The following is a 143853-nucleotide window of genomic DNA, read 5'->3' on the forward strand; positions in this document are numbered from 1 at the left end:
GCTCTTCATTCCCTGTCCCCTTCATTTTTTTAAAAAATAAAACAATGAAAACTGTTAGGGCATTAGGTTCTCCCTGCTCTTCCTCAACCTGCCACCCGTCAAGGGAGTAAAGAAAGCACCAGGCTAGATTCTAGGAGCAGAAAGGAAGTTAGACTGGAGAGGAACAGCAAGGGATGAGAGGAGGAAAAGAATAGGGCTAGGAAGGGAGACACAGAAGAAGGGAGAAAGATAGTGAAATGGCAAGGCTAGTGTCTGGCAGTGGGAGAGGAAGTAAAGGGGAAAGTCCTGTGTGGACAGAAGAGGGGGCAGACTGGGAAGCAATTGGTCCTCCCTTCCAGCTTTGCTAGTTCTAGCCTCTCCACATCCCCACCTACACCCCACCCCTTGGCCAGCAAGGCCCACGAAGTGACGTTCCCCCATGAGAGCTACTCTGGAGTGGTGGCCACAGAAAAACTCCTAAATGTGCCCACGTGTCCAAGAAGTTTGGCGGGCCTGTTCAGACTGCGGTCAAACACAGACTCCAAAAAAGTGACTTATCTGTCACTTTTTGCTTTTGCTCATCATCTTGATGAACAGTTCTGAAGACCTCAGGAGCTTGCCTAGTTCTGTGCAACCACTGAATTGGTCTACTAACGGAATTTCGGCATTGATTTAGGAAATTTTCTTGGACAATGCTCAAAAAAGTAAAAGTGTTTTTAATGCAAGACTGTCAGGCTTGTCTTTCTTTTCTTTTTAAAGGGGTTGAGGCTAATTTCATTTTCTCTTTCATTCCCCACCCCCAGGGCTGCTTCTCCATCCCTCGTTCCAGCTGCTGAAGAGCCGCGGCCCCTTTAACAAACACAGACTTCGCCGCAACTAATTTCCTGAGCGAAACAAAAGGGAGAGTCAGCCGGAGCCACTCGTGTGTTTCTTTCCGCCGGAGGCAAAGCTGCAGCGCCTACCTCACCACAGGAAGCCCGCGCGGCCGCCTCGAAAATACCCACCGGGAAGTCTGCCCCGACCGTGCCTGGAGAAACGCCGCGCGAATCGGCGGCAGGGAGCACAGCTACTTCCCGCTTTCCCGCAGCCGATCCACGGAGAGGCAGCCCGGAGCGGGGAGGGGGCGCGCCACCCGATGCGTAAAGGAGAAGCATTCCCCTCGGTCGGGCGCAAAGCGCCAGAGAGCGCGTGACCGACGCTGGAGAACGGTCCTCTTTTACAGGGAAATCAAACCAAAGCGTCTTCTCGTTGCTGTCCCAAATAAAAAGGGATGGGTCCGTGCCTGTCTTGTGCTCCATTTTCTTGGCGGAACCCTCGGGCTGGAGCCTTAATGCGCGTAATCGTGGCCCGCACGACTGAGGTGTACGTTTCTTTTCTGGAACTTTGCAGAACGCGCACAGGCTTCGGGCGAGCAGGATGGAAGAAAGCAGGGATTTCCTTCTCGCGTTTAACGTCCCCCCCCCCCCCCCGACCCAAGCCGGGTTCCCCCCCCCCCCCCCGCGCGCGCACACACACACTTTTTTTTTCCAGCACGCGCTGGAAAAGTTTCTTCAGTGGGTGGAAGGCGTGGCCAGCAGGGGTGTGGCTTTCCGCCTGCACCCCTCGCAGCTCCAATTTGCATCGAATATTTCAGCAGGACTTCCTGATCGGTTTCCATTGGCTGCAGGTAGCGAGCTGTACGAGAAAGCGAGGGTGCCAGCAGGAGCCCGTGCAAGTCCCCGAGCGATTCCCAGCCGCGGCGGCGTACGGCACAAACTTTTTGCCTCAGCTCTGCCTCCGTGCCGCCGCCGCCGAGTTGACTCGCGCCCCGGAGAAGCATTAGCACGTGTAGAAGGGGAAGGGGGCTTCTTGCCAGGTCTGCCCTTTGGCTCGCTAAGCGCATCGTGTGGAGGGAGGAGCCTTCGGACCGGTCGCTCCCGCTGTCCCACCAGCCACATGGTGGAAGAGTCTCGTGAGAGGTGAAAGCGCCAAGCAGGACAAGCGGCGGGACAACCCTCTGGAAGCATGAATGAGATGTCCAGCTTCCTGCACATTGGGGACATTGTCTCCTTGTACGCCGAAGGGTCGGTCAATGGCTTCATCAGCACTTTGGGGTGAGTGATCCGCGCCCGGCAGCAGCCTCTCGGGCGCAGGGCGAGGCAGGGCGCTCGGTCTGTCCGGGGTCGATTAGCTTGGCGACTGTGTTCAGAAGGAACCGGAGCTACACCTCTCCCTTCCACCCCCGCAGGCTTGCATCGCTTAAGTCTGTCTTCGCTAACTTGCTGCTGAACTACAACAACCATCATCTCCAGCCAGTATGCAGCAGGTCCGGGAAAGCGTGACTGAGCGCGGTGCCGGCCGTAGGCTAAGGAACTGAGCAGAAACGGGGCATCAGCGGTTGTGCAGTTCCGAGGGTGCCCGGGTTCCGCGCTGAGGGTTTAGAAACGTTTCGCGCTCAGACACAGACCGTCGGTGAAAGGAAGTGGGGATCTTGCCCCGCAGTACCTGAATTTGGATGGGGAGAGAAGATAAGAGCCCACTTAGCGCCTTAGCCAGCAGGATATGTGCAGGATCTGCTGAAGAGTGTGATCAAAACCATGCTATTGTGTGAAGTCTTCCTGTTGTGCGCTGCTTGCAGTCTGCCTCCTAACCAGCAGGGTCGCCTGGATGACAATAGCAGCGCAAGCAGCTTTTGCTAGGATAGGGCGCTTCCTTCAGCTGGCTGGATGGTTGGAAGGATGATGAACAACTGGGTTTTGGCCCTCAGAGTAATAGTCTTACACCAGTAAGAGAAAAAAAGTTGGTTTGGCTGGCTAAGAGAGCGAAACCCATTTGCACAATATATTTTTAATCTACACAGAACCCAGCCCTTTCTGAGCACACACAGAAATTCATTCGTACAGGTTGATCATATATTTATGGTCTGCAGAAATTCTCATGATTGCTACAGTGAGGAAGAAATGTCTCAACAATTGTGGCAATTGTTGCCACCTTGCATGTATGATTGTCTGATAGTCCTTATGCCAAGAACTGCTTGCCTAGATTAAAATTAAATGAAATAAATTGGCTCTGAGTGGTGTATTAACATGGAAGATGGTTTCATGGGCAAAATTCTGTTTCTTCTGATGCATGAAGTGGTTTGAATGTACCTGTCTCCTACCAACTGCTGCCCTTCCTAATGTATCTTGAAAAACATTGTTACTTTGGATCCCATCTTTGAATCCTCCATGCACAACCCAAAGGTACGAATGTAATTACTGCCACCAGTGTTGTATAGATTAATGCTAATTTTCAGTGAATGAAAAATCTAATGTATTGGACAAATTCATGTAGGAGGAAGCTATCAGTGGATACCAGCCTTGCTGGCTATGGGCTGTCTCCATGATCAGAGACAGCATGTCTCCATACACCAGTTGCTGAGGAGCTTGGGCGGATGGAGGTCCTGTTTGAGGGATCCTGAGTACAGCTGATTTGCCACTGTGTGAAGAGTGTACTGGACTGGGTGGGCCATTGGTGAGACCCAACATGGCTTTTCTTATGTTCTTAGAAGGCCTTGCTTTTGCTCTTCTAGAAAAACAAATATTATCAAGAATGTAGACTCCATTCCTGAATCACTATGGTCTTGCCTAAATTATGCTGTCTGCCTCCAATAGACCTTCCCACCCTTGTTCCTTCTTTCTTCAAATCTCTCCCTTCACTTTTGTTCTCTCTGTTTAAGTGTATAAGCCTGCAAAGTAGGGAGTTTGTCCTTGCTGTGTACTGTATAGAACCTAGTGCATGGCTGGTGTTCAATCTGCGCTAATTAGCAGCCATGAATCAGTGCTTGCAAACTGTGACATAACCTGCCAAGTAGCTTGTCAGCATACAGTGCTCAGAGCAGCTAAAGACTGACATCCAGCTGTGTTCATTTTATTATTTGCTCTGGTGAACCATTTGCATCCTCAGCAGACTGTGTAAGCATTCCCATGCGAGGAAAAAAGAGCGCAATAATGCTGTTGGCTGGTGGTGGGTAGATCTTGGCTTCTCTTCGCCAAAGTTCTTACCTAGAGTTGCAATGCGTGGTGGAACCACACAGTGATGCCTGCACATCTGGAGCAGAGATCAGCGGCCAGGGTGCCACCTCCGTTAACCTCCTGCCCAAGCCAATCTGCCTTAGCAGCAGAGATGGCGGAGACTGGTGTTGATTATTCTAAAAGAGCATCATTACATGGCTGCTTGTGCCATCCAACTATTGCTCTCTCTGGTTAGTGGATAAGAACAAGGAAGAATTCCCTTCTGGTCAGAAAGGAAGTGGTGAAGGAGAGTGATGTGCGGATAACACAGGGACCTCCTAGTTCTTGTTGCAGTCAAAAATGGCCAAGCCAAGATTTCTTCAATAAAGCCATTTAACTGTAGAAGACAGGAACTGATGCTTAGAAAGCAACTATAAACACCCTGTACAACTACACCTGTATAAAAATAATGGTGGTGGTTGTGGTCCACCACAGGATGCAATCAGCTAGGCCCACAGGGTTGGTGGTTTCTCCCCTTGGTACTCAGCCGCTGCTGAATCTCCTGCCATTCTGCATCAGCTGGCCAAATCCAGCTAGCTACACCAATATATAGGATATAGAACATCAGATGCATGGACACCTAATTATAAGGCATATACATATGTACATTGATATTAAAACACAAATACGATCTGGAAAGTGTTAAATATTTGTTTGAGATATTTAGAATCCCTGTAGAAAATTATGTTCTAGGACCAAACAAATGTCTACAAGGAGAAGCTGAGACATGTAGCTGCCCGTCTTGAACTAAAGCAATCTCTGTGAAGCAAAGACAGAGGCTGCAGGCAGGAGAACAAAAGAGCTCATGGCAGTGGGCAGTGGGAAGGATGACCAAGTGATCTATGTGCCACAATCCTTAGCTCAGTCATTGCAGTTTCACATTACTAACTGCCCCATCACCCGTTGCTCACAATAAAAACAGAAATTTCACGACGTGATTAAAAGGGGCTTTTGAAAACTTTGTAACATCTACTCAGTCAGTGAGATTTGTTGCCATGACGAGGTGTATAGGATTAGACCCTCAGTTTATTGAACCAAGTGGCACTGTCTATTCTCAAGTCAGATTCTGCCTAGAATCATCTGTGCCTTTAGTGTCCATGCAGATAAGATTGCCAGGCTGCTTTGCAGGACTGTTGTAAAAAAAAACAATGTATTTAATTGCCTTGTCCACTGCGTGGTCACTGTGCATTATTGTGATAGGCTGCCTGCCATCTCGGTGGATATACTAACAGCTGGCATGCAGAGAGCACTGCTGAAAGTCGAGTATGCAACTTTAACAGATGGACCCATGTGCCCTACTCAGTTGCCAACTAGGCCATATTTAATATAGGGTAAAGCCCTTACCTTTAAAACAATTATTTTGATAGAACAAACCTGGGAGCGGGAGTTTTTACTCCTGGAACAGATCACTGGGCCAGGATGATAGCCTAAAACAAATATTATTATTATTACATTTGCATGCTGCCCCATAGCCCATAGAACTCTCTGGGCAGCCTAGAATAGAATAAGAAAATACATATTCATACAAATACAATAATATAATCAATCAATACAATATTTAACTGTAAGCAATGCAGAATCAAAACAAAACTTAGTACAGTAATATAATTCATAATGATACCATTAATACATAATAACAATACATAATACAATACATAATATCAGCAATAATAAGATAAAGCTATCAACCCCTCATGCACAAAGTGCAGTCAGCTAAAGAAACTCAGCCACACGGCCCCACCTTCACATCTCCCCTCACCATGGCTCAGCGGAGTAGCCCAGATGGGCCCATAAGAAAAAGGGCCCGGTCTCTGAGGCCCCACCCAAGAGACACGTCCAGTATGGTGGTCCCTGCGGGTGTCTCCATCCCCCTCTGCCTCCTCAACGCACCGACATTCCTCCTACAAATGGCAACACCACCGATACTAAGCAATCAAGATTTGTCCTTGTTTACAAAGTCCTCATATTCTATGTTGCAGTTGCTCTTTAAGTATGCATAATATTTCATACATGAGTGCTTGGATCAGAAAAGGCTCAGAAACTCCCAGTTCAACTACATGTACGTCTTCACTGTCAGAAGAACATGAGTTATACCTCTGGAAGAACAATTACTAATAGTGGGAATTTACAGTCTTGAAGGCTGGTCTCAGCTGCCAACACACTGCAGTCTACACATTAGTTAGACTCTTGGCTCAGCATCTTCCCAGTGCAGCCAACCTGCTTGTCTGCATGAGTTCGGACACAGCCTTTGGCTGACTGGTTGGAGTTACCTTGCCTGACTGGAGTCATGATAAAGTTGAGTAGCTTCAGCAGATTCTGAACAAAGCAGATTCTGATGAATTATCATCAGCATAAACATTGTCTGTTTCTTCCACAAGAATGAGACATAGTCACAAAGACCATCCCCAACTCTTCTTGGACTTTACTCAGCCCTGAAATGGCACAGTGGGTGTTAACATTCCATAACTTCCCATTTGTAGGCATGCCGTCTAGTCATTCACATTGCCCCAGGCTTTGCTTGTGCTGTCAGTTCTCAGAAGAATGATTTCTCAAGAATAGTTTGGCAACTTGGGCTATCTTTACATTCAACTTGCTTCATTGTTGGCTACCCTGGACCATATAAAGTCGTTTCAGGAAGCATCTGTGAAATGTGATTGTTATCTGCTGGACTGAGTCTGCATAGCATTGTCCCTTTGCCTTCAGTTACTATCCTCAGCTAGGAGTGGACCTTCTAGTTTTAGTTACAGGGTTTAGCAGTTAGTTTTTCTGGATGCTTGGAGTAGGTAGGAGATATTTTCCCGTATCAGTTCAGTATATTTACATACATTTAAGCCATGGACAGTATGTAATGTAACTTGCTGCAGTTTTAAAGGCATGTCTAATTCCTTGATCCAAACCACATTTTGTTGGAAGGAAATCCTGCTGAGCTCAATGGCATATTTACTGAAGACTGTTATGTTCCCAACTCTAACTTGTTAGATATTTCATCAACAGCAGAATACTTTGCTGTGATGAGCAAGGACTGATTTCTAAGTGGCAACCTAACAATCACAATTCCTTGACTCAGCCCTAAACAATGTATTGCAAGGCCCATATTCACAGGTACCTTGAAACAGGGGTATCCCAAGGGCTATCTTATCCGGTATGATCCTGCTCATGCACTAAGTTCCTGAAAGGTCTTCTTTGATGTCTGGCTCCCATCAAAGGTGGGAGGCACAGTGGGGGGAAATGGATGAGGCTTTCTCAGTGATGGTGTCCTTTGCTTTGGGGGAACTCTCCTTATTCTCCTTCAGCTTAGCTTTAACTCCATTGTCTTCCTGCTGCATCCCTTCCTGTTTCTGATATAAAGGATTCTTTGTTGTTGGCCTTGATGTTAACAACATGCTCCTCAGAAGGTGTGTGTGTGGTTTCTTTTTTTCTTTTCTTTTTGCATCTCATTGCCTGCTTCTTCTTTGTGCAAGTTTATGGGCTTTTTAAATGTTCCTCATTTGGGTAAGACAGAAGATTTCTGAAGGAGGTCTTCTTTTCTTCCCTGACACTTCTTAGTAAGCATGGTGGTGACCTCTTTGATTTGGTGCTATCTTTCCTAACCAGTGGTATGCGTTCTATCTGAGCTTCTGTTATTGTGGTGTTGAGTAATCTCCAAGCATTTTGAAGGGGTCTGATTCGCTTGACATCCACTTTCAACTTCCTTTTTACCAGGTACCAGGTTCAGAGGTACTTCTTCTTCTGAAATCATAGAATAGTAGAGTTGGAAAGGGCCAGAAGACCATTGGGTCCAGTCGCCTGTTCAGTGCAAGGCACCAAGTTAAGCCATCCCTCTCAGATAGCTGTCCAGTTTGGGTGTGACCTGGTTGGACTTCCTTGGCAATTTTCCACTTAAACATAGATTAAATCATTATTTCCAATTGGTTCCCCAAGATTTACATTTCATAACATCTTGGGTGACACCATTTAAGATTAAATTAAGTCCAAGTTCCCCTGTTCTCCTCAGAGGCACTTCCTCAGAGTGATAGGTTATTTGCTTGTTTTCTCAGGAATGGGGCCTTTCTAAGTCACAATTTCTCTCTTCCTCACACTGATGTCCTCCTTCCCCAGGACCCCGGATTTTCCATAACAGTAGAGTACTGTCACCCAGGGCCGGAAGGCCCCCAAAATTTCACATACCAGTCTTTCTGGGTTGCTTAGTTTCTCCAGGTCACCAATCCTGGATTCAAAGGAGTAAACTTGTTCCTCAAAAGCCACCAGCTTATTACACTAATAACTTTTTATTGAAATCATCAGGTTTGTTTACCTGAAAAACCAAGTTGCTTTAGAAGAAGTTGGGTAATTAGCAACTTCTTTATATTCATAGCTATTCATTTACAGTTACTTACGGCAAGAAGTGGGGGCGAGTCAACTGCCCAGGCCTCTGCACTACATGGCTAAACTTGCACAGGTGCTTAACTCACTTGTCTGTCAACACTTTGCCACTGGGGCTGAGATGCTTCATCACTGGGAATTCTTGTGCTCAGAGAACTGGCAAATCCCTTGCAAGCCTGACTCCTTCCATCATTCCAGCTATGAACTGAAGCCAGAATAGAAGTCAGCCTTCTTCAACTGAACTTGGTGTGCTGCAAATGCTTTGAACAGCAGCTCCTAGCACTTTCAGCCAACACAGCCATGTTGCTGGGAGTTGTAATCCAGAGCATCTCGGGGTGCACAAGACTGGAAAGGGTTGATCGAAGTATTCTTAACAACAGTGTTTCTTTAAAGCTACAAATACCTGGAGATATAAAGGTTCTCCACTCACCAACACAAGGCAGCTACAGCATTGCTCAAAATGATTTATCTCTAGTACTCCAGTGTCTACAGATAAGCTGTCTATAGAATTTAAGGCCGTGGTGCCATTTTAAGTTCAAGAATTGAAGAATCCCCATTTTACTATCCAATTTGATCCCTTTCTCTAATCCCTGTCCCTCCTCAGACCCTGTATATGCATGCCTACATATGTAAGGGTGTAATCCTATGCATATTCAGACAGGAGCAAAATTTTCTGTCTAAACTCCCAACCTTCTCCAGCCAGCCATGTATAGAACTGCTCTTAAAAGAACTGTGTGTTTGTTCTTATAAATGCTTGTGAAGTTGCAGCACGACACTGCAGCCAGGCTAAACCAAAAAGTAACTAGTGGGAAGAAGCAGTAAATGGGGAAAATGGAATCAGCCATATCCATTTCCATTTTTATATAACACTTTTTGATAGCTCAGTACTTCTACTTAATACTTATTCTACAGACAGTCCTTTTTGAATTTCTCTCATTGACCAGAGTTAAGAGAACAACTACTGAGCTTTCTTCAGTTGCTACATAAATTAAAAACAATGATAATTTTTCATTAGGATGCTGTATTTTATTTTATTTTGTCTTATTGTTAAACCGTCCTGAGACCACAGTAAGGGACGGTCTAGAAAGGTTTTAAAGTAAGTAAGTAAATAAATAAGTACAATCCATGTATTTACCAGTAGTCAAGGAAATTCTAAAGAAGTGACTGCCGTCTATTTGAGATATAAGACTGAAAGAATCTTGTGGTTGAGAACTTTTCTATGCAGGACTGTTAATAGGATGTCAATCCACTGCATCTACTTTCAGTTTTGTTTGGAATTGAGATCTGAGCACTACATAAGCAGCATTTCCTTTCCTGCTTTTTCAGCAAATAACCTCTAGGTGACACTGTAGTATAACAGAATAGCACAAACACATAAGAGGATACTGCGTTTTTTTGCTTGCACGATTAAATGCCATTTAGAGCATTTACCCTGCTATAATAAGAACCTTGGTTAAGAGCTGATTAGACACAGAAAGAAAACTGGCAGTGGTGATGGGGAATCCACTCTCTGAAGAAGCCTGTGAAAAGCTAGGGAATAAAACTTCTGGGAGCTAGGTAGAAAAGCCTATTGCTGGTCTTATGTGTAAAATTAGGCTGTTGCTGTACATTGCTTGCTATGAAGAATACAACTTCGGTGGGAAAGGATGGGTTAGCTCAAGGGGTGAGCTTCAGATCCATGCTTTGTACCAGCTCATTGCCATTCACGCAAGGGTTGCAATATAAGCCTTGGAATCAAAAAGCATGCAAAGAAGAAATGAAATAACTTGATACTTTTTGTTGCTCATTTTTAAAAAAATGCTCTCATTGAACTCGGTGTTTAGCTTTGCTTAGGCTGTGTTCTTTGTACTTAAATTTCAATCACAGAGCATGTTCTTTGCTAAGATCAGTATTGAAAGCTGGCCAAAAATGCTAAAATTACATGAAATGACAAGGTTGGATTGAATACAGAAGACAATTAAAGACTACTTGAAGAAATGAAAGGTTGCTCTCTTATAACAGAAGAACCCGTTGGTGACCAAGCATGTTGAAAGAGAATTACCCTAAGGCTAAATAAAGCTGTCAGTTCCACCCTTTAGCCACATACTTAGTTTTGAAAGCTTTGCTTTAAACTCAGGAACAAGCGGGCAGCTGAGAAGGGGTGGAAAATCTACCCAAGAAGTTGGGTGAAAGCAGTGATCACAAAAGCAATTTCGATAACAGAAACAAATCCCTAAAGAGGTCTTCCTTATATTAGCAGACCCAAACCCTGACTTTGATCATCTGTCTAGCTCAGATGGAGTTAACTCTGCCCGGTGGTGGGGGCAGGCATAATTTATTGCAAGAATTCAGCCAGGCTAGCTGGCTGTTGCCAGGGCTATAAAACGGCTCATTGAGTGTGCCGAGAAAGACCCTTAGTCCATCTCCCACGGGCGTCATGGTCCCCAAGACTTTCCTGGAGAGGGGATCTTTGTTAAACTATTTAAAATCTTCTGTGTAGGTAGGATCTGAGGGATAAATCTTGGAATGGTGTAGGCATAAACTGGATTGTGGCCAACTTACTGGTAAACCACCTAAGCACCTTTTGGATACTGGTTTCAAAGAATGATGGACAATATGGACCTTAGTCTGATCAAACAAGATATTTCTGATGTTCTTCCCAGAGAGTGCTTGACATTGTGCCTTAAATATTAAGAGAACTTGAGTGTGCACTCTTGCATTGTTACAACTAGAGGATTATGTGGAAAAACTCCCTTCCAGGAAGAGCTGCTCGACAGAGGAGGTTGGGAGGTTGTGGGCTTTCCTTTACTAGAAATTATTTAAGCAGAGGTTGGACAGCCATCTTTCAGAGATGTTTTAGTTGCAAGATTCCTGCACTGAGTAGCAGTTTGAACTAGATGAGCTCCAAGATCCCTCCCATTCCTGAAATTCTAGGAAATAAATAAATAGAAACAAGACCATGCACAAGTGCTATCATCCCCCTTCTGTTATGGAAAGCATTTTGGATTGTATGCACCTGGTTGAAACAAATACTGTCAACACACACGTGAATGATTTGAATCTGTGATTCTTGACGTCACAAGCCACAAACTTGCATTCCACCAGGGCAGGGCTACGTAGGCGTATTGTGAAAAATGTTGCATGCAAAGGGTATGACAGAAAATGAGTATGACTGCATGCTGTGAATGCACTCTGACCCCGCCACAGAGGAAGGGCTCTGAGTAAACATGGCTAAATGAGTGACTGCTATTTAGTTACCAATCACACCTTTAGATAACTATTATTTGGCTGCAGGTGGATTTGAAGGGTGGGGCTCTAGGGAGCAGTACTTTTTGCATGCGAAAGAGCAGTGGCAAAGTGAAATGTCATTCTATATCACAATTAACAACAGTCATAGTAATGTTGCTTCTGGGGGTCATTGTCCCATATGGTTTACTTTGCATATCAAGAAAGTAGGACCAATTTTCTTTGGCTGGTAGAGAAGTAAATAAGACGGCAAGTGATGGATTGGAGAAGTTCCTAATCAAAACAGTTTCTAATTAAGATTATTCTGCCATTCTGTATTTGTAACTTTTATTTCACTCTGAATACTTTCTATGTTTCTTTCTCCAAAAGCACAGAATCCTGATTCCTATTTGATCCCTCTTTCTTTTTCTTCTTTTATACAGACTAGTGCAAAAACTTTAGTAGATCGAAACCAGCACTTTATAAATCGAAGCCAGTTTTTAGAAATCACTGGAGTTCAGTCCTATCTGTGTTCATATTCTTTTTGGGTACGATTCTCCGTATAGTATTGATCCAATCACTGTTATTCTTATTTCTGGTTTGCGTCTTTCTCTGCTTCAGCCTCCATCTTCCATTTTTTACTCTGCTACCCTTACTCTTACACTCTTACTCTGTTGTTGCTATGAATCTCATTTTGTTCATGCTTTTCCTGTACTACATCTTCACCATCAGTTTTCTCACTGGGTCCAGTTTAAGGTACTACTTTGTATTTTTAAACCTCTTCATTCCTTGGCTCTATATCCATCTTTTCTTCCCATCTTTTATTTGCCTCATAATCTTCATTCTACTAATACTGTCCTCTTGGCTAAACTTATTTATTTATTTACAGATCCATTTCTTAGATGCCTTTCAAGACAAGGTGGCTTACGTCATCAAAACAATACAAAGACACTGAATATGTATGAACAATTTTAAATCATACCATTTTCAACACCACAGGGTAGGGACAACCACCGGGAATTCTCTGTCCCCACAAGCCTTGCTGATCTTGGAGCAACTCAGCAAGTAGAGCTTTCAAAGAACATTTTGGACTTGCCATTTTATACCAGTCCTGAATCAGCTGCCCTGGCTGCCAGTGCCCCAATTTCCAAGCTCCAATTCCAAGTGCTGGCTTTGACCTTTAAAAACTTACTTTGTTTTGGTCCGGGCTATTTGACTATGTCTGTGTGTACCTGCCTATGTGTAGCTCCTGTGAAGAACTGAGCAGTTTCATTCTGCACCAGCTGACATTTCCAAGTCGTTTCCTAAGGCAGAGCACATCAAAGAAGTCTAGTCTAGATGTACTAGACCCTCCCGGTTGCAGCTACCGCTTCTGCTTCTATGGTCACAATGAGCCCAGCAGGACCCTCAAACAATGAACAAGCTCTTAAGGGGGACTGCGACCCCATCCAATCCCAGCTGAATCCTCTAGCCAGATAAGCAGAATTTCCTGCCTGGAAGACTTCCTTCTTGCCTGGATTAAGCTGCAGTTTAAGATGACCACACGTTCTGTTTTGGTTACAGGAGTTCTAGTACAGATATTTTTTAGATTAGTTCTGGCACCATGCAATTATAGCATAATATGTACGAGTATATTCTTGTTCTTTTCCTGAACAGACAGGAAACACTGTTTACTGCAAAGCAGTACTTTTCATATGAACTGAGAAACAGTCGTACCAGCATGGAGTTACGGGGCCGTTTTACACTGTGCCTTTCCCCTGATAGCGTCCTATGTGAAAACCTAAGAAGAAATCTATTGCAGTTATTGTAGTTATGACATGACATTTCTGTCCTGCCATTCCTCCTCTTGCAAGGAGCTCAAGCCAACATATAGAAGCCTCCTCCTCTTGCCTGTATCCTCCCTACAGCCCTGCGAGGTAGGCCAAGCTGAGAGTCAGTGCCTAGCCCAAAGCCATCCAGTGAGTTTCATGGCCAAGTGGGGGCCAGAGCCTGGGTTCCCCAAGCTGCTGCTGAGTACTCAAAACCACTACATGGCACTGGCTTCACAGAAGGTGGTGTGGCCCTTCAAGCCAGTCTAGAAGCTGCAGCTAGGACAGTGGGTTGCCCGACTTACTGCACCTGCACGAAAGGATCGCCACCGGTTGCCTGGCTACTATCAAGCTAGGATTATGGCATCATGATTAGAATACCAAGTCCTGTAGAATGGCAGCCTGGGTTTCCTTATGGAATACCTTCCCATATACTAGCCCCCCAGGCTACTGACGACCCTGCTGTCCATGCCATGGCCTACAGATTTCTCTTTGGCAGCAATACCAACATGAGCCCTTTCTGCAGATGCATCTGCCCTGTGGGATTATCTCCCCTCTGAGGTGCATCAGGCCGTAACACTGGCAGTGTTTAGGTGTTTATTGAAACAGTGTCTGCTTCTTTTGTCCTTTTCCCCAGCCTTGAGTTATGTTTGTATCAGCCTCATGAAAGCATTTTGTATGTGTGTGTGTGCAAGAGAGAGAGGGAGCGAGCGAGTGAGCAAGCAGCTGGTTAACATGTTGATAAACTGCTTTAGGATTAGTTCTTAATGAAAAGCAATATATACATACAAATAAATAATAGATCTCACAGTGTCCTTAATAGAGCACCTTATTCCTCAGCAATCCTTCACAGCCATTTAAAGCGAGTCCACGTATGTCACTGCAGTTATTGCTTGCTCATCCAAACTTGTTGATTGATCATCCCTTGCTGAATGTCTTCTTCCCTAACGTGACTCTTCCAAGGTGGCCTTTTTTTTTTTTTTTTTAATGCAGAACCGGATGTGCTGAGTAGTGATGGGGAAGGGGTGTGTACCTGATGCCTTTTCTACAGAACTTCTCTATCCAGCGGGAGGGGTGACTGCTGCCTCTGTTTGCACCCATGCTGTGCACCCTTGCCTTTTGCAGGATGCTCAGTTGTGTGGAGAACACCCAGCAAGCCTGCAGACAGGTTTTGGGGTTACCCAGACTACTGTGAAAACAGCATGGCACCGCTCCCCAGTCTGGACAGAGGTCCAGCAGGCGTTCACAGTGAGGGTCTCTGCACAGATGTCCCCGTGAAGAGCTGCTGCACTCAAGAGGGGCCGTGATTCAGCAGCGGCCCTCCCTGAGTCTGTGCGTGCCCAGATCTCTCTCTCGCAAACATCCCCTGGATATTCCACAGAAGAGGAGGAGGAGGAATGTGCAGTTCCAGCAGAGGGTTGGCCTAGCCTTGCAACGCTCTAGCTCCCTCTTCGTGTTCTTCCAAAGGGCTGTGGAGGCTCTGTGTGCCTCCCCTGTTGGATTCCACATGTCACAGCTCTGAAATGAGTCCGTGAAGCTTGGTTAAGATGGATTTAATAAAAGATTCATGCGGTAGAAGTAAAGATTCTGGTGGCAGAGGTGTCTAGCGTAAAAGCGTGAAGAGTCTTGGCTTCTGTGTCTCTCCTTCGTGTTCCCTTGAGACCTCTGGCAGGTTCATGGTGTGGTTTTTGGTGGGCTGAGCATTTGCAGCTTGTCTTCCACAGTTTTCTAATCTAGTGAATGTTGCATAGCAAGTTGACTTACAGTGGGATCAGAGCCCTTGTCTGTCTACCCAGAACTGTTTACTCTTTCTGGGAAGGACTTTCATGATCTCAAGCAACAGTTTGCTTGATCTTCTAACTGGAGAAGATCTTCTAATTTGCCTGAGCTCCATTCCCTCTTCAGTGCCCCACCACAGTAGATACCCTACTCCCTGCAGCTCGATGGAATCATTTTTTTGCCTGCAAATCAAGTATGTGATGGTACAGTAGTAAGCTCAGTCAGAAACTAGGAGCAGCTGGCCCAAGTGTCTTTCCTTCTTGGAGAAATTCACTTCATGCCCTCCTTTGAAATGATTTTCAATACCAATGACCTTGCTCAGCCACCACATCTATTGAGTAAAAGGGTCCTCAGCTGCACAGTCCCACTATGATAACTGACACCCAGTTCTTATACACAAATACTTGGATTTTAATGAATCTTCCTTGGGATGCTTCAGACTGAGGTGTTTAAAGGTTCAGAGATACCTTGATGCTTTTCAGATTAAGGAGAGTCTTTTTCAGGACAGTCCTGTGTTGTCTTGTGCAAGTAGTTTCCTTCTTGCTAGTAGGCCAATGATTTGGCTCTTTCCAAAGGTGTCTCCCCACAGTGAATGTGTTAATATTTGAAGTAATAAATTGTGCACATATTCTATAATCATACAATTTATCCTGACACACTAATTAAGAAGAGGTACGCTGGGCTAGAACAAAACCAATCTAGGCCAGGATTCTATTTTGACAGTGGCCACCAGATGCCCACAGGAAGCCCACAATGGCTCTGGAAGGAGATCACACTTTATTTTCCCACTGGCATGATTGGTTCCTACACAGACAAATCAGATACAAAGAGGGACAGAAGAAGAGAGGGGTTTTGTAGGTGCAGGATTGGAAAAAGCTTCACCTGATGTCAGAGAGCTTTGGCATGGTATAGAAATGAACTAAACAACAACAACAGTTTTCTATTCTGTATACCTGGTAAATAAACAGGAATCCTTTCTCCACTGCAGATACTCTGTCACCCTAAACATTTTTGCTTGTTCGTATATGCATCTTGAATCCTAAGCATACTTCTTTGACATTTGGTTTGTCCCAGATTAGCATTCTGCAGTTTCCTCTGAGCCACTGCTTTGGCGTTGGACCCCAAATGCAGGTTTTCTATTTTTGAGAGCTCCCTACTGGGACAATGCAGGGCCGAATGTAAGCACAGCAGTGGCCCAGGCAGCACCTGTGCTAATTAGCATCAGTGAAACTTCCTTAGATGGTGCTGTGCTAATTGCCTAATTCTCACATCTAGATAAGGAATCCTGTATAACCTAATTATGCCAAGGTTTTCAGTGCCTCAGGTTCTTACTGAAACTATTGCTGTATTAAGTTCCATGCTAACTATTTCATATGGACACTATATGCACATGTGTTTCTGTTTGCTCTGGCTGCCCCCCTGAATATATCTTAGCAATTGTTCAGTTCTGTATGTGCAATTGCACTGTAAGCACCTGGTCATGTTTTATTGATGGTGTTTTATGAATATTTGCTGTCTTACTACTGTATCATTTTTAATTATCAGGCCAATTATACAACTTGTAATGTTGTAAGCCACCTTCTGCTTTGAAAGGTGGCCTAGAAATATTGTAAAAGAATATCTAAAACATGGCTCTGGGTGGAAGATAAACTATTATGGGCCCAATCCTCCAAGCCTACATGCTGGCATTCTGGCACAGGAGATCCTAAAGCAGCAAAAGTCTTTTATTGTAGCAAATCTTAAAGTAAAAACTTAAGTTTATATATAATATGCATTTTAATGTAAGCTGCTTGAGAGTAGCCTAAAAGTGCTTTCTGTTGTTTTCAGACCATATTGGTTTTCTGCTGCTGGATGGAAATTGACTTAACTGATCTAGAACATTTTGTTCAGTTCATTAATTCTACTGACTGCTTGCCATGGCGATGACTTGTTAATAGTATAGAAACAATGTACTGCGAGACAGAATCAGGGCTCACCCATATGTAAAATAAAAGATAAAATATTCCAAAAAGAGAAAACAATTGCCCACTCATTTCTGATGTAACCTTCCTTTGCCTTTTTGGGTCTGCAGTACTAACAAATGATGGTATTTTGATCAGTGACAGTACTTAAACTGGCAAATTGGATATCAGAATAATGAATCTACATATAAGTTTGGGGAGAAGTTCCACCAGCAGTGGGTAAATACAGGTTTCACAAGTGTGCATTGAAGTTCATTGACTGCCAGTTATCTACTGGTAGTCAGATAACACTAATGTTTACATTTAATATGTATACTTAGTTCTTTAAATATCGGCAAACCATTGCCCAAACTCCCTGTGAAATGTGTCCTTTAGCATTTCATAGAGTTGGGAGGTACTTCAGAGATAACCTAAGCTAATTCCCTACCATTGCAGAAAATTCGTTACCACAACATGCCTTGTAGGTAGCCAGCCACCTCCACCTTCTTCTGAGACAGTGTGTTCCCCTGCTGAACATGTCTACTGCCAGGAGGTTCTTTCAGCGAAAATCCTTGTTTCTTGTAATTCGAATCTGCTTGTATGGGTCCTGCCTTCTGAAGCATCAGGAAGCAAATCTGAGCCAGCCAGCCAGCCCTTCAGATATTGAAGCTGGCTATCCTATTGCTTCTTAATCGCCTCTTCTATGTAATCATACTAACTCCTTCAAACCCCTCATATTGTTTATTTAGTAGGAGCCTCTTGAAAACGTTTCATGCAAAGTGTTATCAAGATAATACATTCCAGTGTGGTCCTTGATACTGATTAGTTTCCTCATCTTTGATTTCCAATTAAGAATTTAAAAGGCAAATTTGCAAGTTATGCAAATTTGCAAGTTACACAAGTTATGCAAATTGTGAACAAACTAAGGCAGATGGATGGCTTGTCTATTACCCCTGACAGGTAATTACCTGCTCAGTGGTTTCCTTGGCTTGTTTCTCCCTCAGTCTTCCAGGTTACTGCTAGCTTGAATCCCGGGGTCTTTGTGGCAGAAATCCCCATGTTCTCATTCCCTGTGTCAACTGTTGGTCCACTGAGGTACCTGGCTCATGAGAGAAACTCCCACCCTTGCCCTTGCCATCAGATCCAAAGGGATTAACATTTCTGAACGCTTGTGGATGCAGCAACACAATCATAAACTTACTTATTTTTGTTTTACGGATCTTGTGCAAGTGTCCTTGTAAGTGTAGAAACACACACACAACTTTGACAAGACCTCCTGTCTGCTCTTTACTCAAGTATAACAATATGCCCCTCTCGTCAATATCTTTGTCAATTTCATCCTCCACTTTAGCAGGACTCCTGCTGCCAAACATCTTTTCAAAAGGCTGCTTTATCTTCTACTGAAGGAATAACACTAATCCCAAAAGCGCCTTCTCTCCTGCAGCCAGCAGACACTTTCAGATCCCCCTGCACCACTTCCTACTTGTGTCTTCCCTCCAGTCACCTCTGTTATTGCCTGCCAGAGAGGTAGGAGTTAGGGAGCAGTGATCAGGATCAGGAACATACGCGTATTTCAAGGCAGAATGAGGAATGAGTAGGTAAGCACATGCCACTTTTATGGCAGGCAGGTGAGGTAGATAGTTTAAAATAAGTAAATTGCAAGTCAGAGCCATAAAACTGAGAGGAAAGTTATGCAAAATTCGAAGTAGCAGGCATTCATTCCTGCATGCTTGTGCAGGTCTGGAAAAAAGTGAACACATTTGGGTCACTCTCTGGTACCTCAAAATGTATATGGAAAAAAAATCCCCTTTGAGGCAGAAGGGCTGAAAGATAATGGTGGGGGCTCTAGCAAGATCACAGGGAGCAGCTTGGATTTTAGCAACTCTTTCTGGGACTCTTTCCAGCAGTTGTCAACAATCCATGATAAAACCATCCTGCCGGGTTTGGATATCATGACCCGCCACCCTAAACAACCCTATGGGTTTTTAGGCTGGCTTGTTTACAGGGAAAAAAACAGCCCACAATAAACAGCCAGGGTGCAGAAGTTACACTACCCCACCCTGCATCCACCCATGATGGCAGCCGACTGTGGCTTAGCACGCTGTGTGAACCAGATCAATCAGGTCAATTAAATCTGGATCTCGGAAGTGTCAGGCTGGGCTCTTCTCTGGTGGACCATTTTATATATCTAAAATTTAGTGGAACACTTTCTTCTAAGAGTAGCATTCCTTTGGGATGAAATACATTTATTTTACCAACTTTGTTTTAATTTGTTAGTGCCACAGGGCAACATTCATGCTTTGAGTCAGATGGATAATAAGAATTAGACACCAGCTGAAATAGAGAGCATAGTAAATAAAGCAATCCCTACTTTAACACCATGTTCATCCTGAGAAGGGATTTATTTCATGATTTTAAGAAAATGTGCAAGTTTAGATTTTAGGTGGCCAGAGATTCCAGCACTGGTGGGTCCAGTATTGTTTTGCTGTTGATACTTGTGGGCGGAAAGCATTATGACAAAGTGGTTCCATGAGATTCTCAAGCTAGGGAGGAGACAGTCCCTGTGTCTTTGGTCTACCTTAATCATCACTGCTTTTGTTTTTGCGAAATGAATATTGGTGACTCACATCAGTGTAATCAGAGTTGCCTTTGTTTCTTCTGCTTTTATGGCTGAAAGTTATTCTATTCTGTCAATATAATAAAAGAAGAAAATTAAAACGGCCATGTTTTTTTTTTTCAGAATGTCGATTATGTTGAAAGTATAAATGTCTGGCGCTATCTTCTGTTTCCTAAGCAATTGTGTTCATTACTAAGAGGTGGGTGGGTTTTTCTTATACTGAAATAGCTCTTACAACTTGGTAAAAGACCCTTCTAACCTTCCATCCTCTAGCATTTGTCAGTGTTTACATATGGCATAAATTAGATAATAATATTTGGGACTGATATAGTGCTTTCAAGTGTTTAACAGTGCCCCCACATGCACTGTTTCACTAAATCTTATGAGATGTAGTGGGTGTGGGGAGCCTGAGATGGAAAATGGTTTTCTTAAGATCAGGTATGTCCTTTCCACTGAGTTTAGTGAGGCTCAATTCCAAGTAAGCATGCACAGGATTGCAGTCCTAGTGAGCTCCTGGTAGGTCTCCTGTGCCCTTAAATATACCATAATAGTCATAAACATAGCAGTTCTTCCAGCAAAGGCATGCCTCAGTGGAGAAGGTGGCCAGTTATAGACTTGAGCGGGCAGGTGACTTCTTAGGAGAAAGAAGGCCTCCTTAGCAGCAAACCAACAACTGGATGAGGAGGGAAAATGAATGGGCTTTCTGAAATGTCTTACAAGTGGTAAGACGTGGGACATTTTTGGCAGGAGGCATGAGCAGATTCTCTGTTTGGTCCATGAAGCAGTATTGATTGGCTCAGGTGTGCTGGAGTGGTGGGGGAGGCTCTCACCTTTCTTATTGCATTGTTGTACTCTGCAGTAGGGCCAGGGATCTTCAGCTTACAAAGCAGCCTTCATCAACTTAGCATCCTCTGGAAATGCTGCACTACAATTTATGTATTTATTACATTTATATACCTCCTTTTTCCTTACAAAGAATTCAAAATGGCTTACATAATACTTTTCCTTCTGCTCTCAATGTGAGCCCCACAGCAACCCTGTGGGTTGAGTTTGTGACTCTCACCAGTTGGCTCCATGGCTGAGCAGGGCCTAGAACCCAGATCACCTGTCCCATGCTCTTACCTGCTACAGCACACTGGCTCTCCAGTAACTCTCGGCACCCACCAGCCAGGTTACAGCTCCCCCAAAGCCTGTGTTCTCTAGTGTTTGGGGTGGCAGCTTGGGATTAGGAGGAAGAAAACAAATGTCTCACACAATGATGTGTCTGATTGCTGCCTGCTACTGTGGATGAATGATTAGGGAGCCTTGGAACGCTGTTTCTAGTGTGAGTTTGAGTCCTGAGGGCTTCCTGATGCCCTGATGCGCTGTCTTGTCAAGTATGCAGCTGGAAGGTAGGGACATGTTCCCATTTCTTCCTGGTGGCCTCAAACTCTCATTTCTTGCTTCTCTAGGACCATTTGTGTTATAGTGGCATCTCTAATTCAAATGCAGAATGTGTAGCTGCGCCAGGAATCTCTGAAATAACAGGCACAAATTCTTAATGCGCAAACATAGCCATGAAAGATCAATGTGATATAAATATCAGATGTTTGTGTTCTAGTTCTTTTCAGAGTATCTCCTGGGCCTTTTTTTTTTTTTTGGTTCATATCTTAATATGGATTGGTTACATACTAAAATAAATAAAAATAGACAAGGTCCATTGGAAATCATGGGATCCAGTAGCACTGCATTTTGACATTAAATCATATTATTTATTTACTTACTTATTTACAGTATTTTTACCCTGTTCTTAACAACGTCTCAAAATTACAAAATTACTGCATGTCTGTTATGCAGCTGTGATGAACTTGTATCTCAGGGATATGGGGAGAGAGATTGTACAGAAATGAGGAAGAGTCCCGGAAGAGTTCCTGCCTGGCACCAAGAAGGCAACAATACAGGTGCCAATGGACTTCTTTGGGGGATTTATTCCATAAGTCAAATCCTCCACTGGGAAGTCTTCTCTTGTGCAGCCAACCACCTCCCTTCCTTGGCTGTGGGGCACCCAGAGGAGGGTCTCTGAAGATGATCTAAGGGGCTGAGCAGGTGGTACGTGTGGAGAAGGCTTGCCTTTAGAGATTCTGGATCTTGAATGTTCAATTGCCCCCACTCAGCATAAACTATGCATAACAAACCAACACAGGCACTGTAGGTGAGGGAAAGGGATAGATCTCTCAGGGCTCCACTCTGCAGAATGAGTAGGAGTCCCCCAAAAGCAGTATGCCTGGCCTAACACATTTTGGAATTACAGATGTAATCCATGTTACCGTCTTAAAAGGTGGGCCCATGCAAGATCATTCTGTTCAAAGGCTAAACGTACCGAACTGCACTTCTCCGAAGGTACAAAAGCAGAATTCTGTCCCCACCCCTCCTGTAGTTAATTCCTCCTCCTCCTGATTTCTATCTGATACCTGCCTTTGGCAAAGTTACTGTGGGACAGTTAGCAGCAAAGCTGTCAGGGCTTTAAACAAACATTGATTGCAACACTCATCCTCTTTGCACATTCGTTGCAGAGATGCAGCTCTTCTTATTTGTACAATTGGTTTTGCTTTCTAACTGGGAACACTAAAATTATGCATTTATCTGCGCAGCTTAATCATCCCCCGCCCATGGAACATGCTTGCTGCCTTGCTAGCCCCCAACATCTGAAGCCTGGATGACACTCCTCTCGCGTCCTGCTAGTACTAACCTTGCATCATTTAGATACCATTTCCTGTCTTCTTCAATCCCTCTTCATGGTGCTGTCAGTTCCTGGTCAGTTCATCTCATTACAGAGCAGGCTCAGACTTGCCTTTCGGCCATAGCTCTCCCACCAGCCCCCTGTTTCTACACTCAGCATCCCAACACAGATCCTTAGTAATCTCAGAGGAGCTTCTGAACTGAAGCTGATGGATCTTCTGAATGATAAGCCTTTCATGAACTTGAACTTCACTTACCTCTCCTCACAACCCTTGGAACTGCATGCACAAAAATTAGAATTGTGGAAAAAAGGCAGTATCCAATGTGGCATGAGAGTTAACATAAATAACACTGCATTGATGTAAGGGACCTCTGCAAGGCCAATCGTATTTGTTGGTGTGGCAGGATTTCCAGAGAAACCCATTGCATTGGCAAATAGTATTGGTGCTGCATTAAAAGTTACTTAAACTAATGCTATGCGATTGATGTTGGTTCTAGTGCTAACTTGGATATTGCCCTAGAAGTAAATGCATAGAAGTATAATTTCAACATTTTAATTGGATTTACCTCTTTTGTAAGTCTCAGAAAACACAGGGGAAGCCAGAACAACTGAAAAATGTAAGTGACTCAAGGCTGCAACTCGCTGGCTTGCTTGAGCTCACTCGCTCTCTCTCTCTCTCTCTCTCTCTGTGTGTGTGTGTGTGTGTGTAAAGAGTGAGATGCAGAAAGATTGGGGAAAGCAAGGAAGGATGGCAGCCACTATGCCCCTTGTTGACAACTATTACTTTACACGAATGGCATAAATATATGCTATCTCTCACTGTATAACACAGGAACTGGAAACTGGAAAATATTCAGTACAAAACAGATTTTCAAAAAGTAAATGAAAGGCAGATATTGGTGGTAAAATGATGAATTTCCTAAAGCATCTACCTGAAACAATGTTTCTCTAATAATAAACAATTGGAAATAACCAGAGAGGGGAAACAATTCAAACAATCTGTTTAGCTTCCAATTTTTAAGCAGCTGCAACTCATCTGCATTTCATCTACACTATGCAAAATTTGAGCACTCTCTACCTGTCATCCAAGTGATCTTGTGTGCCAGATTTCATAGTGTTGCACAAATAATCTGAGTTTCATAAAGAGCAGATGTTTGTGGCTTCAGCATTCCTTAGATTAGAGGCATCTATGCAATTTCATGGGTGTAGTGGTCAGTGCTACATCAGCTGATGAGTTTTTCCTGCTGCCATGCATTAAAAATCTCTGTTTCAGCACTGTGGATTCTAAGAGGCAAACTCTTTTTTTGGGAAGTCACATTTACACTGTCATGGAGGAAATTCCCCTAGCTGGTGAACAATTGAAAACAGGCAGCTTATCACATGATATTATGAAATCAGCTACACCACACCCTTTGGCAGAATTCTCAGGGCTTGTCACAATAAAAATTATCATTTAAAATTAACAAAACATCAGATCAGCAAGGACAATGTTAAAACAAGCAACTAATAAAACCCAAGAAGAAAAATAAAATCAGAAATAGCTGAGGCTTAAAATGGTAAAACTCTGCCTAGATCCTAACTCTTACCTATAGTGCAATGCTGTGCGTGTCTACTGGAAAGTAAGTCTTGCTAAGTTTGCTGAGGCTTGCTCCAAGTAAGTCTCAAGACATAAGAGTAGGTGCCAGATGAGCCTTCATGGAGATAGCATCCTCAAGCCAGGTGCCACAGAAAAAAGACTTTGTCCCTAGTCCCCATTGAAGGCCAGAGGATGAGAAACTCTAGAGAAGGGTCTCCTAACAATGATCGCAATGTTTGCACAGGAATATGTGGAGAAGGACAGCCTTTATGGACCCAGGAATTGTGGACTTGGAATTGTGCTTGGAAATGCTAGCAATTAGCCACCTAGCAGCTGTGCTCTGGACAAATCCAACTTTTGAAGAAGTCTTCCAGGCAGCCTCGTGTATAATGTATTGCAGCTATCTATTCTGGAGGCTACCACAGTATGGATAGCCCACGGCCAGGCTATCTTTGTCCAAAGAGGAGTTTCAGCTGGCCCATTTGATGGAAGGAACTAGCACCACAGTGTCTGTCTGGGCTTCAAGTGACAAAGCTGAATCAAGCAGCAACCACAGACTGCAAGCCTGATGTTTTTGGCGACTCTAGCTTGAAGCAGAACAGTTTGAATGCCACCTTCATGGATGGATGAACTACTTACTGACAGGATTTAGAATCTTGCAAGCACTGAATTTCCGTGGTTGAGCCCTCATCCACTCCGTTATTTATCCCAGATACCAGTTCAGCAGTTCAACTTCCTTACCAGAATCAGATGAAAAGGAGAAGTTGAGCTGGATGTTACCACTGTACTAATGGCACCTCGCTCCAAATGTTCAGTGACCTCACTTAGCAGTTTCATGGGGACATACAAGAGCAAGCTTGTTGGACCCATTAATACAAAACCTATTGGGGGTGCGTGGGGATGTCAGTAATCTCTACCCACCCTCCTAGAACCAACCCTGCAGGTAGGAATGCAGTGAAACCTAATCTCCAGTCAGCATGTGAAGAAGGATACCAATGGCATCAACACTTACAGAGAAGGTTGCCTCCCCTGTTTTCCTGGTGTAGGCCCCCCTCAGGGCAACAAGAACTATTTCCAAGCTGAAATAGGTGGAGGTGAGAGGTAATAGGATAGATGACTTCTGGGATGGGCTCAAGGGATCCCTTTCATTCTTTAGGACCAATGAATTTTGAGGAAAGTTTCAAAGTGCAATAGACCTAATTAATTAATTAATAACTAATGTATTGTTGATACCTCAAAGGCAATCTCTTCTATTGTATATGCTGAAATTAGGACTGAGGCCAGATTAAAATATATCAAGAATGTTCACAAACATTGAATATTGTGAATATATGCAGTGGAGGGCAGGGTGCGTTCCAATGGAGTAAAGCTCAGAGCACCAAGATTTAGGGTGGGTGCCAGGAAGTACTTTCGGACAGTTACGACCTCTAGAGTATGGAATGGGCTTCCACAGGAGGTGGTTAAAGCCCTTTTGGTGAGGGTGTCCAAGGATAGGCTGGACATGCACCTGGTAGGCATGTCATGAGCAGAGCTGGCAGGAGCTGGGGGTCAGACTAGATGGCCCAGGAGGCCCCTTCTGACTCACTCTGTTTCTGCATTTATATTCCAGTACAGGCTGGAGTTGAATGGTGACTACCTGCTTGACACCTGTCACCTGGGTAAAGGCCAGCCTGAAATGTTTTGCTGCCTGAGGTACACCAGTCACAGCTGTAGCCCCACCAACCACAACTTCTCTTCCTCTTCTCTCTAGTGCTTCCTTGGAGTGAGGCGCTGTAGAGCAAACACGCAAGGCCAACTCCAAGAGTTTGGATCGCTCCAGGCCGATTCCCTTTGGTGATAATTAGGGTTAAGCATTAAGCAGTAACTGTTGAACTTTAGTGTATTTGCTGTTCTTCACTATTGTCTGTCTTTACTTGTTTAAAACTTTTTAAATATCTTCTCTTCCAGTTTTACGATACTTTATTGCTTTTTTACGGCCTGTGTTTTTGGACTGTTGTGAACCACCCAGAGTGCTTTGGCTGTGGGGTGGTATAGAAATGAAATAAATTCAGAAATAAATAAAATAGTTTTTGCTCTGGTAGCAAACTGTTAGCAGTATGATGCTCCTTCAGTTCTTTGGGGCCATCTTGTCCAACAATGCCTTGCTCTAAGGAAAGGCACTATGAAACTGATGTAGCATCCTTCCCCAAAGGGAAGCTTTTTATATTGCCAGACTGTGAACGCTCTTTGACACACGGCAAAGGGTTGGTGGCACTTATAGGGCAATCAGCACGCCCAACCAGGAGACATACCTAGCTTTTTCTCATGCCCTTGCATGAGAAAATGGGGTGGATGGAGAGCAGCGGTAGGCAGCTGATGGCATAGACGGGTCACCTTCCCAGTCTGCTGCCAGATACAAATAGCTCAGATTTCCTCATGGTAGGACTGGCAGTAAAGCCCAGTAAAGGCCATATGGCTTCTGCAACCTGTAGCTAAACTATGAGATGTTGGTACACCGCAGAAATTTTTCAACATTCTTCCATTTGTATTTTATCTTTCTGCACATGGTATTTAAGATGGCCACTCATATATAAGAACAAGATACAAAAATTATTTCTTTATATTGTTATATACTGTCCCATTCCCATAGGCTCTGGGCAGTTTACATGAGATTCGAACAAGCAATAATTCAAATGTAGACAAAAACCAAGCACATTAAAAAAATTAATCTGGGAAAGCCTGTTGGAAGAGATACATCTTTAACTCTCTCTTGATGGTAGCAATCTGGGATATCTGACACTTTTTTCCTGGCACGCCATTCCATAGTTTAGAAGTGACCTCTGAGAAAGTCCTCTGGGAAGTTGACATTAATCTTTCAGAAGCAAACTTTGGAAGATTATCCCAAGAGGACCTTAGCTGATGAGGTGCTCCTGAAGGTATTTTGGACCGAACCCATGAAGGGCTTTAAAGGTAATTGCCAACAACTTGTACTGTGTCTGGAAATGTATTGGCAGCCAATGCAGAGACTTGGATATTGGTGGCAAAGCTAATAAATGAAATAAAGGGAATATACCCCAGCAGTCTAATACATTAGGTGCTTCATCAGCCTGTACCGGACCATTTTGGTCTGTCATTTATAATCCATTGCATGACTGTGGTTTCAATAATTCAGCTGGTTTCAAACATATTGCTTCTTACGAAAAAGGTAGTCTATCTGAGCAGGAGTCTATTGAATGCTTGAAAATGGCCTTTAATAAATTCAAGGTAAATAAACAAAATATTTCTTGTTGTCTTCCTCAGCAAAATAGAAATTGGTACTCTGATAAGACCAAGGGCACCTGCATTAAATATTTGTGATGACATTGGAGAAATTCAAATTGAAGCAACATTGGAACTAGCTTTACAGGGAACATATGCCAAATTCACACTGGATGCCAGAAATGAGCATGCTATCATGCTTGCTTCCTCACACCTCTAATTTCAGGGATATCTCAATGTTTTCCTCACATTGGTGTCTTGGGGAAGGGGTTCAAGTGAATTAGAGAGCAAAAATGCACATTCCAGATGGCAGAGCAACAGAAGGGAATTCTCTCCTCAGATGGACCCCAGATTGTGAAAGAAGCTCAAGGGACAACAAATGGTTCTTGTATAATTTTCATAATTTGAAGTAGCTCCCAAGTGTTTAACTAAGTGACTTCAACTAGTCTTTTTTTTTCTCATTTAAGAGTAGAGGCAGGTTTTGGATATGCTCCAAAATACTCAAGAGGCCAATGCTGCAAAGTGCCTGCGTTTATTTCCCAGCTCTTAGTTTTGTTTCGTTTATCCCTTTCCCTTCCCAAAGCAGTCACATTTTGACCGTTGTGAAAAGACTGACTTGGCCATTTTCATGTCACAGAGGTAGGTCTAGTAGGGTGCAATCCTGCACATATTTAGACTGAAAGAAGCCCTACAACTCCCAACATGTTTCAGCAAGCACGCTTTACTGGCTGGTTGTTATACGCCTTTTGTTCCCCTCTAAAGCTGCATAGGATTGCACCCTAAGTGAATTAGGTTTTTAAATGGAAATCTTAGGAGCATTAGTTCCTAATCCTGTTAACAGGACAATCCCTGGAAGCACCACAACTTTCACTTTATTTTGTTTGGAACATGCTATCTAACTTGAATGTCTACGCCCATATCACTTACTGGGTGTAATCACAACAAACTATTACACTGGGTTTTGCATTTCTCATGTTTGTGGTTTGAATGCAAGCGCTGCCTCAACTTGAATGTACTTTTGCTCTGAAAATAGCCCTTTTTGATACTGCAAAATGATCAGAAATAACATGCCCCAGTCCACACGTCTTCCTCCTCGCTGTTGCATCTGAAAATTACCCAAACCTTTGCATTTGTAGGTGAACAACTTCATGGTGATAGGAATGCTATTTTGAGTGTAAAACCAACTGGAGCTGAGAGGGTTAAACAGCTGCACCTCCCCCCTTCTCTAAAGTTTGCAGTCACCTTGTTTGCTTTTGGCAGTGTGTTTTTAAAAGTCTTTTAAGGAAGACAGGAACCTAATGCATTTAAATAGAAATGGAGATTGTTTCTTGCTGTTATGTGCTGTCCTCTTGTCTCTGAAAGCCCTCCAAAATGTTCTACCAATCAGCTCAACCCATGTAAATTCAAGGCTGTGGCTACTTCTATGGAGTCAATTCATCTCATATACTTGGTCTTCCTTTTCTTCTTTTGCCTTCAACTTTCCCTAGAATCATGATTGAGAGTCTAGCTTTCCCATGATGTGCCCATAGTAGTTGGTTGTCTTCTCACCTGGGAGTCTCTTCTTCTGACATCATCTCTTGTTTCACTTTGAATTTCAGCATAGGGTTTCCAAAGTAAGAACTATTCAGAAGTGGCTTACCATTGGTGCCTCCTGCACATACTAACCAGACTTAGCTTCAGTGTCACTGCTTTTTTCTGTGAATGATGCCCTGCCAGACTTGCCTTCAGCTACCGCTGTTTGGAATCTTATGAAGGAGAGTTGGAATGAATCTGAAATGTTGGCTGCTTAATTCATGTTCTCTGAGTGCCAAGAGCAGTTAGCTCTTTGCTTCATGACACTAGCAAGATTTGAAGAGCAGACATTTGGAATAAGTGGTCTAGCAGGGACAGCCTAACTCACTTGAGGAACTTGGTCACCTAATACAAAAGCAGCTTGCTGGTCCAACATCTGATTGCAGATGCTTATCTGGAGCCCCCATTATGTCTTTCCCCCAAATGGCCTCCAACAGCACACACTGGTCTTCTGTAATTGGATGCCTTATTCCTTCTTTGCATCCAATTATGAGAAAAAGGATGCATTCTTTATTAGTAACTTGGGGATTTTAAAATCAAAACATATTTGCTCATTAATCAAAGACCTACTCACCCATATTCTGGTCATTTCTCATTTGCATATACTAATGCATTTATATCAAGAAATTAAGTCTTTCATTGGGAAAGATTTTATTTCTTCTGAATGCTGCAACACTAATATAGGCATTTAATTTAAGCTACTGAAAGAAGGGATAGCATCTCTCAAGTGTGGGATAATATGCAATTGTGCAATCAAACACTGACATCCAATTCTGAAAAAATATTTTAATAGATTTTTTCCCCTGCCAGTTTATAAATCTGCAAGTATTCCCTCAGTTTTGAAGTTCAGGTGTGAGTTCAGGCTCTCATACAGCTAAGATGCTACCAGCCATGTACAAGAGAGAAGTATTGGCAGGCTAAGGGGACCCACAGTTTGCAGACGTACAAAAATACTTAAGGAAAATCCTCTAAGGACACACACATCAAAGTGCAGCCTTATGAGGACTGAATGTACTCTGTGGCCATGGAATTCTGACCGACTTGTGGGGGAAAAATGGACAACAGAGTAGGAGGTGGAATGGAATGGAGTCTACTGAATGTCGGCGTGGCTGACTAGAATGCTTCGTACTGCAATACATGGCTGCAGGTCTGATTTACCCAGAATATTCCATATCATAATGACACAAAATAAGAGCCAAAAATGTGTTAAGAAACAAACCAGGTCAGATTTGTTCAATATTGTATAAGCTGCAGGATTTGAGGACTGATGAACACATTTTAACTGTGTGTCTGGTTGCATTAGTTCTTCCTGCAATAAGGAAAGCCATAGAAACAGGGTGGGAAAGACCTCCTTAAGACTTAACAGGAAGCAGTCTCCCAAAATATATTGAGGTGCTTTGTTTTTTAAATACTGAGAGTCAATGCAAATTACCCTGCCTTATTATTGTGCTGCAAAGAGACTCTGTTAACAAATAGGAAATAGCAGTTAATATTTATGTATTAGGTACTGTTGCCTAGCCAGATTGAATTAGTTCTTCAGCAGTGACACGAGGGAGGCGTTACAATTCAGGAGCAGGCAAATTCATGCTTTTCATGGAGAAGGTCCCAGGTTCAGGACTTGAAATCTGCAGTTAAATGGATTTTGGGTGACAGGCTGGAGAAAGACCCAGTATCAGGCTGCTTTATATGCACACTTGGATAGCCACTAATTTAATGTGTAAGTACAGGTAGTCCCAGAATTAAGGATGTCTGAGTTACAAACAACCTGAACTTATGAATGAACTTCCATACAGCCTAGTATGCCTGCCCCTTGATAGTCGAACAATTACATTTCATCAGCCCTCTCTAAGGAAATGCTTTTTAACTCTCCAGAGTTTATAAGTGGCTTGCTCTATTTGGAACTGCGGATGGCATCAGGCATAGGTTGATGTGCATGTGGCAAGCATTATTTGGGCAAATTATTTAAGCAAATAATGGCAAGCATTGTTTGGGCGATTAAAGCCAACTTGCTAAGCATTGTAATGAATGATTTTGAAAATGTATATGCAAAGTGTAGAATTAGTGCAATCAACTTAAGAGCAGAATCCTATGCAGGATTAGGTGGGGAAAGGCTTCGGTAAGGGGCAGCATAGAAATGTTCTAATAACAACAACAACAACAACAACAACAACAACAACAACAACAACTCCCAACACGTCCCAACCAGCACAGTACCCATGTTATCTACCATGTTATCTGCCAGGGGCATGCTGGAAATTGTGGGCCCTTTTTTCTGTCTGAACATGCATAATATTGCAACTTTAAAAGGTGGGTGCTACAAAATAGCTAGAGCTGATTTCTGGCAAACTGTGTTCTGATAAACTGTGGTCCTGCAGACTTGTATAGGAGATCCTGTTATGAGACTATGGATAATGATAGGCAAGATGGCTAAAAGTAACTTGTTCATTATTACTGATCTTACAGTGCATTGTACTTTTGCAGGGGTATGTCAGACATTCTGTAGAGCAGCGGTGGAGGACCCATGGCACATGTGCCACAGCGGGCACGCAGCGCCCTCTCTGTCGGGACGCGAGCCAAGTCGCCCCAGCAGCAGAGCACTGGATAACAGCGCACACAGGGGCCATGCGCATGCTTGGAAAGGAGTAGTGGCGCCAGGTGACGATGTCACGAGCCGCGATTCGTTAGCCGTGACTCGTCTGAGCATTCGCATGGCCAGTCAGTGCGCTGCCAAGGATATTTATACATTTGCTTAGACTGGCTGTGAGTTGTTTTTTCTACACTAAAGCCTCATTATTCAAGTTTTATCGCAGTGTTGGCACTTTGCGATAAATAAGTGGGTTTTGGGTTGCAGTTTGGGCACTCGGTCTCTAAAAGGTTCACCATTACTGCTGTAGAGTATGCTCTGTTAGCATAGATCAATGCAAAAATCTTATCTTGCAGTAAGCAAAAGTTGAACAGTACTGATCTAGGGTTTACACTGAATTTCTTGAGGGCCTGTGTTGTATCAGAGGAGATCAGCTATCAGAAATGGCAGAGCATTAGAAAGAAATCAAGAGAGGCTCAGTTCACATCCCTGATGGTCTGAAGAAATTGCAGTTTTCTGTAAACTGTGTTTGTTTCTTCTTTCCCATTTTCCTCCCCTCACACCTTGATTCCCAGTCCCTTCCATACTGTGGAAGTGACATAGGAATTAGACAAGCTATGGAAAAAGCAAAGAAGAATTTTCTTCAAACCGTGATTTCCAAAATCCACTGCAAATCATGTTTTCAAATCATGGATTCAGGTAAATTGTGGTTTGTGCTAAACCTAGGTTGTCCAGTTTATTTATATATTTATTGAATTTTTTATCCCCCTCCATTCGCCATAAGGCTTCCAAGTTGGGACATGATGACTAAGAGTATCCTGAAATACAGTCGAAAGGGAAATATGTTTATGAAAGGGAGGAGGAAACCACAACATGTTCCTGATCATTCAGACCATGAATTAAGAATGTGACATAAATTGAATTGCAGAAGTCACAGGACCAGAGGGGACATTGGAAGGCTTGGGAAAAACTCCCCTGTAAGGATAGTAAACCTCAATGGAACATTTTAAGAAACCTCCCATTTTTTCCAGGTACTGTTCTGCTTCATTGAAAAATAACTAGGAAAAGCAGAGGTGTTTTTGCTTTTATTCTTGGATTTTTTCAGGCATTTTCTGGGCTTTTACATCTTTAGGGAGTTTTTATGGCAGCTCTGTCCCATCATATGGAGACCCTTATTTAGTAAATAACAATGATTGAATTTTCTAACATGATATGCACCACAAAAATGTAATTCTTCATCTTTTGGAAATGATTGTGCTTAAAGAGGTGTCTGTTGACACTTAGAATGAAGTGTTTGCTTTTGAACATACGTGATGCTGGAACGACGCTACACCAAATCTGTATATTTTGAGTGATTAAAGGGCCTAGTAAGGCTAATCCCAGATGTTCAAGATCATGAATCAGCTTCCTTGGAGTTTTAACATTAACCTAAACATCATCTTGAAATTTTAATGCATAATAAATTTTTCACATTTTTGCATTGATTGCCTAATTTAGAACCTCATGGCAGATGATCACATTTTTGAGTTTATCCTCAATATTACAAGATTTTGACAGCTATTTTTATTTATTTCACAGGACTGGAAATCTGTAGTTACTTTTAAATGCATACTAGATCCATGAGCTCTGCATTTTCTCTGTATATTGCAGCTTAAGTAACCATTTCTCCTGGGTGACTTATTAACACAACATTCCAGAAAATGTGCCCACCTAAAATGTTCAGTGTTCAAAACTACACATGTTTAAAATTACTTCCAGATTCTGGCTGGATCAACATAAAAAATATACTCTTGTGATTGTCTTGAATCCCAGTCACTGGGAATAGGTGGGGAATAGGTGGCATCATGTTGGTGATGTCAAGGCCAGAAATATATTTCAAAATGGGAAGTTGTCCCGTCTCTTCTTTTACAATGTTTGCTAAATAAAAGGAACGACGGAGAGAGTAAAGCAGAAAATACGTTTGGTGCAACCATTGAGATCACTGTAGGTGAAAACAAAACAGCGCAGTTGAATATTTGTTGCTTGTTTTTCAGGCTGGTGGATGATCGGTGTGTGGTGGAACCAGCAGCTGGTGATCTGGATAACCCACCCAAGAAGTTTCGAGGTAAGTATTAAAGTCAGCTTTCTTTAGTGGGCCTGCTACTGCTTTAGATTCCTAGAAAGAATTCCTTTCTGTTTGGATACTGGCTTGTAGTTTGCTTCAGCAGTGATACAATGTGCACTGTTATGGATCCAGCATCATTCATTTGTCCTCATCTAGAGGACTCACATCACTTGGACATAACATGACTATGATGAATCCAGAAGCACCCCAGAACTATACACCTATCCTTCCAGGGGCGTGTAACCTCATCCAAGACAGGCAACCTATTTCCTGGAGCTGTGACCTATCCATCCACAGTGCATCCATCTTGCCAGGATTCAAGCTCTCATTGCCCTCATCGAGCACACCATTCATCTAGTCATTCAAAAGGCTGGATTTTACTCATGGCTGTGGTGCTGCATGAGCTTGGTTAACTTACTGGCAACAAGCACTGTGTATTTAATCAACCATTAAATCATAAGCTTGGTGGAAAAGTAAGGTTGAATGGAGGATGCATAATTGGGAAGTGGAATTAATTTATTACGCTTCGGTTTGAGAAACATTTCCCCAAGGCTATTGGTGGAGTATCTCTTTCTCACCATATAATAGATGTTCTCACCTGAGCGTCAACAGAAACAGACTTACCGGTGTGGGTGTAATTCTGGGGAATTGCTTTGTCGGTGGCTTTAAATCTGCTTGAGGAAGGAATCTTGTTTAAAGGAAACCATGCTTCTGCCCAACCTTTCTTCCTTGATTTCTTTGGCAGCTACTGCCAGAAATAGATGGTGTTCCATCCCCCTACACATACATCACAATACTTGCTTAAACAGAAGGGCTGTGTCTTTTCGTTTTTTCTTTTTTTAACTTTGCCTTACAAGCTACAAGCAAATTCAGAGCTACCTCCTGCTAGTTGCTGGCTGCACACAATGAGATGCAGCCCCACCTAGATAATCTGAGAGAAAACTAAACAGACTAGAGGATTATGGACCAAGGTTACCAAGACTTGAGGCCCAATAGGTATTTCAGGACTGAGCAGATGAACTGCTGTTCCAGCACAAAATATACTATCTATGAATACTAAGGGAAGATGTGTCAGTGCAAAGGTTTAAAACAGATGAGTTTTAACCAGGGAATTGTCAGGGATGGTGGCCTGTAAGTCACCTATGAATTGGCAAAAATGAGACATGCTTTGCCAGAAAAAAGACACAACTTGGATAAAATTTGCACATGCTAATTTATAGATACAATGGCAAATTCAGGAAAAAAAAACCAATTTAAATAGAAATACAGTATGTTCACAGTAATGTGGGAAACGAGCAGCTAACCCGTGCTCCTTGCTCCATGCTGTACAGGCCCAGTTCATCCTTCTGTTGATCTTTTCTAAACCAGATTTGGACTGGGCCACCCTTCAGACAGAGGATAAAACTTTCCGTTGTAAGTGGTTACCCTGCCACCCTTTGGGCTCCTTATGTCCCCTGACCCCTGCTGCAATTCGGGCCATCTGTTATAGTGAAGCTGCAGTGCAGCAAGTGTAGAACAGAAGCTTCCCCTGCTTGCAAAGTGGTGTGGAGGAGCAGAGAATAAAGCACTGGGACTCCATCACTACAGTCCTTCACTTCCACACATGTGGTGCCTTATAGGGAGCAGCTTCCAAGTTATAAAGAGAATCCACCTTTTCTAAATGTGCTTAACATACTTTTGGGCAGGGCTTTTTTTGTCATAGAACTCACCGGAACGGCGTTCCGGCACCGTTTTTTGACGGATTTTTCCAAGTGATTGTGAATCGCCCTGTTAGGCGTAGCAGGTCTGCGGCAAAAATCATTAACATAGTGCCTGCGGGCTGCTTGTGTGTCGGCGCTGATTGTCGGCACTGATTGTGAGGGCGCTGCTCGGCTTGGGGCGCTGCTCGGCTTGGGATCAGTCGTGTGGTCGCGCCGAGTGCTTACTGCCGGCGGCGACCATTGTGTAAAAGTGTGACCCCAAGACATGAGTTCCGGCACTTTTTTTTTTTTTTACAAAAAAGCACTGCCTTTGGGGGACCAAAAGTGCAATCTGAGGCATGTCTACTTAGGAGAAAGTCCTATTGAATTAAGTGGGGCTTACTCCAACAGTTAGTGGAGTAAGCCCCTAAACTCAATATTTTGCAGAGTACCATCTGGCGCATAGTCAGATGTTTTTTTTTGGAAATTAGGCAGTAAAGAAAATGGGCATTGGAAAGAAAACAGTAAGTGTGAAATGGTAAAACTTACATACAAATAAGCTATGGTTGCTTTCACCTGCATTATTTTATCTGGCATCCTATTGTTTAATTGCTTACTTCTTAAGGAAAATCTAGATGATGGTGTTGCTAGATAATTGCATTTACAAGTTTCCATGCATTTCTCAGGTTTGATTTGTTGTTATTATATCTACCCGTCCATCTAATTGTAGCGCTTACATGAACAAGCTAAGTGATATTGAAGTTTTCAGTGTTCTTGAGAATTAAAAGCTTCCTGTTTACAAGTATTTTTAGTTTTATTGTACCATTCACATAACTGAATAGCCCGTAATTGTGTGGGCATCTATTCTGAGAATGCACTGTTTGATCGTGGCTTGTTTTGTCATGTGAACCTGGGCAGGGGTAGGTGGGGGAAGGTTCTAGGCTTATGTAAGTTTTGTTTAACCCTCACACAGCTTTTGCCGCCCAGCTTCATACAACATGAAAAGTCATGGCCAGGCAGTGACTATTCAAATTACATCTGGCATATGCTGGCATGTGCCAGATTGTGGCTTAAATAAATTATGTGAACTTGGTCATTGTGTCTGGAAGGCTAGTGATGAGTTGTCCAATCTTGTCAACCTCAGTGTTTTGTTGGGGGGAGAGGCAGTTTTTTATTACTATAAAAGAAAGAAAATAACGAAAGAAAGAAAACAAAATATAAAGCATACTCCTACCCCACTGGGGAATCAAAATGGAGAAGTTAAGGGTAATTTAATCACTAATCACATGCTCTGAATAAAAATAAAATTCAATGTGCTGCAATTGCAAGGACGAAACTTTTCAGCAACATTACAGAGGACCTTGCTGAATGGGCCATACTTGTGAGCAAAGGATCTTGATTATGGGAGATGGCATTACTGGATAACATAGCAGTATATGATGTGCAGTGTGGAATCATGCTTTGATTAAATTGTGGAAGAATAATGTCTCAGCTGTGCCAAGGGGCTAGGGTTAGTGTGACATAAAGAAACCTTGCAAAAGGTTTGTCAGAATTTTGGAAGCTGAAAGTCGTTTGACAAGTTAGGAAGAATACTGCCTTAAAAATCTGTAAGTAAAAGAGCTATTACAAAAAGGAGAGGAAACCAAAATTCAGTGTTGCAGTTCAGCGTATTGCTGGGACCACGTAGCTACGATCTTACAGCAGACAAAATTGCTTAAAACTAGTTTGAATTCTTTCACATCAAAATATTAGCCTTTATGTAGAAATAGGCTGAGATGGAGAGAAAGACTGATGAGAGATCTCTGATACAGACAGGAGTAAAGCATTAATCCAAGCCACTGAGTTTGGCACACTTTAGCCACCTTTCTTTGACTCAGATTTTGGTAATTATTTCCCATTCATACAGCACTCTCTGTTTCTGAAACATCTCTTTGTGTGTTGGCTGCCTCTGGATCCAGAGGGAACAGATGATGAATCAGCAAAAGGGCAGGGCAGCTCTTGGCCTGTGAAATGGGATGCCAGGGCCAAAGCAACCACACATGCAAATTGGATTCTTGGCCAGTGATGTTCTCTTTTCCTGGGCATTTTGTATCCTGTCCCGATAACGCCGGCTTCTCTCCGTACTGAAATTTATTCTGCTCCCCACAAGTGGCTGTTCCCTCAGATCTTTCTTGTCTCAGAGCACGCTGACTAGAGTGACCTCCTAAACCTTTTGGGATGCGATCCATATATGTTGATTGTTCCTGTTTACCAGTGCCAGCCCTATTTCCTAGGACTTCCCCTGCTAATCACTGTCTCCAGGGATATCTTTGGAGTGTGAAATGATACAACTGTTATCATTCTTCAGGATTTAGCACCTCCATGGCCTCTAATGAGCGAAACTGCATTTCTGAGTGAGGGATGGATGCATTTTACTAGTAGTGCACAGGAGTGTAGCTGTATGCATGTCATCGCTAAGGCACCATGGCAGTGTACAGTCTGGCCTTTCATACACTGCAGCTGCTGAGGTATGTTTTGAACTGTTGATAGCACACTGTGCAGAGTCAAACATTGTATTTATCAAGGCTACCTTTAGCCAAAAGAAATGTTCTTTTGGCTTTTAAATCTGGAGGTATGTGGGGATAGGCTATTGCAGTGCAAACAAATATGGCATATAGAGGGCAGGGCAGGTCCTCAGGCGGTGTGAAATAACAGAAGGGCTGAGGGAAGCATTGGCTGTGATCCTTGGTATTAGGACGGGCAGGCCCCTCTTTTAATCTGTAAACTGTTGGAGGATGTGGAATTGTGCCATGTCACCGTGTGAGGAGAGGCAGCAGCATTGCAAAGGAGTTGTGGACACCTTTGTAAGAGCAACGGTGCCACTTTTCAAAGCTTGCTCTTCAGGCTGATGTCACACACAAATGCGCACGAAAACACACACAAAGCCATTGGAAAGTCCTGTGTTCTCTTCTGTACAGTTCCGTACTTGTCAACATATTGACATCCAAGGAAGCAGAATGGAGTTCCCCCATTGTTCTTACAGAATTTTAAATACAGTGCTACTGCTTCCATTCTGAAACATTCCAAAGACATTTCCTAGAATCCTCTTTGCTTCATTTGACATTCTACATGTACGTATCTATTTAAAAATGTATAGCCTGTCTTTCCCAAACATTTCAAGTGGACTAACAAAAGGAAAAGAAAAATTACAAATACAGCAAGAAGTCAAAGAAGTACAAATACATTTTAAACACCACCATTCCTAAGACTAGGGGGAAGAGAAGTTAAAAACAACAGTTTGGGCTTTCTCCTTTGGTTTGCATTCTTCTATGCGCACTTTAAAAAGAATGCTGCATTTCAGGGAGAGAACAAGCCACAACAAACAAATGGGAAAAACAAAAAGCATAATCTGCATTCATTTGAAACACAAACTTTTGACCTATTGCTAAGAAGGAAGAGAAGATGCACATTCCAAACATGTATGCATTCTGCAAAGTTGTATAAGGCTGCTGGGATGGAATTATCTTCCAGCTAATCTCTTCCAGTAGCTCTAAACAGAATCATTGACAGCTTGTTTCAATTATACTGTGGCTATTAAATTGCTTGTTGCTCTTGCTTATATTGCTGTTGGATCTAGTATTTTTATCTGTGCCATTCTGCTTTCAAAACCATATTCTGTATCAAGGAGTTCCATAGATGGAATTATATGTGGCATTGAAGACATTCCCTTCTTTTTCATCACAGATGGAAAGAGAGTGGCTGGTTGACATTTTTGTGTTGTACTATTTCTGCTGATGAAAGTTATAGAAGTGAAACATTACCTGTTATCCCTGTCTTATTTCTGATGCTACAGCTTAGGATAGAAGCACGCAGGAAAACATAACAGAAATACACTGAGCTTGGGATGGAGTATTTTCAGGCTCTGGGAGCCTTTTGGCACTTAATATTGGTTATACTTTGGGCTTTTGAATTGTAATGAATCTTGCAAGGATACAAGGATATACACAGTCTCCTGATGTTGAGCTTTACTGGCCTGGGATTTAGCATATTTGACCCTGACGGCAATGCTGTTAAACCTTGTACAGCTTCAGGCTGCTGCTTTTCTTGACGTCATGAGATTTCAGTAGGAGCAGCTTCAAATTACTGCAGTTAAAGTCTGACAATAATGCTATTGTTTTATTTGTATTTATTGTTACATTTAATTTCCTCCAAAGGATGTAAGACAGCTTACATCATCATCATCATCATGGCAGGCCAAAGTCTACCAGTGATGTTTGCCATTCTACCTCTTTTCACCATCATCATCATCATTCTGACAATGTCATCCTTAAAATGACTGATCCTGACACTTGCTCTGAACCTCATGCTCTGAAAAGCTGCTGCAAACTCCACGTTATGCTGGTTTTTTGAGGCAAAAACCTGCAGTGCATGGGTAGCGTGTAAGAGCGATCCATAGCAGCCTTCTTTACAACCTCCAAATTAAAATTCAGTGAAACATGACAGCTTGGGACCAGGTTATCTGTCAGACAGAGCTGTCTGAAGTGTAAGATCCTCTTCAGAGGCCCTGTTCCAGCAGTTCATCTGAGGCAAATGGGGCAGGTGGTTCCTATGGAAAGGACCTCCTCTGATGGGTTAAAGCTTCCTCAGAGAGCCTCACCTGGTGCCTTCTTCATGTTTATTTTTTTACTCTCCTGGATCTTTAATATCTTTTCTTAAAATCTTACTTTTTCTTCTGTGATTAATTTGATTTTAGGTCGCTTTCTCTCTCTTGGAAATATTTATGCTTTTCTGTTGTGGTAACCTTTAATATTTCATTTTTCCATTTTATTTTTGGGTAACCAGTATATATATCATTAAAAACATCAATTAAATAGATAATCCTGAGACATGAAGGCATCTTTTTTCTTTTGGCTTTGACCCCGGCATTTTTCTAATAGTATTCTTCTAATTCCCCTGAAGTTCTTTTTGTAGACATCCCATAGCCTAAATTCCTGATTGTTGCAGCAAAACTTTTATAATACATCCATCTAAAGACCCATGTAAATGTCACTTAAGAGGTCAGCACAGGTGATATATATTCATGTGAGCTGCTTCTGGAGATTTGCCAAATATGTGTTTATACATATTGTCCTGCTCCACTTACCAAGATTTGGTAGGTGGCTACTAATTGATTTAGTTGACTTTCTGGCACCAGGCAAAGACTGTTTTAATCTTGCCCACCTTTCAAAAGGAATATTTGATTGCTCTTTGCCTTGTTTTTAAGGATGTATGTAACACTGCATTTTAAAATGGTATTTTTCTACGTTTTAGCTGCTTGGATATTGAGCGCCTCTTTTAAAAATAATTACTGATGGTGCTTTGAAAACTTGAAACAATGATTTGAATGTGCTTTATCATTGGTTATAGTGTATTTGCTTTTATTATGTATGCAGAGAGCTTTGGCTGTAGGAGGATTCATAAATCAGATGTATAAATGGTTGACTAAATTATAAAATGAAATGAAAACTGATTGTAAGATAAGCATGTTCAAGAAGTCATACCACCAGCAGCTTTCAGATCCAGCAAAAAGCACGTTGTTCAGCTATGAAGTGCCTGGATGTGGCCAAGCCAACAGAAGCTTCGATCCCAGCCTGGCAGTTCTTGCTCCCTCCCTCTTTGTGGTTTCCCCGGAGGCTCTAGCAAAGCAGAACTCCCATGTTCGAACATGTTAGGAGTAAAAACAGGGAAGGTGTTCAGATCCTGCAGTTTGTCAGCAAGATGACAATAAATGAGTTATATTTTTTTAATAGCAGCATGTGTGGGTGGATAACAGACAGTTTAATTGCAGAGCATGAGCTTTCCTCCTTTCCCATTATGCTTGGACATGTGCACTGGCACAACATAACAGACTGATGGATGGTGCCTTTAATGGTGTCTCCAGGCAGAAGAAACTCGGCACTTGGTCGGATCAGGAGAGGGAGGCAGAAATCATTTTAGTAAAGCATTCACACCTTTGCTTTAGCTCTGGTTTTGAGTCCTCAGGGCAAATGCAGTTTAACTCTGAGGTGAGTCACTCGAAAAGTATACTCATATTTCTTGAATGATTATGGCAGAAGCAAGGATGGGGAGGACACGGAACCCAGGGACGGGCTCTGTTCCTGGCTATGCCAGCATATCGTTGTGTGACTGCAAGATCCTTATTTGCTAACTGTGTTAGTTGGTTTCCCCATTCAAGCCCCTCTTTATTTAAATGATGGGCTTTGGCCAAGGGTGGGGCAGAGATGCTTTCCATTTAGGAATCCTGGAACTTTGGAAGGAGCCCTCACTCTCAGCTTCACTTGGTATTGCAGTCAGTAGGGGACGAGAGCCATGGGGGTACCCAGCTTGTTCTTGGCTTCCAATTGAGGGAAGTGGGGGGTAGTTGCAAAAGATGTGAACTAATTCCCTGAACTTGCAGCCATGGCAATTGATACATGAATTACTTTATGCCAGTTCTTGTACAGGAAGAGATTGAGTGGAGTGTTCTTTTGTTGGCTCTCTTGAGAGCTCTGATTATCGCTCACTAATGCAGCATGGTATCAGATTGCAAACTCGTTTGGGCCCTAGGCAATGTTCCTGATGCATATGAGAACAGTTGGTGTCCAGTTAGTGTCATCTAACCTTACTGTAAGGGTGGAGAAACAAGATAAGCATCAGTGGTCAGCTTGTGATCCTCCAGACGTTTTCACATGCAACTCTAATCATCCTTTGTCATGGGTTAGACAAGAACTGATTGGCTTTGTAGGCCAAAAGATCCAGAGGATCACAAGTTGTGCTCCTCTGGAATTGAATTTCAAGGGTGTTGTGAAGATAATTATGTTTGTGTAGAATGGGATAGAAATGTTCCAAACAAACAAACAAACAAACAAAGGCTGTGGTGAGGATAGAATCATGTATGTCACCTTGAGCTCCTAAGGGGAAGGGCAGATGCAATTATAAACTTGCTTGGGACAGCACAAGTTACATTCGTGCAAGATTCTCGGCAGAGATACTACCCTGTGTTTGCATCACAGTTAGGTTTAGTTCTCAATACCAACAGGCAAGGAGGTAAATCTGTGTCTGGGCCCTACCATTTCAAGTTGCGGTTGGAGCATTGTATCAGCAATGCTTTCCCATGAGAGGCGAGACCCTACGCACAGAAAACTAGTAGGTCAAGGAGAAAGCCTGGGAAAACACTTCTTCCTGACATCTAGTTTTCTATGTATAGGGTTTTGGGGGATTTCTGCGTTTACCAACCTGCTGCATGAAGTAATACAGTGGAGACACGGGTTGGCCGTCTCATGTGGCATTTGGTTTTGCTGTGGTTTTGTTTTATGTTAAACAACATACCATTTTATGTTAAACAAGATTATGTTATGTTTTATGTTATGTTGTTTTATGTGTGCCTTTTAAAACTTTAGTGAACTGCCCAGAGAGCCCTGGCTATTGGGCAGTATAACAATGATACAAACAAACAAACAAATTTTGTGCAAGGCTGTTCTGCAAGGAAGAGCAAAGGTCAATGAAAGAATTGTGCATGACAGAGTGGTTTAGGGATCTTTGGTACGGGGCTTGCTAATAGCACGAAGAATGCCGAGAAATGAGAAGTGGCTTTTCTCCAGAACCACTGAGAACTGTGTTTTGTGCCTGCTTATTCATTATTCTCAGATAAATAACTGGCTGCAGGTTTGCCAGCACTTTGGGATGGGATCCAAGAATGGAAATGGCTCTCTTCTTTCGTCTGAAGTGGTCCATCTGCTATTTCACAAGCAATTAGAAACACTGAGGGCTTTGAGCTCACCCACCTGGGACCTTCCTATGCACAATTTTCTAAGCCATTTGAAACAATACTGAGCCAAAATGTTTGGGGTAGCGATTTTTGCCAGTTTCAGAGATGAGGGGATGTGTCTCAGGTGAAAACACCTCTGAAACTTGGATTAATCTGCAATTAATCATGGATGAATATTAATTTTCCGGAGGTAACCTTACCATTTAAAAAGAGATGGCTGGGGAGGGGTTCCCCCTTTCTTCTGCAAAAACAAAAAAGGAGTCTGGCCACTGGGCTAAACATCCTGCCCCAGGACCCTGGCTGAACAGTCAGAATGACACTTGATGAGATAGCAAGGCAGCTTGTATTTAAGCATCAGGACCGCCATCTCTGAAAAATCTTAACATTTTCTAGCACCCTGAAGATCCAAATATTCCCTCCCCGTTCACAGGGAATAATAGTCCCAGGAAATTTTGTATGTGTAGATATCCCACTCCTCTTTACCCAAGATAGAAGCCAAAGAAAGTGGAAATGGTATTGTGAAGGTGACAGGAGAGTTTTTCCTGGCCCGGCTCTCTTCAGATATTTTGGAGTACCTTCAGCCCCAGCCAGCATGGCTGGTTGTCTGGAAATTCCGGACTTGTAGGCCAACATGTCCACAGGCCGCCAGGTTAGGGGGCCCTTGTCACTCAGTGGCCCCTTAGGAAGGGAGGCATGTGGCATTCCTGCAATTCCACTTGCTCTCATGTGTTGGGAGCTGTGGTGTACTGAAAAAGGAAAAGGAAGCGAACCTGTTGGGCAGAGGAGATTTCTCTGTAATTCCCAAGGGTTTGGGGACTCAGCTTATTGTTAGTGTGGTGGTTGGTTCAGGCAGCAGAAGTGGTAAGAGGCTGCAGGTCAGAGAGTCAGCTGGCTGTCTGGTTGACAGGAAGGGAAGTGGGCCGCCATCCTGTCCATCACCCAAGGTAGCAAGATGTCTTAGGGCTTATACCCAAAGAGTCTATCTTACTCTAGGCATGGCCCTTGTTAACTATTTCTAGTTGTGAGGCTTAGTGAAGGAAAAGGTGAAAAGATTAGCTTAACTTCAAGCATGCATGGAGTGGCCCTCACCACTGAATAACAACATGTTATCCACAAATTCCAGTCGCAATGTTACCTCTTTCTGTCCTGCCTTCATGTCTCCTATATACTCAGATGTGCACTTCATACGTGGAAAATTATTCTCATTATGTACTAGAACTTTTCTATTTTTGCCTGAAAGCTACATGTGCCATTGCATTTTGAGGAATTGTTATTCCTTTATGTAAGAAACATGAGAATCTGTCTTTTTTGTTATCTGGAAGTTGCTTCTGAAAATTTGTCCTTTTCTCAGATATAAAACCTGAAGGGAAATTGACTTTCTCAAGTGGCTTTTTGGTGTGAGCAGTGCAGAGATTCAAGCAGGCTTTAAGTGAAGATGCTTTTCTTTCTGGGATGTCTGGATCTTATCAAATCTATTATGTGTTAAATACAAGTTAGCAAGGGAAACACCCATTGCACCAGAGAATGACAGCTCTGAGTAAGCAACACAAGAATGGTTAGTGATATCAGCATGGTAACTTCTTGGTTTCTTCTCATGTCAGACTGCCTCTTTCGAGTATGTCCCATGAACCGCTACTCTGCCCAGAAGCAGTACTGGAAAGCCAAACAAACCAAGCAGGACAAAGACAAGATTGCTGATGTGGTGCTGTTGCAGAAGCTTCAGGTATGACCAGCTATAGACATGTTTTAACCGAGTTTCTTCCTGAACAAAGGAACAGAAACGCAAGAGGAAACCACTGTACTTGCCACTGTACTTGCCATTGCAGTTTCTATCATCGCTTGCCAAGAGTGCTTCTAACATACTGTAATATTGCTATGTCTGATGTGGGTACATATATATTTTTCTTCCTCGAATATTTCAAAGTACCCTACAAGAAAGTGTCGGATCTGCAAGCTGAGTATTTCATACAAATAGGAATCAGGACATTCTGGTTTTGTATGCTCAGTTTTTGTATCAACTGGTGCTGCTCTATTGTTTTACGAAATTTTGAAATGTTGTTTTATGGAGACTGATGTGGTTGTATGTGGCATGCTTGAAGCACTGGCACTGTGCTCACTGGGGGAAGCTGGGGCTGCAGGAGTGTTAACCTAATGCCAAACTGTAGTTTAACTGTGTGCTCGCATGCTCCCACTCATGCGCAACAGCCCATGGTTGAAACCCATGAGTTGTCATTACATGCAGATTGGGTTGGTCTTTTGAGTCGTTTACTTGTCTTTTGTCACAGCTTCCATGGCAGCAATTTTGTGCTGGTACTCAGGATAATTTCTTAAATTGCCAGATGTGACACAGCTGCAAAACGTTGCCTACTCAAATGCTCATAATAATAATACTCCTGCTGTGAATAATATTGAGCTAGAGGGAACAATTGTCTGAATTAGTAAAAGTTAACTTTCTGCATTCCTCCCAGCCTGCATAAATTATTCATTTATGCATATATTTTGCATAATTAACCTATGTCTCATAGTTATGGGTAGAGAAGCAGTTTAGAGGATTCCTGTTCCCATCCCTGCCACAGCTCTGGGAAGCCACTTTTTTCCTGACTCTGCTCCTGTACCTTGAATGGAACCAGGGCTGTGTGTGGAATCTCTTTGGGACTGGGAATCTGTCGGATTACCTAGGCTTGGCTCCCTGGATCAAGTCCACTTTACAGTGCCCCAAGTTTGATTTCCGGGTGAGCGTTCTCAGGGTTTGCGGAGAGCTCACCAGGGAGTGAGCTCCCCGCACTGTGTAAGCCGCACCCCTCTTCCGTGCTCAGTGCTGCTCTTCTGGCTGCACCAGGCAGGGAAGAATGCTGGTTGCTGGGAATGATGCCTTACACAATTGGTTGCAGTGCCCTCTTCAGCATCCTGCATCCTGCACCTGATGGGGAAGCCGCTTGCACAACTGGGGGTCTGTGAGCATTTGTAGACTTCCTCTTGGCTTGGCTTGCTTTGCACGACGGGGTCAAACCCAAGAGGAAGCCCACAGGTGCTGGAAGGGCAAATTCTGATAGGGTCTCAACCCTAAATAGAGTGTAATTTTTAGTTGGTTGAGCTCTTCCTAAGATGTATCTTCAGCCAGAAAAGTCTTGAACTACTCAACTTCTATGTGTTGTCTTACTGTTAAAGCCATGGGACTAGCAATATCCAGTGCTTTCTTGGACTTGAGCTGAACCATGTCCAAATTAAATTCCATGGCTTCAAGAACAATAAAAAGCATTCTTTTAAAAATGAAAATGAAAGGGTTTGTTGAGATGGACTTTGTGTGCAGTACTGATTTTCACAAATGCTCAGTGTGCTGATGGAAAGCTGGTCTGTCTATAGACTGATTTCACTTGCATTTCCTGTATTTTTTTGCCACAGTTGACAATGAGTTCCAGCTGTTCTCTGGATTCCAGCCAGTGCCTTTTGACCCTGTATAATGAGATGGATTTGCATACTCTCAACAGTTGTTTTTAGCCTACATGGAGGCAAATTAGCAATAAATACTTGATATGTAATTGATGGAGCTTTTCAGTGTTAGGGGAAGAATAACACCACTCCATTCTTGCTTACCTCTCTGACCTTATTTAATCCATGTATATGCTGTAGTGGTTTGAGTATTGGACTAGGGCTGGGAAGATCTGGGTTCAAATACCCACTTAGTTATGAATCTCACTGACTCCTGCCTCTATTTGTCACCCCAACTTCCTACACTGGGAGGACAAAATAAGGCAGAGAAGGAAGAAACATGTTTGCTACCGTGAGTTCCTTGGAAGAAAGGACACAAACATAGAAATATTTTTTTTTAAACCAAAGAAGTACAAATTCAATTAAAAACAGCAGAAAAACAAACAAATAAACAAAAGCACAAAACTAAACACCAAAACTTTAAAAAACCCACCCAGATGTTAAAATAGCAAAATAACAAAACTAAAAAACAGCTACAACACTTGCTTTTTAAAGGTGCAGGTATCTTTAGAATGGCAAACAACATGGCTATAAAATGGCCTTGTGCAAATGACTTAAAAAAATATGAACTCCATTGTTAACTTATCCAGGAACATCCTTCTCCCCATGGTCAGGTTAGGCTGATAACCATTTTCAATTGGAGGAAACAATTTTCCAAAATAGAAGCAGTCCCAAAAATAAAGAACGGAAATGCAGCTGCGTATTTTAAAATAAAACAGCAGCCTGAAGCATGCTGGAGTTACACTCTCAGGTCTTTGAAACGGAGTGGCACCATCAGAGCTCACCTTACAGTGCAGTCCCATACATGGCTACTCAGAAGTAACCCTCCATGAGTTCAGTGGGCCTGAGTCCCTTGGTTGCGGCTCGGGTTCATTTTAGCATACCTGGGAGAAATAGGTGCTCCTAGGTTCAATGGCAGGCCATCCTTGCCCGTTCTGCTTGAACCTTCCAAGTTCCATTGAGGCGATCAGAAATAATCCGGCCTGTCGCTAGATATTCTCCTTCATGCTTTAAGTCTCTGAGGCAAGGCCCTGGATTTGGGCCCTGGTGACCTAATCTAGGGTAGGAGAGGCTCTCTTGATGGTTTTGTTTTACAATTCCTACAGTCCTCACTATTGCCTGCACTGCATGGGGTTGCTGGAAGGCATGGGGTGAAAAAATTGGAAGGCCACAAGTTACCCACCCCTGATGGACCTTTCCTCTCCATTCCATACTTTTCCTCTGGAACTCTTAGTTCAAGAGCCTGCATCAAAACCCTGAAATAATTAGTTACTAACGGTTGGGTGATCTGGATTTCTTACCAAAGCTGTGCAGCTGCACAACTGCCAGTATTACACACATCAGCCAAGGTGCTTATGGGGGCAAATAGTTCCCCCCAACCTGCACCCCTTTTAGCACTAATAATCACACTGTAGAGTTCATGGTTAAAACAACAGCTTATGTTGGAGACTCATGTATGTAATTCCAGGCTGTCCAGTTTGACTCTGAGCTCATTACAGGATCTGACTTGAGGTTGGGCTCATGTCAAGCAGATGGATTAGATCATGTAAGATACAGGAAGGTGATCAGTTTCGGTGGTACCAGTGGTACCAGTTTCAGCTATGACCTTGTGATGTAATTAATTAATGTCCCCTTTTTGGAGGAGTCAGAAGGGGTGTACACCTGAGCAAAGCCAGACACATTTGATATTTCGGCATTATAGTCACTGTTCTTCATCCATGTGCTTTACAACTTTGAATTGTTTGTGTTTGAATTGTTGGTGGGGTGGGACATTGATGGGGCTGTTTTTAAACAACTCTTGGCTATTTTTGGATCTCTGCTGGTTATGTTATTGCAAGATAACGGGGGCTGTAATTTTGTATTGTTTTGGATTGTTTGTTTTTAAAAACTGGTTGCTTACAAATGTGGGATACATGTTTTAGAAATGAATAAAATCCTTCTCCTCCTTCACCTGTAGATATGGTCTGCAGGCATCATCCTCCATCTTCCTTTTCCACTCAGCTAAGGAAGACCTGGCCCTACACAGGCTGGTATTGCTCTCTATACAGCGTGGACATAGTGCTCAAGCTGTCCTCCTGACGCTTGCTTGGCAGCTTTCCTGACCACCAAGGATCTTCCTGCTGCATCCTTCCTAAGAATCAGTAAAATGCAAACATTTGGGGTGGATAACGTATAGCATTCCACATGTTTTAGCCTACAACTTCCATTAGCCCTCAGCACAGGCTGTGCCAGCTAGGACTGATGGGAGTTGTAGCCAGAAAGTCTGGAGGGTCATAAAATATCTACTCATAACACAGATCATCTACAGATCCAACAAAATAATTTGGGTCTCTTTAAAAAATGCTGCCTCAGGCAGTTGTTTAAGGTTGACTACTAGCGGTAAAGCCAGCCAGGGCTCTGAGTTTTTTTTTGTAGGAGTTGCACACTAAAACTATACTGCACTATTTTGTTTTGTTTAAAGATCTTTGCCATTGACATTTTATGTCAATTAAGATGAATCCCTTGACTCTGACATTTATTGTGGTACTGCTAATCATGGGGCTGAGTAAGACGCTACAGGTCACTGAGTCCTTCCCCCAAACAATGGAAACTTTATTCCATCACATTTTTAATTTCTGAGAATTCATGACACACTTTCAGCACAGCCAAAGAATGAAACAAAGCTGTCTGTCTGAGCATATAGAATTTGGCGTCTAACTTGATATTTGTGTGGGATTGGGAATATACACAACCCTAAATACAGACTATTAATCCAAGTTTATCTTTATGATTTATAGCAAATAGTTTTAAATTCTGCTCTGATGTCTGAATTTATTGTTGCTTGCTGATCCGTTCCTACGATCAGAATTGGTCAATCACAGGCATGCTTTCTCTGCCTTGAATTCCTAGATCCGTTTCACTATCTGCTCCTTCCCATATTTCCTGTACTCTGACCAAGCCCAGCAGCTTTCGGCTGTATTTGCTTATTTTTCTTACAGTTCCTCTGGCTGCCCATGTTTCTCTTGAGTGCCAGGCCTATCCCAAACTCTATGTGTTCTGCTGACACCTCTCTTGCTGCCAGACTGGAAACCAAGTCAAATATTAAGCCAATGTTCTTGAGAGATTAAGGTTTCATTAAATAAAAGTTCAGTAGCATTTTTAGTTGCTTTCAACTGCCAGTGAAGCATCCCTGAAGAAGCTGCTTCTGCCAGAGAGGATTTATTACTGGGGCACCACCTACTTGGAACATTGCTTTGTGCCACTTTGAAGTGGCTGACGCACAGCAAATGGAGTCATCCGCTTGCACCACAGAAGGCCTTTGCTTTTCTCCAGGGCAGGCTCAGAAACCATCCCTCATTACTTCTGTGCTTATTATTACATACTGATTTGACCAGCAATTTCAATACAATTATATCCCAATCATCCTCAAGGGAGCTGAGGAGGAAAATGCTTAACAGGCTGAAGTGAAGGTTCCCTGGTAACTTTCCTTATACTGCTTCTATTCTAGCAGTGTATGGAAATTGGAACTAACCTCTATATGTACCTCTTTGGGACAGACAGTACATGTGCAAAGTCATATAAGGATCCTGTTGAACTTTGCTATGGGGGCGGGCAGGGCAAGTGCATTCCTTTGGAAGATTTCTGAAGATACTAGCTTTCATTAAAAAAAAAAAACCTTTACCACCCTGTGTTCAGCAAGACAAGCATCAAAATACGTTTAGTTTGTTATATCAAGTAAAAAACTAGAAAGCAGTTATCTCCCTCTCTCTCTTCCCATCTGTCACCAGTGCTTTACACTGAATACTACCTGAGAGCCCTGTGGGCTATAGGGCAGTGGAGAAGTGCAACAAATGAATAAATAAAGTGTTGAGTGGGTTAAAACAACATGATAACCTACATTCAGGAGCTGAGTGTGCATTCTCATTGAACCATGGGTTGTAGTTGAAACATGGGTTATTGTATTGTGTGAATGCAGCTGAGATAACAAATCAGTGAACAACCCACAGGTCATAATCCAGCAACACATGATGAGTTCTCTTCATGGGTTGTTCATAGAAACATAGAAACAGAGCAAGTCAGAAAGGGTCTCCCGGGCGATCTAGTCTGACCCCTGGCTCCAGCCGGCTTTGCTCATGACATGCCTACTATGTGCACGTCTAGCCTATCCTTGAACACTCTCACCGATGGGGCCTCAGCGACCTCTCGTGGAAGCCCATTCCACACCCTCGGGGTCCTAACTGTCAGGAACTGTTTCCTGACATCCAAACTGAACCTTGGTTCCCTGCGCTTTGCTCTGTTGGAGCACATCCTGCCTTCCTCTGCAGGGGAGAACAGGTCTCTACCCACCTCCATGTGACACCCCCTCACATACCTGTATGTCGCCAACAGATCCCCTCTGAGTCCCCTCTTCTCCAGGCCGTGCATGTTTAACAAATCATGACTTGCTAGTGCAGCTGGGTTCAGACAATACAATAATCCATGATTCAATGACAACCCACAGTTCAATGAGTATGGGCTATCATATTGTCTGAATTCAGCATTATATTTTTTAAAGTCTTAGGGCTTCTAGAGGCTGATTCTAGAGGCAAGTCAGGTTACTAAACTATGCCTGTTTCACAGATTTGCCTTTAACATGCCAGGGTAATATGGTAAAAGGCAGGCATGGGAAAATGCTGCAAAAGAAGGGGAATGTGTACTAGTAGAAAGCCAGTCAAGATTAAGTAATATAGGCCAAACTTTATAAGGTGCAGAATTCTTGAGACCCATAAGAGGTACCAAAGCTTTATCTTTTACTATCTGTAGATTATTGTTGAAAGGTTGACAACTTGATTTTTTAGGGGTGGGGGGGGGTAAAAGTTATGATTATTAGGAAAGTGGTTTTGTCCTAAAGTCTTGGTTCTTTGCAGAATGCAGGCAGGCAGCCTTACAGGAATGACCTGGAGCTGCAAGAATTCTGTCAGTTTATGGTGCTTGTGAGAACTAGCTTTTCTAGAAGGCCACTTTCAGAAGGAAATGGGAGATGGTGGATGAAGACATGGTGGTACAGGTGCCATTGCCTCTGGACTACTTTTTTCTGCATCTAGGTTGTCATCATCAACTTCAAAGGGTTGGATCTTGCTCATTTTTTGATCTCTGGTTTATGAGATTCACACATGAAACTCTGTTTCAGTACCTGAATTGACCCTGGCAGAAACCCTGGGTTAGCCCAGCTGGGGAAGTCAGGGCGGCCTTTTCTTCATGCTGCATGTGCTGGTTGTATACTGCCTCATTTTCATAATTACCCACATGGTGGGGGGGGGGCGGTTTCCAGGTTGTCTGAACCTAGGGAAGGCGGCTTCCAAACCATCCTGGAACTCTAAAGCAAGCCAGTTGGTTGCAGTGTAGTTTGGAAGCCATGCCTGTCACCAACCTTGCTTGGCTTGGATGACATGGCACCCATGCCCTGTGCAGGAAATTATGGAAATAAAGTGGCACGTGACCAACACATTCGGGGCAAGGAAAAGAAGGTACCATGGCTTCTTTGCCTTCGCTGGTTAGCCAACCCATTATCTGACTCCTGCCCGTTCTCTTTTTGTGGCTTGGATTCACTCTGCTATGTCTACTTTCCCGAACAGCATGCAGCTCAGATGGAGCAGAAGCAGAATGAAACGGAGAATAAGAAGGTGCATGGGGATGTGGTGAAGTACGGAAGCGTCATACAGGTATGCAGTACTGTCCTTCTGCCATTGCTCCAAGGTCACCTTTCTGAATCTTCATTTTAGCTTGGCATGCATGAACAATATTACTTAATGCCCAGGGCATGATCTGAAGGCTCCTGGTTGAAGCTAAGCAGGTCTGGATCTAGTCAGTGTTTGAAGGGGAGACCACTAGGACCACATCTTAGTCCCCCTGAATTGTGTGATGGAAGAAACCTGGGATATAAATGCAATTTTTAAAAAACAGAAGCCTGTCTTGGGTTAAAATATCATTAGTACACCTGTACATCAAGATGTCAGTGTTACAACTACCTGTCTGTCATCTCCAGTCATCCCTTGCCTCAACCACAAAGCACAGGTATTAAGCAGGGTGTGGACACTGGGTTGCTGTAACTACTGAAGTCTGAGCTTAGTTCAGTCAGTCTGGATTGCTTTTGGGTGCGGAGTTTTTCAGGTTCGGCTAGGGCTAGCCCAAGATAATTGGATGTTTTAAAGTGGCAACTCTGAAATTTAGATTTTAAGTTATGCTCTTCTCCCATATCCTCTGCCCTGCATAAAAATATGATAAGAAATTAAATCTCTTTTGTAAGACACGTGATGCTCAGACTGTTGATCTGTGGAAATGGCTTCAGGTTTGTGCAAGGGTCTCCAGGTTGGTGCCTGCAGGCAATGGTGCTCATGGCCACCTCTCTTGGCTCCTGTCTGGCTTTCTGCCTGCCCCAGTTTTTATTTTGCTACTTGATTTATCTATTTAAGTATTTATTTGTTTGCTTATTTGAGTGCTCACCCTCTATCGCCAAATGTCAAATGTGTCCACCAACCCCAAAAGTTTTCGGTGTCCCTGGGCTAGAGGTTAAATCTATCATGGAGTGTTGAATAAAGCTGAATATTTAAAGGATGGACCTTGCTTTCTAGGAGCTATTCCTGTTAACTGCATGTTGTCTGAAGACTCCTCATCAGTTCTGTGCTGGTCGATTCAAAGGGTTTGGGGGCAAAGCTTTAAATACAGTTAAATGGCAAGCAGTGTTGGGTCAGGGTTAGGTTGCTGACTCTTCACCATGGTGAAGACTCACTCTTTATAATTACAGATTTCTCTTTATTGAGGCTGCTGAACATGGACTCAATGTTTCTCTCCAGCTTTTTGTGTTACTGAGTAACATATGAGCTTCTAACTAGGAACTGCCCTGCAAAAATCTTTGGTTTTCCAGCTTCTCCACATGAAAAGTAATAAATATCTGACCGTGAACAAGCGTCTCCCAGCCCTGCTAGAGAAGAATGCCATGAGAGTGACACTTGATGCCACAGGCAATGAAGGGTCCTGGCTTTTCATCCAACCCTTCTGGAAACTGAGGAGTAATGGAGATAATGTGAGTGTGTAGCGAAAAGATGGGTCTTCACAATAATGCAGTCTATGTTTTAAGCTGTAAAGGGAATTCCAAGAGAATTTGAATTGTTTTAGGCTTCTCTGGTCCACAGTGGAGTGGGTATCACTTTTATAGGTGAGGAACTACAGGCAGTTGGCTCAAATGGGCAAGAAGGCAATGAGAGAGCTGATATGGAATCTCAATCTCAACCCTGAGTCCCATGAAAAAATGCCAAACTTCCTCTATCCAAACATTTTTAGAGGAGTAAGTGATTTGGGGGCATTGTGTCAAGGTGATACAAAGGAGTGCATCACTGGGTGGTTTGCAGATGTGTATCCATTAGTTGAGGACCACAATATTTTATATGTGCAAAACAGCTACAAACTGAGCTTTCATTAAAGTTCATGCAGAATGCTATTTGCATTAGCTCCCATACTCCCTTGCAAGTAACTGTGGTAAGATCTCAGTTTACGAGATACTGGATGATACAGGTGAATAAGTCCATCCTCTGGGATTCGAAGCATATTTTCAATTCAAATAGGCAAGTAAAAATATGCAAGCTTAAATGCTTTGCTACCCTGGGAACAAGCTTCATTGAGCTTACTTTTGAGTGGGCACGTAAAAGTAAAAGTTCTGCCAGCTTCTCAATCTTCAAATTGTTTCATGTTCATTAGAGAAGTTTTAGGGGGGCTTCCCATGCCTTAGGAAGCCTCTAACTGTTATGTAATCTTTTTTTTAGGTAGTTGTTGGAGATAAAGTGATTCTGAATCCTGTGAATGCTGGGCAGCCACTGCATGCCAGCAACTATGAACTTGCTGACAACCCTGGATGCAAAGAGGTATTCGTACCAGGAACAAGGAACGGGGAATTGCTCTGAAGATGATGCCTTAATTAAAGTGGCCCAGCTAAATTGCTTTTTGAGATCTAATTTGTGACCTTCCCTTATTTGTAGCATGGCTCTCTCAATAACTCCTTGTCTCCCTAGGTGAATTCCGTCAACTGCAACACTAGCTGGAAGATCAACCTGTTTATGCAGTTTCGGGACCACATGGAGGAAGTGCTGAAAGGGGTAATGAATGGGTGCCTGTCAACCTTGTGTAGCTCTGTGTATTTTCTGCTTCTTACCACACTGTTCCTCCTGTGTAAGCAGCGGAGGATTTTTACAAACAGCTTCCGATCTCCAGGTGTCACTTTTGACATCAAGCTACTAAAAAGCAGCAAGCACAGAGTGTAATGCATACACTGAGAGGGGTGAGCTCTATTGGAATCAGTGGGAGCTTTTGTCTCTCTTTTTGATGCCCTGGTGGGTATGTGTGTATGAATTTGTCCCCATTCTGTCCCCATTGCTGTTCAACATCTACATGAAACCGCTGGGAGAGGTCATCAGGAGGTGTGGGCTGCGGAACCATCAGTACGCTGATGACACCCAGCTCTACCTCTCGTTCTCCACCAATCCAGGTGAGGCAGTGGCTGTACTGAACTGGTGCCTGGCCGAGGTAATGGGCTGGATGAGGGCCAATAAACTGAAGCTCAATCCAGACAAGATGGAGGTCCTGTTGGTGGGTGGTTCTGGCTTTGGAGAGGGTGAACTGAACCTTGTTCTGAATGGGGTTGCACTCCCTCTTAGGGACAAGGTTCGCAGCTTGGGAGTGCTCCTCGACCCGGAGCTTTCACTAGAAGCTCAGGTGACCACAGTGGCGAGGAGCGCTTTCCTCCAGCTTCGGCTGATCCACCAGCTGCACCCCTATCTGGAGTATGACTGCCTCGCGACAGTGACACATGCGCTGGTGACTTCCCGTCTCGACTTCTGTAACGCGCTCTACGTGGGGCTACCCTTGAAGACGGTCCGGATACTTCAACTGGTTCAAAACAGAGCTGCCAGGCTGCTGACGGGGACTGGGCGTTGTGTTCACATGACTCCAGTTCTCCGTCAGCTTCACTGGCTCCCCATTGAAGTCCGGGCCCAATTCAAGGTGTTGGTGATGACCTATAAAGCCCTAAACGGCTTGGGTCCTGGTTACCTGAAGGAGCGCTTGCATCCATATATGCCCAGCCGCCCCTTGAGATCGGCGGGGGAGGCCCTTCTCCGGGAACCCTCCATGAAAGAAATTAGGAGGGTGGCTACTTGGAGGAGGGCTTTCTCTGCGGTGGCGCCTAAGTTATGGAACGCGCTCCCCAGAGAGGTCCGCCTGGCGCCGTCGTTTTTTGTTTTTCGGCGCCAGGCGAAGACCTTTTTATTCAAGCGGCATTTTAACTGTTAACATTATTGGTTTTATCTGGCCAGGGCGGCTTATTTTATACTGTGTTACTGTATTTTAATTTTATATTTATATTTTAATTTATATTATAATTATTTTAATTTATTGATGTGAGCCGCCCCGAGGCTTCGGCGAATGGGGCGGCATAAAAATGTTTTAATAAATAAATAAAATTTCAGGAAGCAACTGAGTAGGATGGAATTCAGCCTGAATCTGGCCCATGTACTCTTTTTCTGGAGTAAAATTAAACAAGAGTTGGATTAATATAATATGTGGTCCAACCCGCAAAATATCTCCCCTGTTTTACTGTTTTATTGGCCACTGTATGTTTTTACTATGTTTTATTGGTTTCAATCCCTGCTGTGGGATTGTTGTACGCTGAAAAGTGGACAATAAATTTTATAAATCAAGCAATCCATTTAATTCTACTGTAGTCTGAACTTTTACAAAGGTCAGCGCATCATTAACAAGCATCATATTACAAAACTCAACCTAACAATTTGTCACTGGGCTCCCACACCAGAAAGCAAAACAGTCTTATGGTCCCTGGAAGATCTTCCTAGGGACTGTAGGGAGTAGCAGACTTCACCTCCTGAGGTTGTAGGCACTGCTACAATCCGAGATTGGAGATCTGAGATAGGGTCATGTCCTCTTCCCATCACAGCAACAATTGAAGGCACTATGGTGATTGCTTTCCTGAGGTTACGACAGTCACTTTGGGAATGCTTGGTAGGGCAGAAAGAGGGCAAGCACAAGTGGCAGGGAGAGGAGAGGCATGGATCTGCAGCTCACACAGTCTCTCTATTCTGAGGTCCCACTAGCTACTATTTCTTGTCTAAAGGAAGAACAGGAGTCAAAACCACCTTCATCTTCCTCCTTCATCCTGGCTCCTGCTAGGCATGGATCTTGGTCTTTGGCAGATAATTTGACTTACTCTCATTATCTCTATGTACTGCGTGGATGGTGGCTCATGATCCTTTCATACAGAATGTGATCTTTGTATCTTTCCCTGACAGGGGGATGTGGTCAGGTTGTTCCATGCAGAACAGGAGAAATTTCTTACCTGTGATGAATACAAGGGCAAGCTGCATGTTTTTCTTCGCACCACCTTGCGACAATCAGCCACTTCAGCGACAAGCTCCAATGCACTCTGGGAGGTTGAGGTGAGAACCAAGCCTAGGTACAAGTGCAGCCCACCTGCAAAATTCTGGTTTTACTTTTCCTAGGTTGCTTATGTAACATGAATGCATGGTGACCTTAGGTTTCAAGGCTGAATGGTGTGTTTTGGTGTTAATGTCCAGACCTGAGCCTCACTGATACCCAGTAAGGCAGGGAATTTTCACAGAAGGTGGCACAGCATTCTGTGTCTATTTAAATAAGGACAATGTGCAATGCAGTTTAATAGGGACAATCAGTGCTCAGAAGAGCTTAGTCCCCACATTAGTTTTCAGTGTTGGGATCAGTCCTGAACACAGACATCTCATTGTTTTAGAAATCAAAGAATGGGATGATGTGACATTTCTGATCTTTTAAATCCTGAAGCTGAAGAAGGTGGTGATCATATTGGATGTGCAGTGTGGGAAATCACTTACACAATGGCACAGGAGGTGGCACAGATCTCCCACTGAGCCACTGAATGATTTTCAGGCGGCGGGCCAAATTCCATTTTGCAGACGCTCTTCTGGTGGTGTGGATGGGTCCAAAAGCAAAGTGAGAAGTCCGCAAATACCCCAAAAAAACCCCCCCAAACAACCCAACCCCAAACCTCAGCACCTTAAGATCTTACTGCTAATAAGTAAGTCCTAAGAGATGCATTTCAACTACAGAATTGGAAGAATGTGCAAAAGCCAGGGAATGTTGATGCTTAGGAAAATGAGGCTGTGGCTAAGGAGAAGATCTGGGATATCCTGGTGACACTGCCCATGGAAGCTCGCAAGTAACCTCATCAGAGGCTGCAAAACTAGGCTTCTTCCCAATGTCTCTTGCTTCAGAGCTGAAAGGGAAGGAAAGAATCTTAGTTTGAACTTTGGACTTTATCCTTCACTATGCCAGATTTGATGATAAAAAGGAAAATCCTATCCTAGTTTAGCAGCAAGACTAGCCCATCCTTTCCATCGCTGCCTCCACAGATGAGACACATGAGATGCTGTCTTGGAAGAATGGATCCTAAATAGTCAAAACTCTTCTTTTGCTTAACTACAACGTAGAAATGATGTTTTGTCGTAACATTATCATGAAATGAAGCTAATATTTCTTTCTAGTCCTGTGTTTGTTGGCAATGGTGAGGATAAACGGTGTATTGGAGTGAATATATAATAATAGTGCAATCGGATTGTACTTCATTATTATGCACTGTAATAATCAACAGTTCAAAAGTAGCTCATAGAAAAGAAATCTCCATTAGGAATCTCTATGCTGGATACTTTAATCCCCCAACTACAGGTCCCCAAGAAAAGAACAAAATAATGTTCAATATGGATCAGCCCAGTCTCTTTTTTGAAGCTAAGATTCTTCATTAAAATCTTCGCTTCTGTGATATGATTATTTAAATTTAGTAGGCCAAACTATTATTCTGCAAAGTAAATGTCAATGGGTCTACCATTGCTATTTTCTCATTTTGCATAGCTTCAAGAAGGATTTAGCCTTCGATTGCCTGTACTTGTTGATTGCTGAAAGCTACTCTTATCTTGAGTGAAAATCCTTCAATGAAAATTCCAGCCAGAAAAAAAAGGCCTTTCAGATGTAGCATTTTTCTAGTCCAAGGCACTTTCTTCTGGGGTCAAAAATGACCCCAAATATACTAGTGCTAGTTTTTTTTGTTAACACAGGAAGATATGACTCTTCAGCTGCCCCCAAAATCCCATGGTTGTCAGTGCTTTTGTTAGTGGCATTGTTGACTAATAAATAGCATGGTGGGGAATGACCTGGAAAGCCAGGAGATTTATCCATGCCTGTACTTTCACCAGCACTAGCACAGTTGCAAGTATCAGAGCAAACATATCCATAAAACGAAGAACTAATTTGCTTGCTTTCTAGGTGGTCCATCATGATCCCTGCCGTGGTGGAGCTGGGCACTGGAATGGCTTATACCGCTTCAAACATCTTGCCACTGGGAATTATCTAGCAGCAGAGGTAAGAGGAAATGAGTGCACGGTAGTAGCAGCTTTGCATGGGTGTATAAGACCAAGGCTGAGGTTCTCCCGAAAGCATCGGTTAAAGTTTCACTGGCTTCCAGAAGAAAGAGCCCAACATTCACAATTTTGCACAGATTATATTTCAGATGACACATGGAAACAAGGACGAGGACTTGATCTGTCAAATGTCGTGGCAACAGTTTGTTTGCTTGTTTATTGCATTTGTATGCCGCTTCATAGCTGGAGGCTCTCTGGGTGGCTCATAGTTCCCTTAATTATCAGTATTTAATATTTGGGGGGTGGGTGGGACAAAGTTTGCTTCTTAGTTTTTATGTATATACTGTTGACAAAAAAGAGAAAAGAAGCAAATAAGATTTTTTTACAGTATGTTAAATCATATATTAAAACTAAATTTTATTTATGTATTTATTTAAAGCTTTTATAGACTGTCCCATTACTAGTGTCTCGGGATGGTTTACAACACTCGGGATGGTTTACAAATTTTAAACTAAAACTGTATCTGACAACAGAAAATGTGATTGCTCTTTTTATTGGTTCCGAGGAAGGAAAAATCATTGAACCATTTTGTCCTTTTGATGTGTGTTATCACTTTGAGCACTCCATTTCATTTTATTTAATCATAGAAAGATTGAAATCAAATTGTAAGACTATAGTTTTCCAGAATCCCTGCTGTAGAATGTAAAAGTGCAAATGAATGGTGTGAACTCACATGTTACGCTTGGATGCTACAGCCCTGGCAGGATGGACTTTCAGAATGTTGTAGTCATGACTTTTTATCAGAGTCCTCCTTCCCCTCAGTTTTAGGTTCTGAGGGGTATTTTTTACTGCTTGTCTCTTGTGACTTTCATTTCTACCAGTACTTATATGCCCTTTATCTGAAATGAGTAAATGAGACTAAACTTCTGAACTTCTGGAGAGGAAGAACACCTGTTAGCCTTATTTACTTCAGTGTGTCCAGATCCTATCCAACTTTTGCTCTCTGCAGTTTCTTAGGTCACTTTTGGGTTGTCAAACGTGCTGGATTTGGAATCACTGAGCCCTACATTTGCTGGGCTGGGAATTTGCAGTTGAAGGGTGAGAGCTTTCCTGCAGTGTGAGAAAATCCTGACTCAGGCAGCTGAGGAAATGTGCCTGTATATTGCAGAGCACTCTGATCTTTTCTGGTCACCAGAGACAGCCTGTTCTCCATTCTTCCATGGAGTAATTCTATGTTTAAAGTGGCTGTTTCTAATTGGGAATTATGGGAATGGCAGTCCAACACATTTGGAGGTAGCCAGTTTGGTGATGGCTCCTACAGATGGAGAGACTGTTTTCTTTATGGTGAATAGAGACACTGTGGCATAATCTTTGCTCTCTCTATGTTCACATCAGACACTGGTGCAAAATCCTCCTATGAGGGCTCCATAATCCTGTTTCCTCCTTGTTTGGGCTCCTTTCCCAGCAAGAACAAAACTAAACAGTTATGTTCTACAACTGTTATGCTGCTGTTCATATGAATATGGTCATTTTCTTTGGACTTTTCTTGCTTGTCCTTGTTGAAAGAGTTGTTGGGTGATTTTAGGCCCCGTCAGAGCTCTTCCTTATTTATAACCAGCCATCATCGCCATCATCATCACCATCATCATCGTCGTCATCTCTATACCACCTCACAGCCAAAGCTTTCAGAAATGAAACACCTTTAGATCAGGGCCAAAAATATCACTGCTGCTTGTCTGTTCCCAGTGCCAGGCTTCTTCAGGTTCCAGTTCCTGTTCAGCTTTCCCCAGTAGTGGAGCCCCTTCAAGCTGTTATGAGTTCTTTCATCACTTTACACTTCTCTTCCTTTCTTGACTTAAGGTTCGGCTGCTGGGGACAGAGGAAGGATCTTTTTTGTTTGCTTGTCCTCTTTGAGCCAAAATCCACTCTCACTTCTAGCGGATTATGCTTGATGTTTAGGCAGCTCCAAAAATGTGGCTTGGCAGGTTGCAGTTCACTCAAAACCTTCTTGCCAAAATCCTGTTTCCCTTGTGTACATGGATAGTTCAGTGATCCAGTGAAAGCAACACCCCCTTTGTGCAGTTGACTCCAGAGTCTGGCTGGGCATCATTAGAAACCATGTTATTATGCTCACCTATGTTAGGAGAGTTCCTCTGAGGTTAGAATAACTACTCTGTAACATCTGCTTGAAAGCTTCATCTGTAGACCGGAATCAACACACACACACACACACACACACACAGGGAGGGAGGGAGGGAGGGAGAATGCAAGTTGTACTTCATTGTTCAGAACAGATAGATAGGCAACTGAGTTAGGCAAAGTACTAGGCAGACATTCAGTGTTATGTAAATGCAGCCATTTAGATGCCTAGTACATCAATACACATTTTTATGTTGTGAAAGATATGAGCAATAAAACCAGGAGAAAAGGAACTTTGTTACAAGCAATTATAGTTTTGTGACCATTTCAGCAGCTGCACCCCCTATACTGGTTACTAGACACTTTGCACATACCATTAAGGGCGTGATCCCATGCATGTTTAGACAAGAAAAAGGACCCATTTTGTCTAAACATGCATAGGATTGCATCTTAAAGCAGCTATTACAGAAAAAGATCAGGAATCCCTGGCAACTGGACCATCCATCCACCCTGGCTTTTTACTGTCCTTGCCAAGATGACATAATATCAGACAAGAGGCTTCCTTGCTTTGGAATGTGAAAGGTCAATATTCATTGGTTCCTGCTCTTTGTTTTTGATGATGCTCTTTATTTTTATCACTTTTCAGGAAAACCCCAGTTACAAAGGTGACACAGGGGAGCCCAAGTCCTCGGTAAGCTGTCTGTTGGATTCATTGTGATGGTCTGGCTTACAGATAACCTTTAAAAAATTAGTGCTTATTTTTATTTACTTATTTACTTTTAGTTTTCCATTTTCCCCCAGGCTGGTACTTTCTCAACTCCTAGTGATGGGTGCTGACTTTAGTGACTCTTATTTAATAAGCAAGGCTGAGAAAACCATAGCCCTGCAGTCCAAATCTAGCCCTTGTTAGAGTTTCCAGAAGACCATGTCTCTTTACCTATCTCACTTCTATATTGTCCAATCACCATTGTTCTTTGGGCAGTTCACAACTGACTGCTGATGATTCATTCATTTGTTCATTTATTTATTTAATGGATTTGTATTTCACTGCAATGGCCCATATCTGGACTCTCTGCACACCTTGCAGTTTAGTGATTCCCCAGCAACTCCCCAGCCCCAATTCAAAAGTTTGAAACGTTGCGCCTAAGGCTTAGCGACTGAGCTGTAACCTAAAATGTGTGGGTATGTTTGGTATGTTTAATGGAACATGCATGCTTGGGCTCCCAGGTTGCCTAAAACCATTCAGATATATATCACAGCAGCAGCTACCTCGGTGCAGAATTGGGTTGTGTGGTTCAAAGCCTTCACAGAGTGCAGAGTTGCAAGGAGCTGCCATGCCAACAGGCCAAACTTAAGATCCATGTTGTGGCTGAAGACAGTATGGGTATTGCTACAGCCAACAGAATGGCCCAAACTGGGAAAGATACTTTCCCAATACTTCAATATACAGTAGGTCAGATTCATAAGGGAGGAATCAGTGGCTACTAGCCTTGTAGGCTGTGTGCTACCTCCTTTACCAGAGGTGACATCCCTGCATACACCCAGTGCTGAGGAGCTTGGGCAAGAGGAGGTCTTGCACCCATCCCACTTGAAGAATCCTTATGCCATGTATTTTACCAGGTCAATCTAGCTGTGGTTATAATAAAAGGATGGTTTTACTGAAGATTCCCTCTATAGTAATTGATGAGATGCACAGTTACTGTGTTTTTTGTCCTAAACTTAGCCACTGTGTATTGGGCTGGTGGTTTGCTAAGCATGAAGTTGGAAGTAACTGCAGAAAGTGACATGACTAAGGTGACAATAAGGTGGTACAATGATTTCTGGGCATGGCTCTTTCTTATTTACATACAGGATAGCTTGAAATCTCCTGAAATGTCCATAGCATGGTCACAAGAACTTTTGGTGGAGGAACTTAGGTAGCTTAATTTCTCAGAACTGAAAGCTTCCCTTCTCTTGAGACAGGCTGGAACCAGTCGCTCTAGCCGGAGGTATACAGGGGAAAAGATCAAGTACCGGTTGGTGGCTGTGCCTCATGGCAATGACATTGCTTCTCTTTTTGAGCTGGATCCCACCACACTGCAGAAGACCGACTCTTTTGTTCCCCGGTATGTATCTATGTCGAGAACATGCAGATTCATCCGAGCCAGAATGAAGATACAGGGCACATTCCAGAGAAATTGGAGTGTTTGTAGGAAAACCATGAAGCAATATTTAACAATGACATTCCACTAGTGCTAATTATGTCATGTTGGTAGAAACCAGGTTCTGTACTATGCACAAGAAGGGAATGCAACTAATGCACGTCTTGGAATGTCAACTGCTTGCTCAACAAAGGTTCAGCAAAGCTCAGATCTGTGATGAAAGCCCAGCAATCCTGTAGAAGTTTCAGAAAAATACCAGTTGAGGAGGAAAGCCTGGAAGGGATTTGTCTTGTGAATCACCTCAGTTCTATCAGTGCTTGAGATTTCTGTGTCAGAATGTGATTGACTAGACTAGATTAATTTCTAGCATTTGTAATTTACCTTAGTTCACTCTTCTGCTCTCTCTCTCATGTTGAAATCTTTCTCACATATGTTGCTCAACTGCTGTGGCAGTATAAGTTTGGGAGAAGGGAGAATGAGAAAGCAAGGCAAGAGATGCAAGGTGGTTATTCAAAGTAGTAAATAAAGGAATTTCAAAATTAACTGCTCTCAGCTTCTCTCTCTCTCTCTCTCTCTCTCTCTCTCTCTCTCTCTCTCTCTCTCTCGATATGTGTATGTGTATGTGTGTGTGTGTGTGTGCATGCACAGCCAGACACACACAAGGGCTCTTTAGTAACAGATGCAATTTAGAGGCTATGGGGCAAAGTCACATTGGAATGAATGGAATGTAAGGCTCTAACTGCTTTACATTCAGTAATGTCACTGGGATTTATGCATGCTAAAAATCATCCTTTCTTCCATTCCTAAAATTATGTTACACAGGCTTGGTGGTAGCAAGAAATTATTTCTATGCAATATACTAGCATTCCCCCCCTAGAATTCATGGAGAGGGTGTAGTTTATATGCCTTCAGTAAAGCAAACGCTCTCAGACTGTTATTGAAGGCACCATAGAAAAGAAATACCTTCTGTGGTGTTTTCAGGAACTCCTACGTTCGACTGCGTCATCTCTGCACCAACACATGGATCCAGAGTACCAATGTGCCCATTGATGTTGATGAAGAACGACCAATTCGTCTCATGGTATGTTTCCTCCTTTGTTGGACATGTCTTTTGCTACAGGCAGGGAGCTACTCTCTGATGAAAAAGTGCCATTTTGCTAAAGGATATTTTTCTAGAATGAGAACTTTAGCAGATTAACCTTCCATCACTTCAGCATCTTTACGGGAAATATTGTTTTTCTGTATGTGATGATACAGTTATCTCATCTGTAATTTTTGAACTTGATTAATCAAATATTCAGGATGATCAGAGATGCAGCTTCATTCTCCAGTCATTCTCAGTTCTAGAAACCATGAGTGAAGTATATGAGACGGACAAAACCAAAGTTCTGTTTCCTGTACACAGTCTTTGAAGCATCCAGTATTGTTTTCGACTGAGAAGCAGTTATGGGCTAGATAGAGGGCTGGCCAAACAACTGTGGCAACGTAGAGCCAACATTTGTTTCATTTGATTTGAGTTATTAAAATATTTCTGTCCTGCTCCCTCTCTGTCCCTTTCAAAAAGGAAAAAAAATCAAGGAGGTTCACAGTACAACGGATATAATAAAAGATAAAAAAAGCACAATGGTTCATTTGCCAGCACCAATGGAAACAATGTAAATAACCAAGCAGAATTTTAGAATAAAGCCCTCGGGGGCAGAAGTCAGCAAAAAACAAATAAAAGATCCCAGAATGTACAGCTTTCACCCAGACAGGATGTTTACTTGAACATTTTTTTCTTTTTCTTTTTTTTGTGCTGGTACCTCGAAAAAAGCAGAAAGGTGGAGAAGAGGAACTGTACACTGACAAGGAGCTATCTGCTAGGATTAAGAGCTTTTCAGGAAAGGACAGGCTGTGGCACTGGATGACAAGACTCTCTTTTTCAGCTTGGCACATGCCCCACTAAGGAAGACAAAGAGGCTTTTGCCATTGTCTCTGTGCCGGTGTCTGAAATTCGAGACCTGGACTTTGCCAACGATGCCAGCTCCATGCTAGCCAGTGTGGTGGAGAAGATGAATGAAGGGTTCCTCAGCCAGAACGATCGGCGGTAAAAAGACCATGCACTTGGAGGATCTGGTGGAAATGCTGGGGAGGGCACTGATGGGGTGTGTTTCTCGCCCCTTGTGATCAGTATAGACGGTCTTATCCATAGGCTTGGAGAACCAATACAAGATGCTCTTTTGCAAGAAAGCAAGTTCTTATTCTGCAGGAGGAATGGCCTGAGAATTTTATATTAATTTGTATAATTTACCTTGGATACCTAATTTGATTTTTCTTGCTGCAGAATTTGAAATGAGCGGGTGTATAATGTGAGTTGCACCGCATTCCGAATTCCAAAAAATTAAGCAAGAAATTAAGGCTATTGATTACCTTTATATTGCTTTGGGTTGCTATGATATACATTTGCATAGGGACCCCAAATGATTCTTGCATGTGTTTTGTTATTGTTCCTGTTTTGCCTCTAACTGTGCTCTCTCTGGCAGGTTTGTGATCCAACTGCTGGAAGATTTGGTGTTTTTCGTCAGTGATGTATCCAACAATGGCCAGAATGTTTTGGATATTGTTATTACCAAGCCCAACAGGGAAAGGCAGAAACTCATGAGAGAGCAGAACATTCTGAAACAGGTGACTGGAACTGAAGTGAAGGATTTTATAGAAAGGACAGGTTGAAGACCAGATAAAAGAAATGGAGAGTTTTGAGTAGTTTTGCAACCAGTGTGCTCTTCTGAGGCTACAATTCTAAACACACTTTTTAGGGATTAAACCTCATTTAACATAGTGAGATTTGTTTCTAAGGAAGCTTTTATAGGAATTTATTGCACATAAATCTCCAACAGTAGAGGATGCGTGTATCCTAGAATGGGTCTCTCCTCACCATTTTTCTTTTTTGTAACAATATTTTATTTGCTAAATAGAATAAATGGCAGACATTGAATAGCCCAGAGTCACAGTCCTGCTAGTTAGAAAGATACCTTTGTAATACATTTGACTGGTAACTTCCTTTCTGTGTTGGGAAGATCTTTGGGATCCTGAAGGCTCCATTCAAGGACAAGGGAGGGGAAGGCCCACTGGTGAGACTGGAAGAGCTCTCTGACCAGAAAAATGCTCCATACCAATACATGTTCCGGCTCTGCTACAGGGTACTGCGGCATTCCCAGGAGGACTATCGCAAGAATCAGGTAGAATTCCATTAAAGATGCACATGGGTCTACAGTCACTATTAGGTTATAAGCCCCTGGGAGGTATTTGGCCAACACCTAGAACTTCAAGGCTGCATTTTGCGGAGGCTGTTAGACAGAATGAGCAATGATCGTTTGGGAAATGAAGAAAGTCACATTACCTTGCTCTCTGGGCTACCACTTCCTCAAATAATCCATGAGCAGTAGTATCCCCCCCCCCACTCCATTTTTGGACAAATTAAGGCCTCTCAAATTCCTATGTTCCCAATTCAGACGTGATGTGCTAACCCAGGCACGATCTCTCCTTCAGGAGCATATCGCCAAGCAGTTTGGCATGATGCAGTCCCAGATTGGCTACGACATACTGGCTGAGGACACCATCACAGCTCTCCTGCACAACAACCGCAAGCTCCTTGAAAAGCACATTACCAAGACTGAGGTGGAGACCTTTGTGAGCTTGGTGCGAAAGAATCGGGAACCCAGGTGGGTGTCACTCCACTGGCAGTGAGGCTGCTGGGCAGCCACTTTTGAGCCATCTCTGTGCCAAAAGTATGAGCTAATAAGCCCCACTAAATAAATCTTAATAAAAGGCTAGGTTGGATTTTGCTTGGCTCATTGGCAGTCCTAGAGTCAGATCAACAAATGCGTATTCCAAAAAACTTCTTTCCTGATGTGTTCCTTTTTACTTTCCATTTTGTGTTGTGGAGTTCTCTACTCTCAGTGCATTGGCTGCAGGATAATGTGCTCCTCTTGTATGCGTCCTAGGTTCTTGGACTATCTTTCGGACTTGTGTGTGTCAAATCATGTAGCCATTCCTGTCACCCAGGAACTGATCTGCAAGTGTGTCCTGGATCCAAAGAATACTGACATCCTTATCCAAACTGAGTGAGTAGCCAGAGAGCTGGTTGTTTGCCTTCGTCTTCTGCTCTGTGCTAAGATGTGATGGGAAGATAGTAATGGGGAAATGATATTGATATATATAATGATTATTAAGAGGTCACCTTCATCCCATATGTTGTTTAAAAATGAGTGCTGTGGAGTCTGCGGTACATCTTTAGACAAGTTTACAAAGGTGTTCTTGAGAGCAGCTCTAGTTTTGTGATAGTGCAAATCTTGTTTCTCATGCAAATCAAACCTGAGTCTGAGATGGCTATCTTGAGTAACATTTCTGAATATTGTGGATGAAAATTCCATGAAGATTGATTCTTTTTCAGTGTTGTTATTTCTCCAGCACAAGCAATACTCAAATGTTGATTTCAGATAAAGCATTTTACTATATTGTCCCTGAAAAGGGAAGTGAGTTCTAAAGGTTAAATCACTAGATGATTTGGTAGGAATAATTGGAAGTAGTAAAAACATTTTGTAGTAAAAACAGGGGGAAGCAAGTTAGAACTCTAGATCAAGATCAGTTACTGAATTAAGAGAAAGATTGGCAGATGGACTGATAGGGAGGCAGTTACTTTGAACTGCCTTAGGGTTATATTATATGGATAAAGTTCATCTTTTTGGAAAGCAGGAAGAAATACTTTTGTTCAATGACCCACTTTGCTTTTCAGGCTGAGGCCTGTGAAGGAGATGTCCCAGACGCATGAATACTTGAGTATTGAATTTTCGGAGGAAGAGGTCTGGTTGACCTGGAGTGACAGAAACAATGATCATCATGAGAAGAGCATCCGTCAGCTAGCCCAAGAAGCCCGAGCAGGCAATGCCCATGACGAGAATGTTCTGAGTTACTATAGGTAACAAGTGGCTTTCATTTTGGTTCCTGTTGTGCTGTGCCCTTGGTTGTGCCATGTCCTTGACCAGTCTTTCTCATGTTTAGCACCCCTGTTGCAAGGAACTGCCTTGGCAAAGTCCTTGTGGCCAGGCCCAGCCTCTTTAATTAATGGTGAATTTCTTCTTCCTCTTTTCCTTCTGCTCTTGCTCATGTATACTCTATCATTCTGTTTTCACCCTTTGCCTCTTTTCCATCTCTGGTTTTGTTCTCCACAGATACCAGCTGAAGTTGTTTGCCCGCATGTGCATGGACCGGCAATACCTGGCCATTAAAGAAATCTCCAAGCAACTGGGGGTGGAACTAATCTTCCTCTGCATGGCAGATGAAATGCTGCCCTTTGACCTCCGGGCCTCCTTCTGCCATCTCATGCTGCATGTGCATGTAGACAGGGATCCACAGGAGAAGGTCATGCCTGTGAAATTTGCACGTTTGTGGACTGAGATTCCTACTGCCATCACTATCAAAGAGTAAGACATATGAAGGGTCTCTCAAACAAATGGGAATGGCGTATACGTGGGGCAATCATAGCACCCTTCTCTCTTACCTTTTCAGTCTTACATTACACATGTAGGAAATTTCCGTCAGTCCAAATCTGGTGTCATAATGCAGCCAGCAAAGTTAATAATTTAGTGTATTCAGAAAGACTAGAAATGCCACCCTTGGATGCATAGCCGGAAGTGTGGCTTCCAGGTCTAGGGAGGTGTTGATACTGCTCTACACAACTCTGGTGTTCCCACAGTTGGAGTACTGCATCCAGTTCTGGGCTCCACATTATAGGAGAGACATAACTAGGTTAGAATCAGTTCAGTGCAGGGTCACAAGAATGGTAGCCGGGGGGGGGGGGGATGTTGACATATGAGGAGAGATTGAGGGAACTGTTTTTTTCAGCCTGGAGAAGAGGAGACTACAAACAGATCTGTTAGTGACTTAAAGGTATGTGGGGATGTCATGTGGAGGAGGGCCATGACCTGTTTTTCCCTGCAGTGGAGGGCAGGATGCTTTCCTGCGGGGCAAAGCTCAAGGGACCAGGCTTCAGGTTGGATACCAGGAAGTATTTCCTGATGGTTAGGACCCCTAGGATATGGAATGGGCTTCCAAGGGAGGTGGTTGAGGCCCCATCAGTGAGGGTGTTCAAGGAAAGATTGGACAACCACATGTTGGGGATTACATGAGTGGAGCCAGCTGGAGCCCGGGGTCAGACTAGATGGCCCAGGAGACCCCTTCTGAGTCGCTTTGTTCCTTTGTTTCTATGTAGTCTGTGCTGAAGATTAGGCATTGCTTTGAGTCATTCAGTGAGTCCCGTTCCTTTGCAGCTATGATGCCAATGTGAATAGCTCAAGGGATGACAAGAAGAACAAATTTGCAAGCACCATGGAGTTTGTGGAAGACTACCTCAACAATGTGGTTAGCGAGGCAGTGCCCTTTGCTAATGAGGAGAAGAACAAACTCACTTTTGAGGTGGGAAACCCGCCTTTGCTGTATCGTAAGAATTTTCATACACGGTTGAGATACGATGTGTGTGCTCATGTGTCAGCTCCTGTAATTGGCAGAGACCAAAATCTACTATTCTTCTATAGGCTTTGCCTGCCCTGGGTGAAAACTCAGATTATATTTTGTGAAGTTTTGGTCTGTCTTAGTTTCCCAACATTTGTTCCTCCCTCTGTAAACTAGCATGCTGAAATAATTGGGTTCTTGCCCAAATTCTAGATGGGTTTTTTTTGCCTCTTGCCAGCTTCTGAATCTTTATTATGACTATACCTCTGTTCATACAACACTAAAGTAATATGATGGTGGAACGAACAGCCAGCCCAGCCCTTTGCAGTGCTCACAGGAGGTTTTCTGTATATAGTCAGCAGTGATAATGTCTCATCCGTGGGAATACACACAGCTTTCTTAAAGTGAGAAACTGAAATATGGCCATCTGTGCTACTGCAAACAGTTTTCAGTGTAGAGCCATCCCTGAAACACCATTTCCCAGATTTTGTCACTATAGATGCAGTTGACTCCAGTTGCCACAGAGTTGCAATAAAAAGCTTGAGCAGGCTAGTGTCAGCTTTGGCCTTTACCAGCTCTGAGGGGCAGAGTCCTGGGAGAGGGCATCGCAGTGACGGAGGCAATGCAGATCAGGGGCAGGAAGCAGCCGAGACCTCTTGCTCTCCAGAATGCAAGCCTAATCCCAAAATTTCTTTTCTAGGAAGTCAGTCAAAACCACATGACTGTGATACCCACTGCTTTTCCAGAGGTTTCTTTGCTGGTCTGATTTGTTGTTTATTTATTTTATTAGGTTTGTGTACTGCATCTTTAATCTGCTCAACAGCAAATGTTTCCTGGGTGGCTTATCCTGTTATTCCCTCATTAGGCCAGATCTAGACTGTGGCTGAATTATAGCCCTAATGGCAAGCCTTATTTCTCTCAAGCAGACCCCATTAAGAATAATGCTCTATCATTGATGTTAGCATTATCCTCACAGGCATTTTGTCTCAGGAATTCAGCTGGATCTCACAAGCCACCTCATATATAAGGCTGGGTTGGGATGGCCTACATTGATTGTGCCTGCTAGGGTTGATGGGAGTTATAGGCCTAGGCACTTGGACATCCACAAATTGTCTGCCTCTAAGAAAAGCAATGGAAAACAATCTGCGATTGAAGATGAATGCAATTTTACCTGCTGAAGCATCTACAAATTCTAGTTGGCCCAGCGTAACTTTTCACCCAAATGGTAGTTTTCATCGTAATTTCTCTTTCCCTAGGTTGTCAGTCTCGCCCACAACCTCATCTACTTTGGCTTCTATAGCTTCAGTGAGCTGTTGCGCCTGACGCGGACGCTTCTTGGTATCATAGACTGTGTCCAGAACCCTCAGCTGATGATGCAGACCATGTACAATGATGATATGACTGGTATGTCCATTCATCCTGAGGATGAATCCTACTGAGCCAAATGCTAATACTGTCACTTGAGTGAGCAATAAGAGGAGGCCACAGTGTTGATCTAACACCTCCTTTTTGAAAGGCATGTGGCCAGACTGCGGTGTGTCACACAGCTATTCCTTCCAACTAAACTACAGAACAGATACTATTACTTGTATGATGATTGTGCAGGGAATGTGTATGTAACACCTGTGAAAACGTCAGAATATCAAAACTCATTTTATACATAATTTAATTTCATTTGTTCTATATTTTTGCAACCTTGATAGTCATGGGCATGTCTCATGAATTATGAGCATGAGCACCATATAATGAGTTGCAATGGGTATTCATACACTGGATAACCATGTAGAGACATAAAGGTTGGATAACTTAGGGAAAGAATTTGAAATGTCAGCAGAAGTTGATAAAGTTCTCTGTGTTCAAAGTCATGAATCAGATAGTTTATCATTTCCAGCTGAAAACTTTGAAATTTGTAAATGTAAAAGTAAACTCATTTGGCTTGAGTATGGGGAGGCCTTTTATCTGAACCCCCAGTGTGATTTTGGAAATTTATCAGATAGCCACTGCAAAATCTCAGTGAGACCAGCAGTAACTTGACTGTGGTTGCTCTTCCAGGGAAAAATGTCCGGAGGTCTATCCATGGTGTTGGTCAGATGATGTCTACTATGGTGCTGAGTAGGAAGCAGTCCATCTTTGGTTCCTCGAATATGAATACTGTTGTTGTTCCTGAGCCAGCAGATAGAGGAAGGAGCATAGAAAATGAAAACATTGTGGTGATGGAAACAAAGCTAAAGATTCTGGAGATTTTGCAGGTTAGAGCCTAACTGTGATTCTGGAGATCTTTTAGTTTGTAACCATGTGACATTGTGACTGTTTCTGAAGAACCTTTTATTGATATGGACTTGGGCATAAGAAGGGGAGGGATGATAAAAGGTGAGAAGGCTGTGGAAATGGGATAGAATGACTGTCTTTCCATACTTTCTGCTCTTCTTCAGTTCATCTTGAATGTACGGCTGGATTACAGGATCTCCTATTTGCTCTCTGTCTTCAAGAAAGAGTTTGTGGAAGTGTACCCCATGCAGGACAGTGGGGCTGATGGAACAGCTCCAGCCTTTGACTCCTCAAGTAACCTCTTGCTTATCCCTTTGTTCTCTTGCTGTTTGAACTGATGTGTGGGATCTGTTCTGACTTCATACCACCTTAATAGTCAGAGAATTCTCTAAAAGCAGATGTGATTTTGATCACTGGATGAAACTTTATGAACTATTATAGTGGTGGGGGACATCTGGAGGCTGGAAATTTATCATAGCCAAGGTCATGCCCCATAATGCCTGGTGACATTCAATCCCTGGACAAAGTGTTGTTGGAGTCTCCCAGCTCAGAGCCTGGCTTTGTCCAGGCCAAGTCCTCTCCACTGGAAAAGGTACAGTGTGGGTGCAGCCATTCCCTGAAGCAGCTGGAATGCTTCAGTTACTTCCTAAGCTGAGTAGGCTTTGCCCATCCTGTGTCCTCCCTAGTGGAGAAAGGTGCAGTGTGGGCCAGTCCCCAGATTTGTGCAGGCATGTTGTCCTCATGAGGAGAGGATGTGAATGGACTCAGCCAGTGTTGGGAGGAACTCTAAGCTCCAGCTAAGTTTCCTTCTGCTTGAAGCCTTAGTGTTCTCTCCAGTCCCAGATTGGAAATGATGGGTGTGTCCTACATGGGGTTGGGTTTGGAAGCTGGAGCCTTTCCCTAGGGAGTCTGGGTAGGCAGGAGATTTCCTATCCCTGATCTATTCTGTCATTACAGGGCCAGTAATAAGGAGAAGTGACCTGATATGATACAGAGAGGAAAAGAGAGTATATATAGTGTCTGAAGTCTAAGACACTTCAGTGGTTCAGATTATTATTTTATGTTCTTTCTTATGTTCAACTGACACCGGATGGTGCTCAGCATTTCTCGCTTCTTATGCATTTCGTTTTCCTCCAGCTGCAGCAATGAATCTAGACCGGATTGGTGAGCAGGCTGAAGCCATGTTTGGGGTTGGGTGAGTTCTTGTTATGTGTGACTCTTCTTTCAGAGCTCTTCCTCACCTTTTCCACAGAACACATGCATGCTTCAAGCCAAAAGTGAACTGATGGGTAGGAATTATGATAAAATCAATAATCTGATGAAAAAAAGATCAAGATTGTTACTGATCAATGCATGAAAAGCAAGGGAAAAGTCAGTCCCTAGTGCTGAAGACTCCGGAGCCAGGTTCTGAATTTGTTCTTTTCACTTTTTTCATTTTGGCTACAGAAAAACAAGCAGCATGTTAGAAGTGGATGATGAAGGAGGACGGATGTTTCTCCGTGTGCTGATCCACTTGACTATGCATGACTACCCCCCACTTGTCTCAGGCTCCCTTCAGCTTCTTTTCAAACATTTCAGCCAGAGGCAGGAAGTTCTACACACCTTTAAGCAGGTAACTCTCTGTGCTGCTTTGGTGGAATAAGAAGTCCTCTCCATCCACCTTCTTTAGATGCCGCCTCAAAATTCTTCCTCAGAGGAACGGGATAGACAGTTGACATGTTGTGCTTGTCTTTGCCTTATTGTTAGGCGTAATTCCTCTCTTTGGACCTCCGCAGAGTAAGAGCTACCAAATGTTACCTTTGCACAGTGTGCTGTTTGGTCCACTGATGCCCCATCAGTGAGCTGCCATTTGCTTCTGATACTTAAGATTAAAAATACATATTCTGTGGGTGGCAGGCACAACACAGTACTTCAGCTGTGAGCCACGCAGTCCTTCCTTTTTCACCCTACTCTAGTTTAGCTGATAGGAGAGCAACAGCTGTTTTTGCTACCTGGTGCCCAGGTGGGAAGAAAGAAAACTGCCCTGGTACCAAGGTGAGAAGCAGCAAAGTAAGAAAGAGCTGGATGTAGTGTGTCATTGCTGAGGAATGTTGTGGACTCTACATATTAATAGTAATATTATTAATGATAATAACTTAGAAAGCACCTCAAAAATTGGGTGCTGCACAATGATGGTGTTAAGAAAAACACATCTTGTCTGAATGTTACCATCTAGGGAAAAAATGCTGCCAGTATACAGCTGTGCTACCATAGTATTTTCTCTTTATTGCATATAGTCTCCCCAGTCCAGCAATGGGCTTTCCCTGCACAATACAGTTCTGTTAAGGATGGGATATGAGACTTTTATCCTTCTCAAACAATTCAAGAGTAGCTCAGATGATTCTCATGGAAGTCCCAACAACCCATTCCAGAGATGCTTCTCCTTGACACTGTAAACTTCGGACAGATGTTAGCCTCCATGCATTCAAATAGTATATGGAAGGGGAACTAGCTGCATGTGTGAAGCTGCTTCTCTCAATATCACTGTCCCCACCGGCTCAGTTCCCACATGTATATCTTATGCATGCTCACCTGAGCATGGAATTTATGTTATTCATGGTATCTTAACCCAGGTCCAGCTACTTATCTCTGCTCAGGATGTTGAGAACTACAAAGTGATCAAGTCAGAGCTGGACAAACTGCGCATGATGGTGGAGAAGTCAGAGCTCTGGGTGGAAAAAAAGGGCAGCTCCAAAGGGGAAGATGGGCAAGAAGGAGAGAAGAAGGAGAAAAAAGAGGTAAGGCCTTAGCAACTACAGGGCAGCTAGCATGAAATACTTCTGGATTGCTGGTTCATAGCCTGGATGATCTTCTTGAACTGAGGATCATTCCATCCAATATGTGACATTAAAACTGGGTATGTCACTGAAACACAACAGGAAGCCAGACTGGTATCTCTGAGTAAAGAAGGGTAACAAAGGCGAGTTTGGAAGGGAAATCTCTGGCCCACTGCTGGCTTGGCCTATCAGGCTGGCCCATCTATGCTGAGCCTGCAGTTTTCTTCTTCAGGACAAGCGAGAAGAAAGATCCCCATGATGTAGTCCATCTGGGAGGGCGAGTCATATGCTAAGGAGAATTCTCCTTAAAGGGAATCCGTGATTGGAGATAACAGTGGGGATTTCCTTAGCATCCTGCTCGGTGTCCCACTTGGGAGGGCAAGTGGCACACATTCCCCACATCCTCCCCAAATGGGGCAGGTGGTGCTGGGTGGAGAAGTGGCCTTCCTCTGGGTACCAAAGCTGGGCTGTCTTGGCTGGGTGCAGGCCTTGTTGCACATCTGGTGGAGGGGTGCTTTTCCATCTAGCATCTGGCTCAGGTGGAGGAAAGCCTGCACACAGTGAAACAGCCTCCCTCACCGAGGTACCAGCATCCCTTGACTGGGGTGGCCTGGCCTGCCCAGTGTCCTGTGTCTGGAGGAGAGGCAGTGGGCTAGTGAAGCCAGTTCCTGACTAAAGCACCGGCTGGAGAAGTTGGTTAAGTCACGGCTTTTGCTAGAGGCCAAACAGAGTGGCCATCAGGCCTGTAGAGGACCAGGCTGGGGTAATTGGGCCTATCAGTCAACTTTGGTTCTCCCTCCCTTTCCTAAGGAGTAAGAAAAACTGCAGTGGGTGGGGATGGAAAATGAAATAATATAACTTGAAAGCACACACAAATATCTACTGAATATTGCTACACGATGTACAAATATAGCAAAAAAATTGAACTGCAAAAGCCCTGCTGAGAAATAACAGTGGTCTTATATGTTTAAAAATAGCTTCAGAAATGGAGCATTATTTTGCCTCAGTAATAACAGGACATCATTTCTGGAACAGAGTCCATTCCTTTTTGTATATATTGGACCTTGGATATTTCTCAATGGGGCTTTTGGAGTTGGTTCTTTTCTGTTTCTACTATATTAGTAAGCATTTTACTAATATATAGGTTACTAAATATACTATAATGACTAAGCAAGCTATATTATTTGCAGAATGTATTGGCATGTTAATATGTTGCCAAACATGTTTGTTGCATTCATAAGTTACTCTTGTTTAGGTCTACTCTTAAAGGCAGGGGTGTGACTGAAAGAAGTAGCGTGTGAATTGGCTCTGAGGTTGAAGTGAAAGGTGCAAGTCCCTAACACAGCTAGTTGCTGTAGGGAATGACTTGTAGGCCTTTGTAAGAATTTGCTCTGCAGGCTTAACTCTGTAGAGAGTCCAGTTAGGTGACATTTTGGCTCGGATCCCTGTTTCAGGAGACTTTTAAAGATCTGAGAAATTCCCTGGAGGCTCAAAAGGAGCGCTTAAGTCCAAGGTACTCACCATGATCAAGTTAGACTTAGTTTATTTATTGCATCATATCAGGGTATGTTCCTAAAACAGCCTTCCGCACAGCCTAGGGCCCTCCAGCTCTTTCAAGTACAACTCCTAACATGCTTCTTGGCTAAGTTGGCTGGGACTGTTGTGAGTTGAGGATCAAAGCATCTGGAAAGTATCTGGTTGAGGAAGGGTGCCCTAACAGATTTGTTTGGAATTAGAAACTTCTTTAGTTTTTGCCTGCTATAATGATACAGTAGGATTAGTGGAAAGTAAACCAGGGTGAGTTTCCTCTCCTTCAGCTTATGCTAACTAATTTATCTCTTCCTGCCCACCAGCGTACCACAGATGAGGATCCTGGGACCCCTGGAGAGAAAAGCAGTGAGAACTACCAGCTGGTTAAAGGGGTAAGCTTGGGGGAAGGGAGGGTAAAGATTGAATCAGTCCATCAATCAATCAGTCAATCAATCGCATACGCTAAGCTGGGCCATCTCAGGCACGAGACTTCCTGGCACCCCGCAGTGCTGCAGTGGCAGGGGTATAAGGGGCATCTCAATTTCTTCTCCAAAGCTGGAGTAAGGTAGCTAAATGCACTCTCCCTCTCATTAATTCATTTTCTGTTGGGTTGGGCTTTTCCCTTGTTTTCCTCAAGATTCTAGAGCGGCTAAATAAAATGTGTGGTGTTGGTGAGCAGATGAGAAAGAAGCAGCAGCGCTTGCTGAAGAATATGGATGCCCACAAAGTGATGCTGGACCTGCTGCAGATCCCCTACGAGAAGGTGGGAAGAGGGAGGTGGACAAACAGGAGCTGTGTTGGGCTAGCAGAATGTGATTGTGACTTGAATTCTCATGGGATAATAGATTCATAACTGCTTGGGATTATCTAGTGCAACCTTCTCACTCCCCACCCAAAAAACAGAATGTCATGGACACCAAGCTTTCCTTTGGGTGTCTGTTTCCCTTTCCAAAGATGAAGATTCTGCCATCAGTCTATTGCTGGGTCCATTCCACTTGATGTAGTTGAAATCTACTCGGTCTTCCTTTGCTTTTCTGTCAAAAGACGGTACACTTTCGCTTTCAAGAACAGAGGAAGCATGTTCTCAAAAAGTCATGTAAAACATCTTTTCTGCTTGGTCATATGACTTCATGCAAGATCTGCTATATAGAAGTATAGTGGTGCAGAATGGTAATTGTAACTGTTTATACAAAGGGGAGATAGTTTCCATCTTACCTGTGTGATAGGTCTGTATGTACAGTAGTGTGTGTGTTGGTGGGTGGGGTAGGCCAGGATCTTTTGTATCAGGAATTTATTTATGTTGTTCCAATGCAGGGTGACACCAAGATGATGGAGATTCTGAGATTAACCCACCAGTTCCTGCAGAAATTCTGTGCTGGCAACCAAGAAAACCAGGCCCTCTTGCATAAGCATCTCAACTTGTTCCTCACCCCTGGGGTAAGAGTGTGGGGACAAGTGAGAGAAAGTGGGAAATGTAAGAAACATTGTCCATAGATAATGTGAGAGATGGATTCTAGAAGATCACCTGTTGCTGTATAGAGTATAGAATCTGTAATAGAAGTTACAGTTCCATTGTCCTACTGGAGAACTAGGCCAAAGTGGGCCAGCCATGGTGAGCCTTATTGCTCTGGAAGTAGATCAGGGTGTGCATGAACACACTGGACTGTACCCCATATCTGAGAACCACAAATCTGTCTGTTGTAACTGCCATCGCACCAGCACATCTGCACTCCACCATTGGCAACAGCTGCCACCACTGTTGCGACACTCCGACACCCTGCAGGGTGGTGGCTGGAGGTGCCTCTTATACTGACCTCACTGGTCTCCAGAAAGCTCACTTTCTTGCTCTGAGGAGCAAAAGGCAGAGGCGGCCAGGGTGTGTGGCTGTGCTCCACTACCATTTTGCTGTGATGGCAGCAAATACTGGGGCTTTTTGCATGGTGCGACAGACCTCCATGAGTGGTTTAACACACCGTGAAGCTACAGTATATGCAGGGCATGTGCTGCCATTTGGAATATGCAATCCTGCTTGCGACTTGTTGTGCCGTGTGAACCTGGGCTGTGTAGGTTATGCAAGAGCTAAACAACCCTTGAAGCCAGCTGTGCAGCGTGGCTCCTGCAGTCACTGCAGTTCATCATGCGTTACATAGCCCATGACCAGCTGTGCTGCGTTGTGTGTGTCACTGTGTAAAGTTTAACCCATGCACTCTCCAGAGCCATGTGCAGTGTGATGGCCATGGATATATGAATTGCCCAGTGGCAAAAGCATTTTTAAAGGATAAGCAGGAGGCGGGGAGAAGAGGAAGACCTGGCAGGCAATAAAGTCCAGCAGTCTACTTCAGGTGTGCAGTGTCTTGTACCAGCCTTGAGGATGGATCATCAAGGACCTTGGGCCAGAGACTTTCAGTTTAACCCATTTCACAAGTTTTTGTGTGAAACCAGTAGGATAGCTCTTACATGCTCATAAAATCCTTGAATGGAGAATAGAATTGTATTTATTTTACTAAATTTCATCCCCCACCCACTTTTGCCCAAGAAGCTCAAGATGATATAGATGGTTTTCTATCTTCTATTTTATCCTTCCATCAACCTTGTGCAGTAGGCTAGACTGAGATATTGACTGGCCCAAGATCACTTAGTGGGCTTAGTGAGAATTTGAACCTGGGCTTCCCCAGTTTTAGTCCAGCAGTAAATAGATAGAAGAATGACAAAGACAGGAAGTATCCCAATAATCCACTGGAAAAAGCTAGGTTCAAAACTCCTTATATTAATGAGAGTCCATACTCTATCTCCCCTTATCTCCACACACACACACACACACACACACACGCGCGCGCGCGCGCGCACGAGATTCACATCAGCTGTGCCTCCAGAGATCTTACCCTGAGCCTTGCCTCTTCTTATTCTTGCCAGCTGCTGGAGGCAGAGACGATGCAGCACATCTTTCTGAACAACTATCAGCTGTGCTCAGAGATCAGCGAGACGGTGCTGCAGCATTTCATCCACTGCCTGGCCACACACGGGCGCCACGTGCAGTACCTCGACTTCCTTCACACCATCATCAAGGCTGAGGGAAAGTACATCAAGAAGTGCCAGGACATGATCATGACTGAGGTGAGCTTCCACCTCTCCATCAGGTGGAGGGTGGGGAAACTCTGGGAAGACGGGGGGAGAGGAGGAAAAGATCAAGGTGCAGGGTAACAGTGGAGCCAAAGGGATGCCCTCCTTCAGTTGCAGGTCACAGCAGGGGAAAGCTGGCAGACTTGAGTGTCAGCTTACACCTGGCTCTGAGAAACTAGAGGATGAAGATTTGCTGAGCATTCTGGCAGTACTTTGTTCAGTATCCGCAGGGAAAGGGACAAACAGCAACATCCTGAAAGAGAAATCTGGGTGTCTCTGCTTGGGTCATTGGAGGAACTTGCATTGCCTGTGGCATAATGTAGTTGCAGACTCCTAAAAGGAGACACTAGGGTTGGGAATACATATGTGTGAATCTGTTTTGGGCAGAAAATCTACCAGATTCCCTGGTTTTGGCTTTCACTGTGGCTTTGCAGTGGCCCAGGGTTCAAGTTCCTGGTGAAGGCACCCAGGGTTCATGGGGCACTTGCCAGAAATTGAGCCCCACTTGCTGCACAAGCTGTGCTGTTCTTCCATTCCTGTTGCTTCTGCCGGCAGCAGCCAGCGAGGAAGAAAGTTGGCTGCTGGGAATGGTGGCTGGAGAAGGGTGCCAGATGTGCAATGGTGCGGGGGGAGGGGTGTTGTCTGTAAGTGTTTGCGGACTTCCTCTGGCTCAGCTTGCTTTGGAGGACCAGGCCAAGCATGAGAGCAAGCCAGCAGATTCTGAAGGAGTGGATCCCAAATGGTTTGGGATGCACCCTTTTGGCACCTGTCCCTCTAGCACCTGCAGATCCTCACCTAGGAAATGCTACACCCCATCTTTGAGATTGGCATGCCTGTTGCCCATCCCTTTAATTTTGACATGCTGTAATGAAACAGTGTGAAAGCTCGGCATAGATACCGGTGTGGTGCAAGGAGCAGGGTTGTGGCCAGTCTTTGAGGAGTTTTGCCACCAGTGCCTGGTTCTGGTATCTCATGATGGCTTCTGGAAGTGCTGGAAGTTCAGGATCAGATTTTAGTTAGGAGAAAAGCATACCCTGCAACAGATAGGTCTCCAGAAGTTTTGGGACCAGTTCACAGAACTCTTGACCCTGACCATGCTGGCATAGTCTTCTGGAAGTTGATGTCCAGATCATCTGGACATTTACCTCCTGCCCATCTGAGAAGGACTTCGCTGTGATGCATCTGAACAAGTCTAGGAGCCATCACACTATCAGCTACTGCTAAGATCATCTCAGTCATAGCATGGACAGGGGCTTTGGTTCACATTGTCAAGCACATTTTTGAAAAGAAAAAAGACAAAAAGAATAGCCCAAAGCACACGTGCTTGTTGTGTACTTTTTAGTTCTCCTATGGCCTGCCCAAAAAAGGAGTTGGGTGGACTGGGAGAGAGCCAGGAAGTCATTTTTCCTTAGATAGGTTTGGCAGTCTTGCCCATTTGGAGCCATCTGACCTAGACCTCCTGTCCTTTTTCTGTAGCTGACGAACGCTGGGGATGACGTGGTGGTGTTCTACAACGATAAGGCCTCCCTAGCCAACATGTTGGAGATGATGACAGCAGCCCACGATGGGATAGAAGAGCATAGCCCTCTCATGTACCACATCTCTCTGGTGGATCTGCTGGCGGCCTGTGCGGAAGGCAAAAACGTGTACACGGAGATCAAGTGCACGTCTCTGCTTCCACTGGAGGATGTGGTGCGAGTGGTTACTCATGAAGACTGCATCACGGAGGTAACAGAGGGACGTAGGCAGCCGTCACAGACAGAGGCTGAGGCCCCGTGGCTGTTGTAGCATTCTGAGTTGTTGGGCTTGTGTGCGGAGAGCAAGTTCTGCACGGGTGTGTTCCAAATAGGCAGTCTGCAGTGGCCACTTCTCATGCAAGCGCAAGTGCACCTCCTCTTTTTCCCACCCTTCCCACTTTTTTCCCGACAGGCATGCTGCTGCTGCAGTGCAGCTCAGCAGGCATCCCCACCATCTGCATTTCCCATGGGGCCCTACATGGGGATCAGTGAGGTGCTGGGAAATGAACGTTTGGGGCTTGGCTCTGCAGCAAACAGCACATCCGCCATACTGAAAGATAAGAAAGGAGCAAGGTGGCTGCCGCAGTCACTAGCAATGGCCCATTAAGCTCGAGGTGGGATTGGACAGGATCCTCATGGTTTTAAAACTCTTTGCACAGCTTTTTTTAATGAGCATGTCCAAACATCTATGTCAAAAAAATTCAGGAGGGACCTGTTTAATCTCTTGCCACTGCCTGGGAAGGAGTGGGGAAAATGTGTCTCCTTTCTTTTCACGTAAGCTCGAAAAAGAGAGGTGTTTCTTCTGTTCACGTTCTCTACTTACCAGGCAACAGGAAGAGAGCACATGTTTCTCCTTTTATTTTATTATTTGATTTTATTTTCATTTAATGTAAGAAAAGTATAAGTCAGCAAGAGGCCTTCATGGTCTTCAGGGCAAGAGAGAGCTGTCAGTATGGCACACCCACCAGAAGTCACTGTGCTCGAGTTCCCTCAGACAGTGGTGGACCAAAAAGAGGGTCATAGGTGGACAAATCCTTGCTCAGCTGTGATACCCTCTGGGTGACTGTATAACCACTCTATGTAGGAACATAAGCAAGGGTCCATCTAGTTTTACCTCCTGCTCCCCATAGGAGCCAGCTGGTTGCCTCCAGGATACTCACAAGGGCTTGAAGGTAACAACCCTCTCTTGCTGTTGCTTCTCAACCACTGACTTTCAGGAGCAAATGTGGAGGCTCCATTTAGCTCCTTTGACATTCTCTCTTCTTAGCTAAGCATCATCACAAGTTATTTTGAGAATTAGGTGGATTGCCTCCCATACTAGACACCCTGCGGTCCTTGTATAACAAGCTGGATGTGAAGGTGACCGTGGTTATTAGGCTGCTGACGCTTGTTCAAATCCCATTCCACCTTGCCATTGCAGAGATGTGGATGGTCATCTGGAGAGCGTCTTGAGCGCTAATAAAAACAAAGGTGCAAATACAGAGGGAAGAGTGATGAGATGGCAAGTGTTTGCTTTGCTTCTTCTCTTCTCACACCAGGCAGAAATTTTTAATCCAAGCCTGCCTCTTTCTTGTCTTTTAGGTGAAGATCGCTTATGTAAATTTCGTCAACCATTGTTACGTAGACACAGAAGTGGAGATGAAAGAGATCTACACTAGCAACCACATCTGGACACTGTTTGAGAACTTCACCCTTGACATGGCCAGGGTGGGTGCTGGAATCTTAACTGTGTTCCTGGAGGAAGGTTGCATGCTTTGGTGACTGGACACCGGGAAAAGGAAGCTCCTGTGCTCATCATGTATGCCTAATGCATGGCTGATGGCATCTATGTGGACACTTAGTTGAAGAAATTGGTGGAAGGATGACTTTCCACAGAGCACCCCCTTTATCTGTCAAGTTCATGGCTGAAGTTACTTTCCTGACTTTTAACGGAAACAACTGTCTCTCTCGATCTCATTCTCTCTCAAAGGGAATTCAATGCCATCACATGCAGGCTAGGATCCTCAGTGGTTAGTAGCTATGCTAGAAAGGAGAAAAGCAATTGAAGTCATCGATCCAGTAATGAGAAGAGCCTTCTGCAACCTGGTGCCTTCCAGAAGTTTCTGGTTGGAAATGATGGGAATGGCAGTTCAACACATCTGAACAGCATCAGGTTGGAGAAGGCTGATTCTTATTTTCTTCAGGAGTTCTCTAAACCAAAGCAGCACTCAGGATTGTTCCTGTGCAAAGCAATCAGCCTTGATAGGCAGTACAGCTTCAGAGTTCTAAGGCAGTAAGCCTCTGATTATCAAATATTGGAGGCTGTTAACAGGGAATAGATATCACCCTCATGCCCTGCTTGTGTATTTCCCTTTTGTACTTCCCTGGGCCAGTCACTGCTAGAAGACAGAATCCTCTGCTGGATGGACTGAGCTTTTCATACTTTTCAGTGGTTCTATGGGATAAGAAGATAATTGCTTCTTTAAACTATACTGTACTGTTATGGGTGCAGGTAATTCACATTTGTTCCAGCTTGGTGCAACTCTGCTGCCACACAAGGGACTCTATAGTATTCTAGAATATTGAACCAACTACAAACACAGTTCTTTGGCGTTGGGAAAGGAGAGTTCAGCCTTCCGGCTCTCAGATGCCCACTGGACTCATCACATTCATGCTATGAGATTTTCTGCTAGTTTGAGCTAATTTGCTGTCTCGAACGAGTCTGTGTAGTGCATAACTAAAGCATAACCAGAGCTGCGAAGGCCCAAGTTCAAAGCTCATCTCAGCCATGAACTCATGATAGGCCTGAAGCAGCCCCTCACCCTACCAGCTGCTCAGCCACAGCCTCCCTTCAGCAGTATTTGGTCAAGAATACTTACTTATGTTATAAGATGAATGTTAGAGTTTCTAAGCTAATGTTTGGAATGTATTTCAAAACACCTTAATGGGCTGTATAAAAGCTAAGTGCTGCTATTTCATCTTCACCTCCATAGGTGTGCAAGAAACGTGAGAAGCGCTTGTCAGATTCTGCCTTGGAGAAGTACGTGCTCACAGTGGTGCTGGACACAATTAATGCCTTCTTCAGTTCTCCCTTTTCTGAGAACAGCACCTCCCTGCAGGTACAAATGGGCAGCTTCAGACTCCTGTCTCATCTCCCCCTTTCCCCAAACAGACCATAACAAAGGCTTTCTAACTAAACCCTTCATTATGTTAAAGCTGACCAGCTAGGCTGGCTTTGTAGTACAAAGAGGAGTATGGCAGAAATCAGTAACGAAAGAAACAGACAAAGTTAGGCCAGCAGGGGCTTAAAGATAAGAGGTACCTTCCAAACTGAATACTTCTTGCTTTCCAACTGAAGAGAGCAAACATGCCTGCTGAAGGGTCAATTGCTTGGAGCATCTGACACTTCTCAGCTGGTTTGCCCTTCTAGCCTGGCACTGGGTTGTTTTTCTTTTGATTAATAATGTCAGGTCAGCCTCTACTTCCTATCAGATTGCTCACCAAACTGTCCCACAGAATTTGAAACTATCTGTTTCTCAGCAACTGCCTAGCTTATCTCGGAGTTCATTGGCCTTGACATTTCAGCTGCAGATTCTGCTCCTACCTCTTCTTCTGACTCAGAATCTGATTTGACAACCTTTAAAGGCTATTTTACTGGATGAGTCGGCTCAGTTCTTACATCCGCAGTTCTTCCAATGTAGGAGTGCTTCTTTGGAACACAGGAGTAAACTGGGCAAGATGTCACTGAGAAACCATGTAGATCTTTGTTCCCTCTGTCTTGAGGGAGAGACAGGTGAATCATCAGGGTTGGACTGTGCCAAATTAGTACATGCCACTTAGTAGTAAAAAATTAGTATATTTTCCCCCCCAATATCTCTGGGGAAGCTTAGTGGTGATTCTTTGAGGGGGAAGCTCTTTGCATAGGCAGAATTGGAATCCATACTGCATTTTGTGTATGTTTTTTCTTCTTACTCGAATCAGCATAGCCGCTGAGAGTCCAGTTTATCTTGAACTTGAGTTTAGAATTTAAAACAAAACCACTGTCAAGAACCAGTTTGATAGTGCCATTCCCAGGGTACAATCCTATGCATGTTTAGACAGAAAAAATGCCCCGAGTCCCCTAGCATGTCCCAGCCATCATGGCTGCCTGGGGAATGCTGGGATATGTAGGACTGTTTCCTGTCTAAACATGCATATGTTTGCACCCTTCAGGATGTGGCTTAAGGCTATGCATGTGTGTGTGTGAGGGGGAGGATTTAATCTTTCCCCATGCCATATTTCAATCCATTTTGTGCCCCCCACTCCTTGCTCTCTGGAGCAAATAGCTTCTTTGAATGGGGAGTAATTTGGAGAGGGAAAGTAGTTTGGAGGAAAGGGTTAACTATCCCCGCCCCGAAGTAGCACAACCCTGACCCCATTCAGCCCTCCATAGCTGCCATTGCGATTTCTTTAAGCCGCAGGTGTCCTCACCACGGATCTCCTGCAATCGTCTCTCACTGCACCCAGCTGAAGCTGACATCGCAGTCAGAGCAGTGCGCTAAAAGATTTCCTTCGCGTCCTGTTTTTTGCAGACCCATCAGACTATTGTGGTACAGCTCCTCCAGTCCACCACTAGGCTCCTGGAATGTCCGTGGCTGCAGCAGCAACACAAAAGCTCAGTGGAAGCTTGTATTCGCACACTGGCTATGGTTGGTAAGGAGCAGTACCCAGTCCTCCCATGTGAACCCGGTCAAGGGGCAATTTGAACAGCACAGGGAGTCCGGAGTAGCTTATCAGCCTTCCTGTGAGGCTTCCTGGCCTGGCGCCTCGGATATTTCCCCCTTTCCCATTGTGAGCATGGACAAGGAAAGGGCTAGTGGGTGATCAGGGACCTGACAGACCTCATTCCAGCTCACCAGTAGGCCTTGCAAGCAACGGGGAGGGCTGTTTATGCTGCCACCAATCTCATCAGAGATTAGCAGCAGATTCACCATGCTGTGATGTTCCACTTCTGTGCCACAACATGGGGGTGGGCACACGCTTAATGGCCTTTTCTAGAATGGCTGCAGTGCTGGGCTGGGGAGGAGCTGCATTCAGCTCAGATTCTTCTAGTGGGGGAAATACAGCCTCGCAAGCAACCTCTCTCTGCTGGGAGGTGGCGGGGGCTGGCTTGTGCTTAGCCTTCTCTGGAGTAAACCAAGCAGAGCACAGCTTGCACCACATTACTGTGTCTGAGGGCTGGTGGCCACATGGATGTTGGGAGCCTCTGACAGTTGTCCCCTGGGCACTTCCGGGTGGCTATCATCGGCATTCTCCCAGAGCCAATTGGCCAGAGCAGCAAGCTTTTTTGTCAAGCTTCTGTAGTGGTTTTGACTACCACCTGTGTTGTCTGCCTTCAGATGGTACTTTAAGCCCAGGGTGGGCTTAAAATACCATCTCCAAATAAATCATGGAAGGTTCGGGCAACAGGCTCCTCCCCCAGGATTTATAAATCCAGGTGGCTTAGTGTATCCTATAAACCATTATCAGTAGGAGGGCTGACCCTTACTTTCTGAATGGGGTACATGGCAGTAGAGCAGTGTCCCAGGTGGATGTGACATGGGCATTCTGCAGGAGCCAGGGCTACAGAATGCTACACAGGTTATCTGTGCCTTCCCTGCAGTAAGCCTTCTCTCCTTCCAGCCAAGAGCCGCTCCATTGCATTACCCATGGAGCTCAATGCCCATGTCAGCTCCCTGCTCAACAGCAGCTCCATCAGCAATGCACAGAGGAATGCCTCCAGCTACAAGACAGCGTCACGCACCTTTCCCCGTGTCTCGGCTACAACCAACCAGTGGGACTACAAGAACATCATTGAGAAGCTGCAGGTGAGAGATTGTTGAGACCTAAATGGGGGATTGTTGAGGCCTAAATAAATTGAGATCTAAATTCCACTCTGAGGGAACCCAGGTTCCTTATCTGGTGGGAGCAACACCTCCAACTGGCTCAACATCCCCTAGTGCTCCCCAAAAGCTGGGATCATGCAATCCGGAACATTAAACAGTGCTCAGTGCTGGCAAACTCCGTAGTAGTTTCTCCGTTTTTCCTGCCAAGGCAGAACTTCTTACACTCTTTTTGCATTACGAACCTCGTCTCTTCTCAACAACTTTCTTCCTAAGGAAACTTTGAACTTTCCCCTTTTCTATTAATAAAAAACTAAACAAAAACAGCCCCCAAACCACTCTTTCGTGTTTATTCCTAAGGTGAATGTTGCCTTTCACTGCATTTTTTTTTTTTTTTTTTGGTGCAGGGGGCATCCTTCTGCTGTCTGTCTTCATCTTTTATCTCACAACAGCCAAGGATTTCTCCAATTACACTCTTTCTTAAGCTCAGCCATGGATATAGCTGCATGTAGAGTCTGCAGCGACAAACCTCAAGCGAGGATCTAGTTATGCATTCTCTGCTTTTCCTGGGCAGTACAGGAAGTTATTCCATCATTGGATGGGTTTTCCACACCGAGCCAGAAGGAACCATCACATAAAGTGTCCAGTATTCCATTTGTTATCTCTAAAATCCAATCCCATACAATTTATGCACACCTGGCATTTTTAATATTTTATTTGTTTCTGCAAGTTTTGGGGAGGGCAAATCAAAAAGCCATTCAAAGCACCTTTGTGTACAAGATAATTAAAAAGAATATATTTTTGTTGGCTTAAGGACTTTTCACTCATTAGCAAAATTCATAGTCCAAACTTTGGACTTCATAATTGCCCTGAAAATACTGTTGCAGGATATCATAAATGCCTTAGAGGAGCGTCTGCAACCCCTGGTGGAAGCTGAACTTTCAGTCCTAGTAGACGTTCTTCATCGTCCAGAACTACTTTTCATGGAAGGAACTGAAGCCTACCAGCGCTGTGAAAGTGGTGGTTTCCTCTCTAAGTAAGTGGATTTTAGAAGATGGTATCTCTACTTCCTTTGGGAAACAGTTCTAACTCCTGGGTCATTGTTGCTTAATACGAAGGTTGTATGGCTGGCTCTATCTCTTGACCTGCTGTCCTGGAGCTGCCCCTGATGTCACCACCATCTTTGATTTCATGGACTGGCCATTTTGTTTTGATACCGAGTTATGTGCAGCATCGTAAAGAACACCTGGGAGTGGGGACACAGGGAGGAGCAAAGAACCGTGCAGGGACATGTGGTGGGAAGTGAGAACTGAAGTGGTAAAGGCTTAGCATCTTGGTTGTTGAGACCTGATAAGTACTTAGGAACAGGATCTTGGATCTTTCTTAGCACAGCTAGTCTCTACTGATGATAGGATATAATGTTTGCATGGAGTGGAAACATGGAATGAAAAAGAGAAGTGTGCGTTTCTTTTGTGTGTGACTAGATTGGTGCAGCACACCAAAGATCTGATGGAAACCGAGGAGAAGCTTTGCATTAAGGTACTGAGGACACTCCAGCAAATGCTGGTGAAGAGGAACAAATATGGAGACAGGGTGAGTAGCTGAGGTTGCCTGTGCTTACATTAAAGCTTTCTCAGTCTTGCATTTCCCCATGCAGCTTTCTGGGTGGAGGGCCAAGCCCTGGTTTTGCTCTTCTGTCCTTGATGATAACTACGCCATGGATCCCTGAACTACACGAAAGTGTTCCAGCACTGCTCTGTCACAGACCTGAACTTACTCACTGGGAGCCTGAATAAACTGGGTAGCTACTGTTAAGGATGTGAGAAGGCCCTGCTAGACTAGACTAAAGGTCTCTCTAGTCTGGCAGCTTGCTTTTGACAGTGGCCAAACTGACTGGAAGCCAAGAAGTAGGTGTGAGGACAATAGCTCCATTGTGCATACAGCTGCTGTGGGTAGAGGTTCCACATGCCTGTCCTTTGTGAATTTATCTCTAAGAGCAAAGGTCTTCTAGAACATCCAAGTAAACACTTGCAATTCATCCCATTTCTTTCTCATGCCAGGGCAATACATTAAGGAAAATGCTTTTGGCTAATTACTTGCAAACCAAGAGGTCTGGTGCTAAAGGAGAGATTGTTGACCCTTCTGGAATTGGTGAGTGCTTTGTAGTTCTGGTTTTCATCTTCCTCCTCTTTGCATCTTTTGTACCACATCCCCATCCCTGGGTGTCTTAAATTCCTCTCTCCATTCACTATCTTCTACTTCATACACAAATCTGGAGCGAGGCTTTCTAATATTTTAGAAGGCGCATAGGGTAGTAGATTGTCCTTTGTGAATTTAACTTGGAGTGCATGAGACCCTGGTCCTTCTGGCTCCGTATGATCTGAATCAGAGGTCCAGGACCTCAGGCCCAGGGACCAGATCTTGCCCTTCTGGGACTCCAGTTAGCCATGCCTCTTTTCACTGCTCACCACTTTCCTGCAAGGCATGGTTGTTCGATGGTTTTATGACTTTTGTATGGTTTTCTCCCATCTATAAGGTTGAACTCTTCCTTCGAATGTATATTTAGGGTAAGAGCTTTAAACTATGTTTTGTGTGTACCACTTCTGGTATATTTTGTACTTTTATTCCTACCCTTGGAGAGCTTTTCTGAAGCTAAATTCAACCCCCAGGTTGAAAGAGGCTCTCCATTCCTGTTCTACAATGACTGGAGGTAGCATTCCAGGTTTTTAGACAGGGGCCTTTCCACATTTTACCTGGAAATACCAGGGGTTAGTCCTGGGACCTTCTGCATCCCAAGCACATATTTTGGCAAACTCAGCTTGTGAAGTCCCGAATGAAGGATTTCAGAACAATCTGCAAGCTATTACTCTGAATCTAAGAGGAGCTATCCTAGCTCACTGAAGAGGAGATTGATACCTACAGTGGTCCAATTTGCAAATAAAGTTTGTGTACAAATTACTCGTCATCAACTACTAAAAGTACTCTATGCCTCTAATATTGTTTTTAAGTACATCAATGGTTTCCTGCATTTGCTTCAGCCAAAGTCACAAAAACTGCCTGAGGAAACAAATTAAATTAAACTCAGTATTTTCCATGTCCAAGGGTGATACATTAACTGCTGCATCGGCCTTCCTTGCTGTATTATTTAAGTTATAGGTTTTTAAGCCATCCAACAACCTCTTTTCACCCGTTCTGCAAACAGGGCAAGACCAGGACTGGTCAGCCATTGCTGCGATTCAGTGCCGGCTGGATAGGGAAGGAGCCACCAAACTTGTGTCTGACCTTATCATGAACACCAAAAATGAGAAGATTTTTCAGGAAAGCATCCGTTTGGCCATCCGGCTGCTTGATGGAGGCAACACCGAGATACAGGTATTATATTTATAAAAAACTTGCACGAACTCTGAGGTAAATATGCAAGCATTCACATTATGTTTCTGGTACACTGTAAATTGTGATGTCAAGCTATGAGTGTGCAGTATAGTATTTTATCCATGGCAGGGACAAAGTTATCAAATTTTTAACTATGCTCCATAGGCAGCTTACCATTGTATAATTCGAGCATCTGGCAATTCTCTCGAGTGCTCTAGAACAGCAAATACAAACGCATATTAAGTGGAATAAACTCCATTTCACATTAGCTTAAAAATGCTACATTGCTGATTGGGAAATGGCATAAGTAGATGAATGAGTTATAAGATATCTCGGCAGAGTTTTTAAATCACTCCCTTGAGAAGTTTAACTGCAACAATCAATTTTCTTGAATAAAGTTTGCTCCCTCTGCTGGGCATCTTTAAAATAGCAAGATTTGACACATTTTGTTTTTCAATTTAATGTTTGCTTATTTTGGAAACATGACCTGGGCATAACTAAGAAACACTTATACCTTAATTTGTTCTTAAAATTCTGTTAAAAGTCCATAAAATTACAATTTTCCCACAGGAGTAAACTGCAAAGTCAGCTAAATCTGTCAGCAAAGTCAAATTTTAAGTCAGCTACTTCTGTTTCATTTCTCTGGCAAGGAGAAGTTATATACCAGAAGCCTTCTTCTGGGTGTCTTTTGTCTTTTTGAGGCCAGATGGGAAATGTTAGTTTAATCAAAGTTTGGCTTGTGGGCTTCCCATGACAGGAATTTTAGGATGATAATCAGGTCTTAATTTCTAATGTGAAACCTGAAAAAAATTATTGGGTGGCCCTGGAAGTGATGTTGGGTGCCAAGTGGGATGTGTGGAATCATTGTGCCTTTTTCTGTCTTCCTCTTTTCTAAAGAAATCCTTCTATAACTTGATGACTAGTGATAAGAAGTCAGAAAAGTTCTTTAAAGTTCTGCATGACCGGATGAAGAAGGCTCAGCAGGAGGTCAAATCCACAGTGACTGTGAACATGAGTGATATTGGGAACAAACCTCGTGAGGACAAAGACTCCCCTGAGCATGGCAACAAAGGTACGTCAATTGTTGGGAAACCAGTTCTCAGTGCCTATGAAGGGCTGACAGGGCTGCGTAAAGGAAATCTGTGCTTCAGGCTGGCATTAACCATGCAAGGAGGACACCTAATTATTAGGCAGCATGAGTATATATGTGTATCCTCGGAGTGGTCATTGTGATACTGAATCACTTGCAATTTGTCTTCCTGGTAGTAACCAGACTTCGGGACGACAAATGAACACGTTCTGTATCTTTAACTTACATAGGTTGAATGGGCCATTCTGAAATGACAAAAGGATTATATTTTACTACCTGCTTAGAGAAAAGGAGAGACTCAGAGGAGCAAAGAGGGATGCATGGGCATGCGCTCTCCCTCCCTCCCTCCTTTCCCTCTCCCTCCCTCTCTCTAAAATCAGATGGCACAACTTGGCATTAGTCCTCCTGGGTAGATCCCCAACACTCATATGCTAGCAAATGATTAGTGTGAATTTCCTTGCAGGACGAGTAACAACTTTCATGCTGCCCAGTGCTCCATCCCAGTACCCAATGAGTATAGGCTTCCAAGCTGGCCATGATACACGAGACAGAAGCCAGAGCAATGAAATGGGTGTGTCGGTCTTGATCATGGAGCCAATTCTTCGCTTCCTGCAGTTGCTGTGTGAGAATCATAACCGGGATCTTCAGGTGGGTATCTGGCTGCATAATGTAACCCAACCCCCTCCCCCTCGCCACTGGCACGACTGCTATTCAAAACAGTCCACCCAGGATGCCCTTAACAGTCTGTTACGTGTTCTACAGAACTTCCTTCGCTGCCAGAATAACAAAACCAACTACAATTTGGTGTGTGAGACACTGCAGTTTCTGGATATCATGTGTGGTAGCACCACAGGACGGCTGGGCTTGCTGGGCCTCTACATCAATGAATACAATGTGGCCCTAATCACCCAAACTTTGGAGACTCTGACAGAATATTGCCAGGGACCCTGTCATGAGAACCAGGTAACTCTACCCTTCTTCACAGTGAACTCCCATTGTTTCACAGTGGAGTGAAACAGCTGCCCAGAAGAGCAGAAACCAGGCTTTGATTTACGTACTTGTGAAGAATAAAGTAGCACTGGACTAGAGCACCAGTGTTTCCAAGCAACATTTGAGCATCTGAACGGAAGCAATTATTTTGAAGCCAGCTGCTTGCTGTTTGGGTAACTTTATGCATTAATCCACAGAGCTGCATTGTGACCCATGAGTCGAATGGCATTGACATAATCACAGCCCTGATCCTCAATGATGTCAGCCCTCTCTGCAAGTACAGGATGGACTTGGTTCTTCAGTTGAAGGTAGATGGGGCAGCTAGAAAGGTCGTGGGGAGGACAGGGAGGACTTGCTTGAGATGGTTCTCCATTTGTGATTGCATATCAGGGCATGCTTTCTTGCACACAGCTGTGATTTTTTAAAATGATCCTCTTACTAGAACAGACCAGCAAGTCGTGACATCTAGGTTCTTGGCCCAAGGCATGGTCTTCTGTGCAGCAGGCTCCTGCTGCTCCCCACCTCCCTTCCCTTCACCAGAATGAGGCAGAGAGCAAGTGTGAATGAACCAAGGGTCCCTGTATAATTTAAGAAACGGAGGAATGAAATGACTCGAGCATGCTCACAAGGGAGGTTGAGTCTGGGGTTGAACTTCAGGTATACCGATCATCCAGATCTTTCAAATGAAGGAGGAACATGCTCTGCAACACACACGCAGCAGGATCACAGGGGCATTTGATGTCCTAAAGCAGGGATAGTCAGTTGGGCTCCCATAGGCATCTGATATATGAGTTACCTTCATAGCCGTTGGTTTATCTAGTCCAGTACTGTCTGCACTGACTGGCAGTGGCTCTCCCCAGAAGAGGTCTTTTGCTGCCTGAGAGCCCTTTAGCTGGAAATGCTGTGGACTGAACCTGGGATTTCCTACAGGGTGTATTCTAATGCTAAGCACAAGATACACAAGACTTCTTGTGGAGGGGAGTCAGGAATCTCAGCATGGACAATCAATCAAGTCATTTCTGTCTGTTGATTTAGCCCAACTGTTGAGTTCTGATACTTTTGTTCTCTACTTCCTTCCCTGCCACTTTCAAATCCTGGCTCAGATTTGTTCTATGAATGCTGCTGTAGTTTTGATGAAGGGTGGTTGATTCTCTGCAGAAGCAGTGAGTTACAGATGGATGGTTTCAACATACCAATTATTAGTGTCTTATTTTTTTCAGGACAATGCCTCCAAGCTTTTGCTGGCTCTGATGGAGAGTCGGCATGACAATGAGAATGCTGAGCGGATTCTCATCAGCCTCAGACCTCAGGAATTGGTAAGGGGGCTGAGGAAGGTGGAAATGTTTTGCTTGCTGTTTGCGGCTTATGCATTGCATTTCACATCACAAATCACAATCGCATCACAAACAACGAGGAAGAGCCCATGCAACCCTTGTGCAAGTGGACATCTGCTATAATATAGGGCATCAGTTCCACAAGCTGATTCACATCCTTCTTCTTAACTTAATCCAAGCTTTGCAGTAGATCTCCCCTTGCAAGGGCTGTGTAAAGATGTCCCCTCCTCTACCTCAAGTGTAGGGCATCCATTCACTCCCAAGGACCTGCTAGCAGCCCACGTCATGACAGATGACTGTCCTTTTCAGAGCAACCCTGATGGAAACTCTTTTGCTTATTGGCAGACTCACCAGAAGGACTGAGATATTAATGGATTGCATGAACCTTATTACACTTTTTCAATGGGGTCGGGATTAGTGATGGGAAGATCAGGCCGGAATCCTGTACTTGACCTCAGTTCAGCTTGCTTCCTGCCCAGAGCCAAGTTTGCAGATGCTTGGGAATGCTCGTGCCCTCTTGTGCACTTTTCTTTTGCAAAGTACACAAAGCCTGCAAGTCACATGTGCAGAAGCAGAACTCTGTGTGCACAGTAGGCACACAGGGAGTGTGTGTACAAGCTGGCCTCACGGACTTGCTTGGGCTCACTTCCTGCTGACGCCCATGCAAATGCTCAGCACGAGGCAGACTTAGGCCAAAGAGAAAGCGGGCTGGAGTCCAGGGAGCTGAGCTGAGGAAATCTCACAGATTCCTACCCTCAAACTGGATTCCTCACACATTGCTAGTCGGGGGTTGAGGCACACTACCCAGCATTGTTTTGGTGTCTCATAGTTTCCGAACTACTTGACATATTTTTGACGAAGATTAAAAAGGAATAAAGGACTGGTATGGAGAATGGGAATGTGTGGACTGGTAGAGGAATGGGCACCCATGTGGGTGGCTTAAGGCCTAAGTTTTACTCTTTAGTCACTGGGCATTCTCATTTCTCAGTCCCAAAATTTTCAGCAATTTTCTTACAAGAGCTGGAAACATAATGGCTAGAAATGTTCTCACTAAAAATGAAAGCTGAGATATACGGATTAGCAGATTCCATACTGAATTTCAGGTAGTGAATTGCAGCTGATGTTAGCCAGTCTTTCCCACTTCAGTGCATCCAATCGAATTAGGATCAATGTTGGTTACAGCCCTTTCTGCTGGTATAGCAAGTCCAGAGGTTTGCAGAGTATAGGCTGCTTAGACCAAGTTACTATGCTGGAGTCCTGTCTGTTTCCAGATTCCTGATTTAAAGCCTGGATCTTATATACAAAATCTCTTTTAGGTTGATGTCATTAAGAAAGCCTATCTTGAAGAAGAAGAGTGTGAGAATTCTGAGGTTTCCCCTCGAGAAGTTGGACACAATATCTACATTTTAGCCTTACAGGTATCTTTTATTTGGATATTCTATGGCTTTTTAAAGACTTCCCACCCTTTCCCTTGTAAAGTTTTCATAGGATGGATTAGAAGAAGATGCTTTTCCCATGTTCACCACTCAGACTAATTAATAAAGTTTCTCAAACCCAGCATAGGAAGATCTTGGCCTCAGCTGAGGCGCAGATGGATTTTCCTTCTTACATGCTCATAGCTAGGGATGTTGGAGAAACCTGCAGTGGATTAAAATGAGTTTGGATTTCTATGAATCTGACCTGTGGGTTCCACAGTGGATCACTGCAGCCAGCTATTTACATTTTGCAGGAAGTGGTGAAAAATTGAATTAGAGTGGAATGATATTCTTGTAGCTTGAGAGAGAGAGAGAGAGAGAGAGAGAGAGAGAGAGAGAGAGAGAGAGAGATTGATTCCATGAATGAGGTGGTAGACAATTTGAAAAACACAGATGGTACAGTTCTAACAAAAGCTCTGCATCCTTCAGTACAAAGAAACAGGGATTTGGGTTCCTGTTGCTCCATATACCAGCTTGACACTTAGGATTTCATTATTCTTTCCTATATAGAAATCAAGCTCAAAACTTTACAGTTCTTTATTTTTAAACAATGGTGCATTGCCACTGTGGATCTTAGTGAAGGTGAACCGCCCTATCACAGCTTCATCTGATCTTTCAAAACAGAGTATTAGTACAGCTGATTTGTGCATATTTGTATGTCAAAGAAGTGGGGTAAACAGAAAAGGGAAGTGATGCACATCCTGTTTGTGTAACATCCAAAGTAGAACTCTCTTGGATCTCACCTGCACAGTGAAGTGCAAAAGTTCCAGTTGGGACAGTTGAATAAAGTGTGAGAAGAAGTGTTTTAATAGAGAAAACCCATAAAAAGTCATAAAAACTAAAAAGCAAAATGCAACATGATAAAATAAAATTTGACACCTTTACAGATCACTTTAATGTTTATATACAACTTTAAAATCCAATGCAAAGCCAGCAACTATTTCTTTGGTGCACGTGTCATGATAAAGTGACAATCCACACAACATTTCCAGCCCATGATGATTTTTAGACACACTCCTTGAGCCTGACCCAGTCATGTGCATTCTGACCCCGTGTGTTGATGTAAGAAGATAGTTTTTTTGATGGCGGCAGGCACTTGTGACCCATTTACAAATGTCTGAGCCAGCTGTCAAGGTCTTGTTAATTGAAGGCTGTCATCATTCTTAACATTTTCAGCTCTCTCGACACAACAAGCATCTCCAGCATCTTTTGAAACCTGTGAAACGGATTCAGGAGGAGGAGGAAGTGGGCCTCTCTTCTATGGTACGTTGGTGCCCTGAGCACCCCTGTTTAAAAAGGAAGAACGGCCATGTATTTTGCCCATGTAATGTATCAGTGCTGCTGAGGCAGTGTTCTAGGGTAGTTTCCCATCATTTACTCCTTCATCAGTTTAGATATCCCCATGAGGTGTAGTGTAGGCTTCATTGCTCTTGAAATATCCAAATCCAAGGTGAAATTAACTAAGGATGCTGTCACTATCAAAGCTTATAATGCAGGGGGAAGAAACCTGGTACCTTTCAGATAGTTTGAACTACAGCGCCTAGAATATCTGACTTACAGCCATGCGCCAGCTTGCCTACCCCAGTTGTAAAAGCTATTATTTACGCTTTTTTGAAATGTACTGTTGTATTTTGTGGCAGTGAAATCAGCTGCAACCACTGATTGAAGTACTGTTATGTGATGTGATGTTCACAAACATTCTAATTATTGTAGGAATGACACTGTCAGCATCAAAATATTTGAAAACAGTCCATTTGTGAGGGAAGTGAAATGCCAGTTTGCTCTGATTAAAACTGCACAAAAGCAGATTAGCTAAACGAGAGGGCAGAGTAGGCAATGGACTGAGAAAAAAGAGCATGAAGATTTGTAGAAGTGACAAGGGTTTAAGGGAAAGTTGGGCAAAGAAAAGAGGGAAAATATGAGGTTATGGAGTGACAGGAAAAAAGGAGAAGAGGAACTGATATTATTGCCAGGAGGGCATAGAAGAAACTTAGTGGCTGTTTGTTGGGTATATGATATGCTTATGAAATGATGTGGCATGGCATTGTGGTGTAACGTGGCTTTATTAGCTGCCCAGAGTGGTTTCTTAAACGAGCAGTATTCTATGTGTGCTAAGCAGTCACAGGTGGTGAAGGACACAGGATGGAATAGGCAATGGGGTCAGCAATAGGTGTTGGAGAAAGAGGGTGGAACATGAGGGCGTTGATGCTCAGCCTTTAGGTTAAGGTGAACAAGTGGGAGTCAAGAAGAAAACCAAGCTAACGAGAAGCTCATATGGAGCCCAGTGGCAGAAAGAGAATGCACAGGCAAGGGGGTTTGGAACCTCGAAGAATGAAGGCCCAGAACACAGTGGGGCTTAGGCCCATGGCTTCTCTTGTTTCCATGATGGAAAGAGTTGTGCCAGGTGGAATTCTTCCTAATAGCCAACTCCTGAAGGTTTGGAATTCCCCTAGCACCTGGATCATGGAATCCTAAGGATATCCTTGAAACCCAAGGGTGCTGAGAATGGAAGTTGAATTTCATTGGTTTTGCACTAGCCACCAGCCACTTCGGCCATCAGGGCAAGGCAAGTGATGGGCTGGGTCACTTGCAGCTTCCTTCAGTGAGCGAGTGACCAGTGTCATGGGCAGTGGCACCATGTGTTAACTTACCTGGCCCCACTTCACAGTGATGGTGGTACTGCCTTCTGAAAGCAAAAACGGGAGGGCAAGGCATGATCTTGGCCTCACCTCCTTCCTCTAAGATGATATCCCATCTGTGGGCTGTAAAGGCAAACATAGACCTCTAAATATCCCTGAGGATTTGCTGCTAAATTCTTCCATTGCCCGAGAAACTTTTTAAGTATCACACAACCTTTTGTGAGATGCTTATATTTATAATACTGGTGAAGGGGAGTCCATATACTTCAAGGAAGAAAAGCTGCCAGTGGTGTATTATGAGATTAGAAAAGGAATGAGCACACCCAGTGTAGAGCTTTACTGGATGATTATACACCCTTGTGCTAATTTCATATAGGTATACTTATCTCTGGGAGGGCATTTATTCATCATAAGATGAAGATGACAGCATGAAACAACCACAAAAATACTTGTCTCTGGGTGCAATTTCCTAGTATTGCTCTATATAGCAGTGAAGGGGAGATTTTCCTGCAGTTGAAGTAGCTTGTTTTTTTTACCTTCAGAGAGAGCAAAATTGACTGCCTGTTTGCTCACGTAGCCTAGTTCAAGACCATGATAACCATTTAGCTGTAATTCCGTTTCGATGGGGGTTTAGGGGCACTTATTTGTAATTTGTGGATTAGTGGTCTTTGCCTGTAATTACTGTGGTGAATTGAATAATTGTCTCCCAGGGGAATCCCAGGCCCTGTTTATATTCACCGCATTTGCTCCCCTTTCCCCCAGTGCTTGTCAGGCCTAGTAAATACAAGGAAATGTGTTGTTAAACTACAGAAGGAGATCCCTGCAGACTCTTTCAGGCCAAAATGTTCAGAGGATATATAATTTCTCTTGCCTTCTTTTTCGTGCAGCTCAGTCGGCACAACAAACAGCTGACCCAGATATTGAAATCAACAACTCCTGTCCAAGAGGAAGAGGAAGATCCATTAGCTTATTATGAGAAGCATACATCCCAGATAGAGGTGTGATTAACTTTTCCTTATGTCCATCTGCAAACAATTAGGCTTGCTTTCTTAGAGCTAGTATCCTTATTTCCCTTTGACATAATTGAAATTGTGTAAAATATGAGCCATTATCTAACAGCAACATTAGAGTCAGTGTGGCATAGTGGTTAGAGCACTGGACTGAAGACCTGGGAGAGCTGGGTTTTAGTCTCCCCTCAGCCATGAAGTGCCCTGGCTGACTTTAGGTCAGTCACTTACTTTCAGCCTACCTTACAGGGTGGTTGTTGCAAGGTGTAAATAGGATGGAAGAGGACTATGTAAGGGTTCCTTGCAAGCAGAAAACAGTGAGATAATAATTTTAGTGTAATAATAACAATAGCAGCAGCAGCAGCCAGTGGATGATATATTTTCTAATTTATTTTCCCCTCCAATTGAGTTCAGTATACAGGGAGGAAATAAATGAGCTGTTATCTCAGTGGTTATAGCCAAATGTTGGGAATGTAAGAATAAGCTGCTGCAGTCCTTTCCCTTGTGCCTAGGAGATGCCTTCAAGCATACAATCCTGTGCATGTTTAGACAGGAAGAAGTCTTAAAACTTCCAGCATTTCCCAGCTAGTAAGACTGGCTGAGAAATATAAGAGGTTTCCCCTTTCTAAGCATGCATAGAACTACACCCTAAGAGAGCTGCCAGTCCAGATTCAGTTTCATTTCTGATTCTGAATCAGAATCAACACTACATGTGTGTAAATTCCTGGGGATGTTTGTTTTCTAATTCAGCAGCTGATAGGCTTGGGGGTGCTTAATAGAGAAAAGGGAGCACTGATTTTAACTGGGTATTTTGTACATATCTACTGTTACCTGTCCCAAGTTTCCAGGATGCAGTGGACTAAAACTACAGGCCCCTTCCAACTCTGGATGTTTAAGAACTGCAGATAAAATAAGACCCAAGGGCACCTCATTCTCTTCTTTGCCGCAGATTGTGCGCCTGGATAGGAGCATGGAGCAGATAATCTTCCCAGTGCCCAGCATCTGTGAGTTCTTGACCACAGAGACAAAATACCGGCTATTTACCACTACAGAGCAAGATGAGCAAGGCAGCAAAGTCAGTGACTTCTTTGAGCAGTCATCTTTTCTCCACAATGAGATGGAATGGCAGAAGAAGCTGCGCAGTAAGTCTAGGATGAGGCGGGGGCTGCTCATGTAAGATATCCTTTGCAATCCCAAATTGCGTGTCAGCTCAGGGCCCAGCAGCACCTGTTGATCTCCAGACTGCAGATAATCCAGTGACATTTACTAACCTGAAATAGAGAAGTGGTGTTTCCTGACTTGGAAACAGGAGTGCTGAGTGCTCATAATACCTCAAATTCAAGGCAAGCATTTTGACCTCATAATTCTTCTGTGACTCAGATAAAAGTCAGTGTGAATATTAGATCATATTCTACTTTTTTGTTTTCAGAAATTCTCTGAACTTGGGGAAATTTCTTGTTGAAAAGATTGGTGGGCAGGGGTGGGATGGGGATGGAAGGAAGTAGCGAAACATCCCACAATCCCAGTATGAAACTATCTTTTTGCAGAGATATTGCTGCTTCTAAAAAGTGTTTCCCTTCTGGCAATGGTGTCATGATATCATCTAGTTTTGTGTTTGCACAGCTGGTTTTATGTCTCTTTAAGCACTTATGTTTGAGTGCAACGAAGCTTAGTGGGTTTTTTTCCTACAGACTGGGCTAGCTGTGTCTATTGCTATACACTGAAGTTTGACAAGCCCAAACTATGTGCCACTGTTTGGAAGCTGTGCCTCGTTTCTGGCAATTGATCATGTTTGCAGCTATGCTGAGGAAGGAAGACTATTGATCCCTGGTCTTGTGAATAATTGTACTGAGATTGCCGGGGCTCAGGGGAGGGCTGTGCTATTTCTTAGAAGCATATGAAATTCACTCAGTTTTGCTTCTTACTCTTCCCATAGGTAATACACTGATGTACTGGTTCTCCCGCAGAATGACACTCTGGGGAAGTATTTCCTTCAACCTGGCTGTCTTCATAAACATCATCATTGCTTTCTTCTATCCTTATGTTGAGGCATCCTCAATGGGTACAGGCTCCATCAGTCTTACTTTGACTTTCACACAACCATTGCTGGCATTTACTTATGCCTTCCTGATGACATTCGACATTGGTACCCTCTAGAAAAAAGAAAAAAAAATCCATCTGGAGTGCTATGAAACTTGAGTTCTCTTTGCTAAGTAGGCTTTGCAACCGATTATTTGGAATTACTCTAAAACTAACATGACCATTTGGAAATCGCTATCCATTTGCTTTTCCAGTCACCCAAATAGCAAAAGTAGCCATACTGACCACAAGAAAATTTCTCAAATTCATATAATATATTTACAGGAACAAGCAGAACACCCCCCCCCCCAGAAAAAAACAAAACAAAAACCCAAAAACCAAAAACCTGATACCTTGCAGACCCCATGACTTCAACATCCAACATCAATTCAGCTTCTTTCTCATACCTTCTTATCTCATTATATGAAATTTCTAATGTTTGAACATTATTTGACCTGTTGGTTGGTCCAATAAAGGTATTATACTAATAGGGATTTTGGAACATTTATTTTTGTTAGTATTAAAATAAAACCCCTCTGAAAATAATCTTTCAGAGTATCACCATTTCAGTGGTAAGTCAGTTATAAAAGCAGTGATACTCCTTGTTATATTTCTTGTATAATATAAATACACAGTTATTTGGGGAAATAGTATGTTATTTTTATATTGTTTAGTTTGATTTGAGAGAAATACTTGCAGGTCAAAGAGACTCTAGATTCTACACACCTTGATGAGGTATTCTAAAACAAATGCATTCCTCTTGATCTGGGTGCACTGGCAGAAGCAGTCAGTGAACTGGGGCTGAAAACAGTAAATGTATTGCAAGCAGCTGAGGCAGGATGTGGCTTGCTTAGCACCATGCAGCTGTGCTGCTGCTGATTGGCCAGTGGTGTCCATGGTGGATACAGGCTGATGACATCTTTGGCCCATAGTAGGCACTGCTGGCTATGCATTAGCAATACACCTGCACTGACTTTGCAAGCCACTCTGCCTGGACAGACATCTGCCAATAACACCTTTTCCTATGAATTGCTTCCCAGTGATGGTGGCCATTTACTGCTCTCTGCTTCACTTCACCGATCTCCACTATGCACGTCTTGTTCTCCATCTCATGTTTATTTTAAAAAGTCATTAACTCTTTATACTCCCTAAGTTTTATTCTGTCTTCTGACCTGTGGTTGTGTAAAGAAGCTATCTTACTGTACACCTTGTTCCCAAATCATGGATTTTTAATTAGTGTACCTGTCTGTTTTCCAGGATTGCTGGATTCCCCACTGATCCCTTTGCTGTCATGGTTTTTAATCTGCTTCTCCATCATGGCTCTCTTTACCCGGCGCTATGGTGTCAGACCTCTCCTTGTGGCACTGATCCTGCGATCCATCTACCATCTGGGCATTGGCCTCACACTGAACATACTGGGAGCTCTCAATGTAAGTCACCTGGCAACCTGAGACCAGACTTAGACTGGATACCTGAACAGACTAACCATTGAACAGCAGGACTTACTTCTGAGCAGTATAGGATTGTGCTGTTAACATATCTTAGGTTGAGCAGAGTTCACATTTTTTTTTTAAATCAACTATGGGCCTGGGACCATTCCTAGGACTAAGTTCTATTCTTTGCCTGTGCAAATCTATAACAATAAGTTTATATCTGAATGTTGTAGGTCATCAAGCCGAATTAGCATAATAAGCATATCAAGTCACTCTGGGAAGTAACTGCTTGTCCCATTCTGCTTCACAGCTGACAAATAAAATCGTGTTTGTGGTAAGCTTTGTTGGCAACCGTGGGACGTTCATCCGAGGATATAAGGCCATGATCATGGATGTGGAATTTCTCTATCACGTCGCCTATATCCTGACCAGCGTCTTGGGGCTCTTTGTACATGAACTGTTCTACAGTATCTTGGTACGGTACTCTCATCCATACAGGAGCAGGGTGTGGTTTCTTAATGAAAAGCAATGAGAGGCTCTTTCTTTTCCTGCTTTTTATTACCTGTTATCCTGTATGCACAATTCTTTGTCTATCTTTATATCTGTCTTGTTTATCTAGCTATTATTGGTTGCAGTTATTCCTTTTTCTACAGTCACTATGAAGACATAAGACTGTTAGAGTGGAGAGTCGCTGATCTGGGGAATGAAGCTTACATCCTGAAAGGAAATTCTTGGAGCAGCCAAAGTCAATAGGGCTTTCCATTCCTTCATGGAAAGGAGTGTCCCCATTTATTTAGTTCATCTATCATTAAAGTAGGGATGCTGATGCTTAATAAAATGAAATATATCCAATAATTCTTCAGTTCTTGGGATAAAAGTGATAGGAATGAAAGACTGATTCTGTTTACTTTGAATTGATTCTGTTGATTCTGAGGAAGTGGTTTTTTCCCCCTCCTATTTCAGCTTTTTGATTTGATCTACCGGGAGGAGACCTTATTTAATGTCATCAAAAGTGTGACACGCAATGGACGCTCCATCCTGCTGACAGCCCTTCTGGCCCTCATCCTCGTCTACCTCTTCTCCATTGTAGGCTTCCTATTCCTGAAAGATGACTTCATCATGGAAGTAGATCCACTGCCTAACATCAAATCTAAAGGTCTCTGCCAATCCACACACCCTCCACACTTCAGGTCCACTACCCCTCCTCCCATTCTGAGATGCTATGAGCCAGAGAGAACGAGATCCGTTTGCTCTCGGTCCTGCTAAGAACCTACTTCCATAGTCCAATTCAGAGACATCAAAGCATATTTGTAGGCAGCACACCATCTGCATGCTTACTTAGAAGCAAATTCCACTGAACCTCAACAGGGCTTATCCTCAAGTAAGCATATACAGGGGTACCACCTTAGCTCAGTTTACTTCTAAGCTCAGCTAAGCCAAATCATATGCAGTCCTACTGCTTTAGCTTTAACTGGACCATGGATTGGACTTGGATTCTAAGATCTGTTTCTTGGAAGGGTTGTGTGTGAAACAGTACGCTAATGAAAAAAAAATGATCTAAATGCAGGTTCAGCAACTACAGTTGTCTTTAGTCAGGTTCATCCAGTCACCTTGCCATTCTTGGGATCTTGTACATTCACTTAATGTATAACTGTAGTGATCCCCTCCTCCCCGCTGCTTTGACTGGGTACACAACTTTTTAACCAAGACTTAATAACAAGCCTGTTCCTGCAATTAAGGCTGTTGGTTTGGCTGTCTTGGCTCCACTTTAAAGCGATGCAACAATGGAAACAAAAAGGCAAAAGGGTACAAAATGTATCCTTTTGACAGTGGATTAGATGCCAGGGTTGTGCATCCACAGTATCTTTTACAGGTAGCATATATGTGAATAAGTAGTAGCTTTTGCCAGCAATGAAACTGGCTCCCTGTTTGTATGTACTTTGCAAATGAATGTTGCAGCCTGTAGACTTGATATTTTTTCTAAATGACACTATGCAGACTTAATTTGCATTTGAAAAAAAACAACAACAACAGAATGTATAAGGACACTCTTAGATGATCTGGTTGGGAATAGTGTAATGTGGATCTCCAGAAGCTGAGGTAGATGAATCACATTCCTAGTTGCCGCCAGATGAATACATGGTAATGTGGCCCTAGATAGCAGGTCATCTAGAATAACAAGGTACAGAATATGGTTGGAGATACCTTTTGGCATGGCTTCAGCCACTGGAAATGAGTTTTCTGAACTTTCATTGGTTATAAATTCAAAAAGCATATTTTGACAATGGGTTTTTTTTTTAACTTCCAGCAACTAACCCCTTGGGGATGAAAGCAAACATGGATGCTTTTATGGACTCATGCAGTAATGACAAAATTAGCTGCTCTTCTCATGTTGCTATGACGGAACCGATAGAAGGTAAATGGGATTGCTGAAACAGCTTCCTGGCATGGAGGGGGTAGTGGGAATGATGAGGAACTTAGCATCTTTTATCTTCCACCTTGACAATGCATCTGGGATGCAAATGGACTGTGTTTCAGGTCAGTGGGGAAATGCAATAAGGTCTTCCAGCTTCCTAGGTATCGTTAAATGTTGTTTTGTTGAGACTTATACTCAACACCTTAATTGGATGGAAAAGGCAGCCTCAGGCAGCCCTGCCTAAGTAATGGCACTGTGCAGGATGAATTCTGCAGAGAGCGTGTGCCAGATTTTAGTCCAGACTTGCCCATGAAGCTGCCTGTGTGACTTTGCACCAGTCACTGACCCTCAGCCTAACCAACCTCAGAGGGTGGTTGTCGTGAAGAGAAAATGCAAGGGAGGAAGATTAAGTAACCCACCAGGATCTAAATATAATTATTTAATTAATCAAATAGGGCAAGCAGAGCTGTTGCAGCAATATTATCATTTATGTCTTTTAAAAAGGAATGGTTAGAGGAGTAAAAAGAGGAGTAGCCAAATACTATCTAAGTATCTCTGATAGCTAGTGAATATATGAATTGGGAGCCTGGAAGATTAACCAAAGTTGTCAGGTCATTTTTTTCCCCTGCTGAGTCATTGTTTGCTTGTATTTCAGAAGAGGATGCAGATAATACAGAGCGCGCCTGTGACACACTGCTTATGTGCATAGTCACAGTCCTCAATCACGGCCTCAGAAATGGAGGTGGTGTTGGAGACATCCTCAGGAAGCCATCAAAGGATGTAAGTTTGTTTGGGGGAAGCAGCTGCTGAAGGGTGGAACTCTGCATCACAGAAAGCAGTAGAGGGTGACCTCTTTTGATCCAGCCCGGGAAGCCAGGTGATAGCTAGGAGGCTAGATGACATCAAGGGGGCAGAAGCCCACCCTGAGTTCCAGCCCTCCAGCGACACTGGCAGTGCTGCAGCAGCCTCTGTTGCCTTGCAGTTCTGTGCCTTGCTTTACACCATAAGCAGTGCTGCTTGGTCTAGCAGCTACTGGCTTCATCCAAGGTGAATATGTGGGGTAGGAATGAACTCAGGCAGCACTCATAGCAGCCAGCTCCTGCAAGTGGCAGGGATGTGGAGTAGTGCTCTTTTCCCAGGTGGAACAGTGAGGAGGAGTCCTTCCTGGCTTCTGTAAAAGCCTGGGCAAATTGGTATGAGAAAATCCCCAGCTTATCTCTGGCTGGAGCTAGCAAAGGGGTTCTCCACTGTGCAGCAAAGGGGTGCGGCTTGGGGAGGGCAGGGGTCCAAATCTGTCATGGGTGCTCCATCCCCTGCGGGCTGAATTGAGCTGCAGCATGGGCCCTATTCGGCCGACAGACTGAGGGTGCCGTCCCCTGCTGTAAAGGATGCTTTTTGTCTGACTGAAATCAAGGGGATTTCATAACGTGCAAAGAATAAAAGATGCAAAATGTGCCTTAATTAAAACCTATTGAACCAGAAACAGAGGTAAGAAAAACAAATACACTCCCTCCCAATTCACTGCTGGATCCTTTAATTACATAAATTAATAATTTCATATAAAGCTGCACAAATAATTAAAACTCTAATAGGTCAAATACTGAAGTTTGCTGCATAACAACCTAATGATTCTGTTAAAAAATGAAAGCATTTTAAATAGAGTATTGTTATTAGGTCACTGATGAGGACTTTTGTGTCTAAATGCATTAGGCTTATGCTGTAGGATATTTCACAGTATTAGGTTTATTATCATTTAATTATTTGTGTGGTAGTTTCATGGAAATGCTAATTTACATAATTAAATGATCCTGTACACATTAAATGAATTTGTTCATTTTTCCTTAACTTTGTCTCTTCATGGTATGCCAAATTCCGTATTATTCTTTAAGGAATACCTACATATTTCCATTCTTACTCTTCTGAAAGAGATTTACACATTGCCCCTTGGTAAACGCAAACAATCTCATCTTCACAATCTAGTTGTGAGATTTTTCCAGCATTACACACATAATATAATCACTCCTTCCAAAAGTTGTTTTTTTTTTTAAATTAGTGCTTACAATATCAAGTCTTTTAATTCTGTAATCACTGGATCTTAGGGAAGTCATCATATTCCTTCATACCTAGCGTGTTGTCCTGTGGCTATATTCTGGAGGGCAAAGCTGTTGGACATTTTGCCAAAAAAAGAGTGGAAAAGAGAGAAAAGAGTAAACTATGCTTATTGTTAACGGTTACTCTCTTTTTTCTGTCCTAAAGGAGTCTCTGTTCCCTGCTCGAGTTATCTATGACCTCCTCTTCTTCTTCATTGTCATAATCATAGTCCTCAACCTCATCTTTGGTGTCATCATTGACACCTTTGCAGATCTAAGGAGTGAGAAGCAGAAAAAAGAAGAGATCCTCAAGACAACCTGTTTCATATGTGGTCAGTGTCTAACTGAGTATAGCTGTGTATAGTAAACTATTCCAAGGATCTGACACTTCTACTCCAGTTCCACTCCAGGAATGGAAAACAAATAATAACACAATACAACAATTTAGTTGTTTGTTTCAATAAGCAGCTGAAACAAACCAGTGCTGTGCAAAAGCTGAAAAATGCCAAGCAGCTTCTCCCAGATGCCACCTTTCCAAGATCCTGATCAGTGTCTAGAAAAAAATATTTGTCCAACAAACTACCATGATATTGCAAGCCAGGTAGGGCAGAAAGGGAAGGCTATCTCTTTCTGCAATAGTGAAATAAATAATCAGAAGATAGACTGTGCTCACATGCCACCAAGAGGCTTAAGTTTGGTCTGTAAACAGCAGACACGTATAGGGGTCATTTGAACAGCTAAGGTTATTTACAGTACAAGCATGTGTTATATTTCAGCTATGCATTGGCCCTCATGAAATATCCAGAAAACAGGAGTATATCCCTCCCCAACAGACTCAGACATACATGTCTCCGATTGCCTTTCACCACTTAATGGTTTCTGTGTGCATAAGTTGAAAGAAAGAGTGCAGGATCATCTTCCTCCAATAGGCCATGCATATCTAATCCTTCCTACATGCTGCATCTTACATTGGTGTTCACATTTCAATTACTCACGTTAAAAACTTGACAGAGTCTCCATTTTTTTAATGTGGCATATTGGTTTGGTGTGAGGAGATATCTGGCCATAGAGCATCTCTTCCTACACACCAGGAAAAGTCAGGAATCACATGACCTAGATTTTAGCAGCAGGGCTAATGCTGTTGGACTCCTGCAGAGTTCCAGCCCAGGGCTAAATGTGAGACATTCCTTGAACAGAGAGAGAAATAAGAGGAATGTCTTCTTAGGATCCCACACAGTGAGTCCAGCAAAGGCTTGGCTGAGATGTGTACACATTATTTGCTAGAAAGTGTACACAATTCCAGTACCCTGCTGACTGGTACAATTGCCATGAGGAAGGCCACCTCACCAGACAGCATCATCATCCTCATCATCACCATAATTTTTAGTGGGTTGAAATGAGTCGGGGTGGTTCTTATGGGTAAGCTCCACAAAAGCAACCTGTGCCTAGGAGGGTAAGTAAGTACTACCCTTCCCATGGCCTCCTTCATGTCCAGATGTGGCTTCTCAAGTCTATGGCCTCCCTTGGGTCGAACTGAGGAAATGCTTGAGGCCTGCAGTTGTGAAGTGTGAGGTTTCAGGCCTTGGTTTAGACCAGCTGGTAGGAATAGGAGAAATTCAGTTATGTCCACAGCCTTGTAACGAGCTGCTCTAGAAAGCCATAGAGTATATGCACAGATGAGAAAGGAGGGTCCACTGTGAAATTTTTACTACAGCCTCAGCTGCAGGTATTAGGCACAATTTGTTTCCTGCTCACTACCCCCTGAAGGCAGATTGGAAGGTTGCACAAAAGCTATCAGTTCCAATTCTTTGCTGCAAACAGAACCATTTATTCCCCAGGGCCCCACCAATCTGCCTGTCATATTATATGCTACAAGCAGAGGTCAAGTGCCCTAGAGAAATATGCTTGCAGAAGAGAGCTCGCTGAACAGAAGTTGTGACAGGACACATTGGATGCTAGGTAATACCGCTTTTTATTTTCTTTTCCTGCCTCTTTAGGGCTTGAAAGAGACAAATTTGACAATAAAACCGTGTCCTTTGAAGAGCACATTAAATTTGAGCACAATATGTGGAATTACCTGTACTTCATAGTGCTGGTGCGAGTGAAGAATAAGACTGACTATACAGGGCCTGAGAGCTACGTAGCGCAAATGATAAAGGTACGTACTGCATAATTCAGTATTCTTCCTCACATGGCGCTAAGACCTTTTATCTTGCAAAGAGACATTTTTAAGCAAGCAGGCCATAGTTTAAAACAAGGTTTCCAAGTCAGGTAACTGTACAGGAAGCTCTACTTTTTCCACATCCGATTCTCCAACAGTGGGGAATGGCATCATGGAATGAGACTCTCCCCTCTCCTCACCAGGCCCCCAGCCACACTCTTGTTCCAACAGGCAGCGTGTCTGTAAATTAGCTTTAGTACCTTCGTCCTTGTCCTGCCTGATGCCATCACTGCAATCCTTTCAGTGTCACGTCAACTCTCTCTCCTCTCAAACATTTGGCAGCATATGAGGCGGCCCTGGATGTTTCATTGTTGATAGTTACTGTTTTTAGATATCCATGTATCTTTCTCTGTGTGCAATCTCTTTATATCTTCCACACAGGTAGTTTTTATAATGTAATTTAGAGGTCTGATTCTTTGTAAACTGACCAGAGAGTTTCTGTTGTTGGGCAGGGTAGAAATGTAATAACCTGATAAAGTGGCCTTCCCAGTTTCTGACTTGCACTTCCAGTGAAAAGGCCTTTGAGCAGCTTTGGCTTCATTTTCAATGAGCAGCAGAGAATTTAAACAAACCATTCTGCTATTTTTATATGTGGGCTGAAAGTAAAGCTGCAATTCTATTCACTTTTTCCTGGAAATAAATGCTAGTTGAACTTATTTCTGAGCCATATGAATAGGATGGCACAATTGGTCTCTCAGGAACTACAGAACATAGAATTCGGGGATGGAAATGAGTTAAGCAGTATTTTTAATCACACAATTAACTACCTATATAGAGTTGTGTTCCTTACTAATGATGAATAATTTAAAAGTAGCTGGAAAACTGAAAAGAATATTCCAGAAAAGCATGAGGTTGGTTTAGGTTGAGAGTGGGGCGTTTTCAGCCTAAGAGCCAAATTGACCCCTGCCCTGCCCGGAGGGGACTGTTTGGCAGTAGTGCCTTGAACCATTTTCAAGTACACACTCCTTCTCACACAACCCCTTCTAGGTTAAACCTCCCTGTTTAGCATATTGTGATGGGGATAAAGACTGGCACCTCTGCAGCTCACCTGAGTGCACAGTTCCCAGTCTTCGTCCTCTGTGTCCCCAGGCTCCTTTTCTCAGCACTTGGCAAGGGAAAGCCCTTTGGGAGGTAAAATATCTTCTTGGGGAAAGGGGATGGCGCCTGAGTAAGAAGTGAGAAGGTTGCATGCAAAACATCCACGTTTTATATATTTGGGGCATTTCTACCCTGTCCTATACAAAAGTCTCAGGACATACTTGATCTACATGCCAGGCTGTTTTTCCCCATACCTGCCATAAATGCATTGTGCATTGTTTGGATGGGAGTGGGGTTCTTGGTCCATCAGTGTCACTAGAAGTTCAGATTGCACATTCCCTGCCTTAACTTGTTGCTCTTCCAATGACTGTTCCAGAACAAGAACCTGGACTGGTTCCCTCGGATGCGTGCCATGTCATTAGTTAGCAATGAAGGTGAAGGGGAACAAAATGAGATTCGGTGTCTGCAGGATAAACTGAATTCCACCATGAAATTGGTATCCCATCTCACTTCACAGCTGAATGAACTGAAGGAGCAGGTAACAAAAAATTCAGCAGCAGGGGGCTGGACTGTGTATTTTATATATAGAGTCCCAAACAGACCAAGAAAAGCAGCACATTTGGGGTTTTACAAATGTCAAGGAATTGGGCTGCATTTGCTAGCCCAACCTAACCATTATTTTGGAAAAAATGTATGAAACACTGATGCTTTTAGATAAAACACAAGACCTGCTGTGTGGTTAACCCTGACTTTCTCCTGACAAATACAAAGATTTCAGGATTGCATTTTGCAGTGCAGGGAATAGATTCAAATGGTCCCTACCATTTTTATGTGCCAAGTTCCCAATCCAATTCATGTTATAGTGATTTTCAAACTGTATTCTGTGGAGGATTTATGTTTGGTAGAAGCTAATCACAGGTTTCCTAACAAGCAGATAAACAGCAGGGGACAGGCTGTTCCAAAGGTATCACCTGCCATTACTAATCACCTTCTGAACTTATAGCTGCAGAGGAATGATGGTATATTTATATAGCTTACATAGAGTTTGTACGGCATGGCCAACATTATATATGAACAAAGGATATACCCGGGAAAGAAATGTCTTCAGAAATGTCTACAACATGTAGGTGTTTGTGGCATGCTGCCTTATCAGACAATGCACAAACAACTGTAGGTTTAATAAATAATGGTGTATAGGCTCAAGTGGAGGAGAAGCACCTTTGTACTTTTCCTTTTATGCATTTCAGATGACAGAGCAAAGAAAGCGAAGGCAGCGGATGGGATTTGTGGATGTCCAGAACACTCTGAACCACTGAGACAACAAAATCAGCTTCCCCAAGCTAAAACTGCACTTCCTGAGGATATTTGGTACTAGGTTCCCTGCACAGATTTCACTAGCAGGGAAAGTTGATCCACACCATGATGATTCACAGTATGGAGTCAAGCACCTCTCTTGGTTCATCTCTAGTTGGCTGATTGCAGGCACATTACTTAGCAAGAAAGAGACCCGAAGCAGATGACCGTGTGTGGATTCATCGTTTACCATACATTTGGGAGCTTTGTTTTCTTTTTAACTGTTCTAATAACGTGGGTTATCTTTCTTCATGCACTACACACTGATGGCTACCTATTCAAGTGCAAATAGGATTGACATTTATAGCAAGTAATAGTTTCTTATATTTTAATTTATTCCCAGAGAGCCCCATGGTAAATCAACATGCATGGATCTTTCTCTACAAGTTTGTCATCTCAAGTCCTCTGGAGTCACTGGCATTTGGGGGATTCTGATGCAATCTCACCAAAATGACGCTGTAAGGAAATATTTAAGTAGGAGATTGCCCTTTCACAGTGCAGCATGAACACGCTATCGATGTTCCTCATAAATCCTAGCCAGTACACTTAGGAGTCATCCTGTTTCTAGGCAAGAACTTGCAGAGCCATTTTATTTCAGCAGACTGAGGCAAAGTATCAGCATATTTTCACTGTGTCTAATAATCATCAAAATGGATAATGAATCACCATGGGGTAACAGTTAACATGTATTACTGTGGAAGTGGTGCTATGAGGATGCGGGGGAAGAAGACAGAAAAGGAATGGTTCCACAGGAATTTCATGTAGACTATATTCCAAGGGCTGCAATGAAAAATGTTGGTGGATTTTAACTCGGAGGTTCCCATGCCAGGAAAAGATGCCTCTCCCATCTCTTCCCCAAACATTTGTAATGCTGCACCATATGAAAAACCCAATGTGGGTTCGGCTTCTGCAGTCAAACCCAACTGTAGGCCAAGCAAAGGCTTATCAGGTACAATTTAAGGCATATCTGACTTTGTATGGCCACTTGGTTCACAGTGATACTGCTTGGGGAGACTAGATGCCCAGGAATGACAATCCCTTGCTCCAGGTAGCAGGAGTCTTTCCATTTCTTTTACTTTCTCAGCAAGGCAGTGTGTGCCTCAAGTATCCTGACTATTGTGCAGATTTAAGAGAAGAAGATTCTACTAATCAGGGGTCCAGCTTTGTTATTTCTCTTGCTCTGTTATGTTTTACAAACATTGTTTAAATTTTAATATGGGAACTTCCTGATGTTTTAGCACAGAAAAATGAATAAAAAGGAAAGAAGGTGAAGAAGTATTCTCTTTTGAGATGCTGGTGGAACTGCAGATTTGTCAGACACTAGTAGTATGACTCAAGGAATTTTCTAAAGAGCTATTGGATTACTCACAGAATTTTAGAGCTGGGAGCTACCTTGGAGGTAATCAAGCTTTATTCCCCCCCACCCCCCGGACAGTATATAATTGTAGCATCCCTGACAGACGGCTGTTAATCTTTGCATAAATATTTAGAGCAATAAAAAGTGAACTCCCAATCCATTTTTTTTTTTTTTAAACTTGGGGATTACATGAGCGGAGCTGGCTGGAGCCAGGGGTCACTAGATGACCTGGGTGGCTCCTTCTGACTTGCTTTTTTCTATGTTTCTATGAAACAAACTTTAAGAAAGCATCTGGAGAACCACAGCTGGCTTGTCTATTGTGTTTTCATCTACCTTTAACAAGGGCACAAGCTGAAATGGGTGTGCAGATAGTCTAGCAGAATAGCAACATGTACAGATTTGTTCTCTGGAAGAAGTCAGTTAAGGGCATGAACAGGAAGAGGCCATACCTATGTTCAGTATAATTTCCATAATGCTCTGGAAATATTTTTTTATTCTAAAAAGCAATCAAACACTATGTTTCAATCCATCAGTTACAAGATGACATCCAGCAGTGCAGTCTTTCCATAACCCCTACACCCATGTAATCACCCAGTCCAAGAACTTCAAGTAACTTACCACTGTGTTCTGCAAATCTAACCCAAGCTTTCCTAACACCTTCCATAAGCCAAAATAACAAAATGAGCTTTGTCCCATTCCAGATGATTTCTCACCAAGTCTTTTATCAATACCTGATCCACTAACCCCGAAAGAGGAATTGTTCTGAGTTGAGATGCCAAACCTGGATCTCTTGATTTAGAGTCTGACATGCTCATATGTAAGCTTATTTTAAAACTCCTGTTTCAAGAAGAAGTATCTATCCTGGCAAAATGCAGTCCTTCGTGAGCATCGATTAGGGAAAAGAAGTCATAATTTGGAATCTTCTTCAGGACGTTTGCCAGAGAATTTTTCACGTAACTTTGTCCATTTCCCTTTTGATGCTTCTTCCATCTGCTTCAAGGTATCTGCAGCCAGGGAAGGTGATTGGATAAAGAAACATGGTTTTTATTAAACTCTTGCTTCTTCAAGAGGCTGCTTCACACCACACATGGCAATTGCTGCATGTCTGTCACTATGTATGCTGCAAAAAGGAGGCACAGCTGATCTAGCTTCCTGGTGCATGTCTCTGCATAAGTCACAGATCTAATTACACACAGCTGCTCCTTTAAAGGTACAAGTGAAGACCTATAAAGTATAAAAGCAACAATCTGTTTCCATTTAGATGAATTTCTGTTTCACTGCCTGAGTTAAACTGGTTTCCTTTAGTCAGAACAGAATAATGAACCAGCAAAAACGCATTTTCCACACATACTGCAGCCAGAATAGAAGTCTGCTATTTAGCTATATGTTATTTCAAATGTGTTTTAAATGCCCTTTTCTCCATAAAGGCTCTTTGCAGAGACATGCAGTAACTACAAAGAATCACAGTATAATAGAAAACTCTTGAACTGTAACAACTGACTTTGAAGCTTTGTATAACAAGGAAAGAAAGTATCTTCTACTCCACAGAGATGATATGTGCATTTACTTTATTTTTCATATTTTCTTGGACCAAAGAAACCACTAAAGCAGGAAGTCAAACATCTGTTGGAATACTGTTGTCTTTCCTATAAGTGAATGTCAGCCTTTGAAGCTTATTAGCTCTGGGTCCACACATTTCTTCAAAACTGTGTGTCTCAAACACAGGGCAATTAAATACACATGATTTCATACCATTACTCCCTTCAAGACTGTCTCAGTACTCCTGTGTTGACAGGACTGGCACAAAAACAGGACCACGGAGAAACAAGTGGGCAGTAACAGCATGTTTGGGTAAACCTGAGGTATACAGAAGTTTGAAACATTCAAACATAGAGATCTCATCCCCTCCTTCCAGGCACAACCCAATCAGGCCTGAGCGTGCTTAGTGGTCTCCATCAGGAATGAAATGTTAAGAGCCAGCTGAGTGATAACAGAGAGAGAAGAAAACTGATCTGGCAGAACCCCTTACAGGATCCTGGAGAGGGGTATGGCTAGCTTCCTGAAATAAGGATAAACTGCAAGTTCTATTGTCTCCTTTAGCCCTGGGTTCACAATTCCTTAGGATGCAAAATTCCATTTACAATGGTATGCCATTATTGCTCAAGTCAATGCATTAACTCACAGACCAGATTTGCACGATTGTGATATGACTAACAATCCATGAATGTTTGTTAATTCAGCTGCACATGCCAGTTGCATGCGGGCCAGATTTCCTGAATTATGTTTATTGGGGCAGCTTGGCTTGTTTGAGGGGGTAGGATATATAAGGGTTGCTTCCCCACTGCACTAAATTAGCCATGTGGCCTTGGATTGGATGACATAGCAAGTTACACAGGGAAGTTTGGCCAGCATGCACAGCAGGGGAAATAAGGTGCCACAGGCTATTAACCATGCCTCAATAGTGCAGACTGGCCCAGAGTCACTGACATTCCAAACACTGCCCATGTGGTCCCTTAGAAGCTCCTTTAGCATAACTTTCTACTCATGGGAGACGTAGCTGGAAATGGCAGCTCCATCATGATCATAATGTTTCTGCCAATTCACATGGGATTTGGTGGGTGCATCATAAAGGTGGTGTAATCTTTCCTGAGAATAGAACAGCAAACTGATAAAGCAATAGCTAGCCTAAATACCTGTTGCAAGGACCATCTTGCATTCTTCCACTGTCACCCCAGTGAAGCTTGTATCTTTCAAACGTGGATACTATTCAAACAAACACAGAAACAAGTTATATATACACATATACCTTCTCTTTCACCCAAGAGTTATGCTCTTATTCAATTTTCTGATGCAGCAGTGCTGACAGTTGCATCATGATTGCTGAAATAAATTTATTAGCATATTCATCTACTACACACACACACAAATACTAAGATAGCACACACAGTAGAGAACATTAGGTAAACTGGCTTGTCTTTTCCTGATAGGAAAGGCTACCAACAGGATTACAAAACTATACTCAGAAGCAGCAATCGGATTTCAACACTGGATAACTAGCCTATTCCCACAGTGACAAAACTCACCTTGATTTTATAGTAGTTGGAATGGATTCTAGCTAAACTGTCAAACATTGCATCACAGGTCATCGGATCAGAAATCTGCAAAAAACCCAAAAATGCAATAAAGTACTTCCTTTTTGATCTTCGTATCTATTCAATAAAACCACCAAATTAAAAAGCACCCCAAAATTCCAATAACCTAAATTCCAAAGACCTACACATGCATCAGACTGTTGTGTCATATACAGTGGAGAAGTGTTTGCAGGTTAACAGCTCCAAAATATGCCAGAAAAGCAATGACATAAGCAAAACCCACCTTCTTCACTGCATCTAATCCAAAATGGTACCTCTAGTGGTTTCAGATGTACCAGACAAGTAGATAAAACATCTCGAAGTCACAGGAAGAGGTATACGCAATATGTCAACATCTAACATTCACATTCTTATTGTTAAACCATTCTGAACTACAGTAAGGGATGATCTAAAAAAGTTTTAAACAAATGAAAGAACATTTTAACATCATTGCCTTGGCCTTGCTGTTGACATAAGATGCTTAAGGGTGTTGTCCAAAGCCCTGTGTTGCAGATGCATGAAGCAACATGCAGTGGGAGAGACTTCTGCTGTCACAGCACCTAACATTTCATCTAGACAGACATTTTTGGCTATCTGGATGAAGCAGTGTGGAGGAAAAAAGCCTGGAACACCGACAGGAAATGGAGGAAGCTATTGGTCCCAGCCTTTTTCCCTTCTTCCCCAGCCCTCCTCCTTCCCTTTCTCAAAGGTCCAGTTGCGTCTTGGCAGCTAGTGCAGTTCCTTCTACACTGGCTATGAGGGAGATAGGGTGGGTCTTTGGAGGACCCAGGTCCGAATAATGTTTGGGTGACCATGGGATTAGGCCCTAAAACATTTGGGGAATGAAAGTAATTCCAAAAAATATATTTAATTACAAGAACGATCCCTGGTCCCTGGGTAGTTGATGCCCAAATGGAATTTCACTTCACAATCCACTTGCATGATCTATGCAAGTCAGAATATTATGACGGGGCTCTTCTTCCACAGTATGAGATATTGTCCAAAACTCAAATTAGGAAAATGGGATAGGCCACTCTCATAATCTTGTTATACATATTTTTGAATTCATATTGAAAACCCCTGATGAGGCTGCAGCTATCAAGTGGAAAGCAGAAATAGCACTTCAGAAAGAAAAAAAATACCCCAGCACATCTCATTTCACATGAATAAAGCAGATATTGGACTCACAAAATACCTTTACAGCTCTGATTCTGCTCTTTATGTATTCCTCCTGCCATTTGGCAGCAAATTTTTCTTGACTGTATCAAGGATTTTATACATACAAATTGATATCAGTGCTGCAAGCATCAATTTAAATTTATCAAAACCGAAAGGCAGTTTGGGGGAATTAGTGTGGTAGTCAGCTGTTCCAAGCACAAAAAGAAAGGAAGAATGCTTTCTGAAATAGATGCAGCAGATTGCTTTAGTGACAAAAGGTAACAGAACAATTTTCTGTGCTACTTTCAGAATGATGAGAAGATGTTGGCCCTCTTAAAACTGCATGTCTGTCACAGATTCATTTCCTTAATATTTTTAAAATATATGCTTTCCCTCCAAGGAGCTCATTACTCACTGATCTACAACTTGTACTCAGATGCAGCCCAGCTATTAATAACTTGGACTCTAAAAATTTTAAGCCTTAAGGGCTGAGCAAGTCATGTACCTTACATTTTAAAGGAACCTACGGCAGTTGTATCTCTTGCTCCAGTCTATATGCCACAGTGCCCCACTGGGAGCAGAGGAAGAAGTAGCTGGTGGAAAAATGGGCACTTCCACCTTTGAAACACTTACTATACCCACTGTGAACCATAGGAAGTCTGCTTTATAGACTGGGATGCCAGCATTGGTTCCTAAGTCAGACAGCTTGGTAAGAACACAGCAGCAGATGGCAACCCAGAAATGAGAAGCATCTGTGTTTGAACTGGCATCACGCTGGAGGGAAGAAGAACCAGCAATTTGGGGCTCCCTGCTGCAGCACAGGAAATGATAGGACAGCAGGGTGCAGTCCACTGACTCAGCTGAGACACCAGCGGCTATTTAGCTTCTTCCCTCCCTCCATTATTTACATTCAACTTAGTCTTCAAAAGAACTATCTAACCTTAAGAAGTGGTGCTTTAGCATGCTTACTTTCCTCTTCCCTCTCCATCCATTTTCTTTTTATTTAATGTCTTTTAGATTATCAGCCTTTGGGCATGGACTGCCTTGTTATCCTATACATGGAGTTTAGTAAGTTGTAGGCATTTAAAAGACGGTTTAAGCATTTTAAATAGGCATTCTTAAAGCACCAGAGAAATCAGTAAGCCTAGCTATGACTGGAATCAAGTGGCTAAAGACTTCTAGAAAGCTCCAGGTTGGATCTTGATGTCTAGTGCTTACATCCTCTGTCCAAGGAACCTGTACCCTCCTGCCCTTCAATGAGCATCACTTTATATATTATGGGGTGTTTTTTGTTTTGTTTTGAAGAGAGGGAATTTTCATATAGAAATTATTTCATGAAACCCACATGCAAAGCACAACATACAATGAGCATACATTGTGGCTTCTCTCCACTGGGAACTACCAAAAGAATTGTGTTTCTTCTTACAAGTGCATGATAAAATGCACCTTCCTAAGTACTCTCTTCTATACAACTATTAAAGAGACTTTAATATTAATATAAGACTTTAACTATTAAAGAGACTCTTGTGTCACCAGGAACACCCATAGTGTACTCCAATGACAGTGTCCTGAAGTTAGGGAAGAATCCATTTTTAAAATGTATGTAAGTGTTCAGAGAATAACAAGATCCATATATTTTACACAGACTTCATGGTGCACTCTGGGATAAGTCACAATATTATCAAGGGTCTTTTTTTTGCCCACCCTTCAATCATTTACTCCTGCCAGAACTCTTTAACAGCTGTATCAAATGGTTTACCATACTTGGGAGTAATCTAAGCTCAGAGTATGCTAAGGACATCCTGTTCTGCAGGCAGAAACCTCCCCAGTGTGACAATGGAAAGTTTCATCACAGTGGCTGACCCATTCCTGATGTCCCACAAGTCACTGGAGCCAAAGCAGGACAATCTGAGGGTATGTTAGAGGACGTTCTTGTTTTCTAACACCCCTCCAGCCCCAAGCAAGCCCACAACTATGCCAGATATGGAGCTGACATAGGTGATGGAAGGAAATGGTTTTAAAAAGCCAAGATGAAAAAAATGGGGGTAGGGAACGCCTCTCACCTCCTGCCCTACCTATTGTGAGTTGGCAGCGCTTTGGATGTGGTGGATGTTTCACCATGAAGCTCTAACCTGTCCCATGCCCAGTAACATTGCTGATTGCATTTAACCTTTCTCCACACCTGCAATGGATGTCATTTCAAATTTGTGGAGAAAATCATACATTTTCAGTGTTGGTACTCCACTTATAAGATCATCTTTTCACACAGCTTTTTAAAAAGACTGTGAAGCATCTTGCACATTAAGGATGCAATCCTGTGCACACCAAACAGCACATCACATTAAACAAAATACACTACTTTTAATACTAATACAATAATAGTTAGCATTTAACTAGACTGTAAAAAGTGTTTCACATATGCTATCTTACAACCTTTTTTTGAACTTTCTAAGGCAAGGCTGCAAACCCTGGATGAAAATTATTCAAACCAAGGACTTCCTGATTTGGGATGCAGGGTGCAATCCTACACACTTATATGAGATATATTTGCTCTACAGAAGAAAGCACTGAGACTTAATTTGAGTAATGATAGCATATTCTGCTGTAAGTATCTTTGCCATTGCACTGCAGCAGCAGAGGGCGAAAAATAGTTCTAGATCTATTGGTAGATCTTTAGATAATCTGGAACATGATTACTCCCCCACCAAAGTTCACCCCTCAATCCCCCTGACCTAGATCATACTGCTGAAATGAAGACAGTTTAGGTATAACAAGCACTTAATTTTTATGCAGGACTGTGAGGTCCATTCAGTACTGGAACTCGAAACTAATTGTGGGACTCAAATTCTTAGAATTCTACATGTACATCAGGCTCTGGTGGATGGATCTCAAGTTTTCAGCCAAAACAAAAAATCCAAATAGATCTTTCAAGCATGAAGTCTGCCCTCCCCTGCACTGCACCATGCATGGATAAGGTGGCTAGGGGACAAGAAATACAGGCTTCTACCTTCCACTGAATCAGACCACTGGTTCATATAGCCTAGTACTGTTAACAGAGACTGGCAGCTGCCCTTCAGGATTTTAGGCAGGAGTTTTTCCAGTCCTATTTAGAGAAGCTGAGACTTGAAGCGGGGGCCTTCTACATGCAGTGCTGGTGCTCTCTTTCTGAGCTAAGCCATTGTGTGGAGTTAAGGGTGCAAGAGAACAGGGGTGCTTCAACACACATCTTTAATAGTCAGCTGGGTGTACTATGCAGAAGGACATTTCAGCAGGAGTACGTTGCATGACGTGCTGTGTCTACTAATGCCCCCTCTGTCTACGCCCCTACTAAAACAGGCAGGAGCCCCGTCCGCCTTTCCGCCTGGCCATCCGATGCCCGGCACAAACCCGCAGCACAAGTCACGCGACAGCTACCATGCCCCCGGCGCGCTGTGCTGCTGTCCAAGCGCCAGCCGACCGCTCGTCCGGGACCCAAGCGGACCCCCGCGCCCACCTGCGTGTTCTCTCCCTCGCGGAAGGCCTGCGCCACCCGCTGCCGCAGGAAAGTGCCCAAATCGCGGCCATGCTTTGTCTTCTCCACGGGCCACTCCTCGCACAGCTTCAAGAAGCGCCGGTAGCGCGTCACCGCCATTTTGGCAGGCTCCTTCTCGACACCATTGGCGGGCGGATCACGTGGCCTGAACTGTGACGTCCGAAGTGGGGAGAGGCGTCTCTCTGTCTCTAGATAGTATTTGGTTGGTACGAAAAATAGATTGCAGCTGCGCAGAAAGGTGCTGTCAGACCTGAAGGACCGCAGAGATAATATTTGAAGAGGCACCTATCTTCTGGATAGGATGTTCCCGGGTTCCTACTGGAGAAGTTTTGGCGCGAAAGTGAGACCTGTCTGTATGAATGAAAGAAAAAATCGGGGTTTACACTGAATCTAGTTGTGACGGGCCCCCGGGCCCCCAGAGAAAGGAAAAGTAATGAAAAAGACAGTGCTAACTCAGGGCTACTCGAGTTATTAAACATTTGAACATCGAGACTTCTATCTCCATGGGTGTGGACTGGGAGTATGATGACACGAGTGGCAAACAAGTGAGAGTGTGGTTTACTATAAGACTGTAGTGTTATTCAGTGCTGATATCCCCACGTGGAAGTCGCCAGAGGGCGAGCTCCAAAAACTGTCCCTTCTTAATTCCTCGCAACCGAAATCCAGCAATCAGTTGCATACAGAATGTCATACGCAGTTGACTCGCTTGCAGACACGTTGCACTTCGAGATGATGATACGCTAACAAATAAGGTTGTGGCATAAGAAATAAGACCCGAGGTAGAAAGAGCGTGAACTTTACTACTCTCAGTTTATGGGAAGTGGGAAGGCCAAGGAGAGAGGGAATGACCTCGATCTCTGGATTGCACAAATGCAGTTCTTACAAATACTGAAACTCTCCATCGATTTCTCTGGGCTCCAATACCGCTCGAGAAAGGGAGAGGGGAGTCAGTTGATAGCAGAAGTCGAAATGATGTTATTTGACATAGTTTTTCTATCTGCAGCGAAAGCGAAAAAACATTTGCACATGCGCCATTAGGAACCAGACTGGTCTTTTGGGGATTTGCTGCACCATCGGTGTGGAGAGAAGACCCCAGAGCCGAGGAGGATGCGCATGCGCATAATTAGTCTTACATTTGCGTTGGGATTTCGTGTGGAGTCGATGGCAACTCACACAGTTCCCTCTGCTGCAACAAAAGCTTCCCTAGGCACTAACAACATTGCAGGGTTATAACCTCTTTCCCCTTCTCAGTGCTGGGAATAACAGCACTGAACTACACTGCAGGGTAATTAAAGCATGGTTTCATGACTTTGCTTCTGCTCTGAGATGGGCGAAAGATGACAGCAACACACAGTTGCCTAGTCACTGTTACGCAAAAGTTGTTTTTAATTTTTTTTTTTTACTATTTCTGACAAGAACTTAGTATTACAGCAAGCAGGCGAGGAGAAAAAGCAAGAAAGGTAACTAGGCAGTGCCTCTGATGAAGTGGGCTTTGCAATGCAGATGTCCAGGCTAACTTCATCTCAAGACAAGGCTTCCCCTTAGCAAACCTATTGAATAGTATTTGTCAAGGGCCTAAACCTGGAGGAATCTCCTAGAATGTATTTTAGAGCTGAGGATAAGCCATTGCCAGATTATCAGTGGACAAAACCCAGATCCTTCTGGAACCAACACCCAGGTAAGAGGAGGTGGGGCAAGGCCAGAGGAGACACCCACTGAAAAGGAAGTTGGAATTGCATTTCCAGCACAGGCGCTGCAAGCAACTCTCCCTGGCAGCAAGGGAGGTTGAGTAGCAACAGGCGAGATTGCACCAAGGTTTCTCTGGTCCAGGTGCCCAAGCATAGGTTTTTGCCCCAAAGGGAGGGGGAAGACCTGACACAGATACCAGGAGACATACTGGGACTTCAAGGAAGCAGACAGGTAGCTGTGCTAGTTTTCCCCATTTTTGTTAGGCTTTTGCCACTGATTTTTCTACTTATACAGGATTTATGAGCGACCTTTCACTTTTCAGTAATAGTCTTTTCCCAAGGATTTTGGAAAAGACGCTTGGTCTTCTTTTCCTAAGCATTTTGTCAACTACTGATTTCAATAGCTGCATTAAATGTATGTTTAAAAAGGAGAAAATGGAAATTCAAACGTCTTTCCTTGCCTCATATTCTTACAAGCTTCCAAAAAGCACTATAGGACTAATAGTAAAAATATGCCAACATTTGCCAGTCTCTGTTGGTGGGTGGCAACAAGCAAGACAGGTTGCTGGTTCAGCCTATAAGTATTGCTTGTTTGCTTCTACATTTCATGTATGAACCACATTGTGCTGTTTTGGTTCAGAACAGTCTTCCCTAACCTAGTGTCTTCCAGATGTGTTGGATTGCAAGTAATAATACCTTGTCCAAGGCCACTTAGTATATCTACAGATAAGGTAGTGGAACAAACCCAGATTTCCTCTGCCCCAGGTCTGTTCTAGGATTCACAGAACACCACTCAAAGATATCTTGCTAACAGCAGATTTTCATGCTCCATTCTCAGGGACCATCACGCTGGGTTTCCTAGCCTGCATTCCATGAGCAAAATCACTGAACTTCAGGAGTTCAAATGGGCAGATTCTAACAGAAAAAAGATGTTTATTTGGAAGTAGCCTTTGAACCTGAGTATAGTTTAGTTAATGTATGTGCAGAAGAAGAAAGTTAACTGAATGTAATAGACTTTCTCCACTATGAAGCAATTTTAGGATTGCAACCATTCTATGCCACTGGATACATGTTTATTCCAAAGAAGGTCTGAGTGCAATGGGACTTACTACAGAATAAGAGCTAATAGGCTTGTAGCACAATTCTACACATGGCTACTCTTAAGTCCAGTTGTGTTCAGTGCAGCCTTAATCTACACATCCAGTTAATTTGTTTTTCATTCTCTTCACTCAAAGATGTATCTACATGCTTAACTTGGGGGAAATGGTTGGTTATTCTATATTATGTAAAATGTATTGATGTTATCTAGATTTTGGCAGAAAATTGACTACATATGCATTACTAATTTTTTGAGGTTGAAAATAATTTTTAAATTAAGCCTAAAAAGAGAATGTATATTCTATAATTAGTACAAATGAAGACAAGACCATTTGTGTTAGGAGACTTTGATAGCTCAAGCAGAACTGCTGTAGATGTTTGCTGTCAATTTCATATTAGTGGCATTTGGTATTGTGAACAACTTCTAGTCATTTCCTGCAGCTGGGTAACAGACTAAGTGGAACATGTATTTGGGCTAATGATTTAATCTTCTTGTCACAATGTATGGTTATTCACAGGCAACTGGTAATAAATAGCTAGTGCAAAGAATTCTAGAAGGCCTGGTATTTAAACTCGTGGAGACAATTGGTTTTTACTGCTATTATGCAAATGCCAACAGATCCTTAAGAAATAGTTTAAAGGAAATGCAGACACAAAGCAGTCTTTTACAGAGCATATGTAATTTATTTACAGCTTGACAATCCCATTTGTTGTTGGGCTTTATATCTCTATTCTATATTTAAAAGCATTCTAACAGGTTTCATGTGACATAGGAAGGAATCTACTATTTGGTGGTTTCATACTTACAACAGTCCATTTGTAAACATTTTGTGAAGTTTTTGTGACTTTTGTTCATGCATGCAGCCCCTCCTTCCCCACACGCATATATACATGCACAGAATATAATATAAAACTTTTAGATGAGACTTGGGCACTCACCCTGGTATCTGTGCACTCATATCTGTCTCATTCCTTAAACAGAATGTCTCCAGTATAAAATGCCATGGTGTCAACCCTTCATGACTGCCATTTCACAAATTTAGAACCTTCTGTGTAACAAGTCCTTTTCCAGTTCTTCCATCAAAGACCTACTTTATTCTGGGAGGAGCTGGCTGACATCTGCCGGCTTCTGATTTTGGCATTTATTGCACTCACTCCTTTTGACTGACATGTACATTTCCAGGAGAATATCTTACCACACACACCGGCATGGTGTACAAAGGATCAAAGAATTAATTGGCAGTTGCATTTTTGAAGTGCCAGTCTTTTGTGACCAAGCTTGTGAAGGATGGTTGTCATCTGATTGTGTAACTGAAAGTCCTTGGCCCATCAAACTGAATGAATTAAAATGTAAAGTTGCAGGTTTTTAAGGACCTGCCAGCCTAGCTACATAATTCTTCTCATGAACACAGTATCTGCTTGGCCCCTGTTGGCCTTGCAAGTCTAAATGGTGCTTGAGGAACAAACCCTTGTCTCCTAAAATTCCTTTCAAGTAGCATTTTCTTCTAGCTCTTACCTGATACCAATGGACAACATTAAAACCAGAAAGGAAAATAATCTGACAGATCACAGATATGATGGATTGTCCAATCTGCTGTGGCATGTAGCATCATCTGAGCTTTTCTTCACAAGTCATCTACTTTAGCCTCCCCAAACAGTACATGTGATGCAGTTACTTGGAGGGGGCTTTCGACTATTGGCTCAGTGTGCAGGTTTTTGCCTTTTACAACCATAGAGTCTCTTGTCAGTTCAGCAGTTGTCATTCTCCCACTGGGATGCTCTGAATAATCTTTATTAGGTTTTCTAGACCAAAAATATAGCCATGATCTGGTCCATCATAGACTGTCTGATCATACTGTGAGCCCTTGTAGGTTGTATGTGCAAAGTCTATCATGCGGACATCAACTTTAGGATGGCTGTTTCCAAATGAAACGGGGCAGTTGGTATTTTGACAGTGCCCCTGAGGGTGATTGTCTGAGGGCATTGGCTTTTCTAGTCCCTCATAATTTATGAGAAGTGAGCTGGAGTAGAATCGGTAAGAAGTCTGTTTTTTGATGACAGATAGCAGAGCCTTCAGCTGAGACACAATGGATTCCACAAGGTCTGTTCGGAGACGATTTCCATTGTGAAGGAACTGGTAGAGGGCCTGCCTGAAGCCCTCAGGTGAGAGTTTCCGTCCATAGTACTTATCTTTGCAGAGGTACTGGAAAGTGTCTGCCTGGTAAACCTTGAACAAAAAAGAACAATAATTACTTTAGCCATATGCCTTGTAGGCTGTAATTTGATAAGTTATCTCATTTAGGTTATTCTGAGAGCCTCAATAGTATAGTTTATGAGCGCATCATAAACGTAATGCATTTATCCTTAGCCTTGCAAGGAAAAACAGAACTAAAGGTGGGAGAAGTTACAAGTAAGTTGGGATGGACCAAGATATTTTATCCATTGTAATTCATAACATTTTCATTTATTATATTTTTATGCTGCCATTCTTCCAGGATGTAAAGAGCAGTGCATTCTCCTTATGTTCTGACAATAACCCTGAGAGGTAGATTAGGCCGAGGTAGTTAATGCCTCCCAGGATACCCAGTGACCTTCCTGAATAAGTGAGCACTTGAATCTGTGTCTTCCTGGTCTACATTTGACCACTGTTCATTACATCACACTGACTCTGTTGCAACAACTTTTTTTCAGCATTTATAGGTAAGAGATTTTATCTAATGCTAGCTGCCAACAGACCTGTTGTCATGTAACTCTCTTCCTTTGAAGTTATTCTTGAACTGTAAAGCTGTGCATGATTTTAAGTCATGCATTTTACAGGGGGTCCAGATCATGTTGTCTCCCCTTTGTAACCTTCCTGTCTCTTCCCACTATTTCTTCCATATTTTTTTCTTGCTACCAAAAATCCATTATGAAAGGAAAGAAAAAGCTATACAATGTCTTCTGGCTGTTAGAGCTAGGAGCTAGAAGCACCCCGAGTATGCTGTGGCAGTTACAAACACTTATGGCCAATTGCCAACTTGCTGCAATTGTTCAAACCATAGGACAGCTTTAAGATAGGTGCCAAGCACTAGGGACCTCCAAAGTAAAGGACGATTCCCATAGTCACAGCTTCAATGGATCACAGAGATGGTGACAGGGATAGTATACATCAACCTGCAGGTTGCATGTCACTTGAGTTGTGAGTTGGAGCAGTTATTCCCATGCTTGTAATTAAACCAAAACACTCCTGTGCAACTTTTCATTTCTATGGAGCTATATGATCTATAAAACACTAGACTAGGTGGGACCTAACTGCTACTATTGTACCATATTTATGAGCTCTGCCAGTCTATTAAACGATTTTTAGTTGATGACTGTATCTCCCTTTAGATTCCCCACCAGTTAAAGCTGTTCATTGAAACAGCTGATAAATCCATCAAAAGAACTGCAGCTGTGGCAGGTTTGTTTATTGACCCATCCTTATTTTTCACCTGCAAAGGAGCTATGTTGTAACCTCATGCCTTTCAGATGAGTTTGACTGCAATGCCCTAATTCCTAGGAGTTGCAGTCCAGCACATCTGGAAAGTACAAGGTTGGAGAAGGCTGTTGTAGCCTTTCTTAAAGGTGGAGAATAAGTGTAATGCAGATCCATTTAAATAACTGGGTTTTTAAAAATCTGTCACCTGATTTTATTCGAGAAAGTTTGTTATGATACAGTGGCTTGTCTTTAGGTGCTATAGGATTTTTGGTTGTTTTTGGTGCAGGAGTCTAACACAGCTGATCAATGGGGATTTTGTTATCAAGGGAGGTTGTGGCCTCTTCCACACTAGAGGCATTCAGGATGCAACTGGGCAGTCTTCTGAGGGTGATGGTGTAACTTGGTGTCCAGCATAAGCAGGGGGATGGACCCAGTGGCCTTTCAACTCTATTTTTCTATGATTCTATGATAAGAGTAAGAAGACCGCATTCTGTTTTTGGCAAAAAGGTGTAAGAATGTTATTTTAAAAGCTATAGTATTTAGGACCAGAGAGGTTCTTTTTACTTTTATATTTTAGACGACTCCTATGAATCAGTAAACATTCCAGGTTTATTCTGTCTCTCTCCCTCTCTCCTGCTCCCTCTCTCTTCTTTTTAAATACAGGCCCAGACTAAAGCAGAGCAGTTTGGATGTAAAATCAATAATGTCTTTCCTACTGGCACTATGCTCTGTGTTAGTGTGCATTACAGTTTCATTCTGAGCCTTATTTCTTTATACCATTGAAGAATGTGCTCTCTGATGGGAACACTATGGACTTTTTCAAATAAAGAACAGTAGAATGAGTTCTTTTTACCTGCATGCCACAAATACGGACTCCAAGGGATGCTGATGTACTCTGTTCACATTTCTTTATTTGCCGTGCTTTCTTCTCTTCTGATGCATCATCACCATGTTGCCTGGTTCCCATCTTTAAATCCAAAATGCATGGATACTTATACTTGGATACCACATTTTCAAGCAATAGAAATTCTAGATGCTCAAGTTAAGGAAATCTTAGACTTACTACTGAAGTAAAACTTTGCAATTTATCTTCTCTGGTTCCCCTGACTATTCTCTTAGTATCCATCTCAACGCATTTATCTTGGCAGGGATCCACAGCTTCAGAGGTATCTGCCCATCATTTTTGATTTCCACTAAAGGCCAGTGGAGGATCTCTATGTACAGAGGTCACCAGCTGATGCATAAAGGTTAATAGGTAGTTCTTATTACATGACTGGGCTTTGAGATGGGTATCAGTGGTTGACTGCCATGAATTTTGGACAGATTTTGTGTATAGAATCTTTTCTTGTTTTTCTTGAGCAATATATAGTAACATTGAAAGGAAAATCATCACAGATTCCAAATTAGAGTAATTCCTCTTTTTGAATCACTTAAATCTGAATGCACAATATTCAAATACACTGGAATATTTGGATTATATGAGTGCAAAGTGCCCCTTTTGATTTTTTGAAACCTGAGTTCCCACACATGAAACTAAAAAATAAAATTCAAAATCTAAGAGAAGCAAATTTTGTTTTCATTTGTTTCTTTCCTTTTTCAAAATAGCATGTTACAACAGAGGACATGTGCTATTGAGCAGCCTATAAATAGTATGTATGTATGTACAAATAAATACAAACTCCTGTGCCACAAGCTTCTTTGCTGGTTTTCTGCACAGCTTCCTCTTTAGTAATTGTCAAATGGATAAATAAATTTGCATCAGCAAAGCAAAAATTCATTTGTTGGTATTTTAAAGTTTATAGATAGGATTTGCAGGGAGAATTAAGCTACTGGCAATATTCAGCAAAACACTGTTGTGACTGGCGGGGCAATTGTGCAATCAGCTGTAAACCCCATTTAGTTCAATGGTGCTTACTCTCAGCCACATGTGGATGGGAGTGCAGCATTAGTCCCGGTGAAATTGTGAACTGCCCAGAGGGCTTTGGCTCTGCTGTAGTAATGATGGTGATAATACTGGCAGCTGTTCAGCAGACCATGCATCCTATGATGTGGGTTGTGTTGTGATCATGTCTAGGAAGACTAGTCTTCCTGAAGCAGGCACCCTCCAGTTGCTTTGGATATCAACTCCAGCCAGCATGGCCAGTTGTCAGGAATGATGGGAGTTGTGATCCAAAACATCCAAGTCAGGTATAAACTACCCATGATATATGTAGATTGTTATGTTTATCTATAGTTAAAAGTTATACTGCACTACTGGAAATTCTGCATTGCAGCCGTGGGGTTCTAAAATGCAGTCTGATGTAACAAGAACAACCAAGAAAAAGATACGATGAGGTTTATTCTCATTATGCTTGGAAGACATGCGGTTTAAATGCTGTTTGTGGCAGTGCAGTCCCCAAGGATTAAAGTTTTTCTTTTCTGCCTGGTTCCCATTGGCATCCTTCATAAGCGCAGGCACATCTCTGTGGTATTGGAGGTCTGTCTGCAAGAGGGCTTTTCCTTGGCAGCTAGGCACAATATAAAAAGAAAATGGGTTAGCCAGTTAACTATTTGTCACTCTGAACCAGAAAAAACCATCTGTACTCAGAAGTAAACCCCAGTGATGGTAGTGGGGCTTACAGCACAACCAAAGCTGAACAGTTTAAGCATAAGTTACTTTGTTTTCAAGTAGGATTTGCTGTCCTAAAAGTGCAATGGCATGCATGTTTAGGTAGAAGGACACTCTATACCTCCTGACTTCCTCCAGCCAATATTGCTCCTCAGTCACAAGGAAGTATGCTGAGCATTGTAGTCTATATCCCATTAGCTACTTTTAGATATATGCAAAATATATAGTTCACCAAAGACTGGCAGTGACTCTTGAGTCTAATAACATTTCTTTATCTTGCAAATTAAAAGCACATAACACAACCAGTCAACAGTTATAGTAGTGAACAATCTCACAAATGACCCAACTCTAAACTGCAACCATGTGTTCCATACGGTTCCTTCCAAACAATTGGTTCTTCCCAATCTCCTCTAATGTCTTACCTGTTCAATGTCTTCTGTTATTGTCTTCATCACGGCTTTTTTCAGAATCTTTTCTGCTCAGATCCCCATGACCACCTTTTCTCTCTCCCTGCATTCTACACTTCTCTCCCTGCCTGAATTCTCTAATGTCAGAGGAACAGGGATTGCACAAGAGGAAAGGGCAGCTTCCATAAGGGCATAACAAAGCATGCTATTCTCTCCTAGGGCAGAGTTCTTGGGGAGGGCCCTGGAGCTCAGGGGAGGAGCATCCGCTTTGCGTGTTCAGTCCTCAGCATCTCCAGGGAAGGCTGGGTTAGATCCCTGCCATAAAACTTGGAGAGCTGCTTCCAGCCAGACAACACTGCTGGACTGACTCAGCTTCCTGGTCCTTTGTCCCTGCGCAAAGTTTGCTGTTCCTTGGGGCCTTTTCATCTTGGAAACTTCCACTGACTTGGGCAAGGGCACTGTGACTTTTCTTCCTGCACTAGGGAAGTTTTCCTGGAACTTCATTACAACTAGGATGTAACAGCCCTTGCCTTTTTTTTTTTTTTTTTTTTTTTTTTTAGGTTTTTTTGGCCTTTTTTTTTTTTTTTTTTTTTTTTTTAGTGTTCAGGCACTTCTGGAGTGATTTTTTCCTCTTGCACTTTGTTCCGACACAAATTTCCTTAGAAATGAGTGTCTTTGATTTCACAAGTGTTTACTTCTGCATATTCATGGAGCCCCCTTCCCCTGGGGCTCAATAGCAGATGCCATGGGGGTGGGTGGGATTTTTGTTCACACAGGGGCAGTAAGATGGGGAGTGCCACAGTCTTGATTCTCTCCCCCCCCCACACCTGTGGTGGCTAATTATATGTAACAATGTGCGCATTAGGCATGTGTGCAAGTAAAGACATGCCTTGCTTTGGTCCTTGTAGTAGTTCTGTTAGCACTCAGCAAACTCTAGGGGAGGGAATTGCTGAAACTCCAAATCCTGCATCACATATAAACCTTCACATAGACTTTTTCCCTTTGAAGCAGTGGTGCCCTACAAATAACTAATAGTACATAGGTGGGCAGGTATGCAGTCTAGTAATTTTCATTGAGACAGTCATTTTAGTGGAAATATTTCCATGGTTTGTTTAAATTATGATAATAGATGAAGAAAGATGGCCCTTGAAGAAAGTGTGTGCTAACTTCTGGTCAACTGCAGAAGATGCATATGAATTTTCTGCCGAAAAGAGTGCTCTTACATCAATATAAAAGCAAGATGGATTCCAATTGTTCTCACTGCATCCTGTGAGATATAATGCTGCCATATACAGCTCCTATTTCTACTTGGAGTTCTTGCCCAGTGCAAGGTGAGCAGAACCAGAGTTCAATCCAGACACAATCATTGCTGCTGTGACACACCTGAGCTTTATGTAGTTGCATATTGTCAGTTGTGAGCTATTTACCTGTCCTGGATGGTGTTTGTGAGTGAGTCATGATTCCATTTGACAAACGTGTGGTCGCTATTGCTGGTGTTTGCCTGGTTGAGCTTCTGCCATATCGACTTCGAACACTCCTTTGAGGTATTATCCAAGGAGTTGTGGTTATCTGTCTGTGAGCAGGCTATGAGGCTCAAATTGCCCATGCTGTCCTTCTTGAGACGCACAGAAATAATACCTTTAAAGGAGAGAAAGAATTATGGAGATGTGAGAAAACTTGATCTCTAGGCAGTTTTACCTCTGTAGAATAGATTGGAGACAAGCTGGAAAAGATGGTTCACTATTTTTATTTTAACAATCTTCATAGTTTATTTCCACTTGGAAACTCAGAAAATACTGGTTTGCTCCAAACTACTTAGTTAATGAATTCAGCTGGTGATACTTTTAGTTCACTGTAGATAATTTGTGAACTCATTATCCATGTTATGGAAAAACAAGCAAATTACTGTAGTTCTCTTTGTTGAAATGCTAAGAAAACAAGTGTTAAAATACCTTTCTCAAATTAATTTCCTCCTCAAAAAACAAAACAAAATCAAGTAGCAAACTCATAAATTATGAAATCAGTCCCTTTGCCAAGATTACCAATGGTAATTATTTCTAAATTCATCAAATTTGAACCTTGATTTGACCATTCATCTCAGAAAGGAATTCTGCAAGCCCCATGTTATCTGGGATTGGCCATTGCTCTGTTCAGATAATGTATCTGCAGAAATTATATGAATGCATGGAATAGAAGTTCTGTCATACACATGTTAATCGAAAGCTCTCTGCTGACCATAGATTCATATCCTTGGAAATGTGTGAAAAACTTGTGAAGGCATTTGTAGCTGGTTAGGAAGTTACTGACAGTTCAAACTTAGTTCTATTTAGATCTTTGACTTTGAAGAGTTGGATATGTGTCTGTCATTCTTTGGAAAACAGCCCTCAGCCTTTCTGAAATACCTTTATGTTACATTTCCAAGCATCATCTCCATAGTTTACATGAGATCTACTTGGTATGCAATGTTCTTGCAATGAAAGTTTCCAAGTTGAACCCACTGGAGCCTGACACTGAATGCCAACGTGCAGGACCCTAGAAATATGGCCAGCTGGCAGTCGGACTAGACATTGTGGTGGCAAGATGTGTTGGAATGTTACACGTGCCACATTCCTATGAAGCAGGGAGTGGATGATTTAAAGGACAGCATGGACACATAATGGTGGATTGCTCCTCCAACCTGTCCCCACTCTGAGTTGGCTCCTTCCAGAACAGCTTTTTTTGAAAAATTCCCAGTGGGAATTACTTCCAGTCCTGGATCTGCATGGGAAACAGCCAGGGAAGGTGTTTCAGGAAGCTAACTAGAGTAGCCAGCTTCTTACTGTCAAAAGAAGAGGAAACACATCACTAAAAAAAGAGGACATTGATTTGAACAGAATGTGCATGTTCTAATTTGATATACAGAGGTAAGACTGTAAGAAAATCCTGTACCTTAAATAGAAAACGAGGGAAAGCATGACTAGGTTTGCTCTGTTCCTGTTCAGTCCACTGTCTAGAAGCTGACTCTGGATGGGCAGTCCTAAGACTACAGCTTTCTCCTCCTGCTGAGGTTTCTTTATCTTTAAATCTGACTTGGACTGAACAGCCCATCAAAGAGGATGCCTTCAAAGAGAGGACTGTCCTCTGAAAGCAGGAAATGTGGCTATCCCGTGCAGCATCTACTCCGAGCCCCTGCTTGATAAGGATTTGGTAACAATTTTATTTTAAGATGCAGGCCTGCAGGCTTACACAGGTTTGCCCAGGGAGCTTCATGTTACGTAGGAGGAGATGCTGAAGCTACTTTGGTTTTTCACAGTGTCGCAATCTCTATCTGAAGGAAAAGGAAAAGCCAGAAGTGGCAATCAAATAAAACACAAACCAGCCACCCTAGAAGTGTTCTTAAAAGTTGCCTTTTCTCATCAATAAACAGCACTAAAGAAGTGGTAAGCAGCCTTATTTTCTACCCGTAGCCTTTCTTTTATTTCTAAGATCTGTTCTTTGCTTCTTCCAAAATAGACTGCTCTTTCCCACATTACTCAGATTTCACATATGCCCTAAAATAAAGCACTGTGACAAACATAAGTGGAGACCAGCTAGTCAGAAAGCAGATCTTGTTGTTGGAATACCTTAGAAGAGGATCTTCCAAAGAGTGATGCCTAATGAACATGACGGTATCCTATCAGAATAGCCTGTATTATTGTTCATTTGTTTATTTGGGTTTCATCTGGTCATTTCCCAAGGGCCCAAAGCCCAGAGTAATTTACTGGCAGACTTGCTGTTCTGATGCCTAATCCTCAACTGCATTATGTAGTGATGCAGCAGTTCCCGTCTAAAAGTTTGGATGCTGAGCAGGCAGATGTTATCCAGACAATCACAAACCAAGAAAAACCACAGAAGCTGTTTTGTTAAATTAGAGCCCTGCATAAATGACAGTCCTAGTGCAGACGGCTTATTGGCAGTGTGCTTATTTCTCCTCCCTGTGTTCTGTATGGATCCTCACTAAAGGCAGCATCCATGTTGGGCTATCTTATGCAGAAACGACACTTGCAATATTGACTGCTCCATATCCCAAGGCAGAAAAAAGGGCAATAGAACAAGAAGAAGGATGGGGTGGGGGAAAGAAGTCACAAGGCTATCAGGCATGATTGCAGGGTTAGATGAATGCCCTACCTGTAACGATCACTAGGATTATTGAGATATATGAGAATTTTACTTGTCTGATTGATTTTACATTGCAGGAATATATTTTACCACGCTGTGAAAGGAAACTCCTTGTATGCTCACTCAGTAGTGAAATGAAGCTACAGCAGCATCCCTGTGCAAAAGCCTGCCAAGTTAAAAAGACAAATATCCACCTTTCAGTAGCAATATTGCCTTCACCACTGGATTTTGTAACAGGACATCTGGACAGATAGTGATGCCTATTGGTGAAATCCACACGTGGGAGCAAGAGATGACTGAGTGCACCTCTGACTTTAAAATTTTGATTTAAATTATTAAAACAAAATGTTGCACTGCAGAGTGTTCATGGTCATTTTTCTAGCCTGTCAGCGCTGTCTCCTGCAAGATTTTCCATTCCATCCTTCCTCTTGACAGTGTTTCATTTTTACCCCAAACTCTCAGCAGCTTTCCATGATTACTTGTGTGGGATGGTGCTGTTCTCCCCTTTGAACTTTTGAAATAGAGGAAATGGTAAAATCGCTAACAAAGTTTCCTGCTTTGTGGGAAGCCAGCCTGGAGGTGAGAGTCCCAGGGTGGTGAGATACGTAAAGAAAGTGTGCTTAGCATGCACAGTGCAAAGCTTCAAGGAGCATCCTCCCTTCTTATGGTGGATAGCACCAGAGGGGTGGAGGTGGTGCTCCAAGGATCTGGGGCTTGTATGGCTGGATAAAGCCCTGGGCACCTCCCTACTGGGTGGACACCTGGCCATATATCCCATACTGTTAAAACAACCAGTGGCGGAAAATGAACCAGGTGAAGCTTCTTGCGCAGGTTTCTTGCTGGGTCCTTTTGTCTCCTATGTATAGCAAGATGCATGTGAAGGTTGGTGGGGGAAAAAGAAGACAGGGAGGATGGAGGATGACATAAGTGGGAAAGTATCACTGCCACCCAGTTATCTGTAACGTTATCTGCATTTTAATGGTACAGATCTAATCTCTGCATTGCAACAGAGCAACTCAGTCCAGAAAAACAACCCTGCTCCATCCAGTAAAGCACTCTGCCCGCCAGCAATGCCCCTCCCCATTGCTTTAAAGACACTCACATGGCTGAAGGGCCAGGCAACCTTTTACGTATTTACTCCTCTCCCAATAAAGCCTGTGTGGCCACAGTTGCAGCCCCCGCAGTCTCAAGTGACAGGTTTCTTTTGGGCATGGCTTGTAGATGGGGCAGCTTTGACCTTTTGGTGACAGGCTGATGACAGAGACACCCTTCCCCCTGCCTTCTTCAGGCCATCCCAGGCCACAAACAGTGAGCACTGCATTCCCAAGCCTGATCCCAAGCCTGCCTTCCCAGGACCTGCATTCCCAGGTCCCAAGCCTGCTTTCCCAAGCCGGCCCCAAGCCGGCCATGTGAGCCAGTTGCAGCAGCGCCTCTGTTGTCCTAGCTCTTGTGTCTGGGGCTTGGGACAAAGTGGGCTGCCCAACTCACAGTGTTCTGGTTGGCTGTCGTGCCTCTAGCAACAGCTCCATGCTTTCCATCGCATGGAGATGGGCAACCTCATCTGCTAGAGCTGGGGTGGGAAAACTAGTGCCAACATCTGGGCCAAATCTGGCCCTCCTGGGGTCAAAATCTGGGAATCTTCAAGTGGCTGCTCCCACCACCGATGGGTGACCTCCCAGCTTTTGAATGCCCCCCCCCCCACATTCTAAAAGGCTGAAATGCCTCTTGTAAGGTGTACTTACTGGCAGTAACAGGTCTAAGCTAAACTATGCTAGTACTTTTTGTGCTTTTGGCCCTGCCCACCAAGAGCTTGAATTTGGCCCTTGGGCTGGAAGAAGTTCCCCAGCCCTTTGCTAGAGTCTGCAGATCCAGCTTTCAGGGGCAGAGGAGCATAAGATATTTAAAAGGTTGGCAACCTTGGGAACAGCAAGTGATAGCAAATCTAACCCATACCTCCAGAGATGTTGGATTACAACTCCAGAATTCCCAAGATTACACAGAACCTGAGTACAGAAGACTTGGTGAAATATAAACCTAATTTTCTTCTCTATTCCGCAACCTGCAGACAAGAGCCAACATCCTCAATGTTACCATTATTTGATGGTTGAATGTATTTTTGTAACTAATCTACCAAAATGTCATGATGTCCTTTAACTACATGAGCTAATATGTCCACTTTAAATCTTAGAGGAAGAAATGCATATAAGACCAGCATCTTCTTACTCTACTAACCTAGTTTTCCATGTATTTCACATTCAGTACATTTTCCTAGTGTGACTCAGGAGGCATAAGCACCTGTTGTCTCCTCGCGATTAGTGCTAGGAAACCTGGAACCTGCCTGTGTATGCAGCCACTCAGAATGTAAGATCAGCACAAATATCAGGTTGTGTCAGGATGGTTTCTTCCCTCACAGCCAGCTCTTGTTCTGCAGTGTTAAATCAGGAATGAAGAAAGATGCACCCCAAAAAAGGCATATCATGTACCATAAGGAGTTGCTGAGAGAGTCCCTCATGGTCACTGTCAAATGTAATCCTGCCAGTGTCAGATAAGGATGTGGGTATTCACACACTCCCCTCCTGGCTGAATCAACACCATGCTCTCAACACCCAACAATTCTCAGTCTGGAGAAAGGGGTAAGCTGGATAATGTCTTGGCTCATGCTTCAATCAATCTATTTCTGTGCTTTGCCCAGCAGGAGAGAAGAGAATGAATACAGAATTGCTCAGTAGAGTAACATGCATTTTATCTAAGACAAGGAAGCTTTAAACATAACCAAAATGGAACAGAATGAACAGCATTTGGAAAACATTTGTCTTGTCTGTGGCCTGAGAAAAGATATCTTACACCCTGAGATGCTCCCAGTAAATTTCTGCTTGCTTTTCACTGAAAATCTCTAAGAAGAAGATTCTGCATCCTGTCTACTAAAGGTGCAATCCTGTGCAAGCTTAGGCAGAAAAAGCCCAATGATTTGCAGCTTGCATAGAACTGAACCCTGTATGAACTTTATCCCTTGATGATAAATAAGCAAGTGAGAAAACTGGGAAGGATTCACATTGAATTGAATGCAAAATGAAAGCTCTTTTGCAATACAAGGAAGCCAATACACCCAGCTTGTTTCATGCCACTGGTGGCCACTTCCCATAATATTGCCACCTGCTGGACCCATCCATGTGATTCAGCTTCTAAGCCATTGCATGGTGGAATGGAGAGAGGGTAGGGGAGGTGTGGGGGACATAGTTCCTATGCTGCTGAAGTAAAGGGAAAAGAAGATCCAAATGGCTATAAATTGTGTTTTCTCTTAAGCCACAGAAATGGTGGTCTTCTAGAAAAAATCCAAAAGCCACAGTATTAGGGCTAATTAAATGCTACAAATGCTTGCAAGCGAGCTTCTGAGTTCCCCAAAATACTTCATCATGTTTCTGGAGAAAGCAAAGTCTTTCTCATAATCTTATGAGATGTCACTTGCTCCTATTAAATGTATTGCCGTATGTTGACTTTTAAGCCAGTGACCCACACTGTCTGTCAGAATCACCTATTCCACTGGTATGCTTTACCTGTGAACTGACCTGACATCCTTGAACTGATGTACTTAGCACCAACTAATTAAAATGACCAGCAAATAGTTTCATAACAAAACTCACTGGGAGTTAATTTTGCTATTGACACATATTCTAGAGAGGTAGCCGCCTTTCCAGCATAAAGAACCAAGAATCTTGTGCTGCTTCAACACACTGGCACATGTACTGTGGGGTCACATCAGCTATTTACTTGTGCGACATAGTTTCAGTACAGTGGCTACTGCCATGTGCTTGCTTTGCTATTTCGGACTTGCCCAAAGGGGCAAGAGTCTGTTACAGCCACATGCTTGCTTATACCTTCATTTTGATACCAGTGATGGTTCCTTTGGGTTATGTTCTCTGCAAGGCAGACAGGCAGGCAGGATATTTAGAGAAGATATCAGTGTGTCAGAAGTATCTCAGCAATTCTCAGACTCTATTTTTCTATGTAGCTCTTGTGTGTATAGGCACAGTAATTTACTGCCATGCGCAATCTGAGTCTGGGCAGAACCTGGCCTGAAAATGCCTGCAGTAAGTTCTGCATCAGACGGGGAGCCTTGAGGGAGGAGGTGGTCATAAAAGACGGAGGAGGCTGCCTCAAGGCCATCCAACCTGTGCTCAAAATGAGTAAATACACCAAATCTGCTCTGCAAACAGGCTCTTGAAACACTACTAATTGGCATTAGATTTGAATGACAGTGAAGGAAAGTTTTGCAAACTGGCAGCATTATATAATTGTCACACGGCTGCCATGAAACCTTGATGATGTATAAAAATAGAGCAAAATTATAGCCACACTGGTGAATCCATGCCAAAGGGAACACAAATAGTGCTTCTGACATTCAACCTACCCTTTTGCCTCATGGAAACTTGTGAGATTTTTTCTTTCTTTCTTTTTGTCCTTAAAATCAGCATGAGCTAATTTTTGTCAGGGAGAGGGTGTATTCTAATGGCAGAGCAATTGCCTGTGTGGTTTGTTTTTCATTCTGAACTGTATCTCTAAATCAAGAACCCCACTGCAGGGTTTGTTGTGGGCAATGGGTACCACATTAAGGAGGTATTACATTCCCAGCCATTTTCTTCACAATATTTGGAGGGAAATCATGAGAAAAATAGTCCCCCATGAGCTTGCCATTCGAGACTGCAATCTGAAGCATGAAACCTATCAGCAAGCATCTTTGTAGGTGAACACTCCAGCCTGCCATTACAAGCAGCAGGCTGGAACACTTGTCTGGGAGTAGACATACTCCTGAGTAAGTACTCCAGGCTGCTGTTTCAAGTGGCTAAATGGGACACCTATGTTTTGAGTATTCCTGTGTTGAAGGGGATCAGTTCAGTTCGGTTCGTTTAGGTTCTGGTTTTTCACATGTGGAACATCAACACATGAATAGTGACATGAAAAATAAATGAAAACAGAAGTCCTACTTTGCACAAGGGGCAGCACATCAGACAAACTCCATCTGGAGTTTCCACAAGTACTTGTGGAAAGATTTTGAAAGATTTGCTGCTTTATCATCAAAATCATGGAGACATCTGTCTCTCAAGTTTTTCAAATGGCTGTTAAGGGAGCATTAACAACCCAAACTGGATCATGATTAAAAAATGTTGCACATCTCCAGGACAAAAGATCAGTGGGTGGCGGGAGGGGAATTCTGCATTCTGGTGGACTGAAAACTAATGCTTAAAATGCATGTGCTCTTACTAATACAGCACAGAAATTTGACAGCCCTGAGGGACAAAACGTTTTTATCTTTTCTATTAGGCAGAAGAGGCAAAAGGGGCAACCCATCTTCTTTTATTTTACAGTCACTAGGGCAAAGTTAATTAGCAACAGCCGAGGAAGTGTATGAGCTGAACTGTTATTAAATAATATTAGGAAAAATGGAGTAAATCAATGGAAGAATAACTTTCTGGTTAGAGCAGTGAAGCATTTGAGAGAAGATTTTTAGTTTTAAAAGTCTCTTGTTATGTTATACATATTGATCCTTGATCCCATTTTGAAAATTATTGATTGCAGCTCTTTTTATATCTGAAGCTCTCTTTTTTTTAGAGATGTACCATTCCAAGCACATGTTATCTTAGGCTTGTATGAGTCATTGCACTCACAAAAATTCACAGAGATTTTATTGATGATTTGGAACAAACATACACCTGTTTCTAGCTTTCTGCTTTATTTCTTTTTAATTTCTTAACTGTGTATTCATTTATTTCCCAATATTTACAGGCTATCTTCAAAGCACACAGCACAGATAAAATGGATTTGAAAACGAGCAACAGATTAAATGGCCTAGGAAAATAAATATTTTCTCAGCCTGGTGGTGAAAGGATATCAAGCTGGGTGACAGGTGATCCTCTTGGGCAAGGGCATTCGATGGCCAGAGTGTCGCAGAAAAACAACATTTTTTTCCAGTAGCCATCCACAGCACCTCACTAAATAAGGAGTGTCGGAGGCTCCAGCATGTAGATACAAGAAATCCTTGGTTCTCAAGGTCAAAACCAGTACTGAGGTGGGACCATGGACTGGGAAATGGCAAAACACTGGCGTGATAATCTTATAACACCCAGTTATTGCTATATTGTGGACCAAGTGAAGTTTCTCGACAGGCTTCAGAAACAGTCCCACAGGTGAAGCATTGCAGTAATCCCAGTGACTGCCCCACAATGGATCAATTCCAGCTCCCCCTGCTGCAGTGCCTACAGGCTTCTTGTTTGTTTATTCATGTCTACTCCACCCTTTCTCCAAGGATTCTTCTCATCCTGCTGGAGGCCCCCAGGTGGCGCTTTGGAGCAAATATTGCTAGTGGGCTGAGAGGTGGGAAAATTCACCTTCTGGATAACGGTTGTTCACATGCCACCTCCCCAGGAGACAGGAGGCTCACGTCAGCAATGGACATATGATCCTCTAGATGCAGGGTCATATTTAGACAAGATGCCTGGTGTTATATATCAAGTTGCCTAGCACTTCACCTTATGCAGCTGTGCAAAGCCAAAAGGAAATGGGCAAGGATGAATGCTAAAGGTTCAGATAACTGAAAGCCTGTTATCATTCTGTTTACCCAGCCCTGACCCACTGCTTTTATTCTTAAGGTCTTGAATTTCAAAGCTCAGTGAACCTCAAGGTGAGATCTCATCACCTTTGGCTAATGATGTGTAGCATTTATTTGACTTTTGGGGTATTTAAAGAGCTTTACCTCACAAACATTGTATCAGCTGTCTGTAAAGCCATATAAGGTGAATCCAGATCTTCCCTGTCTGGCAGAGGTGTGTGGCAAGTGCTGGCTTGCCAAAGACAACCCATGCATTCTCAGTAGAGGCATCATTTGTACTCTGGCCTTCCTAAGTAGCCTCTGAACTATACCAAATGTTAGCTGTAGCACCTGCAGTCTCTGCAGCTTATGAGTCTTATGGCAGAGGACTCTGCTTGTTTCTGAGGCACTTGCCGGATAAAGGGATGATCATACAGGTACCTTTCCCTTTTTGCTCACATTTAAGGTATCAGGTCTAACTCTGCTGAGGAGCTCTTGGGGTATCATCAATGGAAGAGCAAATTACTGCTGAGAAATGGAACGAAAGGGCTCCTGGAATGGTCTCAGTGGGGTATTAATGAAAGGTCTGCACCAATCAATCACAAGCATAGCAGCAAATGTGCCTTCTTGGTTAGAAATACACCTCAGGCACCTACAGGTGGACAATTAAGGCCCTGATCCTAGAAATGTCTCCTTGTTACCACTGACTTAATCATAAGGGTGTATTTACATTTAGTTCCTTTCCACATCATATAATATGAATCTAGCTGCTGTTGCCCCATGTTCAGGCAGTGCTGGTCCATCACAAATCTGGACACACATAAGCACCCTCAACGCAGCAGAAGGAATTTACACACACCCAAAAGTACTGTTGGTGAGAGGTTCTCCTGTGCTGCTAAAGCTACAACTTCTTCTAAAGTGTGGGTGACAAAGACACATATTGGGTGCAGAGCATCCTCATTCTGTGTAGGACTGTACACTTAAAACTATTCTTTTTATGATTTGTGCAAGTTTATCACTTGACTATGCTGATGGTTATGCTGCAGCAGGATCAGTGCATTTTGGGCACACTGTTTTTCAGAGTCTGTTATCCATAGGCAAGCAGATATTTGGAAGTCCCACTCTTAGCATAGTACATCTATTCCACTTAACTACTTTTGGCAAATAATCAGTGTTTTGTGCCACAAAGTCACTGCAGATATTCTGTATATGAAATCACTCTACTTGTTGAAGAGAAAAAGCAACTGCATTAATATCCATGTCATTGGAAAAAGCATCATGCCATAATGAATAGAATCCGAAGGAGAAGCATAAGTTTTGGCTGTGGCCACTGGAGAGGCATTTTACTAAGAACATGCCTGTTAATACCCAGATGTAGGTCTTTCTCAGTCTAAAAGTCAAAAGCTCATTATGTGAGGGGTACAGTGTGCTCCCCTTGGTCTTCTTGCATGAAAATACAACAGCAAGTATTCCACATCGACGTAACTTGTAAGTCACTGAGCAATTTGCAGGTCAGTGCTGGGAGGGATGGGGGAGACTCTAAATAGGTCAGACTTCAGAGGCTCACCTGTCAGAAGTAAGTGGGATTTTCCTCCTCTTTCTGAATCTTTAGAAAGTGTAAGAACTTGAGCTCTGTCTCTTGTCTTCCCTCCTCCTGCCAGCTTTCCAAGTCTCTAATCCCCCTCAGCTGGGGTTGCAAGGATGTTGTATCATTCCGACTGTCTGAGATACTGTAGCTCTCCTAACAACAGCCTAGTCTTTGACTCTCAGGTGCTTGCTCACTCATGGCAGTAGCTCACATTAAAATAGCCTGATCTACTAGGCAGGGGACTCTTCCTCCTTAGAGCGATGGAGCCTCACTAAAATCAGATGAGAATATCTGATTAGACCTCCATAAGATCTAATTCTAAAATGACATCTGAGCAATTCCCACCAATGGACTGACAATAGGACTGGCAGGCCATGTTCTGGAGCATGTGAATTGTCCTTTCATCATGTTGAGGAAGTCATCCCTTTTCTATCTCCATTTCTCTCTCACCACCTTTAAAAACTTTCAGCATATATCTTTAATTGGTAAAGCCCCTTATCAGTGGTTTTATTTTCCCTTTCCTCACATTTTTTGCACTATATGGAAGGGACCATGCAAAATGCAGCCAAAATAATGTACACCTGAAACCTGGCAATCAGATACTGGTTCACAGGGATGTTTGCGTTCACAAAAGCTGTTTTAGGAGTGTCTACCCACACTGTGGAACTCAGTTCCATTATTGTGAACTACCCTTTGAGTCTCAAGATCATCTCCTGCCCCAGACTTGCCTCACAGGTACTTAAAAAAAGGCAGTGACTATCATCTTGCTCTCATCTCAGGTTGCAGATGTTTCCCTCACAAGCAGCCAGCAAGAGCTGGCCTGCATAGTCTGGATGTTTGGGAGAAGCCGAGGATAGCTCTGTTTTATAGATTTGGGTACCAGAGCAAGTAGACCTGCAAGACAGCCAGTGAGTCATAGTGCTTAAGAGGACAGGTTTGGGGCTTAGGAGACCAGGGCTCTAGTTCCCACTTGGCCATGGAGCTAACCGGGTGGCTTTGGGCCAGTCACAGGCTCAGCCTAACGTTCCTCACAGGGTCGTTGCTGTGAGATTAAGACTGAGTGGAGGAGGAGAATTATGTAAGCCATTTGAGTTCCTTGAAAGGAAAAAATGGCAGGATATAGAATAAACAAATAGAAATTGAAATAAAAATTTTGACTTCTTGTACAATCCTTGCAGCAGTGGGCAGTGACTATGAGAGTAGCGCAGTATTGGAATATACAGTGAAATACTGAGCTCTGAGGATCCCCTTATATTTTTACTCTACATAAGGAAGAGGATGTGCTCCCCATTCCTTACCAATGTATATTATTAGTAAGGCTTGTTGCTACAGTTGCTCTTCCTCCATCACACACCCTTTGCTTCTAGCTTGGCAACCCAAGGAGGAAAGATGACACTCTGCTGGAGCTCATGTTTGCAATATGCTCCAAGCACTTAATGCAAATGCTTTGCTTCTTTACATATGAATCTTTCAGCCTTATCTTAACCATCACCCTGAAAGACAATCCTAACACTGTCTACAAAAGGGGTCATTTTTCACCCCAGACAGAAGAGTTTCAGGCAAGGAAAATGCCGCATATGCAAGGCTTTTGTCTGACTCAATGTTTTTTGCAGGAGATTTGAAGTGGCATAAGAATGGATTTCTGGTTTCAGGTAGTACAGATAATTTAAGACTTAATCTTCCCTGCAGCTATGCGTAACAGTAAAATTTGCATAACAATCCAGGTCCAGCTGATCTTCTATCTGCACAATACTTGCTTGACTTACAAAATAAACTGGTATAGAAAACCTTCCCCTCAACAATTTTAAATTTGGAGATTTTAGTTCAGACTCTTGGCTT

The 143853-nt window shown here is 43.1% G+C and overlaps 3 protein-coding genes across 5 annotated transcripts in view; 1 reads left to right on the top strand and 2 right to left on the bottom strand.

Moving 5' to 3' along the window:
• The first annotated feature begins 1641 nt into the window (after nucleotides 1–1641).
• On the top strand, nucleotides 1642–112783 carry ITPR3 (inositol 1,4,5-trisphosphate receptor type 3). 2 transcript variants are annotated; one of them, XM_044444242.1, is made up of 58 exons: nucleotides 1642–2072; nucleotides 33442–33512; nucleotides 44558–44679; nucleotides 52040–52126; nucleotides 53329–53487; nucleotides 54224–54322; nucleotides 54470–54553; nucleotides 56759–56905; nucleotides 58779–58874; nucleotides 61659–61703; nucleotides 62975–63117; nucleotides 64135–64234; nucleotides 65079–65239; nucleotides 65676–65817; nucleotides 66210–66371; nucleotides 66682–66854; nucleotides 67137–67256; nucleotides 67928–68110; nucleotides 68364–68615; nucleotides 69462–69606; nucleotides 70899–71046; nucleotides 71695–71891; nucleotides 72075–72204; nucleotides 73048–73105; nucleotides 73357–73522; nucleotides 74523–74687; nucleotides 76580–76648; nucleotides 76894–77019; nucleotides 77571–77693; nucleotides 79170–79370; nucleotides 80853–81104; nucleotides 82475–82600; nucleotides 83866–83991; nucleotides 85444–85564; nucleotides 86534–86718; nucleotides 87621–87769; nucleotides 88218–88326; nucleotides 88794–88884; nucleotides 89936–90105; nucleotides 91003–91177; nucleotides 91659–91843; nucleotides 91958–92158; nucleotides 92383–92493; nucleotides 93406–93501; nucleotides 94836–94937; nucleotides 96171–96257; nucleotides 98521–98631; nucleotides 99590–99782; nucleotides 100577–100702; nucleotides 101977–102149; nucleotides 102463–102627; nucleotides 103116–103308; nucleotides 104461–104568; nucleotides 105224–105348; nucleotides 106825–106990; nucleotides 108656–108816; nucleotides 110294–110455; nucleotides 111165–112783. In XM_044444242.1, exons 1-58 carry the CDS (start codon nucleotides 1984–1986, stop codon nucleotides 111231–111233), a joined length of 8001 nt encoding a protein of 2666 aa, XP_044300177.1. In that variant the 5' UTR covers nucleotides 1642–1983; the 3' UTR covers nucleotides 111234–112783. The 2 variants fall into 2 exon arrangements, 1 of the variants encoding a protein (XP_044300177.1); XR_006416089.1 differs by lacking the exons at nucleotides 105224–105348; nucleotides 106825–106990; nucleotides 108656–108816; nucleotides 110294–110455; nucleotides 111165–112783 and having other exon boundaries at nucleotides 103243–103308.
• A 298-nt stretch (nucleotides 112784–113081) lies between these two features.
• Nucleotides 113082–120595, bottom strand: LOC123030384 (ubiquinol-cytochrome-c reductase complex assembly factor 2). The gene is made up of 4 exons (XM_044444257.1): nucleotides 120410–120595; nucleotides 115711–115785; nucleotides 115321–115390; nucleotides 113082–113631 (listed from the first exon to the last, which is right to left on the bottom strand). The coding sequence occupies exons 1-4, from the start codon at nucleotides 120545–120547 to the stop codon at nucleotides 113534–113536; spliced, it is 381 nt and encodes a 126-aa protein (XP_044300192.1). The 5' UTR covers nucleotides 120548–120595; the 3' UTR covers nucleotides 113082–113533.
• A 3300-nt stretch (nucleotides 120596–123895) lies between these two features.
• Nucleotides 123896–143853, bottom strand: part of IP6K3 (inositol hexakisphosphate kinase 3) — a 26203-nt gene continuing 6245 nt past the window's right edge. For both annotated transcript variants that reach the window (XM_044444269.1, XM_044444278.1), the window contains 4 exons: nucleotides 131134–131344; nucleotides 129020–129198; nucleotides 127545–127720; nucleotides 123896–125461 (listed from right to left, as the gene is read on the bottom strand). In XM_044444269.1, the coding sequence (XP_044300204.1) occupies nucleotides 124994–125461; nucleotides 127545–127720; nucleotides 129020–129198; nucleotides 131134–131344 (1034 nt within the window). In that variant the 3' untranslated portion in view covers nucleotides 123896–124993. The remainder of the gene's footprint in view (nucleotides 125462–127544; nucleotides 127721–129019; nucleotides 129199–131133; nucleotides 131345–143853) is intronic.

The sequence above is a fragment of the Varanus komodoensis genome, unplaced genomic scaffold (assembly GCF_004798865.1).
Source record: "Varanus komodoensis strain SLA01 unplaced genomic scaffold, ASM479886v1 scaffold1, whole genome shotgun sequence".
Lineage (NCBI taxonomy): Eukaryota > Metazoa > Chordata > Lepidosauria > Squamata > Varanidae > Varanus > Varanus komodoensis.

Excerpts from the sequence above, each read along its gene's own strand:
- ITPR3 (XM_044444242.1), top strand. The coding sequence starts at position 1,984 with ATGAATGAGATGTCCAGCTTCCTGCACATTGGGGACATTGTCTCCTTG. Across the intron at positions 88,885-89,935 it reads TGTTGACCCTTCTGGAATTG|GGCAAGACCAGGACTGGTCA; the intron begins GTGAGTGCTTTG and ends TTCTGCAAACAG. Across the intron at positions 92,159-92,382 it reads GACCCTGTCATGAGAACCAG|AGCTGCATTGTGACCCATGA; the intron begins GTAACTCTACCC and ends ATTAATCCACAG.
- LOC123030384 (XM_044444257.1), bottom strand. The coding sequence starts at position 120,547 with ATGGCGGTGACGCGCTACCGGCGCTTCTTGAAGCTGTGCGAGGAGTGG. Across the intron at positions 115,786-120,409 it reads GCGAGGGAGAGAACACGCAG|ATTTCTGATCCGATGACCTG; the intron begins GTGGGCGCGGGG and ends GGTTTTTTGCAG. Across the intron at positions 113,632-115,320 it reads CAAGATGGTCCTTGCAACAG|ATACCTTGAAGCAGATGGAA; the intron begins GTATTTAGGCTA and ends CCCTGGCTGCAG.